General features: G+C 38.9%; 2 protein-coding genes across 8 annotated transcripts; one reads left to right on the top strand and one right to left on the bottom strand.

The window, feature by feature from the left end:
- Positions 1-28194: 28194 nt before the first annotated feature.
- Positions 28195-89024, bottom strand: PTPRC (protein tyrosine phosphatase receptor type C). 7 transcript variants are annotated; one of them, XM_031595815.2, is made up of 32 exons: positions 88915-89024; positions 88715-88829; positions 58774-58869; positions 58393-58413; positions 57845-57982; positions 56984-57067; positions 56091-56120; positions 55120-55335; positions 54507-54629; positions 53016-53168; positions 51918-52049; positions 50796-50951; positions 47391-47596; positions 46487-46547; positions 45132-45240; positions 43917-43945; positions 41258-41373; positions 40629-40719; positions 40457-40533; positions 40175-40211; positions 39451-39548; positions 38391-38516; positions 36832-36989; positions 35290-35425; positions 34557-34706; positions 34114-34204; positions 32984-33117; positions 31998-32132; positions 31696-31818; positions 31088-31266; positions 30292-30427; positions 28195-29532 (listed from the first exon to the last, which is right to left on the bottom strand). In XM_031595815.2, the coding sequence occupies exons 2-32, from the start codon at positions 88779-88781 to the stop codon at positions 29263-29265; spliced, it is 3678 nt and encodes a 1225-aa protein (XP_031451675.2). In that variant the 5' UTR covers positions 88782-88829; positions 88915-89024; the 3' UTR covers positions 28195-29262. The 7 variants fall into 7 exon arrangements, with proteins under 7 accessions (XP_031451675.2, XP_090002274.1, XP_031451678.2 ...); XM_090146148.1 differs by having other exon boundaries at positions 41258-41340; XM_031595818.2 differs by lacking the exon at positions 57845-57982.
- Positions 89025-111408: 22384 nt separating this feature from the next.
- On the top strand, positions 111409-123406 carry ATP6V1G3 (ATPase H+ transporting V1 subunit G3). The gene is made up of 3 exons (XM_031595505.2): positions 111409-111688; positions 119178-119278; positions 122435-123406. Exons 1-3 carry the CDS (start codon positions 111607-111609, stop codon positions 122606-122608), a joined length of 357 nt encoding a protein of 118 aa, XP_031451365.2. The 5' UTR covers positions 111409-111606; the 3' UTR covers positions 122609-123406.
- The last annotated feature ends 20773 nt before the right edge of the window (positions 123407-144179 follow it).

The following is a 144179-nucleotide window of genomic DNA, read 5'->3' as shown; positions in this document are numbered from 1 at the left end:
TCACAACACAAATTTTGTCTATACTTGACGAATAAAACAGAACTGAATCCACTAGCTCTGCAGGCAGAACAAGCATGTACAGTGCATATACTGACCTTTCCTGATTTTGTTTCATGAGATACAGTTGCACCCAAGCTAGCCCTAATTTTTTTTTTTTGTCTTTTAACAAAATAATTACCTATCAAATTTGTAAATATGTTACCATGAGACCTAAAAGCGTAACTTTCTGTGCAGTGTTTTTTTATTTGCTTTTGTTATTCTCTATTAGAAATGCCACTCTACATCTTTACAATGAAAGATAAGTCCAAAACGGACTAGCTACCACAACAGTATGATACCAGAGTTCAGAATAAGCCTGGCAAAAAGGCGAGGTACCTGGAAATTAGCATTCACTTGGCCAAAAAGATAGGGGCATTTTCACTCAAAATAAACTGCAATATACATACACTATCTCAACTGTGATATCACCTGTAGTTAATGGCAAGCTATCCCAATAATCACATGCTATTAAGTTATTTGATAGCCTGGAAATGCTACTTAGTAATTAAACAGTTAAAATATTTTATCATAGGCTTTTTACACTGAAGCAAAAAAAAAGAAAGATACACAAATATTAATTTTAGCTAGCAGGAGCTGAGTCCAGGTGGTTGCCCTCTAAAGTCAACATCACCATCTGATCTGTAAAACATTCCTAATTAACATAAAGTACACCCTGTGCTAATTACTGTGTTCGCCTCCAAATAATGAGCCATAACAAGCCTAGAGTTCAAGATGATCTATTTACATTTAGATGCCATGCAGTTCACCATCCTGTATCGATATGCCCCTGGTTAACATACTGACAAAAAATGAAATTACTGCCTCCACTGTCCTGCGGACTAAGGAAACACAAACAGCTAAACAGATAGTAGAACTAAAAGAACTTTCAGACAGACCTTCAGGTTGTAATTGTGGAAGACAACAGGGAAAAGTAGTGCTGCAAAGATAGTAGCCAGCTGTGGTCTACAGAACATCGTAAGCGAAGTGCAGCCCCTTCAGGAAGATATCCATACATCTCCAGAACAATTCTGGGAGAATATTCCAGAAGTTCACATAGATTGTAATTTGCTAACTAGTGAATTCAGGCTCTCCACTGGTTTTAGCCAACATACTTTTGATTTCAGTGGAATTACACCACTTTATACAGTCTGAGGGTTTGGCAAACCATCATGCAAGAGATGTAAATGTAGCACAGTCCTGCACATCCTACACTAGAAATGCAGTCAGAGGTAAATGTCACTCTTTGAAGGAAGATACGGAAACAAAAGAACACATACTTGAAAAACACACACCCCCACCTACAGAAAGAGCATTTCTGCCCACAAACTGTGGGTGGTCACAGACACACAGCACTCGGACACCTAACTCCTCCATTCTTGCAGGTTATGGTTTTGCAGGTACAAATACTGAACTTCAAAACACAACATGAATAGAGTATTCTGGGGCAGAAATTTAACACCCACATTATGATAATTTGGCCTTTGCCACCACATGACAGTCTCCTTCACTTCATGAATCTTGAGGTACGTGGGTGGCAAAGAGCTGACAGCATATTTTTGTCTGATGATGGCTCCCACAGCACGAGCATACATACTGGAAGCAATGGCAGTTTGTTCCCTTCCTCCCTTAACACTGTGCTCTTTACTTGAGTTTCCATTATTTCTACACAGAACTACTAAAACTAAACCATTTGCTTAGGAGAGGGAAAAAAAGCCAAAGCAAAAAAAAAAATCAAAAAGATCACCTGAGTCTTCAAATTATTTCTTGTCACACTATCCTGAACCATCTTCTCAGAGTGCCTACTGGCACCTTCCTCTGGCCTAGAACTAAACTCCAACTTCAGATTTGTATTAGCCTTTACAAGAGATGATATATTTTCAGCAAAGTTTCAGACACTGCACGTATATGTACAAAGACTTCTGTCTGCTGTCTGGATGTGCCTTCTGGTACCAGAAGACAGGCATCAAGAGTAAGATAAGCAAACCACAGGACTGTTTCAAATGAATACCACAAATAGACTGTTAAGAATAATAAAAAAAAAAAAATGAACCTTTCTCTGCTTCCTCTGTACTGCTATTCCAACTAGCCCCTACAGCACCCATCCTATCAACATCTTTTGGATGCAGATAGGTACCCAAGACACCTCATATCTTAAAGTTTAAAAAAAAAAAACATTAGGTTTTCTTTCTCCTTAAAGAGATAATCTGTGTGGAAGCCTCACTTCTTTAAACCTTGCACTGAGATTCTGGGGGAGTGCTAATGCATCTAATGCTAATAATCCAAGCCTGTGGCATGCGTACCCGCAAGGGTATTTTTAGCTAGATTCTAGGTGCGTACCTTTGCAACTGATTTCAAGTTGCATTAACATCTAGCACTAGTGGATCTTCTCTATTTAGATGAGGAAAGTAAACACTGTCCCAGCTTAAAGCAAGACTCGGATCCCCAGATCAATAAGACTACATTAGTAGTTTGTCAGACCGGAGCCCACAGAGCAGTGGGCTCACTATTCTCCAAACATGATGCAGTTTTAACAGGCTCACCCGATTTCTTGAGCAATATAGTTGGAATCTCTGCATTGTGAATAAAAGAAACCAGTAGGTTGCTAGGCGGATGGCAGGTTGTACAGCTTTATTCTTGTCAGAAGATAGGACAGCCAACAGTGTAGAAGTGAACTCAGAGCCTGTAACTTCCAAGCACAAAGCACCGCAACATGTGCTTAAAAGCACAAAGAGGGTTTATGTTCACTTCTAAATTGTTGGCTGCTACATTTTGTCATCTCTTTTTAAAGGTTGCTCACTAGCTGCTTTCCAAGTTTTCACATATGTATGATTTCCATCAGCTACAAGTGTAAATTTGCAAGCAATGGGAACATAAGTGCAGGCACTGTCTGATGGAATCTGCATCGAAGGTAAAGCTGTCACCAGATGGCCTGAATTTCGTGCAGCCAGATAATCAAAAGCAGCATCTGAATTTTGGATGCTATACTGTTGTTGTTTCTGTGGTTTTTTTTTTTTAATTTATTGTGGATACTCTAAATCAGCATCTTCTCCTGGGAATATCTCCTGTGATATTTTGTGGATAAACCTCTAACAGCTCATTCTGCACAGCTATGTACTTAGGGTACTGATTTAGGGCTCTACTTAGTCGAGTAGCGACTACTTCAACAATTCAGTCCATAATGTTAGTAAATAAACTTTTTATGACTGTGATTTTGAGTCAGCCCTAACAGTAGCAAAAATAAGTAGGTTGCATGTTCCTTTCCTACAGGGAAACATTGCCAAAAATACATAACTGTCACTTTTCATCTTCAGATGAATGTTAGCTACTGAAAAAAAGATTCGCAATGAGCAATTATGTCTTCAGCTTTCATGTCATTTTACATCATTGCACTACCAGCCATGCTCAAAAGCTTAGAGGCAACATTCTAGGTCACTGACTTCTGCACACAGTGTATTTGCTGCTTGATAATTAAATTAGATACACTTTAAATATTTCTGAAACAGACAGCCATTTACAAACACGTGACCAAGTGTATCACCAGTGCTGCAAACACTGGACGAAGAAAAATTACACACGTTAGCAATCATTAACTATCATTGAGGATTATAAATTTAAGGATTATGACACCAAGAATAAGTGGATCACTGCAAATCACTGCCGAGGAAAATCTTTAAGACGTACCTAAAAGCCAGACTGAAGGACTGACCTACTTTTCATCCATTCTTCCCAATTTACAAGTTTTATTTATACATGTATATTTTTTTTCTTATTGTTACCAAAATAACTTCTCTTACCAAGAAAGTTATCACAACTATAAATAAAACCAAGCTATAGATAATAAAATACTGCAACAAATGCTAAGCTTCTATTTTTAATAATATTTTGGCCTACATTTCATGTAAATAGACACTTGCTTCAGATTAAGCTTTCAAGAGCAAAATGGAGACAGATTTTCACTTTATATTGTGGATAAACAAAAATATTAAGTGTTAAGACAGAATATTTTTAAACAAGCATTTCATTTCAGATTATGACTCAGGGGGCATCTACAGTGTAAGCAACGTAGTAGGTTTTAGGTTTTTTTTCCTCCTTCAAGTCTACAATTTGGAAATTAATGTTAAGAAAAAATCTGCTGGGTAATAGGTTCTTCAAGAAAGAAAAAGGTTTAAAAAGACTGAGCAATTTAAAGATGTTCTAAAGAAGCACCTGGTTTTCATTTTTGTATATCTGAGGAATGATAGTGATGAACTGATATGCAAATAACAAGGCACAGGAAGAACTTAATCCTATTTCATAAAGCCATAGCGTGTAAGGTATGCAAGCAGTTTCACAGCAGAGCTTACCAGGGTTCCACCATTTTAGATATACTTTCTTTTGTCCACCAACACTAAGACTTAGGGGTGCCATTTTTTTTGGTCATTTTAACACCCCTATCACCTTGCCCAAATTCAACATTCAAGAGGAAGTCCTTAATTTGCAACAACCATGCCAAAAGGTCCCTCCAACATTAAAATCTCATTTTGTCTTTTCTTTAGGAGCCTGATGTGTTGGCATTAAGCTAAGAAGCTGCAAGGCACAATCAACTGCTGTAGATTATTAAAATACGCTGTCCACCTAACTGTGCCTACAGACCACAGTGAGGCATTTACACACTGCCTTCTAAAGTAGTGAACTGGAAAGTCAGTCTTAACATCAGCAAGTATTGCTTTGGCTGAAATGCATGGAAAAAACTGGATTCAAGAAAGAGGAAAATGCAATCTACCACACGTGTATTTCTGACTATTATAAGGCAAGACGCCGAACAAAGGGTTTCTGTGTCCACTCCTGTGCCATGGGTAGATATTTGCAGCAGTGTCACCCTCAGCTGCCAGCAGGTGTTGCAATGGGCAGCCATGTAAAGCAACTATTCACTGAACTCTGTCACTCCAGTTATGTGCTCTTTATGGCAAGGAAAACAGAAAACAAAGAGGCCGTTATGCTTTAGCTTCAAAGCCTTCATACCACCAAGCTTCAGCTCCGTACCTCAGGCAGTGCAGTCCAGAAGTCAGACAGCATAGGCTCAGGTAAAGATATTTTCTGCTCCAATAACCTAGTCTCTGTGGTGCTTACAAAAGAACCGAGATGTAGAAAGCAAAAAACCCACTTGGCACATGCATAGCAGTAGCAGAAGGTCATCTGACATTTGTCATTTGATTAGCAATTTTTATACATTAAGTTCACAGGAATATTTTTTCAGAAAGTTCACAGAACAGTCATAAGTCTATCTATAAGTATGGCAAGAATCAGTGCATAAGAAGTTAGGAGATATCTTCCCAGTTTACAGTTCCTGTTGGAATTATCATTCTCTAGTTGCACCAATTTCCTCTTCAACAGGGGGTAAAACTTTTATGAGATCCCTAAAGCCTGTGTGCAATATTTATTCAGTTACTCTAATTAAAGGTATTACTATGTACATAGTTACAGGATCTGTCCCCAGTGGCACTTCACATCATAAATAACAGATGTGAAATATACTTCCATTGAGACAGCCACTAGTATCAATTCTTCTTACGCTATCTCTTCAATTATTACATCACTATTCTTTAGGATTCTTTTGTGTTATCTTTGGATGAGAAAAATACTACTCAAATAATATTCGTTTGGGATAATTAATCCAGTTCAGTAAACAAACTATGCCCACAGAAAAGCTAATAACATTTTTCCCCCTTTATTCCGCACATGTATAGTGTATATAACTGTTTTCAGCTGAAATAATTCTACATTAATCTACATTTTTAACAGCATACAGAATTTTGTCATCATAAGGGAATTTGAGATGTTGCATCAAGTCTACCCACCTAGGCTAACACAGAAACACCTATACACAAGTTATACCTGACATATTTGTCCAGATTTTTCCTAAAAGCTTACAGAGCTGAACATACACAGACATCTATGGCAGTCTATCCTAATGTCTCAATTTCTCATGCTATAATTCCATTACATATAATTACACTTTTTGTCCACTCCAGCAGAGGAAACAAGTTTTCCCCTTCCTACTTGTGCTATGCCAAAGCACTTTATTCTTTTAATGTACATTCCTGGTGATTTTCAGTAACCTTTTTAGGCTTTACATAGCATGGAACCACATTTCTGTAAATGTCTCATCTTAGATTTAATAATGATTTTTCAGATGATGCTTTAGGAATGCCGACTACAATAGAAACTTTCAGATACTTACCACAACTTCCCCGTTATCTTGCCCAAGCAAGGCTTTGGATGCCCCTTCCCTGGAAGCACTCAAGGCCAGGCTGAATGGGGCTTTGAGCAACCTGGTCTATGTGGAGGTGTCCTGCCTATAGCAGGGGGTTGGAACTAGGTGATCTTAAAGGCCCCTTCCAACCCAAACCTTCATAGGTCTTCCCAGTATCCCTTCCTGATGCAACTGTTATTTGTAAAGCAAGTGAAGATGCTCGAGCAGGCTCTAACTGAAGTTGCTGAAAGATGACAAACTTGTGACAGAAACATGCAGACTACCATGTGACAGATTCCTCCTTAGAAGTCCATGGTGACTTCTACTCTTTTCATGCTTCAAGAGCTTAGAAAAAACTTTGGACTCTTCATTCCAATATTAATTCAAGGAATTTAACTCCAGGACCTGTGACTTCTCTCAGTCTATTCACAGTTCTTAAAGTTGGGAAAGATTATTTTCATTTGTAGCCATCATCTGTCCTTCTCAAAGCGGCAACTTGTACATCTTTCCTTGGAAGAACAGATTTCCTGCCTTTTTTTTTTTTTTTTTTTTTTTGGAAAGAATTTTGAGAGAAAAACCTGAGTGTTTTACAGATGATTGACACTGTAAGCACAGGATACTTGGCAGTAAAGGAGACAAATTACTTGAGCAGCAATATAACAGAAGTGAAGAAAATCTTGTAGACAAAAATATACGACCCAGTTTCTCAGTGCAGGCCAATAGTAAAATGGAATAAGTGACATTTAATGTGGTGTAACTTTGGAGAAAGACATTGTTGCTAGGTCCTAGACAGCCTTGTATCAAGACAGCACAGAGCTGATCAAGTATGTTGGGCGCTATGGACACTGACTTGATACAAGAGGATGACAGTGGGAATTAGATCAGGTAGCAATGATAGAAGGAGGCATATCGCACTGAAGATTGACAGTTCAGAAAGAACACTTGGTAGAGAAATTCCTGTGAGGAAAAAATGTAGAAAGGCTCTGCAAAATGAAATATTAAAAAAGACAGAAGGGAAGTTCAAAGCAAACTATTATGCAGAAAGAAGAGGTGAGAGTAAAAAAACTAAATACATCCAGCTGGGCTCATCTCTGCATGGATAGTTTTATGAAACCAGAAATCTAACTTTTACACTTTTCTTTAAACCATGTGAAACTTACACATTATCACCAACTGGCCTATCACTGCACTTACACCCTTACACACAGGGTAACAAGTCTGTCTAGCCCTCTACCCCCTGAACAAGATATTTGGTTATGTAGCGCAAATAATCTTTTCTACCTCATTTTGAAAATGAGTTTTATTTCTAATACTGCAAGGAGAGCTGACTATTAAGAAGATAAAAACACAATTAGAGCTTGCTTGTGTAACTGCTGTTTCCTCCTCTTCGTGGGTCTTTTTCAAGTTGAAAGGTTTAGTTGTTTTGAAGAAAAATATTGTTTCAAATGCATTGCGAATCCTGGCAAATAACAACTAGTTATTTTGTAGCCAAACTCTGGATGAAATCTTTACGCATTTCATCACTCTTATTTATTGAAATGTTTTGTTTCTGGGTGGATTTTTTGAAGACCAACATCCCACTGCATTGGAACATGCTCGGAAAGCTATGTCCACACACAGCTACTCATCCAGTCCCAGAGTGAGGTTTTCTACACTGTTGCATCAAGGTAACCCAAAAAGTTTTGCTTACTCATTTGGTTCCTCATTTATTTTAAGTCGTCAGTATATTTTGAGTTGTTATTGATGTTTTCAAATTAGACCTCTTACAGCAACTCTGTTTTGTCATGTTTCTATATGCACTAAAGGTTTATCCCTATTCAGAAATTATACTCTGTGAAACCCCGCTTTATACAGCAGGTTGTAGCAGTACCTGGATACATTCTTTCAGCCCCTTCAAGTACTATGTCAAAGTTACCTGTCTGATGACATCACAAGTCAGGATGCTATTACTTTCTACATGAAAACTTAACAAGAGCATGAAAATACAAACAATGACAGCACGTAAGTAATTCTTGCAAGTGGCAAAAGATGCTCTCCAGAGGATTTCATGTTTTTCATCCCGATTTTCATTTCTTGAGCCAACTGTCCTGTCCAATTGCCCAGCTGAGCCCCACTCCCAACTGTCGGAGTTCATAAAAAACAACTTCTGCCTTCCAGCAATCTTACGTTCTACTTTCATCTAGAAAGGCAAAAATGAGTTCCACAGTACACCAAAACCACAGCATTCACCACTGTTTGAAACAATTTGTGTGCTCCTTTACATCTCTATTTGCAGAGTCCCTTACAAAATTCAGTCCTGTAACCACAGCACTACCTTTCCAAATGTCCACACACATCATCCTCAAGGTAAATGGAGAATATATAACATCAGACTGTGAAGCCTTATGACTGGGATCAAAATAGCTCCATGAACCAGCATGCATGAATACTGCCCTTCTCATCCAACCAAGAGACTCCAGAATTAGAATTACAGTGGCTATTTCTGCTGATCTGAAAGATTGAACATGGCCCTTCTCATCAAAAATTCTATTTGAGATAAAAAATGAATACTTCCAAATCTAACTCTGCTGTATACAATATAAGGAAGAGACAGTGATTTGGTAGCTCAATAAATCTTTTAAGAGAATATTGAGGCAAAAATCTCAATTCCCACCAATGAAACATTAGCAAAAATTAAAATAGAGATGTATGACCAGTTCATTTTTTGTGTCATTTGATGTGGACAGACCTGACATTTAGAACAACTCACAAACTTGGAAATCACACTTGTCTCAGATCAGTCTTGATGAACGCATGAGAGAAGTCAAACATGCAATAAGCAAATTAAAGCATTTAGTATAGCAACCAAACTTAATTCTCTGTCCCCTTAATAAAGTAATGAATAACTTAAGTGTTTTTAATCATGTTTTTGCAAAATGCCAAGCCTTTTGTGATTTGCTGTCAAGCTGCATGATCAATTTGAACCAAAACACTGGGGAAAAAAGGAAGTTCGGCCGTTTGTTTCAGTATTTTCAAGTAAAAGCACTGAATGTCTTTCCTCTCAAAACAAAAATATATATTTTAATATTGATAAAACCAGTATAAAATAATGTTTAAGTTAAAACATTCACATCAGACCAGGAACTTACATTCACCCAAAAGAAACTGATGGGAAAGCTAACCCCACCTTCACCCATCTGGTTTGGTTTGTCCTGAAACCATTTTCTCCCTGTTCATTTCAAATGCTTTAATTCAGTCAGTGAGCTGAAAAATCCAGCTTTATTTGACATCTGTGCTTTGATGCACATATATAACTGGAAGATTGCAAAGCCTTATGCTGAGCAGTATTTAATTATATTGCAAAGAACTTTTTGAAAAATTTGTTCTGTTTTTATTAGATGCCACTGGGGCCATTCACCGAACTGATTGCATGGTGATGGAAACCATGTTAATTTTCTCTGGGCACCAATAAAAGAAAATTTGGCAGTAGACAAACTGCCACTTTATTGCTGGACAATAAATTTAGACCAAACTGAGTTACTTTCTTGCACCCTTTACACCCCTGCTTCAGCTGTCCTTACTGCTGCTGTCAGGGAGGGCTCTTCCTGTCACCATGAAAGTCCGAGGACCAAAGCAGCCTCTTTCCTCCTAAAGAGAAATGCAGTATCTCCAGATACACAAGAATCAACACCCACATTAAAATGCAGAGCTGTTTTCCTTTAGAGAAATTAAGCATGGTGTAGCAAAAACTATTACATCTGATCCAACCAAAACAAAAAGACATAAGAACACTTCCACTTTCTCTTTAGAAATTTCCAGTCTCTTCCTGTAGAAATCTTTATTCAAAACCTGAGGCAGCAGTTGAAACCATGCAGCACCTGTTAAGTGTGCATTCTGAATGGTGAGGGGAAGTGGCACAGCACAAGGTGATTCTAAGCAGCATTTTTAATTCCTTCAGTTTAGTTTAGTTTGAATACAGTTCAAGGCTGAGAGGGCAGCTTGGCCAAAATTAACTTGGTTTCTATATTTGCTAGTTTTAAAAAGTCAGAATATCGAAGGCTGTTGTAAGAGTGACCTAAGCTTCCATCAGTGACATGAAGCAGCAAGGAAACATGCCTCACAGGGCTACCTGCAGGCAGCCATGGACCTACTCCACATTTAAAGTTTCAGATAAAGAATGAAATCAAGTGGTATGATAGCAAAGGATGGGGAAAAAAATAAAAATAAAAATTGAGGAATATTTTCCAAAATAATTTCAACTACCACAGTAATCTGCACAAGGCAGAAGACTTGCCAGTAGTTTGTTCAACTAGCTTTTAGATGAACACTTTCATTATGTAAATCACGTGCTCACTTTTAACTCCTAACTCAGGCACCACTGAAAAATCCAAGAAATAGAGCAGTGATTACAGACAAACAAGCAACATTTGCAGATAAATAAACCATTCTTCTAGCTCTGAAGACCCACTATTTGCTTTGTTCCACCCAGGTAATTTCTCAGACACTGAAAGCATGGCAAGATGCTCTGCTTTCTTCTCGTTGTAAGGATGAAAATATCCTATTCAGTCTCATTCCAGAGATGTTACACCTACTCTAAAAATGGAAACTGAAATGAGATTAGTAGTACTTCTTTTATCACTGCTTCTGCAAAATGTTTTTTCCCTGATGCATAATATCCAATTTAATATCCTGCCTGTTTTTTGTATGGAAACCCTCAAATGGTAGAGTATGGGAACATACAAGAGAGATCTGCGCAGAAGATGAGAAAAGCAAAAGGAGTCAAAGACACAAAAGCACAAAATGTGAGCAGACACACAAAGTGGAATTTGGAACTTGGTTAATGCAATTCCTTGTTCACTGCGTAGCTTGCTTTTTTAGATTAAGTAGTCAACAAACATGGGATTCTAGGTATGACTGCTTTGACAAAACACTTCCTGCTGCCAAAGACAAAGCAAAAGCAGGCAATTATTTAACATTCTGAAACTTAGATGTACGAAAATTAACAAAATCAGATATAAGAAAGCTTTTTAGATCCCAGGTTGCAATGCAGAATTCATCACATGCGCTTGTTGCATATTATCTCACCGCAGGAGCTGTGAAGTTCTTCAAATGTACACAGAACAAGATTTTCACCTTGGAGCACCTTTCATTCATTGCTGAGATGTAAGGGCAGCCCCAGGTGCAAGCAGGCATGCCTGCACTGGCATCAGCCGTGCTGACTGAACCTGGCACAGAACACTGCTAAGTGGCCCAACTCATAATTCTGCCCTATCATCCCATTTGAAACAGAAAAGCATTGCACAGACCACTGCAACACCAATAGCACTCAAACACATAGAGCTCACTAGCTATTTCAGTAACCTTACAAGCAGCAAGAGGTGACAAAGTTAGCACTACTAATTCAGGGGAGAATTTCTAAGTTCTACATACAGGCTGTAAAACCTCCTAACAAAGACAATATGGTAACTAGCTTCAAACCCATCTGAAAAAGATTTATTGAAAAAAAGTTAGCATAGGATTCAGAATGTTAATTTGGGAAAAGAGTAATTATGCAACACTCTCAAAGCATATATTTTAAGATGTCACTGGAGGATAAATATTTCTGAAATAAGTTTACCAACAAAAAAAATGTCTGAAAATGCATATGAAAAGCAAAGCTGAAAAGAAAATACAGATAGCATGTTCTTTTTGTTTTTTATTTTAATTTATCAACTTCATGTTGTGCAAGATTCAGAAAAAGCTGAATTTTCAAGTTGAATTAATCATAAACTTCAGGTTCAATAGAGTATGCATATTCAAGTCTGAAGCCTCAAACCCATATTTAATACTTCATAAAGCTTCCTCTTAAAAAATAAATTACTGCTCTTTGGTAAGACAGAGCTCCCCAAGCACAGAAAATGACCCCTGTTAAAACAGATATTATATTGATTATCCAACTTTTAAGTATAATCTAAATAACATAGTGGGTTGAACTAGCCAAGTAGCAAGACAGCTCCTTACTGAATATGCCACTAGGGATTCAAAGATAAATCAAAGTATTAATTAGGTTAAGCATTGGTGGTGATTATCAATCCCAGCTATTAGGTTATACAACATTCCTATGAACTTTTATTCAAGAGCTCACAAGTTCCTTATCACTCTTGAGGCATGCAGAGCTAGGTGTTAATTAAGGAAGTCCTCACTTGAACTAACTGCTGTTACCAAAAAAAAGTCTTTAAAAAAAAAAGAATTCTCATGTGTTATCTTTAAGCATTCGCTAAAGACAGGATCCCATTTCTCAAGCTGTATTCTCAACTGCTCTCAGAAGCAAGGATTGCTATTTCATATCATATACTAAAAAACTTCACCCCTTCAAGCAATCTTTCACACATCACTTCTATGCTTATCTATAAATATAACGAGCATTCAGCTCCCCCAGTGGTGCCTTGCTGTCTGTCTACAACTACTCTTCTATTGTAAAATTCTCAGACAGCACTTTTGCCTATTAATAAACAAAGCATTCAAGCCTGCCTCTTTTCACAAGTATAATCTCAGAATATCTAAGCTGCCCACAAACCCATACATCTTTATGAGCAAATATTTGGCACAGAGACAAACTTTACTAAAGATCAGAATTTTGAGCTAAAGGCCAGAAATGAACTTTTTGATGGCCTTTCTTTATACACAAACTACAGCATTAATAAACAAACATATGCCCTAAAGTTCCACAGTTAGCTGTATGTTCACAAGGACAGCTTTGCTATAAAGTTGGATGCCTGTCCCCCATCCTTCTCACCTTAAAAAAAAATCCTCAAGAAAACACACTAGCACATTTACTTAACAAAGAAAGTGGTGTGGCAGCCTATATCTGCACCCATATCACCAGCATCCACACAAAGTCTACCGTAAATGCATATTCACAAAGATGTCCATGATGTTTAGTTTCATAATATTTTAGCAATCTCCTCTAAGGGAACAAAGTCATGGATCTCTTATTTCCCCTGAGCTGTTCCATCTATGTTTTAAGCCCTGAGTCTACTTCAAATTGCTTAGAATCTAATCTGCTATCACTTGAGAAAGTCTATAGGAACAGGCCTTTCAGGTTTCAACCATTCGAGCTTTTACCATGGCACCAGGAACATGAGAGGCATATTAAACAGTTACATCACCAGAAATGGACACAGACCCATTAAATCAGGGGCTGGAACCAGCCACAGGAACATGCTAATGGGCAGAGTCCCTGGATTCAAGCAGTGCAGACATTCAGTGCTGCCTTCCACTTCTTGCAGATGCATTCAGGAGAGGCACCACCTGTTTTCTCCAGATGTTTATATTAACGTTCCTTTAAAAGACAACTAATCAAGCAGCTAATCAACCATGATTGTGCCATGAGAATTTTTCATTTAATGGATACTTCATGTAAAAAACAACACCCAAGCTTACTGTATTCCTTCTATCTACAACCATTTCATGAATTTTTAGAAGTTAAAAATGCATCCGTGCACAAGAAGCTATCCTGATGAAGCACAGAAGGCAGAAAAATGATATAGAGCTACAGAAACTCTTTCAGAAAAGCTATAAAGAAGCAAGCAACTTAATACCAAATACAGTATATCAGTTAATATGTGGGTACTTTACATTCATACATACTTGCTAGCATGCACTTAAGATCTTCTGAACCAATCTGATTCTACTGCTTTCCTTCAGAGCAAGTAAAACACAAAATATGTAATAAGTATTTGTTTTAGGATGTTTCTGTGTTTGAATACATTTGTGCAAATTCCTGGCTAAACATTTTCTTTTGTATGCTTATGTTTATAAATGGTACCTGATTGAAAGGCAATACAATAGCTATGGAATTAACACAGCCCTTCTTCTCTCTCACAAACAGATGAGTATATTCAAGTTGCATACCTGATTTAGACTTCTTTTATTTGTATTAACTTTTTTATTTAGAACAGTTACCTATCCATTTCTTGGTGCTAGAGTCATCCCTTTTTCTTTAACTTTTCCCAAATTGCAAGAAAATTTATTTTGTTTTGTATTTGAGTCAGACTTCTAAGGTCATCACTGCCAAACTGGGTCCAATGTCAATTACAAGATGTAGATTCCTATGAACAGAAATGTTCTCCAAGCTCTACATTGTAGAGCCTCCAATTTTACGCAAACAAGCTGTTTTTGTCTTTGACATTACAAAATAACTTATTTCGCATAACACACATCTTGTACATCATTTTTCATTTGTTCCCATAGCACATGTTTTGATTATACACTGTAAATGCCTGCACAGTTCTCAAAATCAAAGTTCATTTTCTATTTTTGGTAATTAATGCATTGCTTTTATTTATTGAAGTTGTATAATAATCATTTTATGACATTCTTCTGTCAATCAAGATTAATATTCCTGGAAACATAGCAAACAATTAGAAAACTTCACCTTATTTTACATTTGTTAGTAACAGTCAGACCACATTCTCAATCTTTACTTTACTAATACCATAGACAAAATTTAACATAAAGATAAGTTTTAACTCAATAAAAACAAAATAAATTTACTTTATTTCCACCCTTATTTTCTTCTTATCCAAAGCAGCTGCTAGTTGGCTTATGTGGGAGCGCTGATAAAATGCAAGTTATGTGTTTCCTTACCTCTGAAGCACAACTAAAAAAGAGTGATCGCATTTATACAAGACCAATAAGGAAAAGAGAGCCTTCCTAGTACCAGGAAAGGCAAATTGTATATACCATTAGACAGCCAACATCACATACCTTCTAGAACAGAAACTGTACTAAGATTTCTCCTTCCTCAAAGCACTGGCTCACCTCTCAGAAGCCATAGTAAGAACATCCTAGCCCAGCACAGGGTTTACCACCAAAAGAAACAGCCCACAATACCAACAGTGTGTATAAAAGATAAATGATTCTTAGGAAACACATGATGCTGCAATTAGAGCAATGATTCGTTAAAACATTTCCCTACACATACCATTAGCAGGTCCAAGCCTCTTCTTCACATCCCAGCCTAGGAGCATGCACAGAGCTTCATGCTATAAAGGAATAAAAACAAAGAGCCTGGGATAGCAAAACAGGAACCACGCTTACACAAACATTACTGCTACCATTTAGATGCAACACTGGCTAATCATAGCTGTAAGAAACATTAACAGAAAATACTCACCTAAGCACCTCAGCCTTCTCCTGAGGAGCTACCTGAGAGAATGAGGGCTGCTGCCTGCTAGAAACTGCCCTATATAGCTTCTGCTGAGGGATGGTGCTCCCTGACCAGGACTTGGTGGGAGGCTAGGCCCAGGTGCTGCCCATCAGCCCTGCCACCCACAGAGCAGCTGTGCACCTACAGCCACCTGCCTCAGAGACCTTGCTCTGAGCTGCCTCTTCAGCTTCCCTTTGTGCCGTACCACAGAAAACCAAAGCTCCAAGCAGGAGTTGGCTATCAGAGCACAGCGGGGCTGTGCAGGGCTCCCTGAGGCACAGCTCCCAGGTCCCTGTGGGTCCCTCAGCACTGCGAGCTGAGTGCAGCAAAATGCCTCCCTGCCCAAACACCAGCTCTCTGCTTCAGCCCACCTGCCTCATTAACAGCTGCACCTGTTGAGCTACTGCTTTGCCCAGCAACAGGGCATTCTCTGTGCAGTGCCGGAAACTCAGTTCTTACCTGTAATATCTGAGTAATTCTCCATGGAAGTTTCTAGAAGCACCCAGCGCGCTCTGAGGCAGCTGCTGGCACCCCGCCCTCAGGGCGCACTGCCCACCCCACACAAAATGGCGCCCGCAGCATGGCGGCAGGCTGGCCTCTGCACTGCCTGCTGCAGCAATGCATGCGCCCCGAATGTGCCTGCCCTTGGTAGGCCTCCAGGGTGTTCATTTATTCATTTTCTCAGTGATTACAGAATTCTAACGCTCACCATACTTCAGGCTGTTTAAATGCCGTGTTCCTACCTGTGCTCCTGCTTCCATTGCCCTTTGGCCGCCTGTTATTCATTGTTCAGCTAATGGTAACTAACGAGAATGCCTGACCACAAAGGGACTTCTGATATTAAACAACAACAACAAAAATTACACAGTAGTAATGGCAGCATGAGCACAAGCTGCCAAAAGTTTCCTGAGCACTTTTTGGTTCATTCAGGCAAACAGAATTTCGCCTTTTAAAGTTATGATATCATTTTTGTTTGTTTTTGATGCGTGGTCTCTTGAGTTGCACCAATTGTTATTAAATGCATAAACAATCTCCTTTACCTGGCACCTCTGTTTTACTGTGGCAGTTCAAAATCTGTTGAGCATTGCAAAGAATTCAGAATGTTTCTGTTTCTAACACTCATTGTCTATAAATCATATCATTCAAATGATCATAAACAGCTGTTGTGTTAGAGTTCTAATGAACCATGATTTTCAAAGGAGGCAATGAACACCGGAAGAGATGTTGGAAAGCTTTTGCAGAAATGCCACCTGACCACTCCAAAGTCCAGTCTTAGGAATTCAGAACTTTGCTAAGCACTGCAAAAACTCTACACATATAACATCACAACCTGGACAGTAATCTTCTGTAATAGAAATAGAAATAAAATAGACACAATGCACACAACAAGTAAAAGTGTAGAAAGTGCTGCAGACAGATGCATTTTTTAATTGAACATATAGTGCATGTATCACCAGTTTTTGTGAAATTCAAAGAATAAAGTTTTTGCCTAGCAGTCCCTATTCTGCTTGAGTTACACAGATCCCATTAATCCAGGCTTATGAATCCTGATTGGAGATGCAGCATAGAAAATGTTTTGTTTAACACCAAAAGCTGCACCTGTTCTCTTTACCCCTCATTTAAAATTCAATGAGACCTTCCACATGGGGGGGAAAAAAAAAGAGAAAAAAAAAAAGAGAGAGGAGAAGAGAGGAGAAGAGAGGAGAAGGAAATGTAAAACAAACTAACATAATAGCAAGATACTTGAAATATATCAAAATTGCACAAAGATCTAGTCTGCTTTCTATCACGCGCCTAAGTGTTTTACCATTGCAGATTATTGGCCGCTACTTTAAAGGAACAGAGTAATACAGGTGATAAAATGTCTTGAAAGTCATTCTTGGCTCCTGCCTCTGTTCTGCAAAACAGCCCCAGGGAAACAAAATAATGCTTTCAGGCATCCATCAATCACATTCAGGAAAGAGAATCCGATTGTCTCATCATAAGAAACTGATCTATAAATGAAAAACAGTATAGCACTCAGAAAATAAAAATAATTGGTGGGGCTTTTTTTGTTTGTTTTGTTTTCCCCAATGCAACTAATGTTATTGTAAAATACACTGAAAGAAAAGCAAATACAAAAAGATATGAATCACCATGCCAAACCAGATGAAAGATCCTTTGTCCAAGACAAAAAATATGACATTGAAAGCGAAAATTTCTGCACTAGGAATGTAGGAGTTGATCTTTCCACTCCCTTCATTTGAGGTTCTTTTTCATTAATCAAAACAGTTGATTTGAAGACCATCACGTGTGGAAGTCATCAACATTTTCCCTGCTAAAGGGCATCATTTTGCACATGCATCCCCAGTGACCTTCACTTCTGCTCACAGTTCCCTGTTCCCCTTGACACTTAAGTCTCCATATTCAGCAAGAAATTAGAAATGCTTTTTTAGCTGTAAGTACTCACTAATAGCCATCTTGGAAATTTGTTACACCTGGGTTGCCAACACTGTGAAACATATGTCTCCGACAGCCTCTTAATTTAGGTGTTCTCTCAGGAAAAGCATGTTCCAACAGCTCTTTCACTCTCCACAGTTCCTGCCTGCCTTCATTAATTATATGAATCAGTACTCCTGTTAACATTTCTCCCCATTAGTGTTGCTTCTCTTAAAAATTTTTGATTTTTTTTTTTCATGCGGAACTGCAATTATTAAGGTCTGATGGATGCTCCTGAACATCATGAGAAAAAAACAATTCAGACAGCTAGAGCAGTGTGTGATTTTCTTTCATGACAAAGATGACAAAGTCTACACTAATAAGGACTGCCAATTTGAAAGTAAAAGAACCATCTTTGTATCAGAAAAGAAATCCAGGTTCACTGCTTTTGAAGAAAGAAAGGAACACTAAGATTTTTCTTGGTGACAGTCTGCCCAGAAAGCCACCAAACATGTCCTTGTAATTTCTTCTCAATTTCTTCCTAAGCTTCTTTTTGAGCTTTGGTCTCTAATTTAGACTCAGACTAATTTAGAGCTCAGCATTCAAAAACAGAAAGGGTGCAGAGAAACTGAAGTGCCTGGAAAAGCTGCTCTGAAGTTTAATCAGTCTTCCTTCTTCTGGATTATTTTCACTTATTTCCAGAATGGATAAGGACATAACAGTAGACATTATCTTCTACTTTCTGAGCTACTTAAATCTTAATCATACCTTGCATTTCTCCAGAGATTTCTGGTTTTGATCATGAACCTTGGATTTCAACTCCATTAACACAATTGAAATGGACGTGTAAATTTAATAGATAGCTTTCAAAGTCCTTATTCCCATTCTGTGCATGTTCTGCCAAACTGCTGCAGCTTTGGAAGTATGAGATGGGAAATATATGAGAAAGGGTACTGTTTTGATACAGTTTAACCTGTTTTGCTGACTTCACAGAGAGTGGCCTTTCAAACAGTCATACTCAGACTCCTGTTTCTCTTGAAACTATACCTAAAAGGAAAAGCATAGGAGGAAAAATATTTTGTTTTGGTTTGGGTTTTTTCTTTCTGTGCACTGTGCACACATCTTTGAGAAAACTGATCTCACAAACAGTGTGATCTGCCTCACCCTTAAGTCAGCACAACTTTCTGACAGCAATTCTGTGTGGCTCCGAACTCATTCGGTGAGGTACCAAGCACTGTAGCTGCTCTGTCCTTGCAGTCTGCCTAGGCAGATCTGTCCTCCCTCCCAGCCAGACCAATTAATTCTGATGAGAGTGCAGGAACAGCATGGTTGGGCTGCATCTCATCAGTGGTGGCTCCCAGCTCCCTGGCTTAGCATTAGCAGAGGAGCTTCTGCCCTGTGCTCCTCTGTATGACACCTTCTAAGGCCAGCACTGCAGTGAAGATACATCACATTTGGACCATTCTGCCCCAGTTATATGGGGGGTAAAAGAAACCACAAACTGATGTGGAATCATTTCCATTTTCCTCTTGACAAGTTAAATTCAGGTACAACCAGGATGCTGTGAAAGGTCTGTCATACCACATTCCCCTTATTCAAGGCAACAAAGATTAAATAAGACTTTGCTTCATTTACACAGAAAAAAAAAAAAAAGTTCATTTGCTTTAGTAACATGATTTTGTTAGTTTTCTTTAATTTGGGGGTAAATGTTGGTGAAATTCAGTGCTCATAAAAGTGAAAGATTAATCCTGGCCAGAGCAAGGCTTGGTACAGCTGGACTCTGTGCAAACTCCCACTCGTTCCCATCAATGCATCTCAGTCAGGGTAGTGAGACGTGGCCGCTGTCCCAGCTCTGGGCCTCTTCTGAGGGGAGAGTGCCAAACCTGCTGAAAAGCCCAATGGTTTGCTTGATTGCAAGTAGGTTTCAAGCCCACCAGAATAGCATGTTTAATTACACTTCCCTGTTGCTTAACTCTGAGATAGTAACAGGTACTTATGTGTCCTCCAATGATGTTCATGTAATAGGCCCTATAAAAAAAAAAATCCATGAGATGGCAGAGATTGTATTTTGATGATGGTTTATTTCTTTTTCTTCTTTCCTTCTCTCTTTCTTAACTAAATGCTGATTTTTAATCTGCTGGACTGAATCTTGATGTAACGAGAACCACTTCTAAGGGCAAATTCCTGTTACTCCTTGCTTTGATCTTTTGCACACACAAACACGCAAAAATCCAACACAAAGGAAGACAGGATTTGAAAGAGAAACAGGTGTGAAACTCTGAAAAACACTATAACCAGGTCAGTAGGAATTTCCCACTTGCTGTTCATATTCTGTGCCTGTTTGCCAAGGAATCAAGGCTCACCACATACAGTTTCCCTACTGCTGGCAGGGGTCTTATCACTGAGCCAAATTAGCAGGAAGGCAAATTCTTAGATCTCTGTTGGCTAGGGGCCAGTGTTACCATGGGCTCCAGGTAAAACAGAACTGATTATTGTATCCTTTCTCTTAGGGAAGCAGAATGTGAAAGTTAATACTGAGAGTTCACCACAGACCTATCCTGTGCTATTCTCTACCTATAGGGCAGCTGAATCCAAAGACTGAACAGTTTCAAGGCACATTATTGTGCCAAATGCACATTTTTATGTATATAACCTCTGTTCTCCCCCTGGGAGACGGTATTGTGAGCATCAGTATCTCTGGTTCAGAAGGACAAAAAATATATATTGAATGTAATCTATTCATGTTTTCTTCTCTTATTTAAAACTAAAATATTGCACAGCAAAACCACTGGAAAGAATCCCACTAATTTTAGTTGGTAAGGGACAGAGTCTTGGTTCAGAAGAATGGAGTGGTCATATCAGCATTACTGGACACTTCTAAGCGATGCTACAATAGCAGTTTGTCACTGGAATTGCTTCCCCTAAGCTCATGATATGCTCTGTGCAGCAAAAGCACACACTGGGGAAACTCAGAGAAGGCTACAACCCAGGGAATTGCTTACGCATTATCCAATTGGGTCAGAAAATTTGTTTTTCTAGAGAATGTGAAATGCATTGGACTTGAAAAGCTCTTGGCTTATGTAAGAGATGCCAAAGGGCAGTCTATTCATTAGCCAAGACATAAAAGTAAAAAGGCTGCTTCAGGGCCTTGAGGCAACACAGTTTCTTGAGCTCTGCTTCATAACAGCTGCCCTCCAGAGTCTGCCTAACGTCATCAGACATGCTCTGTAGCAGAGGAGGAAGATGATGCACTTACTGCCAGAAAATCCCCACTTTGGACAGACTGTATGAGAGGAAAACACCTTCCATTTCCAAATCTGTCTTTTCTGGTGCTGAACCCCAACACTGGGGTTCTTCCTTTACTTCAGTGTAATCGCAGTTGGAAAATTTACTCCTTTCTTCATAATATTGCTTTCCATCTTCCATAGAGCTGTCGCTGCCCACAGATTTAGTATGTGTGCTGCTAGCCCTGCATACCAGTCCTCTATAAGGAAGCTGCCTTGATCATTTGGGAATCATGAAGTAGCCTTACAGATTGTATGCTTCAGATTTACAATAGGCAACCAGTACCAGAAAGCAAGGAGAGTTAACAACTGACTTTCTACGACATGCCTTTATTACTTGGCTGTAGATATGATTAGTGCATGTTGCATTTTTTCACTTAAATGCTGCCATAAAATGATATAATTGGCTAAAAATTCTTTGTAACTCAGGCTGGTACACACTTTCTCCTTTTGGAAGTCCAGCAGAACAGCAGGGCATCTGCATTTCTCCCTTGCATACAAGCCAACTTTTCTGATGTAGAGGTTCCTCCTGCTCTATCTTCCAGCTGGGCTTCTCCTGCTACCTGCTAACAGCACCCTGTACACAAGCTCTGCCTGTGAACCACTTCAGAGGGGCCATCAGCACGCAGTTGTAGCTGTTCAGAGCAGTTACCGTCACGCGGTCACTCGTCTGTGTTTGTGATGTCTCTCAGCCAAGAGTGTCAGGTTGCAGGGGAATGCATTGGCTGGGATGTCTACTGTAGTTCGAGCTCTTGCCAAGGAAACCTGAATAAACCCTATAAAAATATTCTCCTTCTTCCTATTTATCTTAGATTTTTTGAAGTTATAACTATTTAATTTATCAGGCTTGATTTATTGAAGTATTTACCTTGGATGCTGTTGTACTTGATGGTTTTGAGCAAAGAAATGACTAATTCATAATGACAGTTGGGATAAAAAAATTGCAGCACAGGAATTAAACTAAACAAACTCTTGATTTATTTATATCTTTAGTTGCAAGCAAAAGCCTGAAGTTGAGTAATAGAGTGCTAGCTGCAATTTAAAGTGCAATACAGAAAAGAACCAAAGCAAAAGAAAATTCCATTTAAAAAAAAAAAAAAAGAAAAAAAAAACACCATACCCACCTACTTCATCCAAAAGCTTTGAAGGAGAAAAGGGAGAAGAGATGGAACTGGCTATTGAATAACACTCATTCGATGACTCCTGAGTATTTCTTTACATAAAGAGCGTAAGAGCGTGAGGCCATCTCAGTCCAAGCTTCCTCACTCCCTCTCCAGCAGTGCCTCCTGCCAGCAGCCTCCTGCTGCACAGCGAGCATCGCGGCTGGCCTCATGCCTGTGCTATTTTAGTGAAGCTTCTTGCTAGGAAAAGGTGCCCACTAGAAGGCTATGGGGATGTCGGAAAATGAGATGTGGGATTGTTAATACATCTCTGTGTTGCAGTGCAAAACCCATGGCTTCAAGGAGTACTGAGTTAGGAAGTCAAAAATAGCAGTTTTGAAACTGCATCTCTCACAGAACACCATCAGAAAACTTCCTGCTAGATGGAAAAATTGAGAACGATATCTAGTATGTGACTACTTCTTTCCTACCAGTTCTAGGACAAGCTTTCACAATAAAATAGCTGTGCAGGTGATGGGTGGATTCACTTTGGATGCAGAATGTGCAGCTCAGAGCAGAAGTGGACCTTGAAAGGAAATATCCAGGAGCATTCTCTCTGTAAGGCAATGAACTCAGCTAACTTGCTTTTCTCCCATCTCTGTGTGCTTAACTCAACTTTAAATTCTGCACAGATCATTATAAATAATACGCTATATCAATAAATTTCCAAGTTTTATTCTAAATACTTGGCTTGCACCATTGGTTTTACAAGAGTCACTGGTTTTCCTATGTGCTGAACATGAAAGACCTAAAATCTCTGCAATCTCCAGAAGTACTAAAGCAGAGACCACCGCATGGCAGGCCCACTGTGCTGCTGCGCTGATTTTTCTGGCCTCGTTGACTGCACAGTGATGTCAGGTCCCAGGCAGGATGTCACAGGTTCCAGCAACACCACACTGTGACAGCAAGTCAGTCCCGCAGGCCAACCCAAGTGGCACATGAACTTTGCACAGCCAGTAAATCCAAAGAGGTGTAATGCCTTTGGAAGAGTAGATGCAGGATGCACTTGTTTCATAACACAGGCAGTGACAGGGAGGGCAGGGCTGGGGGTGGGATAAGAAGACCATGGGTAAAAACAGACAGCTCTTCAAGTTAATTAAATAATGAATGTAACAAATAGGGAGACAACCTAGAAAGCTGATGTAAATGTTCTGGTAGGATATTCCAGTAGGTTGACAGGACAGGAGATAATGGCATCAAGTTGTGCCAGGGAGGTTATTAGTAAAAAGCTTCTTCTCAGAAAGAGTGGTAAGGCACTGGAACAGGCTGTTCAGCAAGGTGCTGGAGTCATGGTCCGTGGAAGCATTCAAGGAAAGTGTAGATGTGGCACGGAGTGAAATAGTTTAGTGGTATGGTGGTGAGTTGATGGCTGGACGAGATGATCATAACAGTCTTTCCAACGATTCAATAATATCCAATTCAGAAATTCAAGTAAGAGCTACCAAAGGAAAAGGCAGACGGACTCACTGGACTGTGGGGGATCAGACTGAGGCTGTCTGCTGCTAAGTGGGTCGCACGGCCCTGCCCAGCACACCCAAGAATGTCTTTCCGTTGCAGCTGGGGCAGGACACCGTCTGATCGTGACAATCGCTCTTGAGAAGGAGACATGGCTCCTTATGGAAAAATTTATTAATGCCATTTAAGAAATTGAGTTCCTGTTCAGTGAGTATTTATCCCGAATCAATACATGAAGTCAGAATTTCATTTTATTGCTGAATAGAAAATATATTAAAAATCAGCATGGAAAAAGGAAACACTTTTAACGATACTGAGCTGTTTTAGTCTTCAAGTGCTTTCAATGACAAAATGATACATTAAAAAGAATACATTTAAATATTTCATATAAGACGAGAGTAAAACTGAAGTCAGTGCTAAAGTTAGAACAAGATATGGTTGTTCCCAAAGTGATGCTAACATCAGTAAAATTGGATGAAAAATGATTCATTTTTTCTTTAAAAAAAAAAATAAATCGAAGCTAACACTTCTGGCCAAATGCCTGCGTTTGGCAAGAACTTCAGTTTCAAGTGAAAATTAACTATTGTCATTTTTTTAAACATATTTCTTTGCAGTTGAAGATCATGAAAGATGACTTACACTGCAACATAAGGGAAACTGATTTCTTTGTAGACGCTGATGCGACCGCTGACTTGCTCTGCATGCACGCAGTCTATTGCACCTCACCTCTGGTTAAGTTTTTGCAAAGTCACTTTAGAGTACCACTGTTCCAAAGTTCAACAGTCACATAATTCAGTATTGTCTCTGTGCTGTATTGCTCCACAGAGAAGTTAGTAGGGAGACACTATGTCACTGCTTTCTTTCCTATTTTCTTTTTCAGCCTGAGGAGTTACCAAATCAACAATTCATTGAATTCTGTGTTGGGAATGCAATCCTGCTTTAAGGCAATTAACAACACCCACAACCAAACAGTGCAGGCTAAGTTCAGATGGTTCGGAGGGTTCCAGCATTACACTTCTAAGCGGGTCTTGGATAGACATAATCCACGTGTTGGGATAAACAAATATCATCTTCATTACTCCAGGTGGCTCCGGGTCATTGAAATTGAGCTGCTCTGAACAGAGAAAAAGGTGTTTGAGGAACTCCAGCACAGCCTGGTGGGTGAGCTAGGAAAATGCAGCAGGCTGAGGCACGGGCAGGCAGCCAGGAGGGATGAACAAAAAACGTGATGCTGAATGCTAAAAGTGGTCCAAAGCAAACTTATTTAGTTTAGAAGTTTAGCTTAGAAGTTGTCGTCTTGCCTTCATTTGCACTGAAAGATCAACTTATAAAACTTTTGTATAAACCTTTTTATGTATACCTTACAATATGTTTATAATGTATTGGGTCCCATTCTTCCTCAGAAGCCTTATGTTTTTCTGAAGTAGAACTGATGCACACAGAAGTACGCTGTACTGTGACTGAAAAGTTCCTTCTGGTTTGGTTTCCCCTTGCAAGCGATCAGGGATCAGCACAGCACTCTGGGTCTTGGCAAACTGTTGCTGTATGTATGGAAAAATGGCTGTGGTACAGCTGTGCAGAGCCCTCGGGGAATTTCTGATATTCTTTCAGAGGCAATATGGGGAATGTACAGAGTCAAAGAACACTGAGCCTGTACAAAAGCAAGATGCCTTGTGTAAGAGATAAGCATTGCTACTGGAGAGCCTTTCTGAGGAATGTTTAAAAAAGGGTATAATTTCCAGCTTAATGAAACAGCTGTCTTGAACCACTTTTCATTCTTACTCTCTCTGTCATCTCACAGAAACAAATGGGTCACATTGTTAGCATTTCACTTTCTTTCATAGCTCCTAGATGAAACTCAGGGATGTGCCAGACACACTGTTCTTTTCATACAAGATTTAAGCTAGTTTCCCTGTTTTGCAGCAAAGCTCAAAAACCATGGCTTTATTCAGCAGTATGGGTGCAAAAAGCATCAGGTACAAAGGTACCCTGCAAGGTTCAAACACAGCAGTAGTAGCTGGGATGGGAGGGAGCAAACTATAGGAAAGCAATCGGGTTTCTGTGATCCCCTCAGTGGTGGCCCTAACCACCATGGCCTGAGCCAGCGTCCCACACTCAGTGGACTGATACCTCTGTGTTGGGTAACATCTCAAAAATTGTGCTGTAGCTGTTAGTCATAACATAGAGCTTCTGCAAAAGGTTATACTGTAACTACCCTGTTCATTACAGGGCACAAGAAACACATAAAAAGCTAAACTAAAGAGAATGCATGACTCATCCTCTATTGTACTCACCTCAGCAAGCAGAAGCTTGTAAAGGCTCAGGGACCCTTCCTCTCCGACATCGTCCCACACATGGCTTCACTATCACAGCATCGCCATTCTTCCACTTTTCTATCAGCTTCTAGGCAGTAAATTGAGCAGAAAACCAGCCCTTTTGGTCACATCAGCCCTTGATTAGCTTCACTTGTCTTCCTGTCACTTATTTTTAGCCTAGATTTCAGATTATAAAATACTTTTGAACAACAACTAACTTTTAGTTGGAGGCAGCAATAATTTGTGCAGCTAAGCTCTACTTGAGAAAATCAACAATTTTGCATCATACTTTGCCTGATTGTTTCTCAGGTTTGAGGCTGTACCAGGTATCCAGCCCACTACACTGAAGTTGTTGCTTTAACAAAGTCAGGTCAGTTTCCTAATGAGCAGAGCTTGTTAGCTTGGGCTTTGTGCCTCACCTGTAATACACTTCGCAGGGTTCCTGGAAGACTTGCAAGTATGCCCATAGCTTACCCCAGTTTGTAAGCAGCATCCCAGCGTATGAACACTCCTCTACAAACACTGTGTCACCATCTGGTGGACTTCTGAAACTTGGGTGAACAACGCAGAAGGCAAAAAAAATACAACCCTGCTGTATGCATAGCAAGATCTTGCAAGCAATCAGAACTTCTAAACTGTATTAAGACAGGCTCTCTCAGTTGTCACATTGGGACTTTATGAGATTTAATTGCGTGAAGCATTATTTAATTTGAAAATAATTAAAAGTCAAGAGCTCAGTTTACCCCCCAGGAATTATACTCTCAAAGACATTTCCACTCAGCACGTGGGGACAGTTTTAATGTAAGGCTCTGATTCCCTGTCTTGGTGACTAGTAAGAACGTGCATACAGCAGAATTTCATACCATTCAGAATTCTTCACTGAAAATGCATTCACAAATCAATCATCAACTCTTTGTGCACTTTTTAAAAAAATCCATATTCTGAGGTTTGCTCTCCAAAACAAAGAATGTGAGCCTGAGTGCTAAAATTGGCTCAAAGAAAACTTCTGATATTTTTCCTGTAGCCAAGAGAAGAATTAGAATCCTCCTAGGAAACAGCTTCCAAATGAAAATGAAATGCTCCAGAATGCTTACAGCCCCAGTGTTGCTGGAAGGGCTGACAAACAGTTTTTCAAGGAACCAATATGAATGAGTATCCCCAGAGTTACACAGGATGAAGATTTGGGAAATATTTGCAGTTATTCCTAAAAATAAGGGAGATCACTGTCTCTGCACTCAGACACTGCCTGAAATAGCCAGAGAGGCTCAATGTCAACCAGATCTTAGAAGAAGAAACAGAAATGAAGTATTCTCTGTCATCCAATGATCCGCAGTGAGTAGATCAGTGTCTCAGGCTTCTTTTTTTTCCTCATTTGATCTCCAAAGGTGCTCCTCAAGACCTGCCATCACAGAAGCCCCCACAGCTTTGTTAATGATTTAGCACAGAGTTAGCTGGAAAGAAAATTCGGATCATTACTGAGAAGAATCCACTGCCTCTGTGATTGCGGCCACTTACTTAAGCAAAACTGTCAAGGATGCACTTCATCGAGCTGATAATTGTGAATGAATTATTTGATCTATATTAGCGGCAAAATTAAACTAATTATTTTAACCAAGGAAGTGTGACAGTGTACACTGTTGTAAAGATAGGCAGCAGATCTAACTGCCTTTTGAACAGATTTCAGATTAGCAGAGGAAGGTATTGATCACAATCCAGTAAGAAAGAAGGAATAGTTCATGCCTTTCTGAGGATAAGAGCTCACTGAAAATGCCCAAAAGTGATCTCCAAGTAGAGATGCTTTCTCTCTGGCTGCCGGCCCATCAGTGAGGTTTGGGAGGGGTGGACCCTGGATGAATTGCCTGCACCTGTGCTCCCAGGGCTGGCCATGTCTTTTCACCAGTTGCTCAATCACTGTTTCAGTCCCTGACCTAACAGTCCCCACACAGTTGTTCACATGGCTCTCCAGATATTTTCTATTTTGTTTTGAAGGAGAAATTATGAACTCGCAGTGATAAGTGGAGTGGCACTACATCTGTTGAGCGACAGTTTCTTTAATGACTTTCAGCAGAAGAAAATCAGCTTTGTTCACCTGTAATGAGAGAATCATGACACATACCCATGCTCACACAGTTTCATAAGAATTTAATGGTGCCTTTTCCTAATGAAATTTGTTGGTTTTTTTAAATCCACATGTTGGATAGAACAAGATTTTGGCCCTTTAGAAGAAAATGGGCCAGTTTAGAGACTTCAACAGAACAAAACAATTACCATTTTGTTAACTAATTTGCTAAAATGCAGCAAGAAAAATTATCATAGCTATAACGTACAAAATCTCAAAAATAAAATAAAATTCCTGTACTAATAAAAATCTACAGTTTGGAGAAAAGCATGTAAGTATTTTCCAGCTCTGAAAACAAGTCATGTGCATTTGTGGAAGTATTCTCTTCAGATCACAGGATATAAGCATAAGAAATAAATGTGCAAGCATTTCCATCTCTAAGAATAAACAGAATGCGTTTTCTGTCAGAACTGTTGCAGTCATTTAAATCTCAAACCTTTCTTTGAGTCTAATATTGAAATTGCAGATGAATTTTTGTGGAGCAACAAGGACATCTTGAGGCAAGACAGAAAAATGCAAAACTTCTGTTCCACATTGATTTGGGAGGATAGAGGGTCAGAATGTTGGTAACTGGCACACAGTGCAAATGTTATGCTCTTGAATTGTTTGGCAAAGTCCCACAAGTTCCTCAGAGTATTATTAAAGCAGTTCTTAGCCAGCAGTCCTGAAATGACAGGAGACATGCTTACCAATTATGTTGCTCTACTTGCTAATAGCTTTGAACACAGACCTGCATTAGCAACATGCTTGTCGTGGTGCGTTGAGTTGCTTTTCTCCTTCTTAGAGAAGTGAAGAAAAAAACTTCCCACTGCTCAAAATAAGAATATAGTATTACACTGTACATATTTTAAAATGGAAAAGTATAAAGATAGTGAGGAGGCTTTTGAAGTATTAGATGCAAATCTACACAAAAAACTTAACTTTCACAGTTCTTTGTATTGCTTTAAATTTGTACCTCTGAAAATCCAATATAAATGTTCTCCAAAAGAGAGGGGAAAAAAAATCATAAATTTCTTACTGTGGTTAAGATTTGTATGGTATGAAAATACACTTTTAACTTCAAAAAAAATTCTAAGTTAAAACTGGAGTTGTGGGCCCATTCGTAGAACTTTCTGTCCCCTTATTGGTATCTGCAGCCTTAAAATCATCGCAACATTCAGGAGCATCATTTGCCTCTGGAGTTGATGAAGTAAGGTCAATTGTGATCAAATCAGTTTCGTGATCTTTTTTCTCTACTTCGTTGCAAAATTCAACCTTATCTTCCTGCTGGCTGTTCTTTATTTGTCCATTCTGGGCAGGATAGGTACGAGCAATGGTGTCATACAGAAATTGGTAATGTTCCTTAAATATAAAGAGAAGAGGTTAGTATGAATGGAATGCACAGAGCCCACAGATTATCTCATTCTTACTTTTTTAAAATGTAGCACATAGCTGGACGTGCAGAACCTATGAATCAGAACCTATGAAGCAGATTCCACAGCTTCTGGCAAAGAGAACTGTGGTACTATGGTTTATTCCAATTTCATGTGTATGTAATGCCTCTGCAGCTGCCTCTATCAGATGCACTAAGCAGTGCACTTTTGCTTTACAAAGTGAAGTCACCAAAGCACGTTCTTCAGAGTACCTAAGCATTAAACAACTTGTACTGTGAAGTTACCTATAGTCTGCATCATACTGACAAAAACATTTGGTTTGTTAGTAAAGCAGCAAATGCCACAGAGATCCAAAACCTCTCAGGGGATTTAAAGTAAGTAAGTTGGTGGCTCCTAATCTGTGCAATGGAGTTAGTCCCCCAACCACTCAGTTAAATGACGCTGTACCTGCATGTCCTTTAAGCAGCTGCAGAAACACCAGTTTATGCTATTTTTAATTGTACAACATGCATCCTTCCACAATCTGTTTTACAATTACAGCTTTGGACATCTCATAGACTGCTTTATTTTTATCAGTAAATGCCAATTCTCAAGTAGTGGTAAGTGGCTGTCAATATTCTGATTGTAATTATTGTTCCCGTTGCAGAAACAACGCATAAGGTTAGGAGGATATTTGACTGATGAGAAGTGTTGTGATTTGTCCTGTTAGGTCACAGGATTTACTTACAAAGGTAGAGACCACTCCCAGCCTGCTGCGACGAAGAGCTTTTACTACTTGGAAAACATCTATTACTTCTTCAGTTTCTGCACTTTCCAAGAGGGTCATCAAAGCACAAAACACACCAGTCTGCTGCGATCCATCACTAAAAGAAAATGCACCTTCTTAAAATGTAACATCAATAAGACTTCTTATTAAACAATAACTTTATTTCAAAGTCTATACAATGAATTACATATCTGAAAGGTTTTTTACTGGACAGAAATTGTGACAATTAAGAACATTTGTAGGATACACACATGACACAGCTTATTTAGATTATATCTTGAATTAATGTGGCCACTTATATATCAGAGAGAAATTAGAAGTAACAGACTTACAGGCTCAACAATGATTAGTGTGATTATCTTCCTTTTAAGATAGTATGCAAGGTTATTTTTAGAAATGGTCCTAAAAAAGTCAACTTATACACTGGGATAAACTAAATACTCTGCTGGATCCTCACTATTATTTCACTGTAAGAGCACTCTAAGCTAGCACTTCTCAAAATACATGTATCAGGCAAAAGCAGCTAGCTCTGATCACCTACCCACACTCAGGCTTGTTGAAGAGAAGTGCACTCATCTTACAGTATTACAATCAACAAGGTCAATTCTGAGCTGAAAAGAACATCCTAAGGATAGCTGAGTCTCTCCCTCAAGCCATGGAAAGGCTTGTGGGAAACGGTAGCTACCACAAAATTGTGGTTACTAAGCATACCCAAACCTCAGAAGCAGGTTAAAATATGTGTTGAGTCAAGACCCACCAGCAGTGGATGACAAGTGGGACACTGCGGTTGTTCCTGTTGTCCTCAGAGGCTGGTCTGGATGGCACTTTTTGTTTAAGGCTTAGAATCATATCAACTAAATCTTTGGGATCTTCCGGAACATCCAATCCATTCCACTTGTGATACTGATACTGATATACCTTCTGTGTTTCTTTCCTCTGCAAAACAGCAGTGGAGATGTAGTTAATGGTCAGGCTGAAAGAAAAGGTTCATGTAGCAGTACATTCATTGCAGCCGATACACAAAAGAAAACTTACATTCCTGAGGAAGTACATTGTGATATGAGCTCTGCCTTTATGTAATTGTGAGGTAGGGAGAGGTCCAAGCATTGCTCAAAGTACAAAAGATAACTGACCTCCTGGGACTCTGCTACCGCTGTCTCGGCAATGTGCTATAAATGGTAAATTTGAGGCAATTTGTCGCATTTAGTGTGATTAGCAGCTGGTCTAGAAGACAAAAATACTTCATTTTTTTTACAGCAGAAGGTATAAGTGGTGAGAACTGCCCCTCCTCTTTCTTTGGGCTAGATCTATAATTAGAAGAACAAATGTAAAACGTCCTTTCGTAATTTGCAAAGAAACTTCTACCTTCAGATGTGTGACATCAAACGCGCGTATGGTGTAGCTAGGACAAGAGTTGACATCTGTCATTTGAACTTCTATGCCATCATATGTTTGTCTTCCTTCTCCCCAGTACTGTGCACAGAGTTCCTAAAATAGATAAAAATACAAGTTAGTGCTTACCGTACAAACTTCTTTATATTTTATCTTCCACATGCATTTGCAGAATGCGTTCTCTTCAAAGTAGAAGAGAATAAGAGAGTGCAGGTCAGTATTTTCTTTATATATAGATGACCTTTAATATGCCAGTGAGAAAATGTCGCCCTTACCTCATCCCCTTGTTTCAGTTCTGTCAGCATAACAATGACTTTGACTTTTCTTTGGAATACCATTTGCCAGAAGTCAGAGATAGTTTCCTGCAATGGTCCTTGTGTTGCAATCATAGCTTTTGGACCCCAGTAACCCTACAAAAGAAACGTAAAATATTCTTCCCTTAAATTTATTTCAAATGTGACTGTCATGCAACAGAATTCATTGTCATGTAAAGAGCACTAAATTAATTATCTCTTTTGGTCATTGGGAAAATATGCCCATCACAGCAGGCAACAATCTTACAGGAATTACAGTCAAATGACAGCAAAATCACAGTATGAATTCCAAAGTATACTTCCAGATTGACAACAAGATGCATTTATGCTACAGTGAGTGAGATCTCACAGTGCCATTACCTACAAAGCATATTTTTTCAGGGCTAAAACAAATATTGAATTCTATAGACCTGTTTAATCAAATCAATAAGAAATAAAGTTGACACTATTACAACAAAGTTAGTATGCCTGAAGTTCACACTAACCTACCAAAAGTAAAACTAAGTTCACACTTAATAGATGTAACAGTGTCACACTTTAAAGAATCCAGATAAATCTAATTTACCTAGTAATTCCATAACATCCATTATCTTCATAAGTGACAGATAATGGCTCTCTTCCTTGGGGGTAAATATGACTCCATAAAGCTGATGGCCCAAACATTACTAGCACAGCTTTGTATATGTGAATAATAACCGCACTCACATTTCACTTGCAGAGAAAATATTAATATGGATAAGTATGTCGTAGCAAAGTTTAGAATATTTTTATTATTAAAATTATAAATGGATTTGCCAATCAAGTATCAAATCTTTCCTTTTTATTCAGGTAAATTTTATTCTATTTGTGAAGTCAATAAGAGAATTTCAAGCTGGTATATCGTTCTCACAAGCAAGTATTAGCTGAAAGCTTGTGAGTTACTTATAGAGGACCCTCTATATACATACAGTTATGAAGGAAGCATTAATGTATTTGCTTGATTCTTCACAGTCACTGTCCTCATCTGAGGAGTCCTCTGAATCATGTTCGCCCTCCTTACTTTGTTCCTCTTCATTCCTGATTGGCACTCGGTTAAAGTCATCTGCACGAGACGAAGTCACAGTTATACCACACTGCTGCTCATATAACGGTATTTGAGCAGGGCTGATCCTCTGTGTCATCACCCTCCTGCCACCTCCAGGGAATCCCAGCTACTGTTTTATTACTGGATGAAGATGGCCACACACATGGTGGCTTGGGTTCCCTTGTGGTTTGTTTGCTTTGTTCTCGGAGCTGAGCAGAGGAAAGAAGTTTATCTACTCACTCTGAACTGTGTCCATTTCTGAATTTGGGATCTTGCTATCAGGTGTACATTTGTCACTCTCTGACTAGTAGAAGAGAGTCAGGAAACTGGGTACTGATTCTGAAAAGCCCTTGCAAAACATGTTACAACCAGCAGTGTCCAGGCAGCAGTCTCCTTCCTGGCAGAAAGCCAGAGGCATCAGAAAAAAAGGGTTTGATAGAAGAGCACTATGAGCTCCTGCACGTTGGGTAATGTCAAAAGTCAACCTTGGAGAACCAGGATTTGAGAAAAGCTCCTCCAGGTTTCCACCTGTCAGGCTTCCTCTTCCCAGTGCAATTCCTAAGTGAGCCATAGACATTTTGGGGCACACTGCATCCAAATATTGATCAAAGTGTTGCCCTATATGTAAGAGAGCAAACTGCTTTTTGAAGCTTAGTGCCTTTCTTCACTAGCTCGTCAGTCACCAATTTCAAGTTCTTCATTTTCACCATAAGAAAATGAAGATATCCTGATATTTTAATGGAAAATGCAACCAGAAAAAGGCCAGTCTTTCACCTAAAAGTTGCAGAATGAAGACCACCTGGTTTGAAATAAATTATTCCCCAAAATTCATATTTTTAAAAAATCATTTCTTCTTTAAATCACAAGGGGAACTTTCTAATTTTACAATCTTGAGAAAATTACTTAAATACATCTCTGTAAGGTAATTTACTGTCCTCGTTTGTTCAGAATTTAATAGGTTTTCTTGAAGAAGACAACAGATAAAAATTCAGAAGGTTCACAGAAAATACTTACATGGAATGGTGTTGGCACTCCTATTTTTGTTTTTATTTTCCTCTCTATTCCCAGTGTTCTGTGTCCGCCATCCCTTGTAGGAAGGTAGTCTCTAAAGAAATAAGTTAGACATTATGTTTGAGATAAAAATAGTTTCTTGTATCTTGGTCCCCTCTGAACACCCACATTCTGTCCTCCCAGTGCCTTGGATTCTTACTTCAATTCTATAAACTTTGGTCACATCTGGACTATAGCTTAAAAATGCCAACTCCAACAAATACAGTAACATGGAAAATATGCACACAGACAGAACTAATCATCCTATGTCCCTGATCTTTATTAAAAATTTTATCACAAAAGTGATCTATTATACATGTTATCTCTTTCTTGTGGCTATTGTGCAAGTACCTTTCAAATCTAAGTGGGAGTGAAGGCCTGGGAGACTAGAAAGCAATGCTTCTTACCTGAAATTCTGCCTCCAGCAGAGAAGGTTCACTTGGAGGATCTTTTCTTTTCAGATTGTTAAGATAGGAATGTAGTTCTGAGAGGCTGACCTCTGTTTCTCCATACTGATTGTATTCCACTAGTGCTTGATGGATAAGGATGTACTGTGACTGGTGTTACCCATTTGAAAAGTTTAAAAATGAAATTATGAGTAAACAAATTTATACCATTTTTTAAAAAACAACTACTAACTACTATTTCTTATGTTCTAAGTAGTAATAACATTAAACATTACCACTAAGCAGCCATTACATTCAACTATTAAAAATCATAGGGGCTTCCAAGTTAAACATTTTGGAGCACGCAATGTGCATCCCATTAAGCCTACCATTGTACTCTCAACTTAACTGAAAATCCTGCTAGACAGTTTCTTCAATACAAAATATATTTGACTATGCAAGTTCAACTCTGCCTCTTTGCACTTATGAGCTGCATGCCAAAAGCTGGATTATCAAATCTAAAAAGTAACTGTCCTCTTTCTCTAGCATCTAAACTTAACAAGCCTAAACTTGTTAAATTTAAACTAAAAAAAACTGTGCTGGAAGTTCTCTCGCTCTTTTGAGAGCCGTATTTTGTATAAAATTCTTCACCTGAATTTTAGCAATATTCATAACTGAGCAGAGCAGTTCTGAGAAATACAGATCAAGAACTAGTAAAAGAGAGTTTTAAGTGAAAGGAACTTTAGTAAGATACCTCTACTTGAACCATGAGGCACCGCTGCCGGCGCAGCTTCACAACGTAGCCATAAACATCCACTCTGCCTTCTGCATCCAACCCCTCCAACATAGCATCAATTCCAATATAGGTCCCAGTGCGCCCAACTCCAGCACTGCAAAGTGCAAAGGGATTTGGTTATCATAGAATCAAAGAATTATTAAGGTTGGAAAAGACCTCAAAGGTCATCTAATCCAACCGTCTACCTCCTATCAATATTGCCCACTGAACTAAGATGTAAGTACTACATCTGCATGTTTCCTGAACACCTCCAGGCACAGTAGCTCCAGCACTTCCCCAGGAAGCCTGTTCCAGTGCTCCATCACTTTTTTGGAGAAGTTTTTCTTAATATACAACTAGAACCTCCCCGACACAACTCGTCCTATTGCTAATTATGCAGGAGAAGAGGGCAATCTCCCCATTGCCACAACTTCCTTTCAGGCAGTTACAGAGAGCAATATGGTCCCCCCCGCCCCTCTTCTTCTTCAGACTGAACAACCTGTGTTCCCTCAGCCATTCCCCATAAGATTTGTGTTCCAGACTCTTCATCAGCTTTGTTACCCTTCTCTGGATATACTCCAGGGCCTTGATGTCCTTATTGTAGTGAGAGGCCAAAAACTGAAGAGAGCACTTAAGGTACAGCCTCACCAGAGGCCTCTCTGCTCCTGCTGGCTGCACTATTTCTGACACAAGCCTTCTTGGCCACCTGAGCACACTCTGTTGGCTCATGTTCAGTCAAGTGGTGACCAGCACCTCCAGGTCCTTTTCCTCTGCACAGCCTTCCAGCCACTCTGCCCCAAGCCTGTCATGTTTCATGGTGTTTTTGTGTTCAAAGTGCAGGACCCAGCACTACATCTTGTTGAACCTCTACCAATTGGCCTCAGCCCAGCAATCCAGCCTGTCCAGATCTCTCTGTAGGGCCTTTCTACTCTCAGGCAGATAGACACTTCCACCCAGTTTGGTGTTATCTGCAAACTTAATGAAGGTGTTCTTAATCCTCCTACCCAGATCATCAAGAAATATATTAAACAGGCATATCTGAGTCCCTCCCTGAGAGAGGAGCAATCAGTGAGAGAGCAAAAGTGAAAAACACTTCTCGCTGGAAATTAATTGCAACACTAAAAATGATAAGTCTGAGTTTTAAATGCTTTTTAGTGACAATAAGGCCAATTCTGTCAATCATGGTGCTTACAGCCAGAATAGTGCAGCGTTTACCTGGCTGCTTTTCAGAAGTCTACATATCCTCAGGTTTAGTCAATTTGAATAGAGATTGATTCATCAGAAAAAAAGACTTTTCTCTTTAACTACCTCAAGTAATTATTGCACAAAATTTGGGATAAGCCAATTACTTTTGACTTCTGCTAGCTCCATTCTGTGAATAGCTTAACTTCATCTTCATTTAACATAACATAATCATTATAATAGTTTTATATTTATATATAGATTTTATATATATATATATATATATTTATTTATTTATTTATATTTATATATAGATTTTATATTTATATATAGATTTACCTGCAATGAACCACTATTGGGCCACTAAAAAAGTTGCTGAGGGCATTGACTCTGCGTCGGAGTTTGAGAAGGAGATGTGGATCCTCAGGAACGCCATGGTCTGGCCAGCTGGTGAACTGAATGTGAGTGACATCTCTTCCAGATGTTCTTTCTCTTCCCTGGAGAAAGAGAAGTATGACTTTACATATATATATATATAAATGAAAAGCCAAAATCAAATACAGATTTTGATACACAAAAATAAGGACAAAAGTCATCAAATTTTGAAATAGAAATTTCTGACAGTTTGGTGTCATGTGAGGCTCCCAGTGGCCTCCCAAGTTACAACATTTTTCATATTCACTGTTAATTAAAAAAAAAACAATCAAGAGCTGTGAATCAGGAATTCACAATGACTTGAACAGAGGAGAAGCAAAAGGTTCAAAGTGTTACAAATATGCTATTTTCAGGCTAGCCTATGATCCAGGGTGTAATATCTTTCCCCATTCCATTCATGAATAACTTAGTTTATAGCTCTACTTGTTTCAAGTGATACTGATTAGTAATTCTCTCATGTCTCCTAGAAGCAGTCTGCTTAGATTAAGAATAATAAATAAATATAGAATATTATAAAGAATAATAAATAAAATAAAATAATAAAATATAAACAAAATAACATACATTTAACTGCAGACCATACTAGAAATAGACACAGTAAAGCTATAGTTCTCATCCTGTTGCAATTTTTTCCTTTTAAGATTAGTCACAGAGCAATTATTTACATCATGACACCTCACTAAGCTGCAATTTTTGCATTATTGCAATGTAATGAGACAGAAGAGGAGGAATTTCCAGCTGAAATAATGACTCAAGATGGGTGGATTTGCTTGATTCTTTTGCTCAAGATATCTCAGTAGAATTACTCTTTGAGTTTTAATGCTTTTATCTGTGAATGAAGTTCCATTTGCCCTTGCTAAAATTTATTAGCATGAGAGAAACATTTAGCCTAACATGGTAAATTTTTTTTCTCAATTACTCATAGAGCAAATGTATTTCAGATGTGTAAAGAGATAGCAGTTAACCAGACTTATTGACTCTTCACATAGGTAGATGGTAATTTTAAAATGTTTATATTTATAAATGCAATTGAGATCACTCAAATTTGTAACAATCCTACCGTACAATTATCATGAAGTTAGGTAACAGTGTCCTATGAGTCACACTGATATTGCAAAAGATAATGCTGAGACGCCTATACAATTTCTGAATTAAGGAACAAGTTATTAGAAAATCACTAAGTATTAAGTTTTCCATACTTTACATGTTAACAGATTCCCCTTAAACACTGTGCAGATACTATGAAAAATAGTTTTTTAAGTTGGAAAATGCATGTCTAACTCACATTTCCTGAAAGAAATTACACTGACATCTGTCAAGTTCTCTTTTGAACAAAATGTTGCTTGGGAAACACAAGCAAAGCATCTTCCATTGCTAGCTAACTCTTCTCATGCTATAAATCATCTTTTTACAAAACCTACAGACAGACCCCCATTCAGCCTTATGGTCCTAAGTCAACTTACATTTGTGATGTGTAGTTTCTGAATTATATAGTCTGGACACATTTTACTTTCGTTGATCTTCACAATAATGTCTCCATATGTTGCAGAGCCATTCTCCATTGATGGCCAGTACTGGGCACACTTGTTCTATGAAGATATGAAGTTAATTGGTGAGCAGAATGACTGCAAAATTGCAGACAGCAGAGAGGTAGAACAAAGTCTGATTTAAAATAGACAGTAACTTCATATCATTTTCCAGTTCCTCATAGGTCTTGTTCTCCCCTGAAAAGGCAGTCAATGCTTAGGATGTCACTGCCAAATAATTCCAAATATCTATGGAATTTAACTTGAAACAGAAAATGGGTAAAAATCTCATATACTAGGTGACAATGTGAACACCTCCATGCAGACCTTGCTGCTGTTTCCTGAAGGCTGTAGAGAAGTTTGTTGCTAATTCTATGGAGTCCTTTTCAACCTCCAGTGAAGAACTTTGCTCATGCTTGCTGATAAAACAACTCAGAAATGCTTTAAATCTGCATGCTGTCAACATTTTAATCTTTAAAAGCTATCAAAACTCCTCATGTTACCTTCCCTGCTCCATGTGGACTAAGGAACATAAGCAAGCCAGAAGCATCCAATTTTCCCAATTAATGGAAGGGAAAAGATAGTAGATATCAAAAAATATTATTAACTGAGGGCATTGGCAGGATATCAGAAGAGCCTAGACAGGGAAAAACGCAAATCATACATTTTTTTTGTCAAATCTACAAAAAGCCAGAATTCTACCCCGAGCCCTTTTCGGGATTTTACTTGGAAGCCCACCCTTTACTACTTACAGCTGTAAATAAAGCGACATTTCTGATAAGTGATAATTCCATATGGAAACACTGTTTTGGCATGCTATCCAACATAGGTTTTGACAAAGCCATAACAACAAAAAAATAGAAACAGAGGACTTAAGGAGAAAATGTAATTCACCACAGCATAGCAAACCATTCTGTTTTTAAACAAAAGAAGGATGGATGGATGGATGGATGGATGGATGGATGGATGGATGGATGGATGGATGGGCATTTCTCACCCTGTTTCCTTCCTCACAGCGAGTAACCATGACAATAATTGTTGCTTTCTGTTCCCAGATCATTCTCCAGAAATCATCCGTGGTTTCATCCTTGGGGCCTAGCGGAAGAAAATTTCTTTACTATGAGGATTACATGGCACTGGAACTGTGCCCAGGGAAGTTGTGGAGCCTCCTTTGCTGGAGATATTCAAAACCCACCTGGATGCTTTCCTGTGCAACCTGCTGTAGGGAACCTGCTTTAGCAGAGGGTTGGACTCAGTGATCTCCATACGACCATTCCAACCCCTATGATTCTGTGATTGTGTGATATTTCAAGGCATTTTTTCAGAGTACAGCTACTCAAAAGCTGCCTTGTTGATGTTAGCCTTGCAGTCTGAAAAGCTAAACAGATACCATGCAAATGACAGCCGCAGACTTGCTTTTATAAGGGCTGCTGCCATTAGGCTACATTTTAAAATTTTCATACATATTTTCAGTACATGGCTGTGAAATGTGAAAACTCCTGGTGTAAAGTTACGTATCATCACAAGTCTACTTCTGACATATTACTTGTTCACCTTCACAAAATTCTGTAAGTCAAAACTTACTGGAAGCGTTTTCTCATTAAATTTTAAAATGTCAAACTTTCAATTCCTCTTTAAATTTACTTTAAGTTTACTTTGTGACTACTCCCTAAAAAAAAGTGATTGAAAGAATAAAACAGATAATATAAGGTTAAACTTACCTTGTGCAGCAATATATTTTCTTGGTTCTTTGAAGCCCTATAAAAATGTACAATGTTATTCAACTTAAAAAAAAAAAAAAAAAAAAAAAAAAAAAAACACGAGCAATAAGATTTGTAACTTTAAAAACGAATTCCATATGCAACAGTCCAATAATCTCAAATACATTGTCAAGATGGGACGAACACACGAGCATATCTTCAAAGCTGTTTAAGACATGAAATGCACAGACTCAAAATTTCTTCAATAAGGCCTATAATTTTGTACAAGGAAAACTCACTCACATCAATATAACTTGCGTTGATATAGTCCGATCCTGGGTCTCCTGGAATCTCAGAGAGCTCAACACGGTTATGATCATCTGTTTAAATTATTTGAAACAAAATAATTATACTCTCACAAGGAACTGAGAAAAGAGGTACTAATACACCATGTAAAATCTGTAAAAATACTCACATGGAAGGATATCGATGTAACGATTTTTGTTCTGATTATGGCTCCTCTTGGCCTCCTTCATTGGAAATTTAGTGAAAATTCTTGGTATGCTCTGTAAATAACAATGTTTATTTAACTGCTAATCACATACTTCAAATAGCTTCTGTTTACAATCAAGCACATACAGAAGACATTTGGTACTGCTAAGAATCTGGAAGACAACATTCTGTTCCATACAACACTATTTCATATATTTCTTTCATTTATAATGGTCATGAAATTTATTTTCTTTCATTATATATCTCCACAATATTATGTATATCCCCAAGCCTACACAGTAAGAGAGACTAGACAAAATCTACCTCGACAAGCACTTTTGAATGAGATAATTTTTAAACTATGTATTTTATACTTTTGCTGAAAACCACCTCCAGAAAGGAAAGGGAAAACTGTAATATGATCTAGCAATGAGGAGAAGTTGGTAGCAAAATTAGCTGGAGCCTTATTTGACCTTCAATGAGAATTCACTCGGGTTTCTGTTCTTTGGGTTTTATTTGTAAGCAGTGCGTATACTTCAGAAATGCTCTTGAAAAGAATTCTTCCCACCACCTGGCCACAAATCTGTGGTATATTTCAAGCCAGTGACAAACCTGAAATTCATCCAAGAAAAGTCTTCCTTCATCAGCAATCTTCCTCTTGTACGTCTCCAACAATTTCTCTGAAGGTATTGGCTCTATGTTCAAAAGATGCCTTTCATCATCTTTAACTGTGTAAATATGTTGAACATTTATCTTTACTGGCTTTTAAAATACAAATTACATTTCAGCAAATGTGATTCTCAAACTGTCAGCTGTATTAACAAAAGGACAAACCCATTCATTTTAACTGAGCATGTTAATTTTTCATGAACTGGTGTCCCTCAGGCAATCTACAAGCAAACAGGTCCCAGGAATAACAGAACTTGCCTAACTCTGCTGTAGAATTGAGAATGCACCAGCAGGGCATGAGCGGGGCCTCTGCATGAACAGCGCTTTTGCAGGAAGTGGCGGCTGTCACACTTGGGTCACTGCAACAAACAGCCCAAAGACCCACCGTAGTTACGTGGGCGTTCTAATTGTTTATTGGCAGTGGTAAATTGAATTACTGTATAAACAGCCTGTTAACATTTCTCTTGAAATATAACAAGACATGTTGCCTATTTTTCCTAATTTTCTCTGACATATTCTCCATCGTATGAAAAAAATCTCATCGATTTCTTTAAACAATAATATAAGTCTGAACAAATGGATTTGAATATCGATAATGTATAACGTCCCATTTAATACGAGGGCTGCTCCAAAAGTAATGCCTCTTATTTCACAATGTTGGCCCATGATGTCAGAAGTGGATGATGGCGGTATGGCAGTACAATTTGGACCTTCCTACCAATATCCCATTACATGCTGTTGTTGTATGATGTCAGCAGAGGGGCAGTCTGACAAAATGGCATCTGACATGGAAATGTGTACAAAGCAAAGGTGTGTCACTGAATTCCTCCACGTGGAAACAATGGCACCCTTTGTAGCTGAGAATTTGCCCTCTCAAACAGTGTATTGTACTCCTTCTATCACAGAATCACAGAATGGCCAGGGTTGGAAGGGACCTCAAGGATCACGAATCCCCAACCCCCCTGCCACAGGCAGGGCCACCAACCTTCCCACCTAATGCTAGACCAGGCTGCCAAGAGCCCCATCCAATCTGGCCTTAAACACTTCCAGGGAAGGGGCATCCACAACCTCTCTGGGCAGCCTGTTCCAGTACCTCACCAGTCTCACTGTAAAGAATTTCCGCCTGACATCCAACCTAAATCTGCTGTCAACTTAAAACCATTTCCCCTCATCCTGCTGTTATCTACCCTTTCAAAGAGTTGATTCCCCTCCCCGCTGTAAGCTCCCTTTAGGTATTGAAATGCTGCAATGAGGTCACCCCGCAGCCTTCTTTTCTCCAGGCTGAACAAGCCCAGCTCCCTCAGCCTGTCCTCATAGGGGAGGTGCTCCAGTCCCCTGATCATCTTTGTGGCCCTCCTCTGGACCCTCCCCAACAGCTCCCTGTCTTTTTTGTACTGGGGGCTCCAGACCTGGACGCAGTACTCCAGATGGGGCCTCGCAAGAGCAGAGTAGAGGGGAACAATCACCTCCCTGTCCCTGCTGGCCACCCCTCTTTTGATGGAGCCCAGGATCCCATTTGCCTTCCGAGCCGCAAGGGCACACTGCTGGCTCATGTTAAGTTTTTCATCCATCAAGACCCCCAGGTCCTTCTCCACAGGGCTGCTCTCAAGGACCGCTCCTTCCAGTCTGTAGGGATGCCTGGGATTCCTCCGGCCCAAGTGCAAAACTCTGCACTTTGCCGTGTTGAACCTCATCAGGTTCACCCGGGCCCACCTTTCTAGCCTCTCGAGGTCCCTCTGAATGGCATCCCTTCCTTCAACCGTGTCGACCGCACCACTCAGCTTGATGTCGTCAGCAAACTTGCTGAGGGTGCACTCAATTTCACCATCGATGTCATTGATACAGATGTTAAAGATCACCGGTCCCAAGACAGACCCCTGGGGGACGCCACTCGTTACTGGCCTCCATCTGGACATGGAGCCATTGATGACCACCCTCTGTCTGCAGCCTTTCAACCAGTTGTGTCTGTTGTTGTTTCCATGAAAACATATAGGAGGCATTACTTTAGGAGTGGCCTATATATAATCAATTTTTCTGTGCTTAAATGCAATAAATGATTTTTTCTTGAAGCTCTCTAGTAGTCACTGATTTCATCTTTCCTCATAAGCTTTGAAATCCTGTACTAAAGGTTGCACACACTGTCTAGTTTCAGTCTCTGGAATTTGAAAGCCTTAAAAAATTTACAGTGATAAAGTACTGCTTTATGTTAAAATCCTTGCATTGAAGAAGGTAAATTGGGAAGGAAAATTCTAGGTGAAACAATATTTGATTCTGAAGTTGCTTTCAGAGTTGCAAATGTGATGACCATTGTCAGAGATAACAATTGTTTTTTCAATGAAATAATAAATAAGAGTGTTTCAAACTGATAAACTTGTAGTTCATTTAAGTATAAATAATTCTGAAACATATTTGAAATTCAATATTTCAATATATCAAAAACACTCAAGTTTTTGTTTTTTTTTCCTAAATTTCCCTGAATTAGGTTATATGATGCTAATACTTGCAATCTATATTTATAACCTAGAACGCAAACATTTCAAAACTGGCAGTAAGATATCTGACTTATTTTATTTCCATCTGTTAAATATGTAAAGATACTCACCTACAAGGCTGATGACTTCAGAAGAATTGCTGTAAGAGGCAAAAGAATCTGTAAAAGCTTTGACTGGTATGACACATATCTGATAACAGGTTAAATAAATGTAGTTTCGCACAGGAACACCAAGGCTTTTCAGTAACCAACAGACAGCATTACAAGCTCACTGTAAAACAAGAATGCTACAGCTGAGTCTGACAGCCCCTGGGCAGATGTGGTCAGGATCTCTGTTGTCCTGCACTGAGCACTTTGAAGGGGAAGAAACAAGGGAGCTTCATCACAAAATGTTACTGTTTGCACAATTCTGCCTTTATCACCAGTAGGTAACATCTTTAATTTATTGACTGGAGTGACTTCTCACACCATCTTTGTTCCTCTTGTTAAATATGTGTCAGAAAACTTACACATATGTAAAATATAAAATTAAATAATTATAAAATTAAGTACTAAAACAACACAGAACTCAACCTCTTCTAGAGTCATATAGGTGAAAATTGATTTTGCTTTGTATTAGAAAAGTTTGAGTCTGAGGAAGAGCAGCACCCTGCCCTCCTCCTGGAAAAAGAATAGATGAGAGGATCTAGAAGAGATGAACTCCCTGGTTTTACTGTGGCTTGAAGGCTGAGAGATTTTGAAGAAACTGTTCTAGGTCCTCCTTCTGTGCCAGCAGTAAATGTCCCTCACGTGTTGCACAGCAGAAGCAGCAGTCAGCCTGGTGTTCTAGCACAGTTCTAAGGGAAGGCAATAGCTGTCCTGTCCCAATACACCATCCTACAGACCTGTCAAGTCAACCCAGAGATGGCTGTAATAAACAATTTCTCTGAGATGGGTGAATCCAATTTCAAAACAGTCCCAAAAAACTGTGTATCATTTCCAATACTTTTAATTGAAATCACTTAGGAGAGGTATTCCAGATAACTTGCGAATATTTTTCACAAACATAGTGACAGGCATTTTCTTCTAGCAGATTAGTCCCTCCATGTTTCAGATAAAAAGGTACACCAGGGAGATTTTAATTCTCTCTCACATTGCCAGAAAAGGCAACAAGAGGAATTCTGAGTTTCTTTTGAAAGGATGAAAAGATGAATGGATGACTGTGCCAAGGATTAGTGAAATATGAGACCTCTAACACTTCTGCACTACTGCTTGTGAAATATCGTTGAAAAACAGAAAAGAAAAATAAAATATTTTTTAAGAAAGGGAGAGAAATACGAAGCTTACCTAAGCTTTTTTTGGTGAAGGTCATAGATTTTATACAGAACCAATAGTAAAGCAATTGATGTCACAACAATCAAGAACACCAAGAATATAATCAGGGCCCTTGAGTTATCTAGAGACAGGCAAAGAATAAATACATTATTCGTCAGATAAATAATTAACAGTATATACATTTCCTATTTTTCCTCTTCTTGATTTTAAAAAGTATGTACACAAACCAGGGCAAGTTTTTTTGTGTGTGTGCATAAACAACTAAGTACTTTTAAATATTAAGTTTAGGTTTGTTATTCCAAGGTCAAAAAATGTTAAGCTCACAGAAAAGGAGGGAACAATTTCTTTCTTATTATGAAAACTTTCACTGTAGTCCTCCATGTCCACCTGTCAAAATGCCAAAGCTCACCAGCCTGGCACAGCCCTGGTCTGCACGCTGTGCTCACTGAGCGTGTGAGCGGTGGGAATGGGGGACCTCATCTCCAGGGCTGCAGCAGCTCCAGCAGCAAGTGCAGCCTGCCCTCTGTACGATGGCCCATGCTATCATCATTTGCTCACTACACAAATAGACGTATGAAGTCTTTGGTAGTTGGTCAGAAAAAGTTCCTTTCCTCAACTGAGCTCTTAATTCAACTCTTTTTATTCTTTTCTTTTCTTTTTTTTATTTTCTTTTTAATGACGGCACTTGTGAGCTGACCAAGACATTTTAGTAACAGATATTCTTCAAATGAAAAAGTCATTTATCCCATTTATCCAATTCCTGTAATCCAACCATCATTTTGAATTGAATTCAAAACAGGATTTCTCACATGGGAGATCAGTTCCCTATGCCTCTGACGGTTAATTAGGCTTCTCTGACAGACATGAAAGTACATCTCCCAAAAAGATGCAATAGGAAAAGTCTTCCATGTAAATAAGTTACTTTAGTTAAGTAATATATAAAGTTCTTCTTTATTTATATCTCGTCTACTATACTTTTCATGCCTATGATACTTTAACTTTCTTAAAATATTTAGAGTTGTACACACACAGTCCATGGGAGTGGGGATTCCCTCACAAAACACAGCTCTTGGAACACAACATCTGAATGCAGGAAAATAATTTTGAAGTGAACAATTTAAGTCAGATGAATGAATTTCTAAACACATGCATGAGGAAGCCACGGCTAAGTAGGTATTCTGAGTTGTGTTTGATGACTTGTTAACATGGTCTTTTACATTAATGTTGAAGAAGGACATTTATTTTTTTTTAATGCAGTTAATTATTACCTATACAAACAGGCAGATTGTAACAGAATTCAGAATTTACACCATTACTCCATATTATGCTTAAGTCAAAAAGTTAAGATGCTGTATGTTTTTACTTACATCTGGTATATATTTCCTCACTTACTGAGTCTCCTGTATATATTCCATTAAACACAGAGATCTGCATACACGGGTGAGAATAATAAAAATGTTAAGATACATCAAGTAAAAATGCTTGCATAAATTCTTTTAAAATATATATATTTCAAATATATCTATTTTCAATGAATATCAATCTCACTGAAAGCCTGTTAGAGTGCATCTCATGTTTTCAGCTAAGTTACAGCGAGATCTTGATCCAGAAGTAACTGTTTAACTGAATAGCAACATTAATGAAATAGAAGACATTTTACAAAGTCAAAGACAGATGCATCTACAAATATATTCTTTCTCTAATCAAATCTCTCAAATCTGAAAGAGAAACCAAATGATGTGCAATGAAGTGTCATTATTTTATTTGCTTCAATACCAAATACATAAATAGTAAACTGATAAGGTTATTTCTAAGCCAATTACTGTACTGGAATTTATTCATAAAAGGTTAAATTACAAAAGTCAAAGACAACTGTTAAAAAAGTTGCTTTCCAGAAATATTAACTTGTGATTACTTTAACTGTTAAATAAAATACCAGCTTTGTTCAGATATGTTCATGTCTTTTATTCTATTGTACATTTTCTTTCATTTTCTTTATAGAAAGTCCTTCTCTCTGTCCCAAGCTTGTACATTGCATGCTGTTAGAACCTACATGGAGTAGCAGATAAGGGCTTAATTGATACAGCTAGAAACATATGCAGAGACATGTCATTTCATAAGTAACATCTACTAGTTTACATCTCCTGTCTGCAGATCCATAGATGATCTCCACCACCAGATTTGCCTCTTTCTCTAAAATCAAGTATAATGCACCTAAACAACATAAATATAGGAGTTTTGCTTTATATTTAGCTTAATAAGCTTACTTACCTTAAAGGTATATTTTGTCAAGTAAGAGAGATCTTTTATTGTAAAATTGCACCCATTCTTACTCTTTCTGTCACCCTTCTCGCTGCTGGAATTCCAAGACAATTCAAATTTTGTTTCATTTCCATACACTTTTTGACTTCTGCATTCAACTTTCACAGTATTATCAGCCAGCAATTTTAGTTTGAAGCCAGTCACTTTCTCTGGTTCTGTTTGTAAAAGACGTGTTACTGGATCCATTCTCATCATTTCAAACCAAACATTTTAACAGTATGTGTTCATGTCTACTTGTTATAGCCACTCTTAACAATGTTATGCAATTTCTTCCTTAAAAATCACTGTCCCAATTTAACAAGATGAAAAAAAAAAACAATTTGGGAAATCAATTTGGCCTTATCTGAACTGAGAAAGCTATCAAAGGGAACTGAGATTGCTGGGAGGAACAGAGCTCCACTGGAAGTTGGGCTGCACAGATAATAATATGGCAACTATCTTTTACTTCTGACGTCACTTATCCATTCGAGGAACGTAGGACAACAGACAAAACATGGGAACAAACAAAGTTTACAGCCTGAGCACATAGGTTTCAAAACTGATGTGGAAAAGTACTAGTTGGATTCAAGTGTCAAACTGTCCTAAAACACTTAAAACTTTTTACTTTTTAATTCTAACACATCTACTAAGTCTAATCTATGTTTTCTACCTTTAATTTTGCATTATGCTGCAAAAGATATAAGAATGGGACACAGCCCAAGGGACCTTTCAGTGGCTGTTAAAGCCTCAGAATGCAGTAAATAACCATCCACATAAGGCTTTATTAGCCACACTGCCATGGAAATTTTCTTCAAAAATCACTCCAAGTTGCAAACCAGTACACTAAGAAGTATAAATATGCAATTGTTTTTTCTTCATATGGAGAGTTAAGGTGTGTGAAGCTTTATGAGCAGACTGAATTTCATCTGGGGGGCAGCAGGACACACTGCTTCGCTGGATGGGCTGTGGTTCCTGATTCACTTTTATCCACAGGGCACATTTTGGAGTTTCAGAATGCTGCTAAAAGAACTAGGACAAGGAGAAAGCAAACATTTCTTGTGGGAATGTGTGTGTTGAAGATGTAAAAATGTTTCCCAAATTGTAGCTTTTTCTATTCCCAAGGAGCTGTGCTCTAATGACATATTCGCCTGTTCAGGAAACCAAAAAAACTCTCACAATATCTGCTTGATCATGTTATCATCTGTTGTAGCAGCTGGAGAAGGGTTAGTGCCATAAATTTGTGAAAACAATCAAATTCTAGTTTGCATGAATAATACAGGAACTTTTTTTCCTAGACTTTTAAATATATCATGGACCATAATCTCTACCTGATATATTAAAATATGACTGGAGCCCAAGAGAGTAGGGGCTCCAAAATACAGAAGTTTTGAAACTGGATTATTTTAATTTAAACAAACAAATGACTAAATAAATTATGATCAACCTATAATTAGGACTGTTTAAAAAATAAAGTCATTTTTCAGTTTTTGTTAAGTCTCAGATCAAACACATTACAGAATCACAGAATCACAGAATGCCCAGGGTTGGAAGGGACCTTGAGGATCATGAATCCCCAACCCCCCTGCCACAGGCAGGGCCACCAACCTTCCCACCTAATGCTAGACCAGGCTGCCAAGGGCCCCATCCAATCTGGCCTTAAACACTTCCAGGGAAGGGGCATCCACAACCTCTCTGGGCAGCCTGTTCCAGTACCTCACCAGTCTCACTGTAAAGAATTTCCGCCTGACATCCAACCTAAATCTGCTCTCTGTCAACTTAAAACCATTTCCCCTCATCCTGCTGTTATCTACCCTTTCAAAGAGTTGATTCCCCTCCCCGCTGTAAGCTCCCTTTAGGTATTGAAATGCTGCAATGAGGTCACCCCGCAGCCTTCTTTTCTCCAGGCTGAACAAGCCCAGCTCCCTCAGCCTGTCCTCATAGGGGAGGTGCTCCAGCCCCCTGATCATCTTTGTGGCCCTCCTCTGGACCCTCCCCAGCAGCTCCCTGTCTTTCTTGTACTGGGGGCTCCACACTTGGACGCAGTACTCCAGATGGGGCCTCGCAAGAGCAGAGTAGAGGGGAACAATCACCTCCCTGTCCCTGCTGGCCACCCCTCTTTTGATGGAGCCCAGGATCCCATTTGCCTTCCGAGCCGCAAGGGCACACTGCTGGCTCATGTTAAGTTTTTCATCCATCAAGACCCCCAGGTCCTTCTCCACAGGGCTGCTCTCAAGGACCGCTCCTTCCAGTCTGTAGGGATTCCTCTGGCCCAAGTGCAAAACTCTGCACTTTGCTGTGTTGAACCTCATCAGGTTCACCCGGGCCCACCTTTCTAGCCTCTCGAGGTCCCTCTGAATGGCATCCCTTCCTTCAACCATGCTGACCGCACCACTCAGCTTGGTGTCGTCAGCAAACTTGCTGAGGGTGCACTCGATTCCGTAACTTTCCGTAACTTCCGTAACTTACAATATCAATCAATTCATTCATCAGTATTTGTTGATGTTGTTTTATCCCTATGGGACTTCAAGTGATAATTTTGATCTTCATATTCTTATACGTATAAGCTAAAATTTGTTATCAAAATGACCCTGAGTAACAGAGAGATTCCAGTGTTTTCATGAATAATACGCAAAACTGGATGCAAAGCTCTCAACATTCCAAAGAGGGATAGAATTTGAATTCAAAAGAATAGCCTGCCTGAAATATTTCCCAAAAACCTCCAGAAACACATTAATAAAAACAGCAGTCAGGTTTGGTGATATTCACAAAGCAACAAGAACAATAGCAAAAAACAAACAAAAACAAACATGCATACACAAAAAAGCACACCTATTTAAGCTGCTGTAACAACACTAGCACAAAAATAATATTTTATTTTTCACTTTAAAGTATTTTTTCAGTGCAGCCAGAGGAAATATTAATTTTGTATTCCATCAGGTTAGGTGGCACTCGTATGCCACGCCTTCAGTTCTGGGCTCAGTTTTGAGCCCCGGGAGAAAAAAAACAATCAACCCAACACCACCAATAAAACAGGAAGCAGTAATGTCTACATTAACCCTTGTTTCCATCAGGAAATATATTCAAAATCTGGTAGGAAGGGTTCTTCTGTTCTTCTTGTCATAAATTTCAAATGAATGCAATTAAAAAAAAAAGAATCTAGTATGGATATCAATATTAAATGTTTAATTAGAAATCATATTAAATAATCAAAAATGAAATACTGCTGATATAAATGTTAGTAAAAATAATAACGTTAATAATTTTATGGGGGAATAGTAGTAACATATATAAAATTGCAATTAAGTACAATAAGAAATGACATACTTCCTGTGTTAGCGTCAGCCTTGTTTGCAACAATTAGCAAATGAGACTTACTTGCTGGTTTCGTTTTAAAGACGACTTCCGCTACTTCTCCCGAAATGTTTTTATTCCCATACTTGCTCTTTTTATATGCTTTTACAGACACAGAGCCATAGGTATAAGGTTCTAAACGATCACAAGTAAAGTTGGTCTGATTCACGATAGCCGTTTCTTAAAAAAATAAAAAAATAAAAAAATAAAAATTAAGATTTATGCATGTGATCTCTTGCAACTCATCAGAGTTATGCAAATCTACTGCTGTGTGCTTCCATTTTAATTACTATCTAAATTTGACATATATTTTCTGAAATAACATATCAGGCTCTTTCTTTTCAGAACGTCATTTTCCAGCATGTTTCTTATTTTGAAGAAAAGCTCAGACAGAATGTATGGTCCCAGTATAATAGGGACAGACACATCCATCTAAACGTAACATAGTCTAAAACAGCATAGAAGAAGGGAGTGAGAAGAATGTGAATTTACTTGTCTAAACATATATATGCAATCCCATACTTAGCACCCCTCACTTTTACATATATTATTTTTACATAGAAGGCAGCTCCATTTTTTGCACTTTCCACCATTTCAGTAAGCAATGTCAAATCTGTGGTCCTTCTTAAAAGTTCAATTCTGTACATCATCCTTGAAGGAATAAACAGGTTCAGTGCTGTTTTAGGACAACCTACCCACAAAGGATCTTAACCTTTCTATAGAAAATTTTTCCCTAGGGAAAAATAAAAATAAAAATTATTCCACTTTCTCACAAATTTCTGATTTGTTATAAATTAGAATTCTAAATAGGAATATATCTCCTCAGTAAATATATTAACAAGAGAGTACTGTGCTAAAAACTTATCAGGTAACTGATCCTATTGGCACGTTTTTATTGCAAGACACATGAGAACTGAAGTGTGACAGAGTGACGTCCTGAAATGACAAAATGATAAAATATACCACATTGTTGAAGTGGAGCAACTCAACTCCAAGAAATGTTAAAAAATGTTTGTTCAAAAAATATGTTTAATTGTTTTTACTGGACAGGTTTAAGAAATACATTTGGAAAATGCATAATGCTCAGTGCTTTGTAAATATTAAAATATGTATGCAATTATTCTATAACAAAGGGGCAATACTTACTTTCAGCAGTGTTATTGCATATCACAAAATAGCCATCTATATGTTTTTCTGATGTGTTGGTAGGTTTTATCCAGGTAACTGTTACATTTCTGGCAGTAGGATGTGACCTAAGCCTTTCTGGTGCTTTTGGAGCTGTTTGAAAAAAATGTGATGGGAAGAAAAAGTTTGAATGAAAATGCAAAATACTCCTTTTTATATCTACTTTGATTAAATTAAATTTCATTAGACAGTACACAAGATACCAATGTTATTTAACATTTTGCATAGCACATTTCATTCAGAGAAATTATACATAATTATAAAGAGTACATACAAAATCATAAAAATCAGAGAAATTTCATAAATTTATTAAATTTGAGACACAGATGAATACAGCAACATCATATATTACTAAAATTTTCCAACACTTCCAGTTAAAATGAAATATTTTAAATTCCTTATAATTTTAATCATATATATATATTTTTAATCCTGAAATTTTCTTTACAGGTTACATGTTTTAGGGTGATTTTCTTTTTAATTCAGAAAATAAAGCTAAACCATTTAGCCATCTCTGAGGGCAATGCTGTAGAAAAACATATCATTTTCTCTAGAGACATTTTTTGCAATTATTCTATCACATCTTTCTTCAAAAGCCAGAATTCAACTCTTGTTTTTGGCTAGGCCTACACCTTCAGGTGCTGGGCAGCCTGGTCTAGTGGTTGGCAACCCTGCCCACGGCAGGGGATTTGAAACTAGATGATCTTTAAGGTCCCCTTCATCCCAAGCAATTCTATGATATGATTCTATGATTCAATGAAACTTGCTTATATTAAGCTAACTTCTCTCCCTTAAAAAACCAAAAAGTTAATCTCTGAGAGGAGCGAATGGCTTCAGACTGCAGGTCTGAGCCAGGAGCTGGAAAAGGAAAAGACAATTGTGACTATGGTCAAGAAATACATAGGACAGGAGATGGGGTGGCAGGAGCTGGCAGAGAACCTGAGACTGGCTGAGCATGATGTCAAACAAATATCTTCATCCTCAGGAAAAGAGTGGAATTCATAATGGGTTTTTCTAGAAATATATGGAACATAAAGCAAAAATAAGCATTATACTTACCATCATAATCCGTGGTTATTGTTATATCTTTGGTGAAGTTCTTTTCAAAAAAATGTACTGTAACACTGCAGATGTACTCACTGTCCGATGATAAAGACTTTATCAATACAGAGTCATTAATTAAATTCCATGTGTATTTTGAACTTGGATTATCTGTGGACACAAAAATGTCTTATAAATATTTTTCACAACTCTAAAAGTACATAATATCATTTTAAATGAGATTCGCTCTTCTGCATTTAATCAATATAATATCTAGAAAACTACAGAAGTACCTCAAACAGAAAAGTATACAAGCTCATCTGATGACTGAGTTCTATGTGCTTTTATATCAATTCAGTTTGCATAGATCTTTACTTTTCATCACTAACACACATATGATTTGACTTTCCAACAGCTTAAGTATAGAAATAAAGCAACTCATGGCAGAAACCTGAAGAGTCGCAGCTGAGTCAAAGCTCACCCATCACCATCTTCAGCTCCCTCAAGTGCAAAACCTAATCCCAGGACACTGAAATCATAGACTTCATTCTGAGTTGGAAGGGGTGAGGATCATGGAGTCCAATTCCAGTGCAAAATAAAAAACCATATATCTAAGAGCACTGTTGAAACACTTATTGAACACCAGCAGACTTGGGAAAGCGACCATTTCCCTGAAGAACTGTTGAAGTGTTTGGCTATCTTGTCTGAGGAGAACTTTTACCATCAACTAAAACCTGCAGATCTCTGTACATAGAGCTGCACTGTAGCAGTTTGTTCCCCAGACTATATGAGCTTGCAAGATTACAGAGTTCCAAGTGCAGAATCCAGCATTTGCTCTTGTTAAATTTCAAAGTTAGTGACTGCCCAGCACTCTATTCTATCAAGATCTCTGTGGAAGGCAGCTCTACCACTATGGGAAGCAACAGCTCTTCCCTATTTAGTATCATCTTCAAACTCAGCCTGCACTCAATGCTTGTGTCCAGATCATTGATAAAAACACTGAAGAGAACATTCATCATACATTTTTCTGGGACGTGAGGATATATCCAGCATATCTTCTGCATAACATCAGTTGCCACTGAACCAATGTTTCCTCAGACTCCAGAGCTGGCAAACTCCAAGACCAGAGTGCCTAAACTGTCACTGTACGGGAGCCTGCAGAGCCAGCTGCCTAGGCAGTTGCAAGGAAGCAGCTCACAGCAGACACTCAGGTCTCTAAGCTCACTCTTTTCTTTCAGGCCATCAAGCAGGAGCTCAAAAGCTTCTTATGTCTGCAATTTGTGAAGCCGGTAATCTCAGAAGTGAGCTTTCTGGGCTTGAATGTCCTGCAGGGCACTCGAACCTCAGAGGGTAGTCTCTGACCCGCTGACCTCAGAAATTCTGAGCAACTCTTCCCTCACACCAATACAAATAATTTAAATCTGCCAGACTCATCCAAAAACAACATCTATGTTGCTTAAAAAATAATAAAAAACGATCAGCATTTAAAATATGTTAGATGTATCTTACTTGTTTTGCAGCTAACAGTCAATTTATCACAGGCATTTTTGCAATCTCCACATAAGGAATTTAAATGCAGCGTTGCAGAGCTGTTTCCAATGTTCGAGGCATAAAAAGTATACCTATTTTCATCTAGAAAAGATTAATATTAATTATCACTATATAATAGTTATATATATTGACCTGTTATTTTACATTTATTTGTTCCACAACATGAAGATACAATTAGCAAAGAATAATATGCAAAGAATTTAACAAGAAGCTGAAATTGAAAATTAAAAGGTGTTCATGAAATAAAAGACATGTTGGCATTCAAATAAAAAAATGAAACTTTTAATCCATCAAAAATAATATCTTTAATGAACAAAACCTCAAGCATAAGTAATAGCTCAGTACTCAGTGGCCTTGTTACTGCTAGCCATGCTGCATGTGGCCAACACAGATGAAGTTCATTTTTTACATTTACAATAAAAAAGTTACATTTTTTTACATGAAAACCTCTGTCAGTCTCTGAAAAGACAACAATAGATTAGAAAGACTATTACACAGCTGAACTACCATATGCCAAAAAAACAAAATAAAAAAATTAAAGAAGAAACTACTAAAACCCATATACACCTACCAGGTGGAATAGTAAGAGACATGTTGGTGCAACTAGCAGATTTAACTGTATATCTTCGGCACCTCTTAAGCACGGCTCTGTTGTTGCTGGCACTCACTTGTGAGATCTCCTCATCTCCCTCCCAAATAGAATAGTTTCTGTTTTCTTTGAGATTCTTTAGCGTAACTTCAGCTGAGTTATTCTTGTCTACTATAATCACGTCATCAATATTATTCTCTAAAAGAAAAGGAAAAAATAGTCAACCATAATTTTATGACAATTTTTCAGAAGTATTAAATGTTTTCTTGGCACCCACAGCATCATACTTGTTTTAAGAATTAGTTGCTTTTTTATACTTCATTTTCATTTTTATATAACTTCTACTTTAAAAATAGTTTAGTTAAAACAGAAAATTTACTTAGGAAAATACTCTTTTAAATCATTCTCTAGTAAGGAAACCTAAAGAATTTAAAAGATTAACATTCTGGAACCATTTTTTTTTATTATTTAAAGCATCAATTGAAAGATAAATATTTTATTTTGACACATTGAATCAATTGCTTGAAGAGAAATTTAAGATCTTCTTGTTCAAAACACTTCATAGCTATCTAGTAAATAATAAAAGCCAGTCCTGAAAATCAGAGAGTGGAGTTATTTCAGAAAGAGAGAAATCAACATCCAAGCTTTGGATTTACTATAGCTACGAATTGCGTTTTGCAGCATGTGATTACTGGCGTGATGGGGGAAAATTAGAGAGGGCCTTGTGAAACGAACAAGGTTCTTCCATAGCCCTGAACAGCCTAGTACAAGGGCAGTACAGCAGCACTATGAATGGAGATGAGAAGCCAGAAGAGTTAATAACTTCAGTGCCCATCTTCCAGAAATGCAAGACAGCTCAGATGGTAACTGATTGCTTTTGTGATTAGCTTTCTTTGAGTTTAACAATTTGCTCAACCAGTATGGCTGAGATAAATAAGGGGCTTCTTTCTTACCACAAGGTTCTTCTGTTGTTGTAGTACTTTCTGTAAGAAAAGAAAAAAAAATGAAGGTATGCTTCTCACAGAGCATTAGAGGAGTACAACTGATAATGCTCAAAACTCTTCAATACATTAGAAATATCGTAACTCTACTCACATCTAAAAAAGGGAAGAAAATATCAACTACCTACACACTTCTCTTAGACAGTTCTTTTAAAGATGCATGCTTCACCATCTTCAAATGGTGTCAAACTGCTTCTTTACAACGTTACTCCATACAAAGTTATACCAGAATATTCCAAATTCACTCATTCTCTGTGATATAATGAGTTATAACAGCATCCCAAAATACATACACTACGTAATGCCTAACTGACAGTTTCTAATATCACTAAAGAAACAAAATTAACCTACTTTATGCATAGCTACTCTTTCTGAAAACAGATTCATTCAACATTACACACTAATTTACAATTATTTTTATACTGGAATATCCATAAAAGGAATTAAGAACCAGTGCATAGGAAATCTGTACAGAAGCTCAAACAAAGAATTTCATCCTACAACCAATTATTTAAAATGCACTAAGGTAAAAGTATTATCCAAAGATAATCTGAAGAAATCTGAACTGAAATCTGAAGAAAGGCCCTGGAGTTGTGTCCCTCCAGCACTGGAACCAGCTGGCTGAGCAGCACCCTTGCTATTCTTCATTCACTCAGCAAATAGTATATCTCGTGTCTTGTGCTATTAATAATATTGCTTAAACAAACAAACAAAAGCCCCTGAAGTTTAATGCAGCTGTATTCCTAAAGTTTGATTTTAAATAAATCAGGATTATTTCTCTCATTCTAACACATTTTCTGTGCTTGCAGTATCATAATTGTGACAGCTGTGTGCAAGTTTGTCACCTATTGTGCTAGTGAGGATGGTCTCAGTGATTGTTGGCATGTTGACTGTGGTGGTGCTGTGCAAGGATGTTGAACTGTAATAATCTGTAAGGGAATAAACAACACATCAGCATTTAAGAAGTAAAATTGACTATTACATATGGCTACGTCACCAGTAATATCATACACTATACTCCATCCTCCCCCTTTTTTTGTGTGTGTTTTTTTTTAAATCCAGAGTTTTTCTAAGTTAGAGAAGAGTGCTTAAGGTATCGTGCTAATTTATCCAATAAAAGAAAGGAAACTTTAAGGAATATACCATTTAAAAATGAATTTTGCCACGGAAGGAGACCATTCTTTCTGTTGCTTTTTTTTTAATGCATAATCCAGGATAGAGTCAATAGAATAGAGTACAATAAAAACAGCTTCAATGCCTGTGAACAAGGAACTACGGTACAGTGCTGTGTTCTTACAATAATACACAACTATGAATAGTGCTCGTGCTTCTTCAGAAACAATAATCCAGTTGGGTTTATTTGGCAGATAAGATACATTGCTCATGATGTTACTTACTGTTAGTATTTATCCCATTGCTTACAAACCACTGACAAGTTCCTCTTTTCTCTTAGGTCCATTTGTGTGGTTCTTGCTTTGACAGCAGCCTCATTCACCAGAGTTACAATACTACTGACATGACTGCAAGACTTTTCCATTAGATACCAGATCCCAAATACAATTGGGCTCTTGCCGCTATGCTGAATTGCGAGTGCCTGTTCTATCTGATAAACCACATGGTGGAAAAAGTTACCCTGAGGTCAAATAACTCTGTTTTTCCCTATAGCTCTGAGGGCATTGCATGGCACCTGAAAGAAGTAAGCAAACCTGATGCAGTCTGATGAAAGGCAGTGAGAGTGAGTGTGGTGAGGGCAACAGGGCTGCTATGCTGCGAGTGGCCGAGTCCCGTGGTCGGACCGGAGCCTGTGTGCGTGGAGAGGTGTGTGCTGGCTGCGGGAGAGGCACCTGTGGTGAAAGGTACAGCGTCAAATGCTTTGGAGACATTAACTCGAGGAGAGACACAAAGCTGCACACAGCTCTGCTGAGGCAATGTGAACTTGGTAGGAATCAAAGATACCGTGCATGTGCAAGGCTTACGGTGCTGGGGGGAGCAGGAGGCAACTGAATATCCTGCAACATAATCCATTATGGCACTGGTTGCACATCTTCATAATATATGCTGAGTTTAAATATTCTCAAGTACATCACTCAAAAGCAGACTTGTTTGATATTCTACCCTCTTAACAAAGCATATTTCATTTCACCAGGCTGAATGAAAAGGCATTACACAAGACAACAGTGAGCAGGAAAAGGGAAGAAACCATAAGAAAAAAGGGGTCAACAAAGTTCTGTAATTTAAATTAAACACTGCTTACCTGTTGCTGCTGGCTGAACTCCTTAAGAAGAGAGAGAAACAAAAATGTAAATCACACTTTCAATGAATCATACTTAGTCACACAACAAAAATAATAATAAAAAAGAATAAGTCATCTCTCCTATCAGCTGAGCTCTCCCTAGGGAATTACTCATTCTAAAGTAACATTTAAAGGTATGTAGCAACAACAAGGACCCCAAAACATCAAGCATATAGTGTATGAACTGATACTATTCACATTAAAGTTCCATTTTCTTGAGTCTTTAGGGAGCCTGTGCCAAGCAGCCTAAGGGATTGTCATAGCTTCAAGGAAGGCTGTGATGGATGCCAGCTCAGCTGAAACAGAAGAGCAGCAGTGCCACGGTCCCGATTTCATGGTTACCTGCAGTGGTGCTTGGAGGTGAGAATGATGTGGAGCGTGTAGGTGTAGGTAACGCAGAGGAGAGAGAGCTGGCAGAGGTCAGATTATCATTTCCTTCTGCGCAGTGAGAAAAAGATATCATCAAGTGAGAAATGCATGAAGGTGAGAAGCTATCTACATTAGAAGAAGACTGGAAGTTTGTATGGCTTTCTCTAAGTAACATTTCTTAGGACAGATGATACTGGACAGTACTTAAATGGCATTTTCATAGTTTTCAGTTTATTTTGCAATAACAAAAACTAAAACGTTCAAAGTCTTTCAGTTCATCACAAAGCAGTGTGTATGAGTAATATCAACAAATGGAGCTAGACTTGAGTGAAAGAAGAATGAATTTATTAGCAAGAAAAACACCAAGTATACTTCTCAAGGAAAACCTTACTGGTATATAACCCGCAACTAACATGAAAGCTAGAAATATTTGACTCAGTATTACTAAAAGCCCTTTACTTTTATTACTCATTCCTATATCCCAGAACTTTTCCTGGACCACCCTGCTGATATTTAAGAAACTCTCCTGAAAGCACTAAGTTAACCTCTTAAACTCTCCCTAATTAATTAGGGAAATTAATCTCCTCTAAACTACTCCCTAATTTCAGCTGGAAGCTGTGACTTTTTCACAGCTATAAAAATAAACCTCAGCTTAACACTTTGCTTTGAAACTTTGACCAAAACCATTCTAGATTTGTGTAATGTAATATCAGGAGAAAGACAAAAATAAATGACAATGGCTGGAACTGTGAGAACAACAACTTGCAGGAGCATCCACCATCAAAACAAGAGTTTGTCCTCATCACTGTATCTTTTGCTCACTTTGAGGATTAGAAGCTTCCACCTGAATTAAGAAGCTTAAAAGCCCTGCTCAATTCCTGAAGACATCTCTCTCTAACACAATTGCCATGCTTCCAATAACTAGCAAGCTTCCAGTTGTTCACATGCTTCTTGCTGTAACTGTCCACAAACTGTCATCTCTCTTCTGCCACTTTTTTTTTTTTCTCCTTTCTTGACCTTTTGCTACTAATCCTTCTCCATTATATTTCTGTTAAAGTTAAAAAACAAAAATATAGATGATCTTTTGAACCATCAACTTACCTTCAGCATCTGAAATCTCAGGTAAGGACTGGAAACTTTGTTAACAGCAATTGTATAATCTAGCTATAGAGATTAAGCTGCCAGAGAACCATGTAATGCTAACATATAATCATATTTGCCATAATCTATTCAGTCTCCAAGTATCTTCATATTTTTTAAATCCAGTGCTTGAAAGCTGACAGTCACTTTCAGTGTCATGATTTTCTTTCTTCAATCGGCTTATTAGCAGAAGAATCAATTATTCCCCCTTCTTCCCAAGCCTTGCCTTGCTTCAGTGCATTAAGTTACTTCATGCCTAAATTTTACTTTCTGTAAGCATCTGTAGAGATTGACTTTCAGTTTAAAAAATAATAATAATAAAAGGAGTTGAAATATCACAAGGTGGCTAATGAAATAATTCAAAATATTTTCTAGGTGTTTAATGAAAATGTGATGAAGGCAAAAATGTATAAATAAAGATTCCCTCTTTTGACTTAAATTGGGTAATATGAGCAAAAACGTCACAGTGTTGTAATTCAGACTGTCTCACTGATTTCCTTACAGATCCTGTGAAAGCCGTTTTCCTCATTCTTTCCCTTGTAAAGTTAGGAACAGTGATACTACTGTAAATACAGTTTCTTTTGCTCATGGTGACAGTTGCTACATGTTACACACTTCAAAGAACTGATGAAGTTTGGAGAGAGATGACAGAGGAGATTGTCCTGTCCAATCTGACCCACACCAGGGTCAGCTAGAAAAGATCATTTCTTAAAGCAGTCTGGAAAATAACAGTCCTAGATTACCCTTTTCACCTTGCAATAAGCACTGGCATTTTAACAGAACTGCATGGCAATTTCGTATCATTCTGAGCAGTTTATAAATCTCCCGTTCTGTGATTCAATGCTATTATTTATTATGGCAATGGAATAGGATGCAGTTAATAAGAATTCAATAGGTGGCACCAAAACACTAAAGAAGTCCTCTCAAACAGCAAGGCAGATATAAACTTACAGAGAGATCCCAGATAAACTGAAGGGACAAAAGGGAACCCAACAAACAAACCGTAATAATCCAGTATGAGTAGGCATGTTGCTAAAATTAATTTACTTTTCTCTAAATGTCCCACAGTTTTCAAATACATCTGAGCCAATCTTTGGTTAACAAAGTTAACTGCAAAGTCCAAACTGTTTGCTCACACTTATATCCTAAAACATGTCTCTGGAAACTTGGAGGCTGAAATCTAAGAATATCTTTAAAATGAATAAGGATGTTCAGCCCACCAAAACCAGGCCAAGCAGTATGAAAGTCTGATGATTACCAAACTGAGCAAGTTGGGCTGGGTTTAAACAGGAAACGCTTTTCTCTCATCTTAAAGTGCATCCATTAAGAAGTTGTTTTTAAGATAATATACAGAGGATAGCCTCAGATAATCCAAGTACAAGAATTAAAGCACATAAAAAGCACTAAAAAGCACATGCAAGCTTCCCTTTGCTTTCTCTTAATTTGGCCACTGTCTTGTTCCTGCTGACTTACCCAAAAGACTTATGATCTATCAATAGTGTTTGAGCAGTTCTAGCCTTGGCCAGATACCTTGCAAAAAGATCCCACCAGCACATCCTGCCAGCAGATGGGCAGTTTGGCTAATTCCTTTGGTTCTCTTTTATGTCTCACTATCAGTTGGCAGACAAGAGTACAGCTGCTGCTTAAAAGAAAGGTTTTAGTTGAGATGACAGCATCTGAAAGAAATACTCCTAAACCAGATAAGCTAATCATGCTTTCTCCTGAAAGCCTGAAGGCATTCAGGCCCTAAGATTGAAACATGGGACTATTACATTTTGTGTTCAACAAGAGTAAACAGAATAACTTTGAAAGAAACCAGGCTACAAAAAAAAAAAAAACCCAACAACCGCAAACATCTTAAATCCCAAGTAGAACAAGGTGTAAGGTCACATTTGGAGGCCCAGGAGCAACTTTGTCATTGCTGCAGTTATGACTTTGGGCCTCCTGTAATGAACCATGGTTGCACTTCTCTAAGAAGTTAATGTTTGTTGATATCCTCTAAGAAAAGGCAGAATAAAGTGAAAACACTTCACTTGGAAGAAACAAATAATTCAAGAGCAGACAGCTAAGGTCTAGAATATGTTCAAAGTTAGTGTGCTTCAAGGTACAACCTCTTTAAGCAGAACCCTCCAGCACATGCTTCATGTGCTTGTGTGTAATAAAACAAAACTCCTATTACATAAACAGAATAACCTGCATTAAAATCCTGGAAACTTAATGTTTTTATGGACAAAAAGACATAAACTGAAGCACATCTCCTATCAAGGAAGGTTAAGGGAGTTAGGCTTGCTTAGCTTGGAGGAGAGAAGGCTTCAGGAAGACCTCATTGCAGCCTTCCAGTCCTTGAAGGGAGCTTTCAAGCAGGAAGGAGACCGATCTCTTACAGGGGAAATAGCGACAGGACAGAGAGGAATGGCTTTAAACTAAAAGAGGCAAAATTTGGGTTAGATGTTAAAAAGAAATTCTTTATTCAGAGGGTGGCGAGGCCCTGGCACAAGCTGCTCAGAAAAGTTGTGGATGCCCCATCCCTGGAGGTGCTCAAGGCCAGGGCACTGGTGCTGTGGGCAGGGTTGCGCCTGCAGGCAGATCGTACACAGATCCTTTGGTGCACACAGCTCAGAGAAATGAAGAAAGGAGGGTCCCTTTCTGCTGACAGTGCATTTGGCTTTTTATCTAGCATGGTGCCATACCTATTGGCTCTTTGCATCCAGCTGCACTCTGCATCTCTACTTGAGCTGGGGAGGGGCAGAGGAAGTAACCCTCTCAGCCTCGTGTCTGCATCTGGGCTCCTCTGCCAGGAGAAGAGCTCAGTGATTCTGCACAGCTGCCGCCCTCTCCCAGGTGCTCTCTACCCCTTGGCATATTGCACCAACCCCACACCCCCCACCTAGCAGGGCTTCAGACAAAGCAGCCAGCATAGGTCCAGAATAGGTCTTCTCCCTTTTCACAGTTTCAGCAGGGGCAGGTTCTTCACGCCCGCACTGAAAGTAACAGGATGTGGTCTTGTTCAGATGGAGTAAAGCTCTCTGAGGGGGTCCTCTAGCAAAGAGCGCAGACATTAGTCAGCTCCACTGCAAGCCAATCCTAAATTGCAAAAAAAAAAGAACAGTTCCTAGTGGGAGGTGAAGGGTGAGTAAGGCAAGGAGCCTTACAAAATGCTGCCAGCCGCCCTTCTCTGATTTATTTTTAAACTTCAAGTGGGATAGGATGTAATTCACACCTACTTTAAGGCTCCCTTCTGCTGCCAGAGCCGGCTGAGGAGACATTAAAGTAAATGAGCATCAGGGCCAGAGATGTTACTGCTTCTCTTGGCCACAAACACAAAATAAAGAGATCCATTGCTACTTTATAAATAAACCTGGGAAAACCTACGAGTAGGCTTGCAAACACTTAAATGTCTGAGTATTTCTATACCACAGAGGATGCCTCAAATTTTAAAAGTAGAATCATGTGTGCCAAAGTGCTTCCACAGTCAGAGTGCAGAACTGCACTTCAGTCTTTATCATTGTGTCTTGAGGATGAAAAATAAAGCTGTTTCTATTTTCCAGACGTCTTGCTTTTTGAAAATTAACTTAAATAAAGACACATACAGTTCACACAAAAAACATATGAAATTTTGCATGCTTTCAGCTATAAAGAAAATAAAAATTAATCCTTCAAATTTAACATGTAGAAATTTCTCAGGAAACTGGGACAACTCAGATAGATGGTCATAAACAAATGCTAAGGGTTTCGTTTGTTGTGGATAGAGATACAAAAGCACTTCAAAATAATCCATAACCCTAAATGATAAAAAGCTTCAGCAGTCCTAGGGATGCTACAAACTCGAGAGAAGCTGAGAATTAAAAGTAATTAAGAATTAGAATTTCTATTCACACAGGAAATATGATATTTATTTTCATCTGGAACTCTGGGATAAAAATTTGGAATTATAAATTTTAATCTAAGAAAAATTCTTAAGTGTGTTGATCCTAGATTGCCAATCATATCCTTTTGGCATTAGGATGTAAGCATTCATTCTGACTCTCCAAAATGATGATTAAACAAAAGAGTTTTGGTGTGAGTTTCTCAAACTGTTTCCTTTTATACAAATCCATTAATTGTCCCCATTGTGGTTCCTTACAATACTGCAATCACAGTTTAAGAGTACGATTCTGGCAGCTCTTTCCCCCCACACATATACCTCTGGAGAACCAAAGGTTTTGTCCTTCCCAGGACAGGGGAACCTTTGCTCAGACCTGAATTCCACTGCAGAAGGCACAGTCCTTCAGCAAACCATGTCTCAGGAGTAAGCACGGGCCTGCACACCAGCTAAGTATAACAGGATGCAGTACTGTATTTTTAATGAAAATTGACCTTTAAAATTAATGCTTATTTTTGCTTGCCAACAGCCATGACCTTCTCCTTGCTCTCCACCGTCCAGGATGGGAGCTGCCTCTGTCCTTCACAGTTCCAGAGCCAACCAGATACACTAAGCAGAAGGCAATGAATTCAAATTGACCAGAAATCAATACAAGGGCAGGGGGTGGAATTAAGAAGAATTTATAGCTGGCAGATACAAGAGGGAACACAGTGTTGTAGGCTCAGGAAAGAGGGGGAATTATAAACATCAGAGTTTGTCAGCATCCACCAAATTAATACCAAGTATAAATTCTGCTATCATACAGAGCTTGTCATAAGGAAAGAATAAGAAGAAAAGCGTAAGAAGAAAGCTGGAATATTTTTTTTTCCTCAGCTCATCTAGCTAATCTGAAATCTTTTTTTAATCAAAAACAAATTTCTGATTCTAATTTACTTTTCCTAGAGAAAAAAAATGCAAAGATAAACAGAAATTTCCCTCTAGAAATATTGATTTTATGAAAACATTTGTTACAAACAATATCTGGGCTTTGACAAAACCATAAATGTGGAGTAGAACATAACCCAAAGGCACTAATTCAAATGCATTTTGCCAGTTACGCAGTTCTTACGAACTAATAAATAGATAGTGCATTTATTAGGCAGAAGAAAAGCATTTCTATCAATTGCACTGCATTTCAAATGCCCTCCTTGGTCTTCATAGGAATACTTTAGCTACAGTAACCCACTTGTTCGACTGCAGCTAACGACGCCTTTGCTGCTCTGTGGTTTCTCTCATGCTGTTTACTTCTGTTTTTCTTCTACAGAACCCTGCTCAAAAGGAAGAGGGTGCAGCATACTGTGGTTTTCAGCTTAAGCACTTCCAAATGGTGAAACTGTGTTACCATAGCACCCACATGCTCAAGCAATCAGACCTATCTCAGTGCTAAACCACAACTTCTCTAGTGCAGTCATGAAATTTCCCTATTAAACTCCTTTTTGCCAAATTTGCATTTTATAATTATTTTTAGTCGTACATTTAATTGTATCATTAACATGATACTGCTGAGGATGCCTTGCAGGGAGAATATGTGATGATGTGAATTGTCTCCAAGAGGAAAAAATATCAATTGCTGATGTAACAGTTCACTGTGAAGTGTTGGCCACCATCCACAGTCATTACGAAACACCGATCCATGAGGGATGTAAGACTGGCTGTGATATTTGCTTGGCAATTTTGTGATAGGTCCAGAAGAAAAGATGTGCTAACATTTATGTTCCCTTTTGTATATTTTCAGTGTTTGAACATGTACGGAGCCAAGAGCCATGATCCTCTGTCAAGAACCAGTACCTAACTTCAGTTACAACTCTTCCAGTTCTGCTGTCCCTTCCTTGATATCCTTTTTCCAAAATTACTGTGAGCAGGAAAAAAACACTTGGTCCAAACTGGTGGCTTAATGATACAATCTGGTTCTGGAACTGCTGAGTGCGCATTGCTTATGGCAAGCAGAAGAAAGAAAGGAGATGCACCTGTGGCACCCTCAATTCCTATGTTGCTTTTTGCCTTTTTTTTTTTTTTTTTTTTTTTTTTTGCCACTTCTGTTAGTCTGTTAGTTCTGGGGAACTATTGAACATAGTTAAAAGCAGATCAGTTCCCAAGAGATTTGAGCAGAGACAGAGGCTGCAGCTGAGAACTCACTACTGGTGAGAGCGTGAGGTGAGGGCAAACTTCTTCATCCTGGACCATCTCATTGGACCATGGCTTATTTAAATGTCTGCCTTCTCTATCCATCCTCTGTGCTGCTTCACGATAAAAGCATTATCTTGTATCGCATATCCCTCCCAGGCTGCAAATTGCTTCTTATAATTTTGTCAGCAAAAGAAAATGAATAAGTCCTGGAACTGTTTCCCTAAACCATTCCTAATCAGCTCAGATGTCAAACCATGAACAAATTAACATAATATGAATTGCAGCATTTTGACCACTGATAACCTAAAGTCAGCTGACATCATAAACCTCCTGTTTGGTATGTTAATATGGAATCCTTGGATCAACAGCTCTGTACCTATTGCAAATGTTCTTTCAGCAAGTGAGTTTCAAAAAGATGCAGCCTGCAATTTTAAAAAACAAATGCACATTTCTTTCAAGAAGAGACCTGTCCATGATCTTTCCTCTATGTACTAGTACTTTTTTCTGATTGGTTGCTGTGTTAAAGACTCAAACAAATATAACGCAGCTCACAGGCCTGGGGATGCTCAGTTGCAGAAATAAAAAGTTGATTTTCAGGTGCTCTGAGCATTTATTTCTTCACCTGACATCACCAGCATTGCAAATACTTAGCTCTCCTGCAAAATAGGATCTAAGTACAATCAGAAGTGAAAAGAAATCATGCAGGCTGTAAAAAGACAAAATAATGTTTCCTTTAATATATTTATAACTTTTTTAACATTAAATGTGTATTGCATTCAGTCATTAAAGAAGTTTAAATGGAAGACTAACTTTCAAGGTAAGGTTGCTTCCTTCTATTTAGCTTTTATTTATAAAGCAGAAATATTTTATTTATAGAGCAGAAATAATTCATCTATCACAAAAATAACTACTCAGTGCTATATTCTATGGATGCTGTATAACACAGGTTGTGCCAAGAAAGGTTTCATTTGGACAAGGTGGACAAGAGGAACATTTCTTGTTTTACAAAGGAAAAACAATACACAAAAGTTGAGATAGATGTTCACACTTTCTTAAAAAAAAGTCTGTGCTACAATCAGGATCCTCAAATGACAAACCACATGCCTGAAAAGTCCCACATTGACTAAATCCACACACCTGAAAAGCCCCACACTACCTACAGCCAGTGGCCCTATTGCACAGCAGAGCAATATGCACAAGCCACTGCTCCATACCTCCCATGCACAGCACTGCACACCACTCCTCTGCCTGCACAGCCTCAGCTTTTGAAGGAACCTTATCTAGAGCAGAGATTTATAAATCAGAATAAAGGGGTTCAACTGAAACCCACCACAAAAAAACAAAAACAACAACAACAAAAAACAACAACAAAAAAAGCAGAAAAACATTTTTTCCAGCGATCCAGCATCCACTTTCTTGCTCCAATATTAACAGGACCCTCAGCAGTTCCTGTGCCCCAAGAGCCAAAACCCCAGTGAGACACCACCAAGCAGCAATGCTTCAAATTATCTTCGGACAATTCCCATGACCCAGATTTCTTCCAGCATCAAGAAAGATCCTAACCAGCACTGACTGATAGATGCCTAGCTTCTGTTTTGTAAAAAAAAAAAAAAAATAGAGTACAGTGGGGAAAAATGTGCAGCTGGCTCATTGGAGAGCCATTCCCATATCAACTGCCTGCTAGATAGCTTCCTTACTGCCCTGGGCAGCAGCTGCAGCCAGCAAACATCATTTCAAGAGAGATAGAGATTGCACTCGGTCACCAACCTCTTTTGATTTTTCCCCTCCAGATGTTTAGGCCATAAATGACCAGCAAAGCCAAATGAACACCATTTATCAAACACGCAACTGAATAACATTTTTGTTATTCATAAAATATTATGATAAATGGAATTCACCAATCAATAGCTAAGTCAACTGTCACTTGCTAGGTTACAATTTAAAGCAGCAAAACACAGTGTTATTACGAAGTCTCATTCAAGGATCAGATTCTACCACTGTTACTGAAAAAGTTAACTAGTCAGTGAACCATATCAATATTCTTTAGAAAAACTGTCAGCTAAGAGCTATTTATACACATTTCCTAAGGAAAACCACATGGAATTATTTTTCTTTTTTTAAATTTTATTATGTGAAAGAGAAATTAGCCAAACTTCCTATATTTGATGGGTAGACTGAAATCCATCTTGTATTCAGATACCATAAGGAAAGTTGGGACTGTGACTAAGTCCTACCCAATGATCAAGCTGATGCTTCAATTCCACATTTTACTACTGTGTCAGTGGCCAGACATAACTTCCACCTCTGTAACATGATCTGCAAAGCAGAGATAATGGCACTATCCTACTAAGATGGCATATTGTTATTAGAAGTTCACTAAGAACCACGAAGCTTGCAGTCAAGGGACCTGATGGTGTTATAAAAAACAATTATGCCCACACCTGCTTGATAGCACAGAGAGCGTCGTAACACTACAAAGACTGAAATACTTTGCACTCGAGCTCCTCAGAATGCCATGTATGTCCGTACAGATTCTCACACTTTCTCAAAAACTGTATTGCGAAACTTGCGCTCTGCCTCTTCAGGACAGGGCACCAGCACTCTGGAGAAGAGACCTGCACCTCATATCCCATCAGAAGCAATGGAGGTGAACAACTTACAGAGCAGCATTGGGCACGTGCAGCTCCTCCTGGAGCCAGTAAAGCTTTGAGCGAGAGGAGCTTCTCCATTCCTCTTTCCTTCTTTTCTGGCTTATTTGGTTGGTTGGCTGTTTTTGAAAGTTCAGGTCATCAACATTGGTGTCCAACCATGCCAGCATTCTAAATCCATCCTTTTTTCTTGTTTTTGATTTGCTATTTTCATTAAAACAACCATGACACGTGAACCTCGCTTTTAACAAGGAATTTGTCTGGGAATCATAAGAACAAGAAGGAGGAAATAGTTTATATTACTCTACTTCCAGTTCTCTAATGACCATTCTTCTCTAAAAGACAGTGTGAGTTGAAAATTTCAGGAGATGAAAATACAGGCTTAGAACATGACTCCACTGGACTCACAGGGATTGTGGTGCCCCAAACTGCAGAGAAGAACCTGCGAAATCTAACGCTCACATTCCTCAGGATCTGAACGAGACTAATTTTAGCATTGTTTTAAATAATTCAGGGAAACAGGAACACAGTCTACATTTCTTTCTTTTGTGTGTAGCAAGTAACTTTTATTAGAGCTTCATAAACCTTTGTGGGGTTTTTTTTTGCTTGTTTTTGATTATAATTTAGTCTAAAAATGCTAAGTGAGTGGTGTGGGGAAGATAATCAAAATCAAAGATACTAGGTAAAGTATTCCAGAAAAAAAAAATAGGAAAAGAATTAATTTAGGAAAAGAATTTTATGGACCTTTCAATGTATAGGGACCCAGAGAAAGCCCTCAGGCCAAAGCCAAGAGAACATCCAATTTCACGCTCCAACTAACTTAAACCCTTGCTATAGACACAGAAATGTAAAAGCCAGGAAAATTAGCAGACCTTTAAATATTTCTGATGTCTAATAATAAGAAAGATGTATGTAGTGGCACTACACATCTCACAAGTACAACTCGCACTTGGAAGTGAGAGGTCAGAAAAGCTACGTGAGCAGTGAAGTGAGTAGCAGTTTGTATACACACATACACAGATGGAGCACTTTGGAAGGAGCATGTGTAATGTCTCCTGTGGACAGGTGGAAAAGCTGACACAGAAAGACACAGTATGTGCAAACGTGGGTAAGATTTTACTCTTTGACAGTCTATACTTTTCCAGCCTCTGGCTGAAACAGTGATGAATTTACCACCACACAAGCTGGTAAACTAAATGCTTTTTCCTTTTTAAGTAAGGGAATGTACCAGAAATTCTGAATGTATCAGAGATTACTGAACATCTATAAAGTGTTGAATTTGATTATATGAACAAATTAAATAAATATTAAATATGAACAAATTAAAAAAAGACAAAATTTCTGGTAAATATTCATTTCCACACAGAAACTCACAATTGACTTCAGTAGGAATTAAGGCTGTAGTTTAAATTAAGATGAGGTTCTGAATGAGGACTGCTACATTTGTGGCATAAACATGTGACACATCCCTAATAACACCTCAGCAACAATACAGATAGGCTTATTCAGCATTCAGCTCTGCTGGCTAGGGAAGGCGTGAGCCTTTTCTCTGCTTGGTGTGCATAGACCAGCTCCAGTGTGGAACTGACAGGCATTCTGCAGGCTGGTCTGCAGCAGATGTGCACGCTGTTAGGAGTTACTTAGATAAACTGAACTACAATCAAAACCCTGCACAATACACAGCACCCTCAGCCAAACTCCATCAATTCATCTTCACAGTGACTAAAAACTTCAAACTTCATCATATTGAAATTATGGAAGATGATTTATAACTGTGCCCAAAGACTCAAAAAAGCTGCATCTTTTCTGTTTGGACTTTTAAGATGAGCATCATACCTAAAAAGAAGAAATCTATTAAAAAGTAAAATGCTGTCTTCTGAATTCGTGTTTTGCTGCACAGAATGGTTTTGTAAAAAGCTCCATGATCAGGAATAGATGATGTTCTGCTCAACATAACACAGAAGGTATAAAATAAAACTGAATTAAAAACTGTCTCTTCATTTTGGTTGATGCCTGGGGCAGAGAGCTATCCTGAAGGAATATGGTTTCTGAAGAATGAAAAGAAATTGAACTTCTATGAAAGCTTTCTCCAAAGGTCACAAGAAAACAAGTTGCCATCCTCCACATGGAAGATTGGGAATCTAGCCACAGTTGGCCCCAGCTGGCCCCCAGGGGTGAGGGGCTGATGGCTGAGAGGGATCCCACAGCACAGGCCTCACAAGCCACTTCTAACTTGAGACCAATTACCATCTCACTGTGAGCGTGGGTCTAGACAGCATGAAGAATGCCAGAGCATCTGCTCTCCAGGCAGCAGTGAAGGTGCCTTGCCTTGTGCAAAGATAGCACAATGGCTTCATAGCCAATTGTCTCGTCTTACAGTTTTAAGTTACTGGCATTTGCTAATGAAAAACATCTTTTATCTCATCAGTGCTAACGAGCGTTGGCAGCATGTTACCAGGTGTGGTTATAAAGACTCTGCTTATGGAGCTAGCTGGTTACTGTCTGTGCAAGGAAAACTGAGAGGCTAGTTTTGGTGTTTACCCATTATTCACTTTACAGTTTTGCTTGCTCTGCATCTGACGGTTTGGTAGAGATTTAGAGCTATCACAGAGTAAATAGAACCCACTGCGACTCACCATCTTATCATGAAGTGGAAGAAGAATTTTGAGAACTTTAACAGAATAAAACTATAGTAACTTTGTCCAAAAAAATGTCTTCATGTGGTCCTTTCCAGGCCATGTATTAGTGCTAACACTTAAAATAGTGTATGATTATGTGCTAATATACTAATGGCCTTACACAAAGGGTTCATGGAGAGCTGTAGGTCTAACAGGGCTCTGTTGCTTTGTGCACATGCACCAGCCTATGGTACTGTCCGTTGGAAAAACTAAAACTGCAAAGCTGTATGTGTTCGGTTACCTCTTGCCATGTTATTTTTTTTCTTCCCAGATAGTTTCTTATTCTCTACTTCTTTTGGAACAGTTTCAGCAACCTGCCTCATTGGTGCAATGGCCCCCAGTGCTCAAGGGGCTGATCTCTTCCCGCCTGGCATAGTTTGTTTTCTTATCATCATGTATCTGCTCATGTCAAGCTCGTCTCTGCCTCTACTGACAATGGCCCCACAGCACAAATATTTCCATCTAAAAGATGGCTCAGCCTTCTATAGCGTGATTTAGATCTGATTGTCCAGCAAGCCTGTGACATGGCCATAGTGCTCTGATTATCCTCTTGATTTTGAACAGATTTCACTGGGGGAATATTGTTTGACTTCAGACAGACTAGCAAGCTTAATGAAAATTTGTTTCTTCTCAGAAGATAACCAACTTAAATTCAGAGGAATGTTTAAGTACACCCATTTAGTTCCATTTAATCATATACTATTGAAGATAAATAAAAAAATCTAATTCCTAGCTCCATTCCTGCCCACCGCTAGAAAAAAAAATGTCAATTTCCATTAAGTCTGTAACATTAGGAGTGTATATGTACTCCAGAAATAGAAGACAGTTGCAATTTTTTCACAGTTTAAAGCTAGATATGGGTTTTGATCAGAAATAAGAAATGACACAGGAAATAAGAGCAAATAATGATTGCAGATGTACAAGAAGAGCCAGATTAATTACCATTTACAGGAACGTACTCACTTTAATTTGCAAAACTAATATGGCAGACAAGTATACAGAATGGAATTTTTCTCTTCCTCTGATACCAGCAGGAAGAGTCCAAGTTACATCAGAAGAGCTAGTTCACAGGGTTTGCTTTCCACTATATGCAGTAACTCAAGCATAACTTAAGCACCATGGTGTTTCAGCAGCATCTGGAACTAATGGACTTCTTTTCATTTCCTTGTAAATGGCTGCCTGCAAGAACTTTATGGTATCACAGGATGTGGGTGCCTTAATTTTATCTCTCTTTTGCAGCGTGCTGGTCTGTACTTAGCAAACTAGCTCTCAGCTTGCATTTGAAGCTAGTGCTTCCCCGTTCCCATGGCAAGGCTGCCTGTCAGCCCACAAATGAGTAAACTTCCTCACTGAGGTAAGCTGAATAGTAGCAATATACAAAAATATTAATGCTTCAGTCTACATTTGAAAACACAGAATTCTTCAAAACAAAATTACCAGAAAGGGTAATTGTCCTAATGACTCACTTTTCATCTTCAGCAAATTTCTTTATCTACAGAGCACTACAACAGCAATGTCTACAACATAAGTCTATAAAACATCATAGTATGAGACAGTTATCATCTAATAATTCAGAATTTCTGGTTTAATTTCCACAAACATTACACTCTACACAGAAAATCCAGAGATTCTCCTAGACTAGGACTATTTGATTTGCCCAGTACAAACCAATGTACTTTTTCCTCTCAGTACGGCTGCAGCTTCTCCAAGTTGGTCTGCTGGCTAACCTAATCGTGACAACCTCCTCCACACTACTGCCAGCAGGGACAAAGAGCTGCAGCTCCTTACCAAGAGCCACTCAAGTAGATAGTAGGCCATGATAACTAGAGATTGAGAAATAATTTAAGAAAATGCTTACAACCTACTAATATACATTAAAATATATTGAATATGTGATTTTTTTGCAACAGACTTAACAACAAAGTAACAGGGAAATATTCCACTTTCTTTTCCCAGTTAGTTACAATGCAATTGATCATTACCAAAAGATTATTCTTGCAGTCAAAGGCTTTCAGATAAACAGGTTTCATGACTGGTGCACACTATTGCCTAGGATATCTATTCCCTTTTGTGGTTTTGTCCAAGAAACACCCTTGCAGACCTGCTTTTGTGAAAGTTCATAAGTCAAAAGTAGATACACCAGTTTCAGATTAATTCTAAAATAAATGTATTATATTTTCCTTCTTCTAATCATATTTCAGTCAACACAAACTATGACAACACAGACAAATAGCCCATTATCTGTTATCTATACAAGGTATCTGGTCACTTTTTCCCCACAGTATTGTTCCTTGGACCTTCGAAAAAAACAATTTAATCAGTGAGACAGCTGTTTGAGAAAGAGATTGGATCTTAAATTTTACATGAAAGCTTTTTAATATTACTATTTTCTTTCCAGACCCAAGTTAAAAGATGCTTTCAAAGACATCAACTGAAGCAAATTAGCTAATTTTTCATTACTTTCATTATGCAGTCTTTCCAAAACTCCCTTTGCATACGTTTTTTGGGGGATATGGCTGGGATGGAGTTAACTTTCCCCACGTGTAGTCAGAGCATTGTCACACCAGCATCTTGGCTGTTGCTGAGCAGAGCTGGTACAGCAGACAGGCTCACTCCCAAGCCCCCTCACCTCACAAGATGCATTAATTGGGGGAGCAAGAGGCAGGGAAGAAACACAGCCAGGAAGGTTGACCTAAACAGATCATAGGATACCCTGTGCTGCACGATGTCATGCTAAAAAATAAATTCTGGGGGAACAAGAAGAAAGGGGGACAGTGATTATGGAAGTACAACCACTATGTGTATTGAAGCCCTGCTTCCCTAGAAGTGGCTGAACATTGCTTGCAAATGGGAAACAGAGAAAAATTCTTTTCCTCTTTCTGCTTCCGCAAGGCTTCTCCCTTTTCCCTTCTTAAAAAAAAAAAAAAACAAAAAAACAAAAAAAAAACACGTTAAGTTTAGAAAATAAAACAATTATTTCTGCTTCTGCCTGCTTAACAGATTTACAAATGCTGGAGAACAGCAAAATAAGCCGGTTGATTTTTATGAATTTTCTAAGATAGGTAAACCATAAGTACCACTGAAAATAAGGATATTTATATAAAGACATACAGAAAGTTCATTCTGATAATTAATAGTCTGTTGACAGCACAGAGCTACTGCAACAGACCTGGCCATGTCCTTGAAATGCCTCTGGCCTTGGGAGCCAAGAAAGTGGCAGGAAATGGATTTTGCAGATTATGAACGATTCTCATGCCTCCAGAGAATCCTCAAAATTTCCCAAGATACAGAGAATGTGTACAGCATGCTGTTTAGACCATGTTTTTTTTCTGTACTGTACAGAAAACTCCTATCCCAGTTTAAAAATTCTAAGGAAACTTTTTGATTTGCTCTTGTTTTTCCTCATAGAAAGACTTCACATGTAAAGAAGAATGAGCTCAGCTGATGCCCACCAATTCAATTATTATGTTAATAAAAGTATCAAAGGCAATACTAAAAAAATGCACTAGTAAGACTGTACACTGAACTTTTAAACCATATTAAATATAATTTTTTTAGGCAAAGAATCATCAATGAACTGGAATCCAGTAAGCAGGTACGTAAAAAGTACTGTGTCATAAATACAATGAGCAGAGAAACCAAGCTAGGACCTATTTGCAGTCAAACTGACTTCTCCAGTAACTGCACTCTGAAGCTTCTAGATGGAACCTACAAACAAGAAACCAACATCCAATACTTCAAATACTCCGCATCAGGTGCTGTCAGTCATTCCCAGTATTCTTCATTATGAGTGAAATCTCCCGTCTCAGTATGGGAAGGAGTCATAGGGGTTTGGTTTTGAGTTTGTTTTTGAGCTAAAAGCTTTGAAGCCCTTTTTGTTCTGAAACATGGCATTACAATGAATTCTGTGACAGATCATTTCCCTAACGATCATGCTTCCTGCAGTGAGACTTGTCATCTGCCTCTGTGCTGCACCACCACTGCAACCACGTGCACATCATAACATTTTCACCCCCAGTGAAAACGCTATTATGTGTGCTCAGATTGACATGCAGGCAGGGCTCAAAGACAGGTATAACTCTGACCTAAGGCATAGATCAGGAGTGTTCTTCACCAGCATGGTTGAGCTGTTTTGGTTTTGGATGTGAATTTCTTTTACAAGGAGAGTAAAAATCACCTTTAAAAAAAATTCACCTTGCTAAGACCTATCATTATAGTCCTGATTGTCCTAATTCTTATTCGCATTTGCCTCCAGCAGTACCACAAAAAAATCCAGACTATGAAATTAAGTATGTTTATTAAATGAACCAATGCTGCAAAACGGCAGTTATCTGCATTATTATTTTCCTGCTCTTAACTTACTCTTTGCATTTCTCTAACTTGCTTATGGCTGCAGAACATTTGCAAGGTGACACTCTTTGATCTTACCCAACAGTCCAAGCTGCCATTTCATTTGTACTCCAATTTGATGCCTCTGCCTGAAAGCAGGCAGAAGTTTTCCTCTGAAGCCAACAGCAATCTTCAATCAGGAAGAAGTACTTTCCATGGCGTCATTCCCTGCTAGCCTTTGCTAATTTTCAGGAGCAGTTCTTGTGGCTACCCACTTTTAGAGTGACAAGTACTTTAAGAAGAAGGTTAAACCAGGATTTCTGCAGTTGACTGATATACAGAGCTCGTATGAATTGGCTGACTGGCTTCTAAGACTCATTAAATGAACTGATTATTTTGCACATAAATCAGTGTTAGACATGCCTCTCTTTCTGCACTATTCACTATTTTTTTGCTTGTTTGCTATTTTCTTTATAAAAATGAAATTTACAAGCAACTTAAAAGTTCTAAGTTTTAAAAATTGTTCTTCTTGTGTTTTTGCTTCTCCTCTTCTTTTTGTTTTTTTCTTACTTGGAAAAAGTTCCAGAGTATTTCTTTTCAACCACCACCTTCCTACATGACCTTTTGGATGTCAGCACTCTGGACCTATTTTAAAGCCTTCAGCATGCAGGAAGAGTTACTGTTTTTCTAATTAAATACATAAAACCACACACTATGAAGAACTATTGTGCCATTAACAGTTTGTGAATACTGGATGGTTAGTGTTTAAATACATACAAGAGACCAAATCTTGTGTGTTTAGGTTGCTACTGACACATATTATCCTCACTTTAAAAAAATCCAACTGAAATTAGCTCTTAAACTTTTGCATAATCATTACAGTAGTGGATTTCAATGATTATTGATGCACTTTTTTGACTGGAAAAATAGTTTTTTAATTAGATACCGTTCATCTCCCTCCGCATTGGTTCTGCACAATAAGCTTACTCCAAAGAGAAAAAAAAACTTTCTCAGCAACTTCTTTGGGCAAGAATTCCTCCCCCTCAAGAAATGCCTCTAGTTGTTGTAAGTGGAAGAATGATAGTATTCTGCCTACACTTCCTGGAAACTCACATAGGTCTGTGTCTGCTTTTATCAAAACATCTATCAAAGGTCAGGTAATTTTCCATACTCACAGAGAGATAAAAATGCTACCTCTATCTTGATGAATCAGTGCTAGCGCTTGTCCCTCAAAATGAATCAGATATAATCACTGAGAAAACAAAGGACATTATTTGTATAACTTTAACCTCGTTCAGAATTAGAAACTTCTTAGGTTCTCACACTGTTGGGCCCTGGTCAACATCTAGACTCAGGGACAGGAGGCAGGTGACCACACAGCAAATCAGTCAGCACTGGGTAACTCAGCAGAAAAGCTAAGCTCTGGCCTAGTTTTGGCTGACATCAGAAACTATGAGGTCATCAGAGAGCAAGAGACTGCAAGTGCTTTCCTTGCAGAGGAGTGAGGAAAAAAATGATTAAAAAAAGCTCTCTTTGTCCTAAAATGCTGGAAGTTGGTGACTAACATACAAAATAGTGATTGTGCCCTTAATACTTAAGCTTTGCTTGTGTAGGAAAGAATTGCATGTACTTCCATGTACTTCCTTGCGGGGGGGGGGGGGGGGGGGGGAGAGAGCAGAAACAGCATACAATGCCCATAGTTAATTCTGACATCAATACTGCAATTATCAGTACAAGTTATGATATGTCCACAAATTCACTGCACGCCATTCCAGAGGTTAAAAATTCCAAAACTTATCATGGAATTAGGAGCCTAGGTAGTCCTCAGAAAGCCCACACTATCCATCAAGAAAGCTTCTGTTAGCTTCAACAATGATACAATGAAAATTGAGAAGAGTGTTGTGCTGCAAGGATTCTAATGTGAACAACAGAGATCAAAATATTTTTTAGCACCTGATTTTTATTTTGACAGTATAGCAGTATATACAAACAGTAACAAAAAATTTGCTAGGGACTTTAATTTTAAAATACTTGAAATAGTAAAAAAAAAAAAAAAAAAAAAAAGCAAAAAAAAAAAGAGTCACCTATTTTTTTTTATCCTTTAACACCTCTTATTCTCAAGATATTGCTCTGCAATATTTGGCACTTGAATTTTGTACCATCATTCAACTTAGCAAATTTTGATGCTGAAAAAAGACAGAAAAACAAAGACTACAACTGAAAACATACTAGAGGTTTATTTTATTATAAACTGGGATGTTTTCCAGCAGGATTCCCTTGCCATTTTCATGTCAGCTCTATGCTCCACTAAATGGAAACCTTTAAAAAGTTTTGCTCTTTTTTGCAGGTAGCAAGAATACCTCAGAGCAAAGCATTAGTACTTTTCCTTCCCTAAAACCTAGGGACATTCACCAAGATCTGTCAGCCTGTTCTCACAGACTGCTCCAGCACATGCAGAAATACCCTTAAGCATGCAGTGCAGATACTTTCTGCTGACTGTGCACGAACAATGGAGTTAGGAAGGCAGGGCATCACAAAAAGAAATCTCATAGCTATATAACAAAATGCTTGTTCAGGTAACAGGGTTATTTTCCAACTCATCTCAGAACGCATGTGAGATGCTACAAAACCACGTTAGGCTAAATTTTTCATACAGCAACCAGAAACTATTGCTCTGCATTTAACAGGTTCTTACCTTTACTATATCAACCCGATTTACAGCAAAGGGGAATCCTTCAAAACAGCATATTAAATGAAGTAAGGGATGTTTTTTAGTTATAGTACTTGTTAGGCCTCACATTAAGCTTTCTTTCTGGATCATTCTGTTATAATGAGTAAGAAAATCCATTTGTGGATAGCGCTGAAATATGGATGAAAATACTACTGAAAATCTTAAAGGAAAGTAATACTTCTGCTGCAGAAAAGGTTTTGAATGATTAATCAGTAAACATGGCCTGAACCATACACTGAACCACACCAAAAAAATATACCAAATATATTTTCATTCTCTGTATAAAGCAAATTGTACCATGGGAGAACAGTAAGTGACAGTAAAAGCTGCCATACCTTATACAGACAAGGCTGCTCCCTGAAAAGTGAATGCTTAGCTTTGCAACTTCCATGCATGTGATTTTGCAGTTATTAAAAGTATCACTCACCCATGAAAAAAAGAAAACCAAAACTAACCCTTGTGCCATGAAAGGGCACAAGGCTGCTCTCTCAAAGTGCTATTAGTATGGTTGTGTCTCTCTCCTTGCTCAGGTCTTCCTCTGGGGGTTAAAGGAGCACTGATAGGATTAGTACCTTTTCAGCTTCTGTGTGAGACAGTGATAGAAGACTTTTATCAGTGAGGTTTGAAGAAATTTCTGACAGCAAAAAAGTTTTGAAACTTGAACTTTCACTGAGTACAACACAGAGATGAACAATTCTTCTTACTTCTAGCTACAAATATCCTTTCTGAACTGTCTTTGCTCAAACCATGTTTTCTATCAAAACAGAGCTATCGTCTTTTCTCATCTAAGCAGAACCAGGTCCTCAGACTTCTGATTCCTATCACATACTTGCCTTTTCCCACTGATCCCTAAGCAGACCATTTGCATTCCCGTCTTTTCCCTGTTCTTGCCTAGGTCTGGTTTTCTATCAGTTTCTCATATCTTTCACCTGCTCCTTCCAGTTGCTCTATTCCCCACTGCCATCTCAGTCCCAGCACCCCATCTCTTCTCTTAAACCACTTGCATCATTTGACTTCATATCTGATCAGAACTGCTTTCTGAACATTAATTGCTTATAACTGCAAAATACTGCATTAAAAAGATGATTGCATCTAAAAATACTGTCAAGATCTGGTATCAACCACAGATTAAAACATTTATTACTCTATCAATCAGTAGAGAGCTTTTCAAAGACTATTATAAAGATTTTAAGTGATTTTTTATAAAGAGAAGCAGGTTACGTAGCCATTTCCTGCTACCTGTGTTGCTCACTGCTATGGAGATGACAGAACAGATAGAGCTCAGATTTTATAGCAAGACAATATTAATAAACAGCTATTACATGAGTTTCACCTGGGAGTCTATTTGCAGCCATATCCTATGACCAACTACTTTTAGAGCAAACACAGCCATTCCAAATCCTTTGCATTTCACAACAAAATCATATTACGCACACTTGCAGACATCTCAAACCTGAAAGTTCTTAAGGCCCCAAAGATCTCCAACTCAGCAAATGAGCAACAACCAATTCCACAAATGCTAGCATAAAAAAATAACGTCTATTGACTTCAACAAATATTTCCATAATTTTCTATATTGTACTATGAATCCATGTCAAACTTGAATTCATTAGAAGCAATTCCTCAAGCTCCTGCCTGTTCACCATAAGATAACCAAGAAATAGGATGTCATCCTCTGCACCCCTGAAAGGTAATTCTGTACTCCATCCTTTCTAGTTTTTTTTTCTTCAAAAAATATCAGTGTGATTCTTTTTTCCCAGTCTAAGCAAATATTTCAGAAAAACGATGGGTCAGAATTCATTTCTTTTGATAATACTGTTTGTATTCAGCATTCACATATTCAAGTGTTCAAAACAAAAATTTTTGGAACTGAACAGAACATGAAATGCAGTCTCTTGTTTTCATACGCAGATGCTATTCATGTTAGCTCATCTTATCTACATAAGATAGAGTATTATTATAGGAATTCAATATCGGAGGAGTGAGATCATACTCTCTCCCAGACAAAAGTGCAAGTGTGTGTATGAGAATTAAAACATTTGGACCTATGGAGGAGAGATTAGTTTGAATCCTGGGAGTAATTTACTGAGTTTTGTGCTGCACTGAATAAGATGTTGCGTATCCTTCTTTCAGAAAAGGAAATAGCACAGGGGGTTATGCATGTTGTTTGATGGGGTATACATCCACTGTTGCTTTTCCCTCCTCCCTCTATTTCATTCTTTTTTTAATAAATGTCCAAGCTGTTCAGAATCAGACCACAAACTCTTTGTGGACAAGACCATCTTTCATCCACAGTAGTAGAGCACTTCGCCCTCAAGGTATGCTTGAACGTGTCTGAGCTCATTGCACTCATGTGAACACTGGTTGTACAGTCTCTCACACATAGAAGCAGCTCCCTCCCAACTTTCCAAGCGTTCACTATTCACAATTGCAGCAAAAATTTCAGTAAAGATTGACTTGTAGCTGCACACTCAATTTTTTCACGTCAGTGATCAATACGTGGAGATCTTCTAAAAATCTGATAATTTTCTCCTATGAAAAAACTGATCCAACATGTTTTGCAATGACAGTTGGAAGTAGAGGTGTCTCCTCAAGCAGCATTCACAGGAAAGCAAACAAAAAACAATCTCAGGTAGGTTAAAAAAAAAAGTAGAATCTATTTTCTTATTTTAATATAAAACCAAAGAAAAACCAGCAAACCACGGAGAAAACCACAAAGATAAAATAAACCTTGCAAGACTTCAGAAAGTTTCAGAGTCTTGCCTTCGCAGACTTTCCACTGACAGCACCACTGAGGAAAAACTTGGGTGAGAAGCAGTTCTCTTGCAAAAAGAAACCAAGAGCATCAACTGCAGAGATAGCAGCTGCAAATGGCTGCTCTGGCATGCGCAGTGCCTCTAGGCTGCCTTCTTTGCTCAGTGAGGAGTGCTTTTTAGAAGCTGTGGTTTGCAAGCAATTTCCCTTGCCATTTAAGGCACTCTCCTGTAATGACAACACACTTGTTGACATCTCTGTAGCAGAAACATTTCCACGCTGTACACTGCTCTCTTCCCAACATTAAAACACAAAGCTTCTCTGTTTATTCAGAATGCTGCAAAAAAACCCCTGCATCTTAATTTAGTGGTATTATGGTTTTATGATTTTTGGTTATCAGTATTCCACATCATAACTTGTCAACAGTTTATGACAAGCGGCCCTTAAGTTAAGAATTAATCACAGTAGGAAAGACTCATCTGCTATCCTTTTTAATAATCTAACCTTCAAATCTTGGAATGTTTGTGAGAACATTATATCCTGAGCTTTGCTGTGATTTTCAATGAACCTAGTACGTTCTGCATTCATTTAAAGGCTTCCATAGGTGAGATTCCATAAACAGTATGCTATGTTAAAAACATACTAAAACTTACCTATTTTATCACTTCAAAATCCTCGTGAACAGACAGGTAAATCTTCAGAAAAGTATGAAGTGGCAAATTCGGGCGGTCAAATTTCACTGTATTTTATTTAAGTTTTGTAAGCATTCTCTAAGTATTACAAAACTTTGATCGATCAGTATGAAGGATAAATAACTCCTTGCAGATCTTGCATTCATTTTCTTGAACCACATCCCTTGTATTCAGCATTATTCCACTGCTCTTTATTCCATTCTGTGCTTAGTCATTCTACTCTCTGTTAGTATACACTGACCCAAGCGGACACTGGGTTAAGCTGTTATTATTCCTAGCATTTTCTCAGAGGGAGATTGAGTGCATAGTGTAGCTCTTTAGAAACATTTACTTCTAAGTCCTTTAACTAGCAATCCAGAACAGCAAAACCAGCAATGCTACTAATCACAGAATAATAGAATGGCTTGGGTTGGAAGGGACCTGAAGAATCATCAAGTTCCAGCTCCCCTGCCACAGGCAGTGCTGCCAACCTCTAGATCAAGTACTAGGTAAATCTTACAGCTATTTCACATTGTTCCCCCAATCACAGTTCACAGTCCAGGCTAGAACACTAGGCTGCAGGTGTGGAGGATGTAGAAATGTCTTTCAGTTCTGTTGAGCCAGCACAGTTGAGCACAGAAGCATTAATGAAACTGCAAACTATGCTAAGTTGCTTCATCTACATATTGGGCAGCCTCAAGTATTGTAAATTTCCCTCTCCACTTACCAACACAGATACACTGTGCAGGTGTGCAAATTCACACACACGAGGATCATTACTGGAGATGGAGGACTGCATATATTGCTTAGAAGAGACAATATTCTGTCACTGCCATCAAGTACAGTGTATATAAGACATCGTATGCATTTAAAAGATAAATGTGTTTCATTATAATTTGAATTCTTCCAAGAAAGAATGAGAATACTAAGAAATCCTTCAGATACTCTATCCAAACCTCCTTAAAAACAAGAAATTTCTCTGAGGTGGACATGCATGTGATTCTGCACGTCTTTTAAGATTTCTGAGATGTATCTCCTGAATAGCTGATTTGCTGTAGTAGCAGTATTAGCCATCTTTCCTTGTATTATGTGAGCATGAGATTTTAAATGGATTCAGCTTGTCCTGTACTTCTCTAGAGCTGCTGACATATATTTATAAATGCTACCACTAAAACTCCTAACACACCTACATTGCAAAAATGTGGAGGATGCTTTGCAATGCAAAGCCTTTTGCAGCTGTAGCCCATTTGGCACATTTGTCTCATCTCATCTGCAGACAGTGGAAGTACAAAGCTGGTGGCCCTGTTCCTGTGTCTCACAAGTTCTCACTGACTTCCGTTATTTCATCTAGAATTGTTTAAAATGGAAACTACAGTTGACATGATCACATTTTTGAGAATTTCAGATTTGCTGACATTAAGCATAGTACGGCTTGGCACAAAAGCATCAGCTCCCCCTTGACAACATCCGTGAGATGTTGAACTGAGATGTTGTATGTTGCAACATGATACTATTACTGCTTCAGCTTAACAGATGTTGAAACTGAGATCTGGAGAAATGAAGACACCATGAGTTTCTCTAACAGCCTAGATTGTACCTGATTTCTCTCTCTTACATCTTATTCCAGAAGCTTAACTACTCTCTACCATTTGGCTTACCCTTCTCTCCACCTACTTATGCCTTAACTCACAAGCACACAGAAACAGTTCAGGAGCTAAGATGATAAATACTCCCTTCATAGGTAATGCACATGATTCTGTGGAAAGGCCTTACTAGCCATAAACTTTCCTTTCATCTCCCTGTTGCCCTACATTTCCTTGAGTACAAAGCACGTCAGGTTGTATAGGACGGATATGCTTCATATAAAAAACAGCTCTTTGCTTATGTGTTGTGCAGTGTCTTTGCAAAGCTTCATTTTTCTGTTAGGCAGCTAGCTTGATCATTTCTCTCTCTCTCTTTTTTTTTTTTTTTTTTTTTTTTGGTCAGGGAAAAAAGTCTATTTCAAAAGGCAATTAAAAAAATTGCTCCACAGCATCCACATCTTTGCAACAACAAACACAAATCATTCACACACAACAAAAGATACCTCTAGAGTTCTGTGCCAGGGCACTGGGATCACAAATGGAGGACAGACAGATCGTAAAAGAAGTCTTTGAAACTAGAGAATAGAAAACTAAGCTAGTGGGCTAGTCGAAGAGGTACTGTCACAGAGGGAGTAAGTGGAAGAACTTATTGTGGAAGTACTTACTGCAAAGTAGTGGCATGAAAGAGCAGAAAAAAGTGGATTCTGTTAGCCATACAACACTGGATAATGTAAGCTGGCACTGAAGTGCTCACAGCTAGTTTCTAAAATCCCAGCACTGAGGGCCCCAAACTGCTTTAGTTGAAAGAAAAGGAAACCTGGAAATAGATAAAATATTTTAACAGTTTCAGAAACCCCAGTGAATATGACCTGTTTACAAGTGTATGGGTAGCCTAGAAACATATCAGGACACACGGTACAACTGTCTCAGAAAAGTAAAAATAGGGGTGGACAGGGGACAGCCTTCAAAATTGTTTAAGTAATTTTAATCTTTATATTTACAATAGGAAGTCAGTTTTGCCACTTTAAGACTTTTTACTCCTGTCTTTGCACAGAAGAAATTCAGGACTCAGCCTTAGCTTTCAAGAGCTCTGACAATTGCCCCAAAAATATTCTTGAAGTTCTGTAGTTCATAAGTCTGATTAAAAGAAATAACTGATTTTTATTCACATGCAATTAAAGATGAATAAATGCCAACAGCAGACATCTGTACACGCTGCAGAAGGCAGCAGAGTTCAGGGACAGCCAGTGACCCCCAGACAGGATGGGCAGTCCTGATCCCAGAAGCCAGCCCAAGGGTGCTTCTGCCTGGAGCAGCACACAGGGATTCTGTTTGACCTTAGCTAATCCATCCCATTCCTGTAACACGCAGCTGTTCTTGCTGAGTTTGTAAGGCATTCACTCCTAGCCAAGGAGCTGAACACATGCTAGCAAGCCCTGCCTAGCATACAATACCTTTCTGCAGTGCCTCTTTCCATTGCCAAATTGAGTGTTCCCACTTTGGCTGCCCTGCATGCTGTTGCTGGCAGCATGGGAAGAACAGGCATGGTGACAAAGAGGAGTGATAGAAGTAGGACTGGGGAGGTGTACTGCAAAATGCAGGGTAACACAGAGACTTGAACTAGTATTAATGAGGAGGTTAAATAAGCATGATGAGACATCAAGCCAACACAGCACAGTTAAGAGTGAGTTAATTCACTCACCTACCTGAGGGGGCAGATACATGCCTATGAATATTAACACTTAAAACTAAATCAAGAGTGTAAACAGAGGACAGAACATTTTTGTGGCTTGCTGTTCTTCTTCGCTTTCTCCCAGCGTGGTATATTCATTGCTACAATGCAATTGGCTCAGGAAAACAGGATGACTTTCGTGCACTGATACAATGCAGTCACAGTCAGCATGCAGGCTGCCTCCTTGTTTCACGCATGCACACGCTCTCCTGGAGGCAGACAATTTTGCAGACAGGTCATTGAAGTTAGACAAATAGAGACTGATTCCTAATACAAGGAACATTTTGAGAAGTCACTTCATGCCATTTCCTCCCCTCATTTCTTCTGCTCCATTGTATATGTGACCTTCCTAGCATATTCACTGATTTGTTCTTCAGAACCCAAACTTACATTAGCTAAAGAAAAACTAAAACTAAAGGAAATGGTTCTCTGCCACTGAGCTGAATCTTCAGCCTCTGCACAGCAGTTTTGTGGCTTTAGGTTTATACTGGTGAAACACTCTCAGTATGGTATGACAGTGATGTAAGTTAACACAGAATGATTAGCAAATGTTTCTTCCATACTACGTAAGAAAATCCTGTTAGCTTTTAATCAATGTCTCACCTTATCTGCAATTTCAATCAAAATCCCGCACCAATATCCCAGCCATCAGCTTATTCTGTTTGTGTAGAGCCAGATGAAGAAAATTACATGTTTGGTCCAAGTGATTAGCTAATTCTTGTCCAGAAACCACATAACCATGCTGGTGTGGTGCAGTGCTCAGAATAACATGTCCTGCTTAGGTACACCACTGTAAAAAAACTGAGTGGCTTACAGCTTAGAACTGGTTTGTGTCTGAGACAGCCCAGGAAGTGAGCAGGCCTGCATACAGCCATGCATACAGCCCTATACACCGTACTGCATACACCAACTCTTGATTTTGAATTAAGCAAGGCTGCAAGATGTGAAAAGGGAATGTTCTAGAGATACCAGATTTCACTTTCTTCTACTTTAATGCCTATCCTCCTGCCTGAAAATCTCCCCTTATCCTCTATTATACACAGAAAACAAGCCAATATTACTAAGTTCTGTCACTTAAAAATTAGGTCTGCTAAATTCTTTCCAGAGGGATAGACAGCAACCCGTTGCCTGAGCAATATAGGAGCTAATGACTGGAGAAGGAAAACACAAAATTGTAGATGGAAACATCCACAGCAATTTTGCACGGAGACTCCACAGCCTCAGATTTCTGTGTGCCTACTGAAAGTCAGTACTTTTCTCATGGAAAATAAAAAAGTCACACTGAAAGCTATCAGGCAATTATTTAACTTCCTGAAAGTGAGGAAGTGGCTCAGCAGTGAGTGAAGCTTTTCAAAAGCTGCTAAATTGCTAATGTATTTGTGGAGTGTGGAGCAGAAGCCTACATTAATGAGCTAATGGAAAAAAAAAAATGCTTGCAAGCATAACTTTTTTTTTTTCTTTTTTGATCTATGTTAAGAGAGCAAAAGATTTTTTGCTGTTACTTTGTTTTGTTCTGCTTTTGTTGCTACAAAGACATCATGGTTGCATTGCATCAAGTATGTTAGTACAACATTTTTGATCAGAAAGTCAGCATAGATATTAGGGCACATTCTGTTATCGATTTTACACCAAAGTTTTTAATAAGTATGCACCTGGCAATTACATATTTTCATTAAGCTTGCTATTTCAAGTGGGGAAGATTACAGATTAAGAAATACTGCACAAAGCACTGAGAAATTTAATGGGATATTTCAGCAGTGCAAGTGTTTAGAAGGCACTTGAACAAAAAAATATGAAAATAAGTCCCAAAGCACAACCATCACGATTAAGTGCCTGAAATTTCTCTTACCATAAAACCAAAGCCCACATCATCTCTTCCTATTGTTGCTCTTACAATAAGAATTCCAGGCAGCATAGTAGCCCATAGCCATCAGGCAGAGTAATCTGCACAGTAATGACGATGCACGGTGGTTCTGCCGCCACCTTGACACGAGAACCAGCCTCTCTGAGCCACTTGCTCCTAGCCCTCCCACTCTACCCGTGGTTTATATAAACGAGTCCTGAACACCAAAAATGCAAGATGAAAAGAAAAATACGCACATGGATCACTAGAAGTGTAATACCAGACAGAGAAAGAGGAGCACCATGCTCTCACATAAGCCTGTGCCAAACTAGATCGTGAAAGCAAGGTCTGTGAGGTTGAGTACTTGACACTGCAGCAGACTGTTAATTGCTTTAAGTGCTCTAGAGAGGAGTTGAAACATATCTTTACTCTGAGGTTCTTCTGTTTAGTAAAAGTGCGTAGAGAGGAATTGGCTCAAGCTAGACTGCTGTCTGCAGACAGAGAAAATAACTATTTGAACTACTTGAAATAAAGCAATGTTATCCCTCTGAGTCTTCCAGCCCTCTTGTTAGCTAACACATCCACTGACTGTGGGGGTGACAGAGAGAGCAGGCAGTTACCTGCCCTTCTTGGAAAAAGGAACCAGTGGGAAGTCTTATAAAACGGAAAGTAGGACAGCAGATTTAAAAAAAAAAAAAAAAAAAAAAAAGAAGGGGAAAAGATTCTTTACTATACATCATTCACTTGTTTTCTTATAATATGCAGCAGCTACTAACTGCATTTATTCAGTGCTGACTCTTTTCAGAGATTTTGAAGGACAGGAAAGCTAATGCTCAGACTTTAAAGGCTCTTAGTGAGTTATCAACTAAAAGCAGATCATTTTCTTGCTCACATCAGCAACAGAGAGTTACTAAAGTGAAGTTATGACAGAAACATACACATTTAATGTAGGTGAGAAGATATTTCAGTACTGCATATAATCTGCTATTGCAGAAAATGTGCTCTTAGCCATTTTTAGGGTGAACGCTACTTACTAAAAACAAACCAGCCAACTTTGTGTCTGCTGTAATCCCATGTTACATTAAATACCAAAACTGATGGAAGGTACTTATACATAAAATGCTGCATAATGTTTTCAAGAAAATAATTTCTTAAACAGATCCATAAAATTATCTTTATAGTAAGTATTAATTCAAAATTAATTGCTTTACTTACTACTCACAGTATCAGTGACAAATTCATCTACATTAGGGTAACATCTAGAAGCAGTTTTAAAAACTAATTAATTATAAATGTAATTTTTCAGCTATAGATACTACCCTACAATGTTGAGAACTTTTGTCTTAACCACACTGCTGTAAAAATCAAACTGAGAAACTCAGAGTAGATTCTCAGATCTGGGAGCACTTAAAGTGATGGGAAGATTGTTTCTTACAGCTTTTAAGCACATAAAACAAGGTAATGCTTTTTGAGACTAAACATAAAAATAATATATGTTCTCATAAGAGATCAATTTGTGTTTTTAAATGCAACTATGAATGTTTTGTTTTTCTTTTAAAAAGTCTTACTGAACTCACAACTGCGCGGAAGACATTTTAGCTTTGTACAACATACGTTAACTTTCCTGATCCAGGTTCTGACACCATTGTATTCAATTGTATTCTAGCTGCTGAATAAAGATGCTTTATCCCCACTTAATAAAGCCTAGAATCTGTTTTAATTCTACAGAGACATTATGGGATCAAAATTAGAGAAGGAAATATCAATTGCTACCTACCTTGGGCAAAAGCATCCTCGCACAGAAAGGCAACGCCAAATGCCAAGAGTTTAAGGCACAAAAACATGGTTATTTCTGGAAATCAGGCGTATCCTGAAGCAGCATGTGTCTCTCTCTGGAAAGCAAAATTTGTGTTATCTCTCTGTAAAATAATTTCGCAGCAAAACTTGAACCAAAAAGGAGAATAACCAGGCACATACATTACACTGCCTGCTTATCTGTGAAGGAGTTGGCTTCCTCTGTTGCCCCAACCTAACCACTCGCAAACTTGCTGTGCACAGTGATGTCAGAGACCATTACTTCTTCAAAAAAATCTTTCAGTTTCCAGGAAGTTAAGAGGGTTTTTCTTAAATTGCTGCAGTAATACCCAGCTTCCTTAATTCAAATGAAATAGATTGTTTTCAGCTATTTCTATAGAGGAACTACCGAGACTTAACTTTTCAAAGGACCGGACTCAAGAAACCATCATTCTTTTTCTTCATATTCACTTTTCTATTGCATAAATTTTATTGAGCCTCCTCTCACTTATGGACTGTCAAGATTTCTGTTGAGACAAAAGGAAACCCAAATAATCAGTCAACAAAACACTTACAATGGCAATAAGATCTTCATAAAAAACCACAATTCTGATTTTTATTTAATTTTTTTTACAAGAATACAATTCCAGAACTGACAGTAAGATCAAACAAATGGATATAGGCAATCTAATTCTATCTTCAGTTCTTAATTACATATTCCCCATACAATTCTCTTATCATGATAGTGCCAGAGGACTGTGGTCCATTTCCTGCAGTAAATGCAACCTAACTAAAGACACTTATGCCACTGCGCTCAATAACTGGATAAAAAATACACACTGTATAGTAGTCTACAAATGTTGGAGTAGCTTCTTTCATTGGAATATATTTGTTTTTATTTTTCAGGTCTTTCTAAGCATCACATGCAAACATTTACATAATAATTTACAGACAACATAAGGGAACTCAATTCCTCATAAGATTAAATCCAGCTTCAACTTTGAGTGAAGTCCTGTAATACAGGCCAAAATCCTAGCTTCCATTAGACAATGTGTGTCCATACTGCCTCATATAATAATTATTGGAAATGTCTTCGGAAAGAAACTGACATGGCCTAACTCTCCAGAAAGCCCAGTTTTGATACACAGTAACTTCATCATGCTGGAGTTGTTTTAAGTTAATTTGGACTATAGCTATATATTGTCTGCATCAAAACCATAATTCTGAAGAATCCCAGCTGATTCACATAACACACCGCATCCTACGGAGAACTTCACAGAAAGGTTCTCAACAAGAACCAGGTGCCTGGTTTTTCTATCTGACCTTCCCTAGCAGTTTTACACAACCTCTGTTTCAATTTTGAAGCTTTCTCCCTAAGCAAAATTCTAGCACAGTGGGCCTTATCTGGCTGTGTGATATTTACAAAGTCTTCATATCACTTAAATATTGCATTTATCACAAATGTTATTTAATTAAAGCATCACTCTTTCTAGTCATCACACCATTACAGTACTTTATTTAACAGCTGAGGAAGTATGAATGATCAATTGCTAAAATCACTGACCAAGGTTACAAATGAAACTCATGTGGAAATTATATTTTACTAATATTTTACTTAGACTAGCTATGTGCATTTTACCCACAAGATTCTCAAAACAGCTGCATACCTGGCCTAAGCAGGAGGAAGGAAGTGTGTGACAAGAAGCAAAGTCTCTCAAGTTCCCTCCTCTCATAATAAGTCTGTAAAAGCAGGTAATTATCAAACACGTAAGCAAAGCTGGAAGTTACACAAAAGAAGCTCACATCTAGGCAAAACCATACAAGCATCAATATACTCTGCTAGTATGTAAATTAGTCAGAAAAAGCTTAAGTGACTCTTGATATAAAATCACGTGTATTAAAGGACCTGAGAACTGACAGAAATCTCAGCTCTGCTAGATAACAAGGCAGGGCAGCTTACCTCCTCCCAGCCACAGGAAAGTCACAGAATGGTTGTTGTTGAGTAGAAGTTAAGGTCCATAAAAGCAGTCGGTCCAGTAACAGAAAAAAAAAGAAGATGGTTTGAAAGGGAAATTTCTACAGAAAAAGTTAGTGTAGGGCTGGCTTATGTCCAGGATATAGGATGCCATGCTTCACCTTTCCTTCAAGGAGTGATGCCTTGGTTTTGTTAGCTAAGAACAGTGCACTGTAAGGAAGCCAAAGAGCTGGCTACAAGTACGGAAAATTCAGTTCCAGCGTGGTTCAGAGTTATGCTGAAAGTGATACTATAAAGATGCAGTATTGAGATTTTACACTTATAGTTTTGTGTAGGTTAAGCACATTTCTTTTCCTGTTGCATTCACCACTGTGAAACAAAAGAAATGGAAAGCTTGGGCTGTACTTGCTTATGCAGGAGCTTAGAAGGAATAAAGTCACTGAGAAGGCAATTATACTTGAGTGGGCAACATGCAAAAAGAGGGCATGAGGTTTTCAAACACATCTAAGAAATGAGAAAGATGAGCAATGATGTGAGAGAGTAAAAGTTACCAAGGTAGACCAGATAAACTTCTCCATATCTCCCTGCTTTACAACAGCTTTACCATCTCTGGTTGGATTGTCACAGGTTGCCGCAAGAAGACTGGGGTATCCTATTTCTGACATATAAAATAATAGCCATGTTGAACATGCACAGTAAGTATCTACAGGGCCTATGCTATACAAAAAGTTGTTCTTCCTGGTGGTTGTTGTATTAAATGGCATAAAACAGGACAGTGACCAAAAGCTACCAATGAGCCCTGAAACCACAGCCTTTTCGTTCTCTGTGTGGTTTCATATGTCCAGGCTTCAGTCTGTATTTTTTTTTCCCCTAAAAGTTAAGCTAAATGAGGCAGTAATACTCCTCACTCTCCACAACTTCCAAGTTCAAATTTTCAATTTCCGTGTGGTGTCACTTCAGCTTTCATTGCAAAGAATTTTGACTAGGGCACATTTATTTTAATTTTCCACAGGTACAAAACCTGATGTTGTTTTGTGCTAATTTGTTTACAGAATGTTGTATAAACTAGCTTTCTCAAACATCTGTATTTGTGAGAACCCACCTTTGTTTTCTTTTTGGTTCAGGGACCCTCAAAGTACTAGTTACAGAGCACGCAGCTCAATAACATGGAAATTCTCTAGATACTCCATGCATTGCTTGGATTTAAATGACAAGCGCACTTTACCCTGGATATTAATCTCTACATGGAAGCTAGTTGATATGATTCAACTCAGTTATATTCGCAAACACAATGGCTACACATCAGAATTGAGCAGTACTCACAGTATGAAGGCATACACCTTAGCAAATGCTATGAAATGCCGGACAAATTCACCCCAAGGGCAACACTGTTTAAGTCAAAGGAGCCACCTCCATAATACATTTCATCCTGTAAAATTAATTTGACAGGATACCTCTGACAGTACTGTTCATGCTAAAGAATATATGCTCTACTGTTTTTAAATTTGTGTTATTTGCTAGGGAATCTATTGCGCAGATACTTTTTCAGGCTTGTTTGCAATTGCCAAGAACAATTTCTTGAAGAAAGAAAACATTTTTGCTTAATATGTCACATTGGATCAAATTTTTTAAGCTCAAGAGTAAACAATACAGCTCTTTGTGCAGGCATACTGCTATGCTGCTATCAACCCTCAGGCAACAATGATTTGACATCTTCATTTCATATGTTGCCTGCATCATCTATACAGTACCTGTTCAGGACAGAGATCAGATTTTGGTATCCCTCAGGCACCATTCACAATCTGGCCCCAAATGAGCAGTATATGTATGATAAGCTCTCAGAAGCGCCAGGCACTTCTCTCTTGCTTACAACTAAAATCATTCTGGGATAACACTAGGCACAGTTATTCTGAAATGAATCTTCTTGAATCACTATGTTTAACGTGCCCTTTAGAATTTACTTCCTTAAGCAATGGCAGTGTGTCCAGAAGCACTGTGTCAACTTTCCCTGAAAATCTACTCCTCCTCCTTTGAAGGAGTGCTAGATTCTGAGAAGTGCTCAGAATTTAGCTTTATAGCATTTAAATCTTGCACACTGAACAGTGAGTTTACTTCATCTTATGTAAGTTGCATCAAATAAACTTTTTTAGTCACAGTGATTTTTCTTATCCTTCCATCACTCAATTTGAGAGGAAAAAAATAGGAGGTGCAGAAAAATTATTTGACTATGTTACCATTGGCCCACTCCTGGCTGAACTCTCATTTGAAAATCCCTTCAGTGATGATAGATTTCCTTCTCTTAGATTGATTCTCCATTTTTCCAGTTTCATTTCTCCTAGTTGTAACCTCTAAATTCTCACAGACTTACATGACTTTGTCATGACAAACATGACTTCGTTTCAGCAAATGTACCTGAACAACTACAGCTTAAAACAACAGTGAACTGAGAGCCAGGCAAGGAGCCATGCTCTGCAAAATCACTGACACTCAGGAGCAGGAGTACCCTACCTGGAGGTACAAAAAGAGCTCCTTCTGCACATGATGATTCTCCATTACCTCCACCAAATCCACCCTGCCATTAGAAAAATTGATTGCTTACAATTAGTTAATCAGTATCTGTTAATTTGCCCAAATTACATGCAAAATTACATGAATACTGTATAAAAATATACTTACACAAAATAATATATAGAAAAAGATACATGCCTTACTTGCAATGTGTGGAAAGTCAGAGTTGTGTCATGTTTACAGAAAGACTGATAGAATAGAAGTCAAAATAATTAGCAGCAACAACCTCCAGAAAAAAAAAAAAGCCTACAGATTTCCCAAAGAACTTCCATGCTGTTTCAAAAGAAAAGTCACATGCTTTATCATAGTTCACTGGATATTCCCTTATCTCTTGGACATTGTTTCCCGGTGGGCTCTGTAACATACTTACAGATACAAGGATATGTCTGCACTAATTTTTTAATTATACCTAACAGAATGGGTTCTTTTTTTTGTTCTTTTGTTTTTAAATAGCGTGGCTCTGTCTGGAGCAAGCCAGGACTAGTGTCAGATGGGCTACTGTAGTTTCATTTTGGTATCCTGAAGGAGAATGGCTTTCTTTGTGAGAGTTCTCCATTCATTAACAGCTTTCCCCAAGTAGGTATATTCTGTGCTGTGCTGTTAACTTCTGGCACCATGTTCCTCCACACAGGCTGCTTCCCACCTAGGATGCCAGACCCATTGTCATATACCATTAGCTGTAGCCTGCAAGGCCTCCTAGTGTTTTTGCAATCTGTCAGACAATGGTGCTCATATCCAAGGGTATTGGTGCTTTTTTTTTTTTTTTTTTTTTTAAGTACCAGATAACTTTATAACAGATGTCTTTCTAACATTCAAATGCTGATTATTTCGTGTATAATAATGCATTCTTACAGCTGATTGCAGTCATTATGATACAGAAACATAAAAAAGCCTCTCAGCAAGGTATTCACAGGCATAAACCAAAAAATGTACTTAGAATGCTGGTCTGCTTACAGTAATGCTGTTGGTCATCTTCTGATAGCCCGTCTCTTACCATTCAGCCTGTACTGACATATTTTTCTCTCTGGGGCTGTCCAAATGATTTAGACAGATGTCTCCAAAGACAAGCATGCAGCAGGCATTAACTTCTTCCTCAGTGGCTTGTCAAGAAACTGCTATTATAGAGCTAAAACTGCCCAAAAGATTTCTATAATCTTAATTCATAATCTGCATCTTTGAATTTGCAACAGTTAGGAAACCAGACCGATCCCACAGTCTTACCCTGCACATCACTGTGCCACAGCTCTCTGCCTCAGCTTCCCTGCCTGAAAGCTCTTCCTTTCATATATGTTTACACACACACAGTAAGGCAACATAAATTGTGTCAAGTGTATAATGCTGAAACTCAAAAAAGAACAAAAAGACAATCTAAAGATACACTGGTTGTCTTTGTTTATCCTGACGTTACGAAAACAAATTAGCACGTGCAGTACATTCAAAGTTTATTTAAAGAGAAGTAAGTATAAAACATGGAAAGAGACATTAAAAAGAAAGTGAACTATAAGCTGAGACAAACTTTCCTGAGAGCTTTCTGTAGCATATGAAGACTTCTGAAATACTGGAAATCACATGAAGCTACATCCTGGAACTTATGTTTTTGAAATATGTTTTTCAAATATTGTCCTAGTTACATTTTCAGTTCACAGACTTGTTAAGGTCCACATGCCTTGGTTATTTGCTCTGTTAAAAGCAGTGCTAACAACATAATCTTGCCACATAACTTCCCTGACTTGACACAGTATGAGTCAGTGCTTTAAAAAGAGCAGTTTCATAGTATAGGTAAGAAGTGGGAACAAGCTGGGGACAGAGGTAGAAAACACATGGGATGGAATTCAATAGCATGGAAGAAAGGATGCTTGCCATGAGTTATGTGTACATCTTTGTAAAAATGTTTCAAGTCAGTAAACTCTCTGCAATGATTGTTTAAATCCAAGTTCACCAAACTATTAGCCTTTATCTTATCTCTTCTATATTCATGTAGTTTTCATCCTCTCTCTTAATGAAGAGCATTATTGTTCTGTCTGGACAAAGATGACATTTCTTGCAGATAAACATTATGGAAAAGGAAAAAAAAAAACCCACAAATATAACACTGGATTATTTAAGAAAAAAATGAGACCTACAGTTAGGCCCTACTAAAGGTTAAGATTGTTTGGCTGTTTTTTCAGATCATGTATTCATTTGGACTGTTCCAAATAACCACAATACTCAGAAATCTCTATGAAAATCATGATATTCGAGTAGATGGAATAAGAACTACAGAAAGTAAATCTGAGCAAAATAAGATGGAGCACTTCAATGAAGCACTTCAGTTTCATTAAGAAGATTAAAATGAGTATTATACACTACTTTATATGTAATTTCAAACATTTCTTTATAACTTCTTATTAATGGATATAATTAAAAGTCAACTATCAGAGGTGCAGAAATAATGGAAATATATGTTTTTAAAGCAACGGCAGGGTAAAGAGGAGGCTCTCGTGCAGGAGAAACTGTGAAATAGAGCCCAAGAAATTCACGATAATTTAAAGACAAGTAAGAGAAAAGACAGCATTGGGAAATTAAATACTCTGACACAAAACTAGTGGTTTCATTTATATTTTTTGTTTCATACCCTATTTCTATTTCACTGTAGGTCATTCTGCAATAAACATTCAAAGAGAGTTAGCATAAACTATCTTAGTCATTCCAGAAAACCTCAAGGAAACATCACTGGGCCCTTAGAAACACGCAGAGTATGTTTACTGCATACAATGCAATGAAATGGCCAAAAATAACCCAAAGAGGATGATGAAGGAAGAGCAGGAAAAGCTGAAACAGTTCATGCTGTGATACTCCCAAAACACTGGGAATTCTCCAAGGATGAATCCAGCATTACAATGACAATAAAACAGTATCCATTTCTATTTATCGTAGTGGGAAAAGATCTTCCACATGTCTCAAAGAAATATCTAAATTACCCAGCAGTTAATTTATGCTTACGTTCGCCCTACCAAAACTCTAGTTTCTGTTCAAGAAAAGGGCCTAATATTGCTGTATTTCCATTTGTTTTTAAAATCGATACAAGGATCAGCAATATAAGTTCTAACATCACAAAAATACTCCTGTTTCCCATATCAATCTTAGGCTGGCAGATCAACTGAGGTAATGTGCTCTCCCTCCAAAGAAAAGCACAAAACATTTGTACATCCGCTTACTGCCTTATAGCACTAAGTTACTTCCTATATTTAGTAAGTTAGGAAACATTGCAAATGAAATTGTGCAACAATTATTTGGCAAGAGGCTCTATCATCTTCTGACAAAAGATCCCATTTATAGTTAATGAAATTCTGTGTTAAAATGCAGAGGCAATATTTAAAACTCTTCTTCGGTAAAACATGTTAGCTTATCATTGGAGTGCTCAGTTTATAAGGCCCATCAACCCAGAAACAAAGATCAGGGCTTCTCTTCTGGACAGTGGTACACTGAGAAAGATAAAAGCTTCATTTTCAGTTTTCTGGTGATCAGCCACTTACCCCACACAAATCCACAGAGACTCATTCTGGAGAGAAGTTTCTGACACATTTTATCTCCTCAGTCTGCACATATATGTTTTAGCCACAGAACATCAACACTGATGCAAAGATAATGTGTTCACAAAAGTTTCCGTAAGAAAATCTACTAATTTTTAATTGTTTTCCTTTTCTTATCCTGCTGTAAAAAGGAGCATAATTTTAAGATAGAAGATGACAGTAGACAAAGGAAGACCAGCCTACCCCTCTGTGATCTCTCCATACCAATTTTTTCACTACTGTTCACAGAGCTCTTGATTTAATTGTAGTCTTTTAAGATCATGCTTACACTTTCACCTGCAAAGAATGTCTTTTGTGTATCACTACAATATTTGGACAAATAGCAGTCCTGAGGAAGCCAAGCTGCAACTGAACTGCTGAATTTGGGGCGAGGTGCAATGGAGGGGGAGTTTGGTCTTTTCCCTTATGTTTGCATGAGGAACGCAAGCAGGGCTAGAAAAGAGAAGTACTGAAATGAGATGGGAAGAGATTTCTCTGCTGCTTCCACAGTGCTCTCTGCTCTGCTCCAACAAGAAACAGGAAGTAGAAAAAGTGTTTTGAGATAGCCTATTTTCAATGCATGTCTCAGCTAGAGTTGTAAAGCTGAACAGGCTGAAAATGCTGGCCTTCATTGTACAGCCATTCAACCACGTGAATCCTGTATTCATGACACATCTTATTCATTTACAAGTGGCTTATACTTCCATTAAAATTCAAATTACTTAAGGAATAAACTAGTATGCTTTGCATGATCTTGAGTTATTAGATTGCGTAAATCTGGTTTTATAAATCATTTACACAAATTTTCAAAACCTTTTAAAAGAGCTTATTAAGTAAATGAAAGCTCCAAAGGAAAAACATAACAAAAGTGTGTCAAACACATCAATCAAACAAATACCCACTTACATTATTTTACTGCTGATACTATTTTTTATGCTGTGTTTGTCAAATGCTTTGTGTATTGGAAGCAAGCTTTGCTTAACTGCATCATGAGATGCACTTAAAGCTTTGCTGACCACTACTCCACAAAAGATCAGCAGCAGTATCTTCAAGACCGTTTGCTTATAACCATTACCCTCAAATATGCTATGACTGAAATTAACATAACTGAAGAACAATAACATCTCCTGCCTGCTACTTTTTGCTTCTGCCTCAGCTTGGTCTGCAAAGCTTGGCAGCTGTCAGCCTCCCAGGTTGGTTTCACTTTCTGGTTCCTATACGATAATTAGTAAGGCCCAGCAACGCAACAGAGCTGCAAAGATTACAACAGAGGCCTCATGAAATCCATAATCCAGCTAAGTGAAATCCAAGCTACACCAAACAAGCCACAATTTTTTTCATGGTGTCTCTAATAAATCTCTCTGAAGGACTCTCCAGAAAACAGCTAAGGTGTATTAATGAAGCCCACTCCAGCTCTCTGAGAAGAGAACACTTTGGAAGTGTTGATATCCAGTCCTGAATTCCCCAGCCTCCGCTTAACACACTGAAACATTTCATGTCAGTGTATTTCTTCTCACCACTGAACCGCTTGGATTAAACGATTGGTCATTGAACATTTCAGGTTTCATTTCGTACATCAGAAGTACAAAGCTCAGTGTCACCAGTCTGGCTTTGTAACCGAAGTGCCACAGGAGCCAGTACTTTCTTGCTGGAAGTGGAAAAGAACAACAACAGATAATCACTATCCAAATTCAGCAAAACTTATTCAGTTATTGGCCTCAGGTTCTACTAAATTGATATGTTGGTTTCTTAGCTCTTGTGAAGATGCACAGGATGATTAGAAGTTTGCACCAAAGCATATATGTCACACTAACTTCCAAGTCTTTCAGGACCAATGAATCCAGTTCTGAGGTGCTGATGGAGTTGCAAAAGTATACAGAAATTTGAAGTAATGTTCAGATTCACTGCTAAAATTACCATGGATAGCATTTAAAGGGTCATGTCTTTAAAGCTGTAGGGTCTAAAAACCAGAGAGGGGAGGAAAAAAACAAAACAAAAACAAACAAAATATCTTATCTAGCAAGAGACTTAATATCTTAGATTAGCTACTAGAGCTTGAATGATGGGGAAGAAATCTCACTAAGTGTTCCTGGGCCCCCTGACCAAAAAGAAGCAGCTTGACTTCAAGAAAGTTCACTTCTGGTTTTCTTAAAAATGATATGTTGCCCTAAACCTGTAGGAACCTGAAATCTTGTATTAATTAAATATAAGCCAGAGAAGCTTTTAAGTAATCTACATTTTCACCTTAACAGGGAAATGGTTTATCTCCAAGCTGCATAAGAAACACTGAGCAAAAATTCTATATTTTATTCTGAAGCTTTCTTGAGAATAGAATGTTCTTTTTCTTCAGGTTTACAGCTTACAAACAAATATTTGCATTTTGACTTATCAGAAATTTCAAAACCATACCAAATAAAACAGCCATTGTTAGCTAGAGTTCAGAGCTAAATACTTCCAAACATGACAGCCTCACTCCTGAGCAACATGCAGGACATACCCCATTTGTCCATAGAGGAGCTACTGCTACCAGTATAATCTTATGGCTGTCCCAGGTAAGTTGTGAGGAAGAAGACAAAGTGAGCTCTTCTCAGAGATGCACAGGTGAGGAACAACAAGTACCAACTGCATTGAGCATAATTATGACAGCATATTAAGAACAAAAATTCCACAAAGATGATCACTCAGTAGAATGCAGCATCCATCTTCAGGGAGAGTGAAAACTCAATTAGAAAAGGCCACCAACAACTAACACTGAGAAGAAAAAAAAAAAAAAAAACCAAAAAAAACCTGCTCTGAGCAGGAAACAAGCAGATTATGTTCTCAGACCATACCCACATGAGGTTATTCTGTACAACAATATTGTATAAATCTGAGCCTGAGAGGTTTTACCAGGTGTGAGGGGAAGGCGTTGGGGAGTTCACTTATGAAGTTTAGGGAATTTCTGGTTAGTTCTTAAATGATTTCCAAAATACTTCATTTACTTTAGAGTCGCCCTCCCTTTCTTATCATCCAAAAGTTTTTTTGGTTTATTATGTTTTTTTGGTTGGTTGCATTGTTTTGTTTTGTGAGGTTTTTTTTTGTTTTTGTTTTTTGTTTTTTTTTTCCCCTTCTGCAACATCTTGCTAGGAATAGATTTCAAATTATCAGAGCTTTGCTTTCTTATTCAGGTCCACTGGCCGAATACGAGAATTTTTTGAGACATTAGATGTATTTGCTTGAAATACCTGATACAGAAATTGAAATGGTTCTTCAAGCAGAATTCCTAGCGAGAAGGATTTGTGACAGGGAGATTACAAGATTTACTTTTAAGAAAAAGTGTGTGTTTAAGAGAGCCATGAACCTTCAAACGAACACCTCCTTCAAAAAGTCCCATCTCACAGCTAAAAGGGCTTTTTTTTCCTGAAGTGAATGTATTTACATGAAGTGGAAAGACTTGCAAACAGTACAATGTGATTACTGCAAACACTGTAGTACTGAACAAAATATTCCCAATTTCCACTGTTTTCGCAAAGAAATCAACTATTTCTTTCATCTACACTGAAACTATAGGCCAAACCCTGTAGTTCTTACTGAAAAAAGTCATTCTGGAGACCTCCTGCTGGTTTTGTGCACAAAGAAAATGAATACTGTGAAGGGCACAACGGAGATTGAAAACACAGTCCATATGGAAAGAAAAACTGCATTTAAAATGCACCCAATAAACACTAAAGATCTATTATGCTGTATTTGAGCAACTTTGATTTTTTCCACACTGTTGTTGACATTTATATATCCATCTGTATGTATATAAAGGCACATACACGCACCAATGTATACACACACTTCATTCCACATGGAACCATCTAGATTATAAAGCCTCACCAATTTTACTTTTAGGCATATCAAACAGGATCCTACACATTCCACGGTATCATTAGCTAATAGTTCCTGAAGTTGTGGTCTCTTATTGGTGCATGCCTCAAATCAACTTTGTGAACATATTAAAACTGTATTTCATGAAGTCCAGAAAAGATAAAATGATGCCCCTTTCCTGGGCTCTGAGCAACCTGATCTAGAGGGAGGTGTCCCTGCTTACAGCAGGACACTTGGAACTAGATGATCTTAAAGGTCCCTTCCAATCCAAACCATTCTATGAAAAGATACAGAAAAACAGTCTTGTCTACTTAGGTGATTCAAACTTGCAATTTTTTTTTAACTTTATTTTTAGAATCCCCTTCTGGTTTATACATAAATTTTTCCGCATCTCATATTTTATATTTCTTATTATTTTTGAACCTAGCCCTAGAGCGCTTTGGGGAGGAGGGAAGAGACCTTGAATTATTATTAGAGCAAGGAATAGGTCTGCCAGCTTTTCACCAATCTGTGTGCACATGCACACACAACCATGTCTACACACCAACAATCATAATTTCATTGTGGATTCTTCCCTTACCTATAGGAGTCAGTAAGAACTGGAACAAACCAAAAAAATAAAAATCACTCTTCCCACTACTGTAAGCTCAATGGTATCATTCAGCCCATGCACAATAACGTCCTGTATTGTAGTCTAGTAACACTTTTCAAAATCATAAGAACGGTAAGAAGTTAGACAAGGCTACCCAATATCTACCAAATATCATTCCCTTTTATCTTTTTAACAACTTTTTTCCCTTTTAACAACTGGAAAGGAAAATTTTTCATTTATTAAAAATCAGATTCATTTTTAAAACTACCCTAAATAATTCTGAACTATTAATAATCATCAGTTCCCAGTAAATTCATTACTAGCTGGATGCTTCATATTTCTTAAAATCATTCTGCCTAATTGCAGAGTGAAAATATAAAAAACCATCTTCCTATACATCATAACCAACACATATGAATTCTATGAAAAATGAAGGTTCTGTAATCACAGATATCAACATAGATGAAAAAATATTACATTAGCATTTCCATATCACTCACTGCATAATTATCAAGTTAGCTCTGAGATAAGCAAGCCAAAGTGATACTGTTTCCCGTGGACACTTGGATGGTGAATTCTGAGGATGGGTATGCATCAGTAATTTTCTGTTAATAACTAGAGTTTATGAATTTGCATGCAGAGTTATAACTGAAAGCAGTCCACCAAGTGCTTGCAAAACTGTGCATGAAGATTTGGATGCACTTATTTCATAGAAACAAGTCCCTAATAACTAATGTTATGGTTTTTGTTTTTTCTCCTTAAACTTCAATTTGCAATTTTGATGTTTTATTTTAACAGAAGAATATAGATATTTCCAGTCTACTTTAAATGATATTTCAAGATAAAAATATTCTCAGTACTTTTATACATTTCCATTAATGTATTTCTGATACCATTAATTTATCAATAACGATACCTTGAATAATAATACACAGAGTGCAGAGGAAGATCAAGATACCACAGACAGTGAAGCAGGAAAAAAAAAAAAAGAGAAGTCTTTGAAAGCTAATCTCTTAATCCTAGCATATGACTAAGATAACAGAACAATATAATAATCACTTTGTAGGGACAGGGAAAGATAAGGTAACATGATCTCAGCATCAATTCCCAAGCAAACTCCATGCTGAAACTGTTACAAGTTCTTCCTGTTTTTGTGGCAATGTGTTTTTGTGGCAATAGTTTATGATGCTCCAGAGTGACTCTGCCTTTCCACTTCAAGTCATTCAGTTCTTCAAGAATTTCAAGTATTTCTCTTTTGAAATATTCTTTTCTATGTGAAAATCTCCTCAAGTGCAGAGACTACTGCCACTCAACTTCTACCGAAACTGACACTAGGAATTTGTGTGATCACTGCAGTAAATGCAAACACATCTTCCAGCTGTTTCCCAATACTCAGACTTATCTTTGCTCATATGTCAAGGCCTGCCACTTTAAGGTTTCCGTGACAGAGATTATGATTTAGTAATATTACTAAAAACCACAGGCCTGAAAGCATTTAACTGTTTGTGATTTCATAGGTGGAAATACAGTCTTCTCAGACCTCTCCACTTTCCCACATGGTGCTCCTTGAGAGCTTGACCAAACTGCTGGTAGGCCAAGGAGCTTAGTTATCTTCCACCCTCCACCCATGCTGATAGAGTTCTTTAAATTATGTTCCTGCAGAGAACTGTGAAAGTTTCCCTTGAAAAATTATTTTTCAAAGTAGTTTTCTACAGTAAACACATTCCTCTGTCAAATAAACTGTTAGGATGTTATGAACATTTGTGAGACCAAAACCAATATGATACTAGCCATATCTATCTAGCCATAGAGTTAAGTTTATTTTCACACAAGCCTCTGGGTTTGCTGGTTACAAGCTGTCTAGGGAGGGGGAAAGTTCATCCCTTATATTTTTTTTCATCTGAGCATTTCAAAACAGCTAAAATTTGTATAAAGGAAGTCAAAGTTACTGTAAAGCATCAGGTTTCTGAACCTCTTACCGCCAGCTCTCCTCCCACCCTGTAATTCACATACCTATTGACACCACTTTCTACAATGCAGAGCTTTCTTTTTTCTTCAGTATCATCAGTGCCGTAATAACAAGCGTTTCACAACTGCAGAACTGAAAAAAATCATAAGTGAGAGGGCAAGAAGACCAATAAAATCTATTAAAATGACAGTAAGTAATTTGTATTGCAAGAAAAATGTAGCAGCAACGTTTCAAAGCATAATAAAGCATACTCCTATTTTTTTCATAAGTATACAGGACAGAATATGTGCATTATGAAAAATATATCAACCTGTTGCTTTTAGAGTCAGTAGGCACAACATCCAAAGAGCATGACACTGTAACAATACAGTTATTCAGTGTAGAGAGGCGAGTGCTTTCTTTTTCTCTTCTTTAATCAATGCAACTCACAAGAAAGCTTTGCCCTTTCATCACCAGTTCTCCTTCTCCTCTTCCATTGGGGGATTCATAAAAACATGGTTGGATGAGAGATGGCTGCAGTAGCCTATCCAAAGATTGTACTGGACAGCCAGTACTGAGCACAGAACCACTGGTACCTACAAAATGCATGTGCTGCTCTCTGTATTACCACAGGTTAGTTCATAAAGCCAGCATTATCTTTGTTCTGCAGGCAAGGACAGGGCAGAAAGAGGTAGAAAAAAATAATTTCAGAGAGTCTCAATACTTTGGCATAAGGTGTTCATCCCTACGTACGAAAGGAAGAGAACTGAAAAGGACAGATGAACTGTTGTAATATTTCCGATTCTATGACACAGATCTACAATCACCTCTGTTATTAAAAGGAGGAGCTCAAATGGCTTGGAAGGAAAAGGTCCAGACAGAATAAAAGCTATTACATGTTAGGCCTTTACTGAAGAATTTCAATGGATTTAATTTCATTTCAAGAGGGTTTTGAGAGCCAATATTGTGCAGCCTTTTATCAAGGGTGATCTTATCATAAGCACGAAGCTGCTGCTTTTTTTTTTTAATGCATCGTTTGAGGTTTTTCAAAGCAATGTATTTTCTTTTGAGAGACTTCTATTAGAGCCTGTACAATGCTCTGTGAGAATAGGTTTAATTTGTGCTGCTTCTGCTGTTCTCCATAGTATAAAAAAAAAAAAGAGCAATGCAAATATTCCCAATATTCTCAGACAGAGATCAAGAAAACAGCTTTCTGCTTTCATAATAGCCTAATTCTAACTTGTTCTTCAGCCAAAAAATTTGTAATCCACCCTGCCCTCGTGATGACTGCGAGCCACCACACCTCAGTGGTCAGAGCATTGCTCTCCAAAGAGGTGTGCATTATCACCAACGCCCCAGTTCTCTGCAGGGTGCAAAAATACTTGCTCTGGCAACTGCCCAAATCCTTCTGCTGCAGAGTAATTTGTTCCTCCTTGTTCCTTGCACCTTCCAGGCCGAGTCTGACCCATTATACTTGTCTGCAATAGCTACGGAAATACAGAGCCAGCTTCTCCACACAGGTGCCCTGACAGAAATGTACAAAGGGCTTTTCCACAAGCAGCCCCTGCTCCAAGAGCCACCATTAAAACCATAATTCCTACCAGAAGTTAACACAATTACAGCACAACAGTGCTCATTATCTTCAACCAATCTCTGGATGCCCAGTATCCCACGTGAAGGACAAGTCTCAAGCAATGCAATTTGCCAAAAGCAAAATTTAGAGGCCTGTCCTCAGGGAGCAAGCGGTTTGAGGAGCATGGAGCTCTGTGCTGGGCAACCAGTGGGCTCCTGCCTTTCACTGAGAGGGAATAATTGACGTGGTGTGGATCCACAGGAAATGGCTTCCTTCTGTGCTCAAGGCCTGACAGCCCATATACAATACTGCTTTTCTGTAAGATTTAACTATTAGTGAGTTCTGTCTTTCTGATTGCAGCTTCATGCTTTTTCTTCATAAGTTCTGCCACAGTACTTGTATCTCAGAAGATATTCCACCTTTATTTAAGGTGTATTTAAGGAATGCTTAAAAAATGATACTTCTGGACTAGAAACAATGACCATTTGATGCACTGTGCCAGAACCTAAAATATTCACCAGAGCTGGCTTACAGAAAATTATCTGATGTGATTTTTGCAATGCCAGTTCTGAAAATGTAAGAGAAGAAAACCACCAGGAAGGTCTTAGATGCGTGCCCTTACAAGTTAAAATAGCAAAATTCCTCTCTGCATTTTCTAGCAAGGAAAACATGAAGTACATTGTATTGCTCACTTTTTTTTTTTTTTTTAAACATTCTGTACTTTCCAACATAAATCATTCAGCTTTAAAAGAAAGACGTCCGACATTGAGATTCAGGACTTGTTCAACACATTGTAATTGTGCTTAGATTAGCTGAGCTCTGAAATTACTTTCAGAAGTGAAGCATTTGGAAAGAAAAGAAAAACTAATGGTGAATTTTCACCTTTTCTCCAAGCCTGGAAAGAGGACAAATGCTATACATAAAACATACAAGCATCCTCACCAGCTGAATTACTCTCTGCAAAGCAAAACTCAAACTCCTGTAAGTAGCCAATGAAGTGAATAAAAGAAGCGTTTACTACATCAACTCTTGACGAGAATAGCCCTTCCTCCTCTAAGATGAGGGAGTGACTGACATGCAAGACCTGCTCTCACAGCCACATGAGGAGCAAGAGACATGTAGAACAGAAATACCAGAGACATGATGTAAAGTGATGATAAATAGGCTGAAGTCAATTTGTGTTCTTATTACTTTGATGAAGAATGTGTAAGTTTGTTTTTTTTTTCCCTTTTTTAAATAACTGAAAATCTGAGAAGGTATGGAATGGTGAAGAAATAGTAGAGATTTCAATCTAAATATGCAAACATCTGCATGCCAACATAAAAATATCCTAGTATGTAAGTATATGTACATTTTTCCTGTCAGGAACACTAATTCACAAGCAGGTCTTAAATAAAACGAGAAAAATCCCATCTTCTTCCTGAAAGCATCAGGAAAAACATCAAGAAATGTTGTAAGAACTAGACAGTGTCTACTCTGGTCTTTAAAGACAGATTGTCACTATTCAGCATTTTTACAGATTTTGTGCCTTACCTTTCCAAACGTTCACTTGCTTTATGTAGACTAAAAAAAAATGCCTTCTGTCTTCCTATTGTAGTATTAATATTTTCACTAGAAGAAAGGAAAGTCTTCTTATTCCCTTTATTCATTTTCAGTTTAAGTTGGTGTTGCCCAAAGCTGGAATGAAACACAATGAGATGACTGAGTACAAAATTAAAGTTCTTGTCAAAGGTCAGCAAATTGGTTAAGTGTCCTTTGAGCTATATATGAAGCAGCAGCACATAAGTACAGTACAGAAGATTACAGGTTCAGCTTCACCAGGATGCAAGCAAAGCTGAATTATTTTCTTTGTGGTGTCTTTTTTCAGTTCAGTAAATGTAAATGTAGATAGCGTTGAATTCTTCTGATATATTACATTTCTTTCTTCAAGTGAATGTTGAGCTGCAACATGGATGTGAGTTTTTGGTTAGCCTACACAGTACAAAAATATATTTAAGTGACTCTCCACTTCCCCTCTCCTCCCAGCCTGCACAGATGTACTGGTGGAGCTGCAAACTTCTCTTTGAAAAGGCAGCATTGCTAAAAAGTCATCAAGGGGATGTGGTAAGAGAAGAGGCATGCTCTGTGCGCCAAAGGGTAGGAAAAAAAATAGTAAATAGCTGCTCTGGGAAAAGATGAAAAGAGGGAAGGGAAGGAAAGAAAAACATCTGAAATGAAACTGCAAGCTGGGTCTGGCTGGGATGGAGTTAATCTCTTTCCAATAGCCTGTATGCTGCTGCTGTTTGGCATCTGTGACCAAAACAGTGTTGATAACACACCCAGTGATAGCACTCTATCAGAATTTTCTCTGCTTCTCATTCTGCCCCAGCAAGGAGCAGGCTGATGTGGGCAAGAAGTGAGAGAATACAGCTGGGACTGCTGACCTGGAATAAGCCAAGGAATACCTTACACCTCATAGCACACAGAGAAAGAACTGGGGAAACACTCTTTCCAAAACAGCTGTTGCTCAGGGGCTGACTCGACATCACTCTGTTTATGGGAGGTGGTGACTGACTTGTCCTTGCAATACTTGGGTTTTGCTCTTTGCTTGTTTGGTTTTCCATTTATTTCACTTCTTAAACTATATTTAGACCCATAAATACAGTTTATGGGTCTGTATTAGGCCCATGAGTTTGCTTGCTTTTACTCCTTCCATTTTCTCCCTCATGCTACTCTAGAGGAGTAACCTGGTTGGGGCTTAGAGGTTGCCTGCTGTGAACACATCGTACCCTGAAAAAAGGCAATAATCACAGTCACACCCATGATCAGGTTATAAATTAATCTCAAACTGCTGGTGACTAGAGTTGCCTTTTTTTTAAAAAAAACTTTTTTTTTTTTTAATGTACTGTACCTGAGTTATCATTTGATTAATTAATATATATATATATTCTTCTTAATTGGTGTCCTTGCAATTAGAGAGATTTTTAAAAGAACTAATTAAATAGCTCACATGGGCTTTCTCTGAATGCTCATCCAACTACAGAAGCGAACATAATTACATGTACTTGGACTGCATCAGCCAAATGTAGGAAAAACCTGGGCTGATTAACAGGTAGAAGCTTAAAATAGGATACAGAGGCTGCTAAGCCACTCAGAGCTGGGCCTCTGTCAATCAACTTGGCCAGACACTATGGCAGCAAACTGCTTCAACCAGTACACTAATATTTGTGCATCTTTGCTTACCTATTTGTTCCCATATTTGTTCAGGCTTCCAGGTGAAACTTAGGCTGCTGAGGTCAAGTGCACTGAAGTTAACAGAGTGAGAGCATCACTGCTAGGAACCACTGTGGAGAAAATCCCAAATTGCAGACATAATTATAACTTCCATACAAAATTCAAAGCTCTCTTTAAATATAGCTGTTTAACTATGAGAGAAAAGGACATAATTTTGAGAGGCATGTGATAGTTGTTGCACACAGTTTAAGTTATGCACAAAGTCCTTTCGACGCTAACGCTGACAGAAGCAGCAGAACTGTGCACTCTGTTCTTTCTCAACATGATAGCTCTTGCTCCACTTGAAGATGTTTCATTTTCATTAGAAAAGCAGACCTCAGTATGGTGTAAGTTATGCAGGTGTGCACAGTGCTGTTCCTTACTAAGACCTGTCTAGAGCAAAGAAACAAAAGGTGCACATGCTGATACACAAAAGCCTCTCTGCCAGCTGTCCTGCCTGGCACGCTGCTATTTTAATGCTTTAGCATTGAACCAGTCACTGCTTTGAAGCCACAGCCTGAACAAAGCGTGCTATTCAGTACTCGTATCAGCACTACTTAGAAACAATATTTTTAATAATTAAAAAATAAAGTTACAAAAGTGTGCGTGCTTAAGGAAATACAACCACACAGACAATGCATGGGAGAACTTCAGCTTGAACATGTTTCAGCGGAAACTGCCTGCTGCTGTCCTACAGAGAACAGTCTGCGCACATGTAAACCACAATAAAAGGGTGCTGCAAACACTGCTTGGTGGGAGATGCATTGAGAAGCTGTTATATTCGCGCAAAGTAAGGATCAATCTGAGTCATAGCAAGCAGACCTTTTTCCAAGTAAAAAAATCTGAATTACCTGGGGTGAATTTACTCATTGCCACCAAACTTCCCACTGCAGACAGAAAACATCAGCCTCCAGCTAAAGTAGAAACAGCTGACTTAGAGTGTCTCTGCTGGCCAAGCTGCAGCTAAGCAGGAAGGTATCTGCAGGGTCTCTTATTCCACTCATCATTTCATAGAGCCACAGTTCTGCTTTGCAGGAGCAAGAATACCAGAACTGTGCCAATCTTCCTTTATGTTGGTGAGAACAATCCGAGAAGGCTCACAAAATTCTGAGTAGTGAGAGAGCCGGATGAGATGCTGAAGAGGGAAATAGAGACACCTTTGAAAGAAGCCTCTCTGCCTTCACTCCCTCTCTTAACACCTTTGCCCACATCATCAGTCATCACATCAGCTTCTCTTCTCTAATTAAATGAGTCTGGAGCTGACTTGAGGAAAAAAAAAAGAGGCCTGTGACTACAGCACAGAAAAGTTACTTATTTGTCTGGGTGATGAAGTAGGAGTCTGGTCAGTCAGTGGCTCACCCTACATTATTTTAATGAATTGTCCATGAAGTGGCATATGCATAAGGTGCCATGTCAAAATAGTCTGTCATCATCGCCATCATCATCAGACAAGCTTCAAAACGAGTACTAGGTGGCAGTGGGTGTGGGACCTAACAAATTGCATATAAGCATCAGTCAAAACTTCCCCCCCAGGGAGACGTCCCAGTACCTGCCCTGTCAGAAAGGATCTCAGAATGGCATGCTGTCTTCTCATCCACATACTTGGACATACAAAAACTAACTATAGGGCAAATTACTAACTGAGATTTTTTTTTAATTTATTTAGAACGAGCATTAAAATATGTGAATTTGCAGCCCAAATGGTCTGCTTTAGAAATGCATGCATTTTTGGAGTGATGATAGAACTTGGTAATCAGTTCAAAGTTGAAAATTTGTCCTATAAAAATTCATCACATGTAACTGTTTTCTGTGAAATATTAAAATCAACAGATTTTAAATACCAGTATGTGGACCATTACTGAGGTCCATGTAACATAAATACAGCATTGAGAACTTCTCAGAGAAACAGAAATAACTCACTCCTGGCTCTTTTAGTTAAGTCCAGAAGCTCTGAAACAGCCAAGTTTGATAGTAGCTTTATTTCATTTCTTGTAGCACAGAGATTTGCTTCACAAGATCCTTTACCTTGAATACACTTTTGATGTCTGAAAAAAGCCTGACAACATCTCTGCTTCCCATTTAATTTTTAAGTAACTACTGCTTTCAAGTTCTGTATCCAAGTTTCCTGTTCCAAGTTAACCATTTTTCTTTTCCTAATACTTTCATTTTCCACTTCTGCTTTTCTTTGCTGGTCAGATTACTTGGAGCTGAGCTCCAGCAGCACAACGGGCTTCCCAGCACTGCAGCTTGCACATTTTCTGTACAACTGATTACCACTTCCTTTTTTATTTCTGAATAAAGCAAGCTTCAACAATACGCATTAAAATCTTCTAAAAATAGTGCCATGTCTGTTCCCTTGCATTGAGAGCCGATCTCTGATGTCAGCACTAGAGCTGGGCAGACATCTCACGTGGTTTCTGGATGAAGGTTGTTAACAAACCATAAAGAGTATATAAGTGCTCAGACTTTCCCAGAGTGAGCCTGGGTCACAAATCACAAAGCAAAAACTTCCTTTTCTCAATGCTACCATCATTCAGAGAGCAGCTGAAGGCAGTAACAGGGCAGGAGGCTTCTCCCTCCATTTTCCCACAAACCCACAACCACTTGGGAAGAAAAAGCCTTCAAAACAATAAGCATTTCCTCACAAAAGTCAGGTTGCTTACTTGCATGAAGTGAGCAAGAAGGTCGTCACAGATCTCCATTACAAATCTTGATGTGCTCCTCTCCTGTGTAATGCTTGAAGTACCTTTAAGAGCAAGATTTTATTCTGTTTTAATATATTTTGAATCCTTATTTAAAATATTCGTGCAGCAGCACACAAGTCACCTTCCCACTCCGGGGAATAGACATGCACTACTGCCAGGCTCCCACCTGTTCGACTGCTCTGTGTGTTAGTAGGGCTTGAAAGGGAAATACATGGACCAGCAGGTACACCTTCCTAGAGCCCACAGCCACCCAGGACAACACTCAGCTCCCTGGGAAAGCATACCTACCCAGCACATGCATATTTAACCCACAGTCCTTGATGAGTTCATTTCCTATGAACATTTTGCTTTAAGAAGAAAAAAAGAGACTAACTTCAAGAAGCAATGTGAAAGAGAAGCCTACGACCAATTCAACCAAAGCTATTTACTACTGCCCAATTCTGATTCTTTACATTCATGGGAAGTTTTATTGAAAGCAAATTTCAGGAGCCAAAATTGTTTTTCCCCTTAGTTCCTCTCACCAGGTTAACTATATTCCACTTCAAATAACAGAAGATTAAAAAAAATACAATCACAAGCCACATGGAGTGCTTTTCTCCTCTCTTCCCAGAGCATGAACAGATACTTTGGTGATCCAAAGGAGGAGGGAAGGTCCTTGTAAATCTAGTTGCTGTTTCTCCAATTACACCAGCAGCCTTTTTTAGCAGAAGTAATCCGGACAGAGCAGGCTGGTTTGGTGTAATCTGGAAGGCTGCTGTAATAACTGACAGACAGAAAAGCACAGGGAAGGGCCTGGCAGCTGTATAAAGCTCCCTCCAAGCCCTGAGCCTGTAGAAGTACATCAGCCTCGGCCACCAGCATGACCAGCCAGTCCCAAGGAATCCAGCAGCTTTTGCAGGCAGAAAAACGTGCCAAGGACAAGCTGGAGGAAGCCAAAAAGAGTAAGCATGTGGCCTGGTTTTACTCTCTTTTTCTACTGTAAGCTTTTCAGAAATACAGTGGCCCAAGGAAAAACATTATTTCATCTGTACACATCGCAGATGTGCGCCTATTCTTTCCTATGTGCCACTTCCCTCTCACTTGCATTAGTGCCATGCCTTGACTGCAGCAGGCATTTAACCAGATGCATACTTGGCTTAAATTCTGCGCACGCGTGTCCTTGTGTGTGTGTGTGTGCATGCACGTGTCTCTTTACATTTAACAAGGCTTTCTTTGTTATATTCATCCTGTCAGCTAAATTTATTCTTGCTTTTTCTCTATGCCAATAAGGTCATTGCAGCCTTCTTTAGGTATTTAAACTAGGAGCCTACATGCCTCTAGCTGCCAGCTCCAGAGGATGAGACTATACCACGTATTTCGCTTTATACACATTTTTAGTGTTCATCTTTACTTATGGAAACAAGCATCTTGCCTTTTAATCTCAACAGGGTGTCAAAAAGTATTTGACAAAAAAAAAATGGGATGATGATAATCAAAGTCCTAGTACAATAACAAGAATCACAGAATCACACAGAATTGTAGGGGTTGGAAGGGGCCTCCAGAGATCATCAAGTCCAACCCCCCTAAAGAACTGAGACTGTTTCTATAAAATATATTACGAGCTACCAGCAAGTGATCAAATGTTCAGTTTAGAACAAGCATATCTTGTATAGATAAAGCATGCATAATAGGTATCCAAGAATAAATTCAAACCTTTATATTCTAATCAAATACAAGCAACAAAATAATAAGAAAAGGAAAGCAATATCTCAATTTAAAAAAAAGAAATTGAAACTTTCATAATTCCAGTAAAAGAAGTAATTATGAAAGCAAGAATACCATTCCATCCATCATTTTCTGTATTCACATTTCCTACTGATTTTAACACAAAATACTGTGGCCAGTTTCCTGAACATAGGTTGCAACCACATGAGTCGCTAACTTGCATTAGCCATGACAGATGAATGCTTTTTCATGGAACAATCTTGACTTAGAAACAGGAAGCTTAATGGCATCCTGCAGCACTAAGGTAAAATGGGTGAAGATCATAGAATGGTTTGGGTTGGAAGGGGCCTTTAAGATCGTCTAGTTCCAACCTCCTGCTTTAGACAAGGATACCTCCCACGAGACCAGGTTGCTCAAAGCCCCATGCAGCCTGGCCCTGGACCCCTGCAGGGAGAGGGCATCCACAGCCTCTCTGGACAACCTCTGGACAACCAAGAATGATGCCATGTCCAGCAAGATAGTGTAATAAAGGATTTTGTTCTCCAAGAAAAATAGAAGCTAAAGAAAAATAGTCTATGTAATTTGTATATTCCTTCTACATACCAATCAGCATCATTAATTGTGTGATGTGCTAATTTGTACAGCAGCATGCAGAGAAGTGGAAAAGTCATGTCTGTTCCCTGAGCATCCAGCTGCTGCCCATGCTTTGCAGCCATGCAGAAGCAACAGCATTCTCCCATCTTCAAAAATTTAAAAATTAAAAAAAAAAAAACAACAACAAAAAACAGCTCACCAAAAGGGTGTTTGGGGGTTGCTATTCCAAACTTGAAGTCAAGGAATAATTAGGTAAAAATTCAACCCTTCCACAGCCAGCTGAAGTGCTTTCAATGAGATGTGCTCCCCTTCTGATGCAGGGCAGAGGACATGCATGGTTCCCCAGAGCAAGAAACTGGGTGATCTGTAAGGGCACAACTTCATATGCAGGGAATGAGTAAGGTCTGAACACCAACTGCAGAATCAGTCCTTTAGCTATTACAGATTGACATCACTCACATTTTTGTGTATTTCTGGGTTTGTTTGTTTTTTTAAACAACAAAAAAAGGCAATTTGGCTTTTTCTGAAACATCTAGTTTAAAAGAAGTTGCGTAAGTTAACAAGCCCCCAAAATAAAAAGTATCATTCTAATATCCAAGTAATGACCAAAATGAGCATCTTGCTGAGTTCAGATATAAGCCGAGCTGGGTTTATTCCACTCTGTCTACAAATACACTCTTCTGTCAGCACACAGCCCCACGCACAGCACTCACGATAAGTATGGGGCTTCTTCCAGATAAGCTTCCTTCCAAACCCCTCTGAGTCTGAGTTCTACCCACGCCTACCAGTGCTGCAGTGCAGAGGGAAGAGTTACTCAGCAGCTACAGCAAACAAGCTGTAGAAGTTTTCTTATCAGTAAAAACAGAATACAAATATTTCATCAGTATGACTTCCTCCTCTGTAACTCATCTCCACTCTCACGCATCAGACTGCTCTTGCTGTGCTGGCACAAATTCTCCTTGCTGTCCTTCACTTCAGGTTTTCATGACAATGTCACTGTGCCACTTTTACATGCCTAACTAAACCAGCAATGGTCTAAATAACTTGAGTCAGGGACTAAAGGGGTTTTCCTACTGCCAAATCCTGTTGCACTAAACCAGAATTATTTCAGCAGTCTTGTTCCCAGAGTGATTCAGCAGTTGAATCAAACTGCAAAGTTTGCCTCTGTGTGAGACTAAAATACAAGGAACATCAAACAGAATTAATATATTGAAGTGTAACCAGTTAACCTGCACACAGGTTGGAGAAGCAAGGTGAGGGTGTTCTTCCTCACCTCAGAAGCACCAGCCCTGGCCCACCTCAGACCGGCTGGCATCAGCTGCTGCTGCTCTTGGCCGGGTATCTCAAAGCTCTGGTTGAGAGTGCTGAACCCGTCCTGCCCATGCCAAGCAGCCCTGCCCCTGCTGAACCCTAAATATGACCTCCTTGTCACTGCAAACAGTCTTTGCACAACACCACAGGTTGAGTAAACCAGATTATCCTATTTATGCTGTAATGTGAGAAGAAGGAAAGGCCGGTTGCTCGAGGGTCACAAGGAAAAGTCATTTTCAAGGAAATGCAATTACCAAAAGTACACTCATGCAAAACTGTCAGTGTTTACTGCTGAAACTCACATAATCAGAACAAAATGCAGCATGGACACATATAGGATCATACATAAGCAGGTAATGGGCCTGGCTGTTACTGAAATATGTGCAGCTGTTTGTAATGCAAAATCCACTTGGATCACTGAAACTCACAAATAAATACAATTACAGTCATGAAGCAAAGCAAAAGTGTAGCATTGCAGCTTTTCTTGCTCAACATCCTTTATATCGCCTTCCATATCACATCCTTTGCCATACCAACTGATGTCATTTATACCTGACAATTTATTAACAGTCAATTGGTGAATACACATATGCAAGGCTGAAACCATCAAATCCATTAATAGTGAACAAAAAAAGAGTTTGCTGTTCTCTATCCATTTGTACACTGCACTGCCTTATCTATTATTTTTTGCTTAAGCATAAATTATATCCCTGAGATAACTTATCATCGTCAGAATCAAAATTTCAATTACTGAAAACCCTTTTGGCTAAAAGAAGGGAAAATAATGTGTCACATACACTGGATTTAGCAAAACTTGGATTCCTACAGATTTTTATATCTTGGCTTGAATTTCTAGTTTCCAATACAATGGAAGCCTATATGAAAGTTTTCAAGAAATCATGTTAAAAAAAAAACCACAAATATTAACAAAACATTTAAGAAGAATGATACCAATTACATCCATCATGCTCACTTGGATAATACCCACAACATATTTTAACTAGCAAAAAGCTATATATACACTGATCAGCTGGTTTTACTGCATTTTATTGCAACTGCAAAATAGTCTTTAAAAATGAGCATTCCTAAATTCCATTTAGCAGACAAAAAAACAAAGCAGAGAACAACAGAAACAGTCTTATATAAAGAAAATGTCATTAATTTTTGGCAGCTTATTCATTTGACATTTCTGTGCAGAAATTCAGCTAGAAGCCCAGATGATCTGTTTGAAAACAGAAAGATGATTTGAGCAAGTCAGTTCTGGGGAAGCAAGATAACAGTGTTTAAGCAAATTAGAACATAAAATTTTCAGAAAGATTTAATTTCTACTGCCTTTCTCTTGCAAGATCTTTGAATAAATAAATAAATCACTCTGGTTGCTCTGGATTTAACCAGAGTTATTTCATTAACATTGTGGCAATACCTATGAAGAAGAATATAACCTTTTTTTACGCTACTATTTCCTTCCCACAGATTATGTAAGAGAATATCTAATACAGGGCTGACTTGCTACAGAAAGTTGGTTAAGGTTAGTGTGATTTAACACGAAGCCTGCTGAGTCCCCCTCCTCTCCCTCAGGTACCATATCCACGGCATAGTGGGAAACGGAGCCAGGACAGCTCTGCTCCATTGCTGCTCCCTGTTCTGAAGGATGGGAAAGAAGGAAGGACAAACAGGCAGCAGCAGACCTGGCCCTCACTGTATGCCCCTTGGGGCAAAGGTTTCTTCAAACTTGGAGCTTTCTGCACCTCACCTTTTCAATCCTGGGGTAAATCTATGAAAGACAGGTTGGCTTGCCCATCCTTCCTCTGTTTCTAGCCCACTTTCTGCAGGATCTTGGCTGAATTACCGTGCTCTGCTACCCACGAGGATGTAAGGCTTAATATTAGCTCAGCTGTATGATAGAAAATCCCCCCCAGAAGTTCACTAAGACCTGGAAAAGGCAATTCCTTATTGTACATCTAAGGTAGCAGAGAAGTGGTTAATAACAGACTGATTAATTAATTTTGGTTTGCCTCTAGTGAAACAGCAGGTTAAGCTCTAGTTTCTGCTTAACTTAATCAGGTGCAGCATATGCACTATCGCATATGTTGGCAGTTGCTGCTTCTGTCCACAACATTCTCGAACTAGCAGTAATTTACTCACAGCTTTTCCACTTAATTAAATAGGAAGCAGTAGGTTCCTGCTGTGCCAATCCTAAAGGCAACATGGAAAAAAAAAAAAACAAAAAAAAACAATGGCTACCACCCCCCAGTGACACCCTATGTATTGTGTTTATTCCAGTGTCAGGATCCAGCATGTATGTATATATTCACTTTTTGGTTCACCAGCTGCATTGTGAGAGGTGGATGAACTCCACTTCTATAGTTAGCCTCTCTTTCTATTGTATGCATTTTAAATGGATTCACTTATCTATCTCGTGGCCAAATATGCAACATATTTAGTACAGATGGCCCCCCAGATGGAATTTGAAATTAAAATCCCACCATTTTTGAAATAATTTAATTTACTATAGAGATCCAATTCTTCAGCTGGTGAAATTGGCAGAGCTTCATTTTAGTCACTCCCTCTGATCACAGTTCCAGAGAATCTCCTCCCAGCGCCATTTCTAAAGGAAAACCTCTATATTAAGCTGAACAGCTCTAAATTTGGAGATAAGAGTAAGAGCAAATTGAAAACACTTCTCATCTGGTCCCAAATTTTGTTTCCAGATTGATATCAGGCTTTTACATGAGTCTGCCAGTTAATGATCCCAACACTCCATAGAGTGACACAGAAGCTGAAGGTATCAGCTCCTACCAAGTAAATTCAAACTTTTGGGAGTTAAAATACATCATTATCCCTCTATACAAACTATATTACTTTCATGGCAGGAGAACTCTGAGATGAGTAATAGCCTGCACAGGTGAGTACTCCACTGATGAACTGAAAGGCCGTAAAGCTGTGGGAGCTCCCCATCATTTTCCTCCTTGCTGGAAAACCTCACCTCTCTGCCATAACAAGCCCATCCATGAAATCCAATGGTTTGAGAATCAAAACTTCAAAAAGAAATCCATGTTTCAGGCAAATCTCTGCTCCTGCTCACTGTCCTGCAGATAACAGCTTCTGAAGGGGCCACCAGCTGGGCAAATACTCTACCACTGGATTGGGAATTTTGCCCAGTCAGAAACGTATCAAAAACAATGGTCTTCCTCTCACATTCAGCTCTGTTGTCCCTGCCCAGGTGAAACAGATTGCTACATGTCACACCTGATAAGGTTTCAGAAGCCCAGCACAGGTGCAACCAATCTGACAGAGCCACCTGGAAAAAAAAGGTCTGAAATTGGAATGCACAGCTCCCCAGCTTAGTTCAGGAATGTTCTTTAGGCTTTCCAAAAAGATACTGTTTTCAACTTACTTGCATTTGAAGATTTAAAAACAAACCAAAAGCTTTCTGAAAGTATTGATATTTCTCAGTGACATCAAGTAGGTGGCTACAGTAAATTGATGAAAGGGCATTTCATGCATCAGATTAAGGAACTGTGTTCAGTTGTCCAGTTTTGCGTTATCCTCATTTATGCAAGTAAGCAAGGGATTTTTTATCCAGTTGAGCAAGAGCATCCTCTCCCACCTCTTACGTTCTAGATGCATAGGAGAAAGAGACCAAAGAAATTAAAAAAAAAAAAAAAAAAAAAATCAGCATCAGTCCCAGCAGCTTTAAACATAATGCATCAACTTTCAATGCAAGAGGATTGCTGCCCTATCAGTTAGTGACTTCCTGCAGAACATAGCATAGCAGAGTCCTGTCGAGATTCACCTGACTTTTCCAAGTTTCTACATGCAAAAGATGCACATGTGTAACCATGGCATTGTCATGAGATGCTCAATACTTTCTTTGTATAAAAACTTATCACATGACAATCAATCCTTCTACTTTCATCCTTGACCTAATATCCCTGCGACACCCAAGCTGTGCCTTTTACCTGCTCCTGCAATAACTTATATGGGTTTCATTTTACATACCCTTAGTATTTACCTAAGAACAAATTAAGCTTGTAAACACAAACCTTCCCAGGGGGAAAAGTCTAGTTTTCACTACTGCCTAAAATGCCATTTTTATGTTCATCATCCTATTTAAAAATAAAATGAAAGACTTCACAATAACTTCCATGTTTTTTGTACATTAGTAGAGAATACCATCAGCCTTCTTTTTCTCTTAATCATCCACCTCTGCATTTAACAGATGTTCAGGAAAAAGGGTGGGGGCAAAGAGGACAGAGCCAAGAGGTTGCAGCTCAGTTTGGTAATGGTTAAGATGTATCTTGCAGCACTTTGGAAATCTGCCAGCTCTAAACAGAACCCAGTTGGTGTGGGATGAAGGGATCCTGGCAGCCAATCAATGCAGAAAAACCTTACAAAATAACGTCTTTTCCAATCACTGACAACTAAAATCTGTTATCTGGCTGCTACTATTGCTGATGAAGGGAAGATAGATATTTATTTAAACACAAAGCTGTGATGAAAAAAAATCATTTGTGTTATGAGAAAATGCGTAGTTGCAAAAGGACTTCTGTTGTTAGCAAACCAGCAAGATTTTCATTTTGGTGTGTCCTTTCGTGTAGGGAGCTGATCACAGAAGATGGGTATTTTCACTCTAAAAGAGCCCTACTAAATCCCATTGGCTCTTCTACCAATTCTGTGCAAATGCCACTGCTGCTCACCTTGCTCAAAACTTTATCCAGGAAACTTCTATCCTGATTAAATACTTCTTATGGTGGGAGATGCACCTTTTGGGATAATGTGACAACTGTGACATAAATCTGTGTTTCTTCCCTCTGTTAGGAAAGGGAAAGAGACTGAAGCAGGCCAAAGAAGAAGCCATAGCTGAGATAGACCATTACCGGTTGCAGAGGGAGAAGGAATTCAGGAACCAGCAAACGAGTGTAAGTGAGACCTGTATGGGCTTTTGCAGTAAACCAAACTGTTTCAAAGATCAGGATGTGGACACTCTCACAAACTAACTTGGCTATACTGATTAAACACCTGTCACATGGGCCTCACCTGTGTTGTGCATGTACTTCATTTTGACTTGTAATGCATTTCTACCTGATATTGTGGATTTTAACCACTGAAACTGTCCAGATTCTGTATTATGGTTCACATTTGCCCTTTAGAAAGCATTATCTCCAGTAACAATACTTTCAGGTTCTCCTATAGGAGTGTTTCAGAAAGACCTCGTTTCTGCCCCAAAACTGGAGGTTGAAATAAGGTAGATGTTTCAGTTAAAAATCCCTCTTTCTATTTCTGTTCCACTTGAGCTTTTTAACTGCATACAACACTGCATCTTTGACGAACTGAAATCACCCAAGCTTTGGGGTTTTTCACATCTTCCTAGTAACAACTGTCTGGATATTTTCATATCTGAATTGCAATTTGTATTATATATTTATGGCATCTTGCTGTCATCTCTGCCATTTTCATAAATTTTCACCAAAAAAATTCTCTTTTTGCTTGGCAACCTCCCTCATATGGTTTTCTTCTTGTTTCCTCCCTGTTTGTTTTGTTCAAAGGAAAGAAAACTCTGTTCAAAAGCAGCAACAACAAAAAAGCCAAGGAGGTCAAATAAAAACTGCCATATAAATATATTATTTCAGACATATTTCACATAATACATTTCCCAGCAGAGACCATAATTTTTAGAACATACACAGCAAGTTTCCTGTATACACTGTCAGTCTCCAGACACACTACCAGTCTGCCAGGCCAGGTGGAGTTGTCTTATACAAACAACTTCAGATTTTTACTGATCCTAACAAAGTAAAAATGCATCTAAATGTCTTAAATTTCTCAACCAAACCAAACTTCTTGGTTTAGTCTGACATACATAGCAGAGGAGAAAAAAACCTTTGTTTTGGTGCAGTCACTATTTTCATCATAAACAAAACTTAAGCTGCAAGCAGAGGCCATTGTTTGACAACTGAGCATGTTATACAAGCAGGCCAGAGCATGTATTCTCCTCAAATGAGAGCATGCTGTACAAGATCGCTGCAGTCCTGCTTCAAGTTCCCTGGCCCCATTATTCTGAACATTTAGCTACCCCAGAGCAATGTCATCACTTTTAACCTGCATTTGGAAGGCAGTGAGGAGTTCCAGGCAACCCAAGAAGGTCTGACACCCAGCTCAGTTTGCTGGCTTGTGTATTCAGACACTAATATAATTTTCGGTCAGTCTCATTTAATGCTGTTTCTCATCTTACTGTGTGTTGCTGTATCCTTACTGGGGTAATTTTTCTTGTCCCTTGAGATGTTCTGCATCAGTTCAAAATGAACAGTGACAAAAAAAGTAATGATTAACATGAGGTTATTGTGACGAACAGCAAGATTTTGTTTTCAGAAATAATAACTTTTCAAAAGAGACATACAAAATTGAAGTTCAGAGCCCAAATTATTTTGATGGTGCTCGTGATGTTGCACTCAGGTCTGAGGTCACTGAACTCTGGCAATGTGAACACTGGTTCCAAGCCTGTGCTGTCAGAGACAGAGTAATGTTTTGGCAACTTTGGAATGCCTCTAACATAAAGCCAGTGTGGGCAAAATGATGGACGGACTATAAAGGTCAGAAGAAATCACAAACTAAACAGAACATTGCCTGGATCCTGATAAGAATTCAGAAGTGGAGTGGAAATAAAAGATGAAAAATAAGATTAAGAATCAACCATCTCAGATCAGTATTAGCACAAAGCAGGAGAGCAGGTTCCTGATTTAGAGAAACTCTTCTTATTATAATCCTCTTCTTGAGGTTTTGCAAAAATATTTAGTAGCTGGATAACATGCAACCATCTGGGATCTCTAGAAAGTTATTTTCCCCAGTGGAAAAAATCAGCTTCATAAATCTGGTTTAAGCTGTACAATCTTTCCCACATGAGACCCTTACAACTTGTCTAAAAGCTAAAATAAAATGCCAACTAAAAATAGTTACTACAGAAAATGATACTCTTTTCCCAGTGTTTACTATTGTGTCTACATCCTGTATTTCTTCCAAATCAGAAAATGTTTTACATCTGGATTGCAGACAAACTTCTTACTATGTTGCCAGGTACAGATAATTGCAAATATGATTTGTGCATAAGGAGATCATAGTTCAGCTGCCTCTCCTTCTTTCAAGTACTAAGTTGGGCAGAAATCATATGGAAAATACAACTAATGACTCCTCCCGTTTGAGGTCATCCTCTATGTACCCCTTCTACCATCACAGGTTAGTCCAGCTGCTAGTCCACCCCAGAGAACTGTGGCAGGAACAAGGAGAATATGTTATTTATTACTTTCTTACTCTATGTGCAGAAATGTCTTCCGTTCTTCCCCGTGGAATTCTCCAGCTGAAAACAAAATTGTCTCTCAGTATCTGAAGGACTTGTCCATAAGGGAAGAATGCAAGAGATGTTGGGGCAGTGGGGGAGGAGGAACAAAGCCACAGATTTGGAACGTGTGCATCTGTTTATAACATAACCTTGCTAAAATGTTCAGCGAGTGGAGAGTCAATTAAATTCTAAGCGAATGTCCTGATATTAACTGTGCCAGAAGCTGTCTGGTACTTTGCCAGATAAGAAAATGTAACATTAAAAGACCTTGTCTGAGGCCTGTTGAGGGTTATACATCGGTAGCTGCTGAAGACATTTCAAATACTCTGAAACTCCAACAATGCATTTTCGGGAAGGCTTTCCCATGTTTTGCTCCTTAGCTGTGCTTGCATTCATTCTGAGTGAGGCCAAATGAAGCACAAGAGTGCTGAAACTTAGTTGACTAGTCATTAAAACAAAAAATAAATAAAATGAATGGTTAAAAGACAAAACACGTACAGCATTGTCCCCACAGGGAGCTGGGAAATTTGCATTACATGGGAGATTCCTATTGCTAATGAGCATATGAAAGAGTTGCCTTTAATTCTGTTTTCATATGTACGGTTCAACCTAGATCATACCCTTACTGTTAGAAAACAGTGTGACATGTTTGCATTATGTTTATGCTAGATGATAAAGAGAAGTACAATAAACATAGTCATGCATAATGCCTGCTTTGCTTAGAGGACTTCTGCTTTTCCAGGTAATGGGCTCCCAAGGTAACCTCTCTGCTCAAATAGAAGAGCAAACAACAGAAACCATCCGAAATCTCACCAGCAGCTACCAGAAGAACAAGGAGAGCATGATGAAAAAGCTTCTGAACATAACATATGATGTCAAGCCCGAACTCCACCCAAACTTCAAATATGCAGCTTAAGATCAACTATAGCTAGAGGAAGGTTGTTTGTAAAAAGTAACCTTGTTTCTTAATAACCACAGATAGTTCCTCCTCTATTGTTTCTGAATGTGTGAGAGAAAACACTAAAGCCAGAAGCATACAGTTCCACAAAGGTTTTGATGTGATGACAACCATGCAGGGTTTCACAAGCATTTGTTGGAATAGTGTTGTTCCCTGTTGATAGCCAAGCCCCTGTCATTTGGACAGGTGCAAGTCAATAACTGCAGAAGAAATGATTATTTGACACCAGCAGCTTTTCAGTGGGAGTCTTTTTCATATCAAATGTTCTGTACTAAACGGGTTGTTGCATAATGTCTGTTTCTCTCAATCTTTAGTGTACTTCTAATTTTTTTAATACTAATTTAAAGCAAAATATAGATATCTTGGGCAGAATTATGTTCAAAAAGCCATATTCAAAGTATCATCCTGTTGTTTAAATACATCATGGGCTTTATTATAGGGTTTTCAAGTCTGAAAAATGACAACAGCAGCAATCATTAATAAATTTGCCTATATTCAAGGTGCACTCTAGCATGCCCATCATTACCTATACAGTTACACCAAAAGTACAGAAATCCATCAGCTCAGACCATACCTCTGCTATGCTAACTAGTCCCTTATTCCACAAGAAGTTCATGGAGATCCAGTCGGTCAGGGCTCACTTACTGTTACCTGAAGTGACCCTGAGTAACACTTCTCTGCACAGTGGCACAGATTTCCCTTCATATATATTTTTCTGAAGTTAGTGAAAAAAAATATCGTCTGGTTGCTTTAAGTTGAAGCCCATTAAATCTGATGGCAGGCTGAGGGAACGTACTGATGGAGCGGGGAGGAGTTGGCACACACCTGCATTGTGAAACCTATAAATGCTTTGTCTTCACTACAAAATTACACTGGATTAGAAAATAAGCTTGAGAAATTGAGAAGACTGGCAAACAATTGCCACGATTTTCACTCCACGCAGACACAGACAAATCATTTCAATTTCATGGCAACTAGTCATAGACAATCTCTTGTTCCAGGGAGGTTTACAGAGCTGACACGCTGTCATGTGTAAAATGACCATAAAGCTGTAGTCAACTTAATGTCAGCAAATGTGACTCCTCAAGGCTGTGCCTGATGCTATACAATCTCACAGCCCTGATTGTTACAAGCTCCCGTGCTTGATTATGTTCTCTGGAGACAGCACAAGGATAAAGGGGAATGGGAAAGAGACCAGAAATCCTACTGACATCAGCTCATTCACATAGAGTGCTTTGAATCAAGTTGCGATCGGGTTTGACTTACTGAGGGGATGAAGGAGCCCCAGTCCCAGCCCAGGAGCCCGAGTCAGTGCTGCACCCTTCTACAGGCATGGGCAGCCAGAATGGCGTCGGCGCACAAACCTCCAGCCTGCACTGCAGTCCCAGCACGCTGCTCAGATGTGAAGCATATGTCTTCTGTGAAATTAAATTAATATTGAAAAGTGATCATTCTGAAAGGAAACAGCATAAGCCAAAACACAGCCTGAACTCCACACTAAGAAAGTATCCTCCACACTGAAGGAACATTCAGTGTCAAGATGACTGGCTTCGGTTTGACCCCTTAGCAGTTACTGCCAAATAACCTGACTTTTCTAAAATGGAAAAAGATAGTGACTGGCAAACTGATTCCAAATTTGGCTAAGCCAAAGCAAAGACGGGGGTGGAACAAAGAATTTATTTGAAAATCTAAGGCTTTGAGGTGTGGAATAAGTGATAGTAGGAAGCCTCAACATAATTAGGTGGCAGTACTTTCTGCTTTTGTTTGGTGATCTAATACTGAAATTATTCCTGTGGCAAGAAAGCAGGCACAAGATCCTGCAGTGATTCTGTGGTGGGAGGATGTGACTAGATAGCAAAGAAATTACTTTCCTTTGATTCCTTACCCTCTTCCTACCTTACATAACTGTACCAACATTTTGGGGGCAGGAGAAGTTATTTCTTAAATTTTTCAGCTGTATTCTTCTCCACCTAAATGTTTAACTGCCAGTGCAAGTAGCACTGTACAGCATGATCTCCCCAGGCACTTGTTGATGTAATCAGCACTGCTCCACTTGCCCTCCTGGACTACCTCAGCAGCTTTCCACCAGTGATCACCTACTTAAGACATCCTTCCTTTCTCCCATTCTTGTGAAAGTCTCCCCTGTCACCAGCTGCTCCTCTTGTGAAGCTCTCGTCCTTGTTTCAGGCTATTCAGCACCTTCCAGAGCTAATGGCCACATACACATCTTCTCTAAAAGACATCTTCCTGTGAATGCAGCCCTCTGACAGAAAGACAAGTGGCACAGCAGAGGCCACTAGGAGTAGGAGACGTGCTGTCTGGAGGGAAAGATGCAGCTCTGTGTGCACACACCTCCTCCAGACTCACTCTCTGCATGCTTTATTAATGTCAATATGGCCAACTACACTAAAAACTCATTTGAAATACAGGGAACAGACAAAGCAGTTAAACTACTTGAAGCCCAAATGAGGCTGCTCATGCCAGCCTACCCAGTCTGTTCAATGCCAGCTCTCACACAGTTACACTGTGAATGCAGCAATGACCTAGCCATACCCTCTCTTTCCTCCATACCCGAGAGGGAAATTGGGTCTTAAGTGCTTAAGCTTCCTGGATGTGATATATTTGAACTGTGGCCACTATGAAGAGCTACCACTCATGAAAAATGAAAATAATTCATTATGTTTAGCAGCTTGCTACTGAGAGAGAAATCTGAGCATTGAGCACTCTGTGTATTTAGACTAAGTTACTACATTCAATCCTACTTCTGGATGGGGATGGTGTGGTTGTGTTGCTGCTTTTGGCTGTGCAGAGGTAAAGGCCAAAGTAGACTTCATTTAAGTTGGCAAGAACCTTTTTTAAATGAAGAGTTGCATCGATGGAATATTGAAGAGCCAAGAAAACGTCTGCTGAATTTACAAGAGCACAAATATCTTGTATGCAACATTCAAGTTTTCAGAACAATGGCACACAGTCATTCCAGTGTAAAGAAAAATAGAAGAAACGAGGTTTAATTTAAAAATACTCTTAAATGCATTTCAAATAAATAAAGTATAACTGCGTACTCTGTATCATCAGTTACCTACTAGGGATGACCAAAAATGACTGTATAGATCACCACTTGAGGTTTGATGCAACATCAGTTAGGTGGTGCCTGCAACACCTCCATTCTGCTCAGCACTGGACCCTTCCCATAGCTTAGTGCTCCCAGTTCACCCCCAGCCCGTGCACAGGGTTGTATACTTGTGCTGGAAGGTGAAACAGGGCCCAGCTACCATCCATAACCTGATGTCCCCCCCAGGAGGCCCTGCAGGCTCCAAGGAGCTTCCAGCCTTCGCAGCACCCTGATGAACTCATACCTGACATGTACTAATGCAGTTACCAAATAAAGTGGCACAATGTTAACAAATGGCACAACAGAAAGTCATAAATAGATTCTTGCTTGGTAATTTCTTTTTCATTAATAACTCTGAAAACAGGGTCTAAGAAAATACCTGAAGAGCTGTTGTGAAGAATTCAGTCTCTCCAACCATGTTCCTGCCATGGAAACCAGCTGCCTGCCAGCAGAGCACCATCACAGCATGCTATCATAAAGTGTAGACAGTGGGCAGCTATAGTCTAAACCTGGTAAAGATTTTGGTGTAAGAGCAGCAATTCCAGCTCTATTCTGTTCCAGAATACACTACAGGCAAATGGCAATTAAGCAAGAAACACAAATGCTTTGTTATGTTATATTCTTCTTCGTGTATACAATACATATACTTCACAGTGGTTTCCTCCAACTCATCGAAGGAAAAGAGGAAATGCCTACTATACAATACACAAGTGTCATATATTCCTGCCAAGCTCACAGTGGCCTCTTCTTCACAGATTTGATTATTCCTCATTTTATGGCAGAATAAGGCACTTCAAACTCTAAGTCTTCCCCGAGGAATGTTAACGCTTGTTAGAAGTACATGACCCAACCAGCAGTACTACAAAACACTTGGAAAATGTTACATTGGAGTACTATTAATACACTCTATTGCACTTACAGGACATGACTGCATGTGGAAAATCTGATTACTTGCAAGCTTATTAACTTACTGAGATTCCTCATTGCTTTTAAGAAAGACAGGCCACAAATGAGTTACCTAACTCAGGGCAATTCCTGAAAGTCGTCTCTTACTCAAACACTTTATTTATTTACAAGCATACCAGACTCCCAACTTCTTACTGAATTTTCCACACTGCTTTTAGAAATACTGAAATTTTCTCTAAAGAAAGCTAGTTTGGATGAAGTTAAATACCACGACAGGCTATGTAGAACCATTGTAAGAAAATCATCTTAGACTCAATTGTCAACTGCTGGGAATCAGCACAAGTGGGGTAATACCAGTGAAGCATTTTTGGAGTATTTTTTCTGAGCTCTGCATCTGCATATAGCTCAGGCACTTAACAGGCATTGCTGCTCCAGAATGCCCAGAGAGTTCTGCTGCTCCTCAGTAGTGTTTCTCACACTGGAATCAGTAAGAGAAACACTTTATTCTGGAGGGGGTTGCTAGACTAACAAAGCCCAAGAAAAGCAACCATGTCCACAGTCACTACTTTTGCTGGACTAATATATGCAGCCGTTTCGACTCCCAAAACAGCAGAGCATGCTGTCAATGAAACTGGCTACAGAATACAACACAGAACTAAAGCAAATTTCAAGTCTCAATAAAACTAACATTTTCTGAGAAAACCTTAATGATTTTTTTTTCCAGTCAGATCAAGTTTTAAACTATGGTGTTGTATTATTTTCCAATGAGAATAACTAAGAAGCAGAACTTACCGCAGAACTCAATGCAGTGCTCCTCAGGATACTGATTGTTTCAACTGAAAAAAAATGAGATGACCACGGTCAATGTAACATGAACATTTGTCACAGCTTTGATCTATACAGAAATTCAATAATGCCACAGTACAACATGGTGCTTTAAAATTGTGATTCACTTGGTTGAGATGATTTGCTCGAGCACTAAGACCAATATTTATATTCTTTGGTGGTTAAGAAAGATGTCATATTCTAGAGAAAATATGTTCCACGCAGAACCATGTGGACTTGTCAGCAAACATGGAATGCAGTCATATTTACTAATGTGCTATTAATTATTTTGTGGATAGTAAAGTTGCATCCCTGACCGGCTTCAGAGTGAAAGTATCTTTCCCTGCAATGGTTTGCAAACACGTATCCTACACACAAACATTCCAGTTTTTCCCAAAATCTTCGGCAGCTTTTCAATTAAACTTGAGATTCATTCTCTAATATCAGCTGGAAAAAGATGAAATTAGATGTGCGCTAGCCAAGGCAGTGTGTAATTAAAATTCAAAGCACTAACAAAAACTGTACTTTGCTGTTTATAGGTGAGATGCAGGCATAAAGTTTAATGAGCCTCTTTGTTTTCTCACCCCCTTGCGACTTGTTCCAACTCTTAACTATTCCTTTGCCTTGTAAACCTCAGGTCCATGAGAGGTGAGGACCAGCCTGAAGGTGCATAACATAACGAGCATGTCTGAGTTTATGTTACACTGCCTCGCTTCCGCTTTGCTGCTCCTGTGAGCCTGGAGTCTTGCAGAGTACTAACAGCAACAAAGTTCAGAAGTCATCCAATAAATTGGCACTGATACAGTTACAAATGTCTGCACATCCAAAACATTAGTAGTACATGCACAAGCGTTTGCTGACCTTATAGGCTACTGCTGGAGTTCAGAATTCAGTGTCTCTGTGAAAGAATTGGGAATTGAAAGAGCAGTCTTAACAGACTTATCAACTAAAGGAAGTGCACTGCAATGACATGGGTTGGCAAGGAGGTCCAGCTCTTGACTTAAAACCTCCGGCTAATGCCCTAAATAAATTGTTAGAGGCGCCTCTGCACTGCAGTAGCTTTTGCCGACCACAGCAGTACTCTGTGTTTTTTTTCGAATACATTCATGAGGCAGAGAAGGTCTGTTTTCCAAAAATCACACAGAGGTGCTGCCATAACAAACAGACTTGAAATCATCCCTCTGTAACCCACAATACTGAATTCATCTCCCTTTCACAGGGTTATTCCTGAAAATACACATATCTACTGCACCAAAGATGTCAAAGCACTATCACCAACACACTTAAAACCATATCATTCTATTTTAATTCATTCTGAAGGACTAGAAACATACACTAACACCAAACTGATCTGGCATTGTTTTTTAATTAAAGGCTTCAATTTAACAAGTCTGACCCGGACTACGAATTCTGAGCCTCCTACTTCCAAGCTGTCTTCACATAAACACTGGCTGCCCATCTACAGCACAATCTGAGCCAGTTCTGAACTTGTAGATTGCTCTCTACCACCTGACTCTAACAGGTTGTACAAAGCTGAGTCTAATTGCTCAATCAGAGGTGGAAATTATCAAAGTTCTCAACAAACCTATAATGTATTGTGTTTAATTACAACATGTTCATCTCTAAGCATACCATTGTACTGTTGGTGGACAGACTAATCTACCATAAATATGAAGAAGGCAAAATCTACTGCTTTTCGACTACTGCTGTCTAATCTTAATAAAATAACGATGTCTATAAATAATTAGATGTCGGAAATAAGGGTACTGTTCTAATTCTGCCCTTGTCTTTTTTTATTTGACTCAGTATTTCAAGAGAGAGTGATCCAATGGCCTCCAGTTCTGACCTTTATCAAGTATTCCCGAGTTCTGCAGCTCAGCTTTTCTAATCTTAGCTTGACTCCTCTTCAGTGACCCCCCTTCTTACAGACTTCCCAATTACCTCAATATTCACAGTATTCCCTAAAGCGCTACTACACGAAACACTATTATCTCTTATCTATTTTATCTATTAACCTTAGGAACACCAGCAAGCTATTACAGGCAATCACTGTGCTTAGAGAAAAAGAACAGAAAAGGGGCTGTGCTTTAAAGCTGTATGTGAAAATAGTTTGCATTTAGGCTACATTTTGAATTTCTTCTGAAGGAAAATGAACTAGATATTTCAGAAGCAGAGCCAATGTATTGCAGTTAAGCCTTTCAGCTGTTTTGCATTCAAATGAAGTACTCATATTTTTTTAAAAGATGTTTCGACTTGCTTGCATTTTTTTCCACATGCTTTCTGCTGCTCACTCCTCATGGAGAGCTCTTCAGAAGGCAAGTGCCACCTGGGGATAAAGATGTGCTCTAACTGAAGCCCCATAGCCTTCCACCCAGGTTGACTGTCAGGTTTCTCAGGTGGTGATGCTATGCATCTGCTTGGGGATGGGAAGCAGAGGAGCAGAATGCTTTGCAAGAAATAGACAGTTTGAGATTGAAGGAGCAGTCAGAACAGAATAGCATGAGACACTAATAGCATGAGACAACAGTTAAAGCTGGAGGAGAGATCTGCAGGAACAGAGATCATCTCCACTTGCAGAACCAGTGAATTATTTACTTACTTTCTAGACAAAAATTTTTGGTGTCTTCTGAAAACTGAAATTCAGAAATAGCATCTGAGAAGACAGTTGAGATCAGTCTTTCTCACTCTCCAGTCATTTGTTTGGCTGTTTTAATTGCAGAATTGGCCACGTGATCACAGTGGGTAACAGTGCTGATTTCAGATGAAAGGAGAAATTATTTTTGTTCCAGAAACAAATTCAAAATACAAAATTTTGATCTTTCTGTTGTTGTTACTCCTACTTTTTAAGAAGGAACAAAAAAATGCAATTTTCCATTTTTCCTAAAAGCTCCAAAGACTTCTGAAAACTACTTCTGATTTTGAGAGGCAGAGGAGTAAAAAGACCTTTAAGCATGAGGAGAAAGAAGAATCCGTGGGGCTCCTCTTTACACATGGGATGAGATTTCAAAAGCACCATTCCTGTTCAATCTTCTTCAGAGTCACACAGCCCCAAAGTGCTCAGTGTGATTCAGAGGTGCTGAAATCTTCCAGGGAATAAATAAAATAATAAACCCCAGGTATTTCGTGCTTTCCACATTTTACAGCTGTTGTTTAATCACAGAGTTAAATTTTCTCTTAAAGCAAAGCCCACAGTGAATTCTCTTCCCGACTTGATCTCAGCGCTAATTCTGTCTCTAATCAGTAGATGGCACCATGAATTCATCGTACGGGATGGAGACCAGAAAGAAGAAAAATTTCATCCCACCAAAAGAGCATACACCCAATCTGACACACAAAGACCAGGAATTAAATTCGGAGGGTACACCTTTCTCCTTATGTCACTCTTCCAAAAAAATAAAAGCCGTGCAGCATGCTGCGTTATGCGCTGAGACACAGTCAGCCTAACGCGTCCCCAGCTTGCCCTGTCACTGACCTACATTGCCTTGTGACTTCCTGTGAGATTAAAAACAAGAAAGATAACCTTTTCTCCATCCTCCCTAGCTCTGAAGAGCAGCACCACCAGAGCAGGCCTTTTCTCGGCTGGAATAAGTCAGGAACGACCACCTGCAAGAACCAGCAGGCAGGGCTGGAGATCCAGCCCCACAGTTTGACCTCGCTTGGGGCTTCTGCTCCATGGGCAAAGCCCCATTAGCTCTGATACTGCAGCATTCTGTAAGCTAACCACAGCTTGTTGGCAACTGTAAGGTGGACTACAGAGAGGTGGAGAGAAGTTTACAAGCCACTCTCTGCCATGCAAACTGCAACACTTCTACCTGGAATTGTAGAGGCAGCCCCTACCACATTGTTCAGCAGTGCCCTTTGACTCTAAGGAGCACAATGTGAGGCCAGCCATTACCACAGCAGTGCCTGCCTGCCAGGAGGCAAGCTCTGCACAGAGGAGCAGCTCAGCCCACCTGGTCCTGGTTGTCCCCCTTCACTCCTGGCCTGGCCAAGCTCACCCTAACCAGTGCCGTGGAACAACTGGTTTGCCAGCAGCACTTGCCTGGCACCTCCTCGTGCCCACCCTGCTGTGTAGGGCTGTCCTGGCAGGTGCACAGCATAGAGAAGCATGCGCAGAAGCAAGCAAGAGACACGCAAGATGTGCTCAGCCCCATCAAAAACCTACTGCCTCAAACGTGGGCTTTCCGTGCCCATACTTATGAACAGTGAGTGTGAAAATTCTGTCCACCCATCTGTTACTTAAGGTTTCTCTCTTTTGCTGCCTATTAGAACTCTTCCCTACATTGTCTTCAGCAGCACAAACCACACAAGTGAAATCTGTAGGATCAGTAAGTACGCGTGGACATCATCTAAGCACTGTAACAATAACTTCAGTGCTATGGACCTCCAGCTCCATATATACTGCTCTCAGTGAGCAGTAATAAAAACCTGCAGGAATAGAAGCACTGTTCTGAGAAGCAATAGCTCTACCACACAAAACACAGAAATACTGCCCACAGAGAAAAAGAGTTCAGACAACAATCAAACCACGGCACAGAAGCAACATTTGAAGACAGAGCAAAGTAGCACAGGAGAGAAAAGAGAAGCCTACCTCACACAGCATGGTGCCATCTGGTCTCAGGCCATGGAGGAGGTGCCATGTATCCATCCCCTTGGGGCTCACAAGCCCTCTCTCTACCTGGCCAACCCTCACTACTTTCCCAGACTACCTAGCAGACGTGGCTCAGGAATTACCAGCACCATTAGCAGTGACACCATTGATTAAACATGAGCAATACCAGCTTGGGTTTTGCCTCCAGTCAGTGCTGGGTAATGGCACAGCACAAAGGCCCCGCCTGTAGGGTGAGAAGGGCCGCCTGTTGCCTGTCCCTGGAGCAAGGTGCGAGGAGGCTTGACTGAGATGGCATCAACTGCACTGTCAGAAGCCATAGTCTCAGGAAAAAGGCAGAACAGTGGAGATTAAATTACAGCACAGAATCAAAGAATGACTCTCCCCAGAGGCTGGGACAGTCCAGGCTTTCCTGCAACACCTGCTAGGGGCACGCAGGAGGGCCTGGAGCTGCCCCTGGGGAGCCCTGGCAGCCACAGGCTGAGGGGCAGCCTGCAGACACAGCTGCAGGACAGCAGGGCCCAGAGCCAGGCACTGGGCTGCATGCCCGCTTCTCGGCCTGCTGTCACGGGCTGAAAAACAACTGTGTGCCCTATGGCTACTTAGGACATGATCACCCTTTCCTCAGGCTGCTTCTCCAGCTCACACAGACTAGTAAAGTATTTTTTTTGCATGAGAAGGAGACAATGAGAGACACGATTTTCACCTGAGAGAGAGCCTCAGCTGCAGCCCAAACACCTGCATAGCCATATTTTCCACATGCGAGGACAGAGCTGGGCCAGGGAAGGCTCAGCAGTGCCTCAGGCCACACAGCAAAGTTATGAAACAAAAACAACAACCTGCTTGAAAATCAGTCTGAAATACAGCAACCTACAACTTCTGCTCAGCTCAGACAAACAAAAACAAGGGTTAGCATTACACAATGCAGCGGTGGGGAAGAAGTGGCCAGCAACAATATCAACAAATTTATGCAATCATTCACATTTGTTATCAATACGAGACTGCTTTCCTGTAGACTTTCTTTCTCATCAGGCATCTATAAATTTTCTCTCAGCTTCAAGTTGGACAAAAGCTTTTCAAAGCTAGCTGTTCAAAAGGGAAAAACTATTCTCTTCAACATAGCTTTGGGAAAACGTTATTTGTGCTTCAGTGTATTAGCAATATACCACTACGAATTGCACTTAGCAAGAAAAGCTAGTGACCAAAATACGTCCTTGGGATGCCCAGAGTATGTGGCTCCTTGTGGCTGCTGCTTCCAAAAGGGAAGCACAGGGCAGCCACCACCCTGCTGCCACCCCTGCATCCACCATGCTCCTTCCACAGCAGACAAGCCTACAGCATCACTACTCTCTGGTTCTCAGAACTGCTGATATCCCTGATTTTATGTGCACCTGCAGCTGGCTGTTGTTTAGACAGCTTTTGTATTATTACAGGGTAGCCATGACTGACCTTACTGTAAGCATTGCTGAGCAGCCCTTACAGAGCTAAGTATTTCTGGGAGAAGTTCACTGGACAAATGTAAAAATGCTATGGGTGGTTTTCTATTAGTATAATGTGGGTGGTTTTCTTGAAGAAAACAAGGCCAAATTAATCAGGTCTTCATTGCAATTTAGTGATTATCTCTAAAGATCAATAACACAAAACTCACACCTCTCTGTTCACTCACCATTTGAAATTACACTGCTTTACAGGACTCCACAAGGCACAATGGGGAAATAAGCCAGCTGGCAGCAGATCCAAATGTGAGCACATCCCACCATTCACAGAAGATGGAAACAAATGTGCATACATCCACTCGTGCAATAGAAATAATTATCTTCAAAGTTTGACTGGGCTGTAGTACAACCAGAGGTTGGAAGTATACTCACGTGACTGTAGGAGTTACACCACAGGTGAGCCCCAGAGCCTCATGAATTCAACGTGAGAGGAAAAGATGTTTTCCAACTGTGTAATATGGAGCTGCAGATAATCTTCAGGCTAACAAAATTCCACAATTCCTTGCAAAGAAGCATTAAACTCTCTAGATTTAACTTCGAGCTAATGTCAGTACTAACCTAGAAAATGTGTAGCTGTGTAACAATTTAAATTTAAAACTCAGAAGCAAAGAATTTTATACTGACACAGTGCACATTATCAAATATTCCATATTAAATGGATCACAAATAGTTACTAGATTTGTGCTGCTTTTTTTTTCTTTCTTCCCCCCCCCCCCCCCCCCCCTCAGTAGAGCTTTTCTGGTTTTGGTAATCTTTCATTAACAGGAAGGTTGAGGACTGTATGCCAATATATGCACTTGCACCATATTTTTTTAAATATGTTCCAGGAAATGCCATACTCATGAAATGCTCTGTAATGTAATCCTTCAGACTGGAGCAATTCATAAGATCTCCTGAACAAAACAGCTTTTTTCAGCAGGTACAGTTAATCAGGAAGCGAGTACATGCCACATTAGCATCCCCTAAGGGTTTCCCATGCTCAGTGAGAGTACGGCCAGTTTGTTGTTTTGCTCAGAAAGCTGTCACAGGACAGACGTCCTCATTAGAGCTCCATTTTCACATTCTCTGGAGTTTGGAGCAGAAGCTTTGCCATCTCCCCTCCGAGACCTTTATTGGTTGTACCCCAGGACAGGCTTGAAAGAAAACACTCGGCCTTACAGTCCAAAAAGTTCACAGTGTAAGAAGCAATTCACACTAAGGATAAACCGTGAAATGCATTCTTAAAAGTGTTTTATTACCATTTTCTATTCAAGCCTTGTGCAGGAGGTAAACATCTATCTTTGACATAAGGCTCCTTGTGCCACCATCAATGTTAGAGCTCCCGAGACACAACTGCAAATTTGTTTCCAAGATAATTTTAAGAATGGTTTAATAATTGGAAGAGGAAATATCATCTTCAAATCAAACAGCTAAATTTCTCAACCTTAAAGGTGATGCAGCAAGATTGGCTCTAATAGCACAGAAAGGAGAACAAAATATCCTTGCACAGAGAAGCTGCACGTGGTCCAGCACCCACTGAAGTCACAGCTTTCTTCATGCTGACTTCATTAGGGAATGAGGCCCCAGGGGAGCCAGAACAGCGAGAGGCTGGGGCTGGTCTCCACTCCCAGCACACCGCACACAGCATCACACACTGCAGCAGGTAGCGCACAAGGTCAACAGCACACTTGCTGCAACACATAACACCCAGCATTCCATGATAAACTCAGGCTGCCTGACTGCTCCAGCTAATTGCCCATCAGGGTGTATTGACCCAATACCATGAGTTTATGGACGGATTAAGCTCCCAAAAAGCAGCAATGAAATGATGCATTTGTCCTAAATTTTGCACTTTCTTCTTTCTGCTGGAGCAAACTACATAAGAGCAGGATGACAAGTTACATCAGGTTGGCACGGAAGGCAATAGCCTCTCCAAACACAGAGGCTCGTGCCTCGTGCCTCCCTGGAGCCTGCCAGGTGTCAGCAGAATGCCACTGAAGGAGCAGAGCTGTTCCACCAGGACTGCACCAGTGCTGTGTGGCTACACACTGCAGACAAGTGGAGCCTGTATAGACATTCAGAAACAGTTCATCTCAAACTGCTTCTAACTCCAATGAAAAGAGAATATAAATACACTCACAGTATACATAAGCAAACCTAATTTGTTTACACTTAGCAGAGAAAGGTTTCTTAGTGTTTTTTTTAAGCTTTTTTTTTTTTTTAACAGTATGATTATCCATTGCTCACTTGCAGCAATGCAGAATTTTTAGATCCTTTGTCAGAGAAGGAAAATATTATCATGTGACAATAGAGCAAAACTGCACTGACAAGAATGGAACAACCTTACGTTACTTGAGCAAACGACCCAGTCTCCAGGGTCTTCTATGCTTTCTGACTGAAATGGACACATTGCAATCCTTACACTAAAAGAAAACAGGTCTGATATAAAAAAAATACTGAAAATCACTGGTGGTTTATAGCCAGCTTTGCCTTTATACTAACTTTCATTTTAAAGTACATGGTATGCATTTTCTTGGCCCAATTCATTAAACACTACACCCTACCATGCCCAGTGCAGCACGTATGATATTGAGCCTTGCGATGCTCTGAGTGTCTGCCCATCCTACAGCACCACAAATCCAAATGTGAATGCCATTGGCACAGGAAGCAATCCCGTGCTCTGAGATATGTGTGATCACAGGGAACCTATACTACTCTACTTGTCTATGGGCTATAGGATAGATTTAATCATGTGGTTACAAGGCTGTAACTGAACATTAAGCCTCTGCAGCCATACTGATGCAACTCCCTACCACTGAAATATTTGCAGATCAGTTTAAGTAGCTTTGAATGCAATAGAATTATTACACTGGCATAATCATAAAAGGACATAATTATTTGCGAACAACATGTAAGAAGTTAAAGACTTTTCTGTAGATGCTAATAATGTATCATTAGCTATTTTTCCCCCTCTGTTTCACTGTTAGTAGGCCGTGGACTAACAAATGGAACACAGACAAAACAACCAGCATCTGGCTTTCACATGTTGAGTGACACCAGATAAGTCACTTCTTGTTCCCTTTGTGCCTGTTGGTAACACCAAGATTTTTTTCTGGCAAGAGAGGAGAAATGCCAGTTTCACAGTCAGTGTCTAATTTCACTGTTACACCCTGCCACGTACCCCGCACAAATAGGTCTTCTTTTGCTCAGCATATCTGATCCTGACACTTGCAATAGGTTTGCATATTTAGAAATAACTAGCAAAACTGAGCTCTTTTCTGTGTGAATCTAACTGATGTAATTCTCCAGAGACAGGTGAGAAAGAATGAAGACACATTTGAATGAACTTCCTCTGAAGCCCCAGAGGAAGATTTCTCTTTTGTCACAACATGTTACAGAGCTGCAGAGATGCACTATGGTGGCAGGACATCTTAGATGTCCTTAGACCTTAGAATAGTATCTCACCCTGCTAGGTGAGTGGGACACACTATCTACTATCTGGTTTAAACCTCCTTAAAACATATTTGCTGATAGGCAGTTCTGTCTCAAAAATCACACTGCATATTGAAACACTCACCACCACCCAGGGAGTTGTGCTGATGTTCTGGGAAGTGGTGGGCTGCTGCAGAAACCTGTTTCACAGAGCACATCCCAACCAGTCACGGGGCCATGGGAGCCCGCATGTTTCTGGAGACTCCAACCCAGCACCTACCACAGCTCCCCACTCCTGGTAAAGACCACAAGCAATATAAAGGCTAAGCAGATAACAGCTTGACATAAACAAGAGAAAGACAGTATCCTTTGAAACACAGCATGCAAGTAAGGGAAAAAAACCTAGTGCTCCCAAGGTAGCAGTGTGAGACAATTCAATTTAAACACCAGCAATCTGCCATAGAATCATAGAATCACAAGGTTGGAAACGACCTATAAGATCATCTAGTCCAACCGTCTCCACACTACCACTGCTACCACAAGCTACAGGAAAGGAAACATGCCTGATGGGAAAGGATAAAGTAATGAAGTGAGGTGGAAATGCAATAGCACAGTTCACTAGATCAGACTTAGCAGATAACATTACGTTTTGTATTATACATACACATTTGTATACATATAAAATCCAGAAGTACCCTGAAGTGGATGCCTGCTCCCTGGAAGGCCAGGTTGGATGAGGAATTGAGCAATCACATCTACTGGAAGGCGTCCCTGCCCAAGGCAGAATGGTTGAAATGAAATGGTATTTAAGGTCCATTTTAACTCAAATCATCGTATGATTCTATTACCTTAACTTTCAACTCACGATTTTTCAGGAAGATGAAACAATTGACTGATTTCCATCCATACTGCTCTTCATGAAACACTAAGAACAAAACAAAAATACACTGCGAACATCACACCAAGGAACAGTTTGGGTTAAATAAACACTAAAGTGGAAATGCACAACAACACTGCTTGTGTGCTACCCATCTAACGCCAGGAGTCTTGCACACTGCCACGACTGCCTAGAATCCTGGATTCACTGAACTTTTGAGCCAGAACTTCATCCAGTGAGAACAGGCAGAGCACTGCAGTCAAAAAAGAGATTTCTACTTCAGTTCATTGGTCAATATAACAGTCAGTGCCCTCCGCAATATCATACATTTGCATTTTAACACAAGAAGTATCCTGAAATGTTGAAGTTATCATCTCTCTCAGACACTCACAAGCTTAATAACACACAGGTGACACATGCTGCACATGTTCATTCTGCATAATCAAATGATCGATTCATGACCTGGCAGATACCAAAAAATGCACACATCTCACGAACAAAAAAAATCCACAGTTCATTTTTTACCTTATTGACTTTTAAAAACAGTATTCATTATTCTCACAGTATCTAAATGCACCTATGACAAGGGTTTGTCACACTGCAGCTTAAGAACTGAGGTAACTAACTTCATATCAGAGAAAGTAAGAGAGATTACTCATACTTACCAACCTAAATAAATATGCAGTTCTCTTCAAAGAACTGAAAGCAAATTGAGACGTAAAACAGTACAATGGGAAAACAGATTGCACAAAGAGATGACAAAACCATATCAGATCAGCATGACATGGCCACCTCACTGTTGGGGTGCCTGCTTGTGCTGCTTTCTCAAAACGTATTACAACTCCAGGAGTTGCTATGTATTTATCTTCTCAGTAAATCCAAGCCTATCTGAAGGTGCCAGACAAGAAAGCTGCCCTTGCAACTTAAGGCTCGGGTTTCTCTGCTGCACCAAGAGACTTTCAGCCTCACCTTGGCAAACCTGTAAAATATTACGATGGGAAGTGCGTTATTTCAGGGCATGTGGATATCACAGCACAGGCAGTCAGATAAATATCTGGAAAAGAGTCATCATCTGCAGCATCTGAACAAAATTTTCCTTTAGGGTTTTTCAGCAGCTTATTTTAAACTTGCTGCTCTCTCCTTTTTTAATGTCTTGCTTAGAATCTCAGCAACAAACAGGGAGCAGCATGGGTCATCCCGGCTGCACTTTAAGCTTCACTGCTACAAGTGGCTGTTCCAGGCATCAAGATAAGTTAGAGATGAAGGGAGGGCATCGTGCACTTTTTTGGCTTAGGTTGTCAGTGAAGCTGCTAAGCGTGACAGGTTTTTGGTTCAGGTACTAGTTTCTAGGAAACACTTTGGTAAACAACTTTGAAGTCAAAATGAAAAATTACAGCCCGAGTGCTTTTTTTTTTTTTTTTTTTTTTTTGCTTTTATCCCGTGTACCTTCATGACTGTATTAGTCCATTTAAATGGCAAAGCAGTGCTGAATGCAAACAGCCTCCTTCTGCAGGCTGTCTCCACAGTTCAATTACCAGTGCTTTAACAGTGCTAATTAGCATTCCTCAGAGCTAGATCTCTTTGAGTGACAGGTAACCATGGAGAGTCACAGTCCTGTAGGTGATCAGCAAGAGTCTGACTTCTCTTTTTAATTAAAAATTAGAAATGCCTTAAACAAAAATAATAATTCACTGATTTATGCTATTATCCCAGGGTTGCCAAGCTGGTGAGAATAACAATAGCGTTGTAAAAATGAAACAATCTTTAAATGAATAGACAGGGACGACAGAAAGGAGAGCGGGTTTATTATCGGCAACAAGAGAATGTACTCGTAATGATGGTACAAAATAGTAGACACTTCTCCAGAGAGTTGGCATGGAGACCAGAAATAGGACACTTCCCTGAATGTAGGATGGGATTGCCCCACTTTATTTTAGTTTTTAATAAGATAGATAGATAAATACTGATTTTGCAGCACAAATAGAAATTTCACAGGGATATGCTTTCAGAAAAACTTAACCATGAGTTACACTGAGAGATAATATTGCATCTGGTACATGTGAGAGCCAAGACTGGAAACTGAAGCAGCCAGCTAATCAATTAGTGAAAATTGTTTTCAATGCAGCTATGCCATTTTCCGCCCACTAATGAATCTAACTCTCTTTCCAGAAATGGACTCTAAACAGTAAAAAAAAAAAAAAAAAAAAATCTTAGTCATATTTTTGAAAACTGCAGTGGGTCCAGCAGTGTTGACCCAACCTAATTGCAATATTATTCATCAACAAATAACGATGAAAATTTTCAGCTGAGCTTGCCAAAGATGGGAGGTAGAATATATGCATAATCATAATTATGAAATACCTTCCAAGACCACGTCATCTCAACACTGGACTGTTCTTAATTAGCTGTAGACTCTTGAAGACAATGATCACCTGTCAGACAATAAAGGGATGACTGAGCAAAAATTGTTTAAATGATGAGCTCAGTTGAGAAAGATAACCACTGTTTGCCAGTATAATCATGACTGTAAATACTGAAGCATCAAATACTCCTTTGAAGAGATTATTTAAACCTCCGCTATATATTTTTCTTTTCTATACACAAAAAAAAAGCTGAATCATTATGGCTTTGTCTATTATACATGTATCTACATCTTTATGAAAGAACACTTTCTAGGAAAATTTATGTAGTATCTATATAGAAAGGAACTAAAATAATTAACTGCACCCACAATAGCACTATTTACTTTTAAAATCAGAATGGTAACCAAAAAGAGTTAATTTCTACAAATTTGTGGAGAAACACTTTCAAAAACATATTGCAGTTTAATAAATCCGAGTTAGATTCTCATCTTATTATTTTTAAATGTAGAGAACTCACTAGTAACCATCAGTATCTAATTTTCAGCTCATTTGCTAAATATTTAAGCTTACAAATTGATAATAAAAAAATCTATTTATGGTTGACAGGATGGGCACGTAGCCAAGGCTCATCATTTTTTTTGGTGAAGTCTATAATACAGGCAAATAAAGGGAAAAAAATAATAAAAAGATTTTTTAAGAAAAGCATCTCTGCACAGATTTAATACTACCTTTGTTTTCTACAATATTTATTAAAATATCTATCAACAAGAGATTTTTTTTTATTTTTTTTTTCCCCAACTACACTGACTGTCCTGAACTTTTTATTTTGGAAGGAGAAGTTCTGCAGGCAAAAGAATCAGGGAGCTGCCTTTGTGCCATCAGGACATCGATCAGTGACCCAGTTCTGCAAGGAAGCTTCTCAGCAGAGCTGGGATGACTGAGCTCATTCCGTCTCAGCCTGCCCTGACGGTTCTCAGTAAATGTGCTTTGACTCTATACTAGTTATCTCTGTACATGTGGGTTTTTTGTTGCTAATGTTGACTTTTTTTTTTTTTTTAGGTCATCATCTTCTTATTACCTTCATATTTCAAGACAATAATAAATCAAAATTAATAAAATCACTCAGAATAAAAGTCTGCCTTCAAGACCATATTCCTCACCTTGTTTTCTGCTTTCCTTCATCTCTACTGCAATGCAAGGAGGAACAAGCAAGAGAAAGAGACGGCTTACACAGCGATGGCACAGGAAAACAAATCCACCAGACTCTGAAGTAGTAATGCTCTTGTCATTGTTCATGGAATTAAACTCTATTCTTACAGATCTGCTAAACTATTACCTACTTAAACAGAACACAGATTTCAGCAACTACAGAAATCACACCCCTGCCAGCAAGTTCTAAATTTAAAGATCAAAAAGCATGCAGTGTTGAGAGAAATAATCTTCTCCAAGTCCAGAGAACTTTCTACAAAAGGGTTGTTATTTTAAAGAAAATTAAACATCTTCAGTATTACTGTGCCAATTAACAGTTTATATCCTGTTCACTTCCCCCACATAAATAAACATGTCTCAGAAAGATCAGGTTTTCAACTATTAGTTATCCTACCCAAAGATTATTCAGTTTGTCTCAAGAATACTTTGCCTGCATGTTGGCAAACTGTTAAAATATAACCTGCTAAGACACAATCCAGCTTTTGCAGGATCAAATCCCATTCAAACAATGAAACAAGTTCTTGGATAACTCCTAGCTGAGGGATGCAGCCCACTAACAATGGAGCTGATAAATTCCCCTACAAATGGCTACCAGAATTTTTCAGCCAAGTCTCCTGATAGGACAGCCTCAGTGGCTTGCCCTCTTACTGCACAGTAGGAAGCGTTGCTAGCTGTAATCTCTTGGTTTCTTGTTCAAAATCTTTGACGATATCTTGATTGCTCTCATCCTTCCCAAAATCAATATAAGCAACCAGATTGCCTTCAGTAGAACATGTACCAAGGCTTAAATCTGTTCCTTTTACCAATTCAGTGATCGATTTTGTCGGATATTTCGGTGTTAGTAAATATTTATAAAATTTCAGAGTTTCATGTACGCCATTATTTCTCCTCTTCCCTGACAGGAACCCTCTGGCTATGAAATTGAGTGGCATTTTTCTGAAACCACACTCTGCTACTTTTCTTTCAACTCTTACCTCAGTCAGCTTAAAAACACAAATAAGCTCAGCCCAGACTGGTCTGTCCATTAGTCTATTTGTAGGCAGGCATCCAATTGTCAGTGAAACAATACTTCCTTTATTTTTCCTTCTTCCATTAAGGAATGCCCAAGTCTTCACCTGCATTAGACTGTGGAGAAGGCTCCCAAAGCAGGTACCCTTACATGTGGCAATTCATACAGTACCCCGTCCCTGCTTGATAAGCTCATTTGGCTTTCATCATTTCTTAATGTTTTGAAACATTTACCATTTGATACAGCCCATTTTCTGAATCACAATACTGAGAGTAGTATAAATCTGCTGTTTAGAGTCCCTCTGGGTGAGTGGATAATTACATAGCTGAAAACATTTCCTTCAAGATAAAAAGCAAAACGTACAGAAACATTCAATTATTTAAGTGAAAAAAAATTACTTTAGTGAAAAACAGTGCATGACAAAAAAAGAAAAAACTAATAGGGAGCTACACACAGGTTTGTGGTTTACCACTGTTTACACAGCATGCGATTCCAAGCAGCAGCATCTTTATCCCCACATGTGGGGCCATGAGCCCAGCATGCAGAGCTGCACCAGTCAGTCCCCATCCCACAGTGCTGGCTGGCTGCCACACACCAGGGCAACTCTGCCACTTGCTGAAAGGAGTTTGGCTGCCAGGATCCAAAGAGCATAACTGTCACGTAGACCTAGGCACCCCAGGCTCAGCACTGAGCCATGCATCAGAATGGTCATCTCTTAACCTACGTTACACTGAGCGATACTTCCCTTCGCCTCAGGAGCTTCTCATGTGAGCTCAGAAGATGATCTGCTGTGGCTGCAAAGCAATGGATTCACCTTGATCTCAACATAGATGCAACATGAGAGCTCACAAGCAAAGCGTGGAACTCTATTATTCACCCTGCTGCTAAAATTCAGGTTAGGCCAATCTCTGAGTCACAAAGACGACCAACAGAATGGATTAATGACCTACACTCAGGCTTCTTTGTGAACACATACACATCAGTTGTGCTGCGTTTTAGTAGCTAACTTATGTTTAAACTCACACAGCAGGATGAAAGGACACAATACAAGTTAGACGCTCACGAAATAACTTCTATCCCTCGTTTTGAAAGAAGTTCTTGGAAAAGCTGTTCTCATATGCAGCGGTCCTATGTAGCTCACTACTTCCTTAAGACTCAGCATCACAACAGGAAATTACCACGCTGCCCAATGTCTGTGCTGCACCTCAACGCTCATAAGAATGGAACAGGTGTTCATAATGACAGAAAGCATATCGAGCAGTTTCCTTCAGCAGCAAAGAGTACAAAACACATGTGAAAGCCTGTAACAAGTAGGACATCCTTCTTTTTTTCCACAAAAACACACAATTATTCACAAATAAATGAGAGCTTCACAAGTTCACATATGGAATACTCACACAAGCAGCTGTGTACATACCACAAGAATTTCAAGTGTATAGAGGCTAAATCTGACTTCCAGTGATGTTAAAAAGGTATTTGCTACTTATTTCAATGGGCCATAAGTGATTTGATATTTAGGAGAATGGAACAGAATGTTTTTCTCTCTCGCATACAAATGGAGCATTCTGCAAAGAAAGGATGTATTGCTTTGTTCCAGCTAAAGGGAAATAGTTAATGAGTGAATAAGCATCATCTAAATGGAAAGCTTCTCACTGACTTCTCCAGGCTTTGGATCAAGCCTCAAAAGAGCAGCTATTTCTCTCTGATACAGC

This window comes from Phasianus colchicus, chromosome 9 (genome assembly GCF_987193195.1).
Source record: "Phasianus colchicus chromosome 9, bPhaCol1.hap1.1, whole genome shotgun sequence".
NCBI lineage: Eukaryota > Metazoa > Chordata > Aves > Galliformes > Phasianidae > Phasianus > Phasianus colchicus.
This window is presented reverse-complemented; position numbering and strand designations above follow the sequence as displayed.

Excerpts from the sequence above, each read along its gene's own strand:
- ATP6V1G3 (XM_031595505.2), top strand. The coding sequence starts at position 111,607 with ATGACCAGCCAGTCCCAAGGAATCCAGCAGCTTTTGCAGGCAGAAAAA. Across the intron at positions 111,689-119,177 it reads GCTGGAGGAAGCCAAAAAGA|GAAAGGGAAAGAGACTGAAG; the intron begins GTAAGCATGTGG and ends TCCCTCTGTTAG. Across the intron at positions 119,279-122,434 it reads TCAGGAACCAGCAAACGAGT|GTAATGGGCTCCCAAGGTAA; the intron begins GTAAGTGAGACC and ends CTGCTTTTCCAG.
- PTPRC (XM_031595815.2), bottom strand. The coding sequence starts at position 88,781 with ATGTTTTTGTGCCTTAAACTCTTGGCATTTGGCGTTGCCTTTCTGTGC. Across the intron at positions 45,241-46,486 it reads TGAGGAAATATATACCAGAT|ATAACTCAAGGGCCCTGATT; the intron begins GTAAGTAAAAAC and ends GCCTGTCTCTAG. Across the intron at positions 34,205-34,556 it reads TGCTGGAGGCAGAATTTCAG|AGACTACCTTCCTACAAGGG; the intron begins GTAAGAAGCATT and ends TTATTTCTTTAG.